This window comes from Apus apus, chromosome Z (genome assembly GCF_020740795.1).
Source record: "Apus apus isolate bApuApu2 chromosome Z, bApuApu2.pri.cur, whole genome shotgun sequence".
Taxonomy (NCBI): Eukaryota; Metazoa; Chordata; class Aves; order Apodiformes; family Apodidae; genus Apus; species Apus apus.
The window spans coordinates 12668907-12812677 of record NC_067312.1 but is presented as its reverse complement, the minus strand read 5'-3'; the positions used below and the strand labels follow the sequence as shown (position 1 = coordinate 12812677).

The 143771-nt window shown below is 41.1% G+C and overlaps 4 protein-coding genes across 9 annotated transcripts; 2 read left to right on the top strand and 2 right to left on the bottom strand.

Moving 5' to 3' along the window:
- The first annotated feature begins 23568 nt into the window (after positions 1-23568).
- On the top strand, positions 23569-110692 carry LOC127396100 (prolactin receptor). Of its 5 annotated transcripts, XM_051643714.1 has the most exons (26): positions 32363-32422; positions 64255-64323; positions 69486-69588; positions 70695-70827; positions 72924-73093; positions 73894-74060; positions 75640-75781; positions 77215-77347; positions 78539-78708; positions 79906-80075; positions 81097-81241; positions 82393-82492; positions 83339-83408; positions 84042-84812; positions 99175-99359; positions 99671-99794; positions 100389-100483; positions 101549-101642; positions 102712-102805; positions 103858-103958; positions 105031-105123; positions 105942-106074; positions 106695-106783; positions 108243-108392; positions 108736-108834; positions 110247-110692. In XM_051643714.1, exons 3-26 carry the CDS (start codon positions 69519-69521, stop codon positions 110352-110354), a joined length of 3606 nt encoding a protein of 1201 aa, XP_051499674.1. In that variant the 5' UTR covers positions 32363-32422; positions 64255-64323; positions 69486-69518; the 3' UTR covers positions 110355-110692. The 5 variants fall into 5 exon arrangements, 4 of the variants coding, with proteins under 4 accessions (XP_051499676.1, XP_051499674.1, XP_051499675.1 ...); XR_007891902.1 differs by lacking the exons at positions 101549-101642; positions 105942-106074; positions 106695-106783; ... (1 more) ...; positions 108736-108834; positions 110247-110692 and having other exon boundaries at positions 105031-105122; XM_051643715.1 differs by lacking the exons at positions 101549-101642; positions 102712-102805; positions 103858-103958; ... (4 more) ...; positions 108736-108834; positions 110247-110692 and adding an exon at positions 100645-101029.
- A 1200-nt stretch (positions 110693-111892) lies between these two features.
- Positions 111893-124994, bottom strand: DNAJC21 (DnaJ heat shock protein family (Hsp40) member C21). 2 transcript variants are annotated; one of them, XM_051643720.1, is made up of 12 exons: positions 124809-124994; positions 124286-124379; positions 123400-123523; positions 121419-121541; positions 118592-118896; positions 117187-117338; positions 116749-116836; positions 116350-116508; positions 115693-115732; positions 113581-113771; positions 113114-113183; positions 111893-112393 (listed from the first exon to the last, which is right to left on the bottom strand). In XM_051643720.1, exons 1-12 carry the CDS (start codon positions 124903-124905, stop codon positions 112229-112231), a joined length of 1608 nt encoding a protein of 535 aa, XP_051499680.1. In that variant the 5' UTR covers positions 124906-124994; the 3' UTR covers positions 111893-112228. The 2 variants fall into 2 exon arrangements, with proteins under 2 accessions (XP_051499680.1, XP_051499679.1); XM_051643719.1 differs by having other exon boundaries at positions 113114-113186; positions 124809-124993.
- Positions 124995-128300: 3306 nt separating this feature from the next.
- On the bottom strand, positions 128301-133166 carry BRIX1 (biogenesis of ribosomes BRX1). Its single transcript, XM_051643423.1, has 10 exons — positions 133004-133166; positions 131965-132076; positions 131514-131557; positions 130801-130871; positions 130379-130428; positions 130204-130277; positions 130057-130107; positions 129653-129754; positions 129004-129132; positions 128301-128687 (listed from the first exon to the last, which is right to left on the bottom strand). The coding sequence occupies exons 1-10, from the start codon at positions 133151-133153 to the stop codon at positions 128418-128420; spliced, it is 1053 nt and encodes a 350-aa protein (XP_051499383.1). The 5' UTR covers positions 133154-133166; the 3' UTR covers positions 128301-128417.
- A 72-nt stretch (positions 133167-133238) lies between these two features.
- On the top strand, positions 133239-138298 carry RAD1 (RAD1 checkpoint DNA exonuclease). The gene is made up of 5 exons (XM_051643373.1): positions 133239-133415; positions 134487-134595; positions 135609-135867; positions 136204-136302; positions 136596-138298. The coding sequence occupies exons 1-5, from the start codon at positions 133239-133241 to the stop codon at positions 136777-136779; spliced, it is 828 nt and encodes a 275-aa protein (XP_051499333.1). The 3' UTR covers positions 136780-138298.
- Positions 138299-143771: the final 5473 nt, after the last annotated feature.

Below are 143771 nucleotides of genomic sequence, written 5' to 3'. Positions count from 1 at the left end.
AGATAAACAATTGCAGCTGTAATTGTCTGCATCAGTGGCTGTAAAAGGCAGGCTTTTTCAAGAACAGAGGGAAAAAACTGTCTTCAACATTGCTTGGAAACACATATCCTCTATTAGTAAATGTCTTTGAGAACAGGGTAGAGAAATATGTTTTATAAATTACTTTGGTACACTTGATTATACCCTGGAACTGAAAAGTGGTTTAAAGGGACCTCAGAATATCAACTCTGTAGCCAATTTCATACCTCAATAGGTATGAAATCATCTTTCTGCTAATGAAGTTGTGTGCATATGTCAAATACTGCACATGTCGTAAAGGGTTCTGAGAACAGAATGTGTTGCAGTCTTTCAAAAATACCCCAAGACTGAATATAAAGCTGTGGTTTGTACCACTCAAAGAGAGTGGTTAAACCAACCCACTCAAGGAGAGTGCGTCGGTTTAACTAAAAGGGCTGTTGGAAGGTCCATCTTTGCAATTCTCAGGAGCACCTCTCCCATTGACTCATGAGAAATTAGGGAGTTATCCTCTCTCATTCCTCTCCTAAGGTCAGAAAGATGATTTCAGATTTTGTTAAAGAAGCAGCACCTGAAATGGGCGCTTAAATTGAGCAGAATATGTTTGGTCTTAGGGCAGTATAGTAATAACTGGACTTGAAGGAATTGCTTTTGCTGCCTTTAAACTTTATTTTATGTTCACTACGTTTTCTGTAATTTTGTGATGGTGGTGCCTTACTCTTTACTAGGAATGCTTCTGTAGAAAATATTTCTGTAAGAAATAGCATGAGCAAAAAAAATTAGCATTATGTTTTCCATTTGCTTCTAAGTGAGAGTGATTCATAAACAATACTACAAGGCTCTGTATTTTTAGGGATTTTGCCCAGAATTTTTTAAGTATTTATGGAGGCTTTTTTCAATATGAAGTTCCATTGAAAAAGCCATGTATTGTTATGCACAAAGAGCAAGGCATGTACATTAAATAAAAATTCTTATTTTGGATTAAAGAAAACAATAAAATATAAAAAGCAGCTGCTGTTCCAGCAGATAGGCAATCTTACTGGGGTATTAAAGCTCAATATAGTGAAAACACATGCAATTCGTATCAAAGTTGTACTTGTCAGAGTGCTTTGAGTGTTCATTATATTGTTCATTTGCTGTGTATTTTTTTTGTTTTGCTTTCAATGGAAATTTTTCTAATTAGGGTGTTGTGTTCCAGGAGTGGTTTGAGCGAATTAAGTTAAATTAGTTTTTCCAGTCTCCAGAATCTGCCTCTGCAGGTTGTATCATTGTAAAATTTCATGTGTTAATTCCCTCTTTTCAGTCTGTGGTTAATAAGAAATTGTCACAGCCACTTTCATTGCTAGTTTTCTACTCTGTGGCTGTCTTTGTTTATTTGAAGAACTTAGTTCTTCACATTAATACACAAAAAAACAGCTCAAAATTGAAGTAGGGATACCCCACTAATAAATCATTCTTCCAGTTTTAAATTACTACAATAGAACAACATCAGTTAAAAAGTAATTAGGCATTGTAACTATTTTCTCTTGTTAACAGACTGCCACACACAAAACTCAGTTGACTCTTAGAAGAAAAGTTTGTAATTACCAAGGAGACAATTGTCATCATTGTTTTTTCTTGCAATTATGCCCATCACTCATAGCGCACAAACAAGAGAGGAGGGGGAAAAAAAAAAAAAAGAAAACCAACAAAAATAAAACCCCACACAACAGAGAAAAAGAGATCTAATAAAGATTAATTATTAGTAACTATGTCAGTATTACACTGATCTGCTAGAATGCTTTTAGTGTGCTGATGGGCCTTATGTGATTTCTTCTAGCTAAAAAGTATCATTAAATAGGTGAATCAGTTCCCCCAGATAATCCTGACTAACAAATTATTTTAGTTGAAAATAGTTGAGTGGAAAATTGGATCACCTTGATAAAAGAGAACTATTATTCTTATAATTTAAAGAAAATTTCAGCAAGGATGAATTTCATCTTTATTTCATGAATGTTCCCATGAGAAGAAAACACATTTACAGACAATATATATGCTCTTTTCCCTTTCTCTGCATGATCAAGTTGGAGGAGAAAAGAGAGGTTTTGACAAAGAAAGGCAGGAAATAGTGAACTGAATAGAGATAGTGGATGGGATCTCCACTTCTTCCACTGTGTTCCAGTTCTGTTTTAATAATAAACTTAATTAAACTGAGTGCAGACAGAGAGAATGAGATCCTCACAGAGGCATCCATGAAAGCTATGGATTTGTTAAATGTCCAAAATAAAAAGAGATAGGAACATTTCACTGATTTCTTTAGGAAATAGTCAAGTGATCAAGCATGACTTAATAAAGTATGAAGCTGCTACACAGGGCAATGATCCCATCCAAGAAAAAGAAATTATTTTCTCTGCATCAACAGATAAACTCAGCTGAATGTGCCAGCCTTGTTCAGCTGAATATGAATTTACAGGGAGAAACGATAAAACGCTGAATTAGATAATATTGCACTTTGTTTCCAGTCTGTATTTAAATATATATCAAACTATTTCAGATGTATATTGGACATCACAACACATGTATGATTCCTGAAGAACAGCTCTCAGTGATGACAGGCATATTCTTTACATTTATGTAAGGAATGTACCAAAAATGTGCTTATCATTTCAGGACAAAAATAGACATACTAAAACAACTTCTGTAAAACTACAACTGGTTAATTAATTTGTTCATTACTTCGTTCAGGCCTTGCAAGATTTCCAGTATTCTTCAGTGTGGTTAGAGCTAGTTAAGTCTTCGCATTGCACCCCACTCACAAGGAGCCTGGTTTACTACAAAAACACAGATGAGGAGTTGCACTGGCTGCAGGCATGACCAGGTGTGGTAGATGGAGTACTTACTTTGTCACTCGTTAAAGGACAGCTTAACCTTCACACAACATAAGAAGTTACCTCCCTTCTGGCACAGTCATATGGCAGGCTAACCCCAGCCAACTGTCAGGTCTCTCAGGATCTCCATGCAGCCTCCCGCAGTGCCATCGTCAGTGACACCATGCTGTCTCCAGACTCCCTGTGTGCTGCTGTGCCTGCTTCTCAGCATGGTCTGTGCACACAGAGGTCATGCTGAGGGAGATCCCACTGTGTGGCCACCCACTAGCTGTTAATGCAAAGATCGTCAGCATGTCTGAGGATGAAAAAGGCCAGGGATTTCTGTAGCAAGTGGCAGTCTCACATATCCCAGGACAGGAGTGCAGGAATAAGGTGCTCTAAGCGCAAAGTGCCACAGAGGCTTGGGAATGGTTACAGCACCACAAGGGCATGGTTTTGTTTCAGACGTGCCAAAGATGTGTGGAAAAGTCTCACAGATATAAAGGCTGGAAATGTTCTGTGTGTTATCAACAGCCCTTGAACGTCTGTGCTTTTTTTCCATGATCAAAAATACAGAAAAAAGGAAAGACTCCAGGATCCTTTTCCCAGAGCTGCTTTCCAGCAGGTCAGCCCCCAGCCTGTACTGATGCATGAGGTTGTTCTGCCCCACGTGCAGGACCTTACATTTGCGCTTGTGAAATCTCATTAAGTTCCTCTCTGCCCAACTCTCCAGCCTGTCCAGGTCACACTGGATGGCAGCACAGCCCTCTGGAGTGTCAGCCACCCCTCCCAGTTTGGTATCATCAATGAACTTGCTGAGGATACACTCTGTCCCCTCATCCAGGTCACTGATGAATATGTTGGACAAGACTGGACGGAATGTTGACCCCTGAGGGACACCACTGGTTACAGGTCTCCAGCTCAACCCTGCTTGATTATCTTGAGTTCTGTCACACGGCCAGCTCTCAATGCACTTCACTGTTCACTTGCCTAGCCCACAATCCCTCAGTTTCCTAATGAGCATGTTATGGGAGGCAGTGTCAGAAGTCGAGGCAGATGACATCTGCTGCTCTCCCCTCAACCAGTTACAACATCACAGAAGGCTAGCAGATTGGTCAAGTATTATTTACCCTTGGTAAATCCATGTTGACCACTCCCAAAAACTTCCTATTCTTCAACGTGTTTAGAGGTGACATCCAGAATGAGTCACTCCATCACCTTCCCAGAGACAGAGGTAAGTCTAACTGGCCTGTAGTTCCCTGAGACCCTACAAGACCTTCTGTGTTAACAAGCAGCAGGTCCACCAGGGTACTCTCCCGTGTTGTCTCCCTCACCAGTTCTGTCAGGAATTTGTCTTCCACACATTTCAGGAACCTCCAGGACTGTTCCCTCTCTGCTCTGTTTTATTTCCAGCAGACATCTGGGAAGTTGAAGTCCCCCACAAGAACAAGGGCTGGTGATCACAAGACCTCTGCCAGCTGCTTACAGAACATTTCATCAGCCTCTACATCCTTGCTGGGGGCTCTATAACAAACTCCTACCATGATGTCTTCTTTATTTGCCTTCCCTTTGATTCTTACCCATAAACACTCAACACTGTCATTCACTACATTAAGTTCTAGGCATTCAAATCTATCCCTAACATAGAAGGCAATCCCACCACTTCTCCTTCCTTTCCTATCCCTTCTGAAAATTGCAGCACTCCGGTTGTGTGAGTCTTCCCACCATGTTTCTGTGATGGCAACTATTTCATAGTTTTCTTGCTGGCCTCCAGCTCCTCCTATACATGCTGTGTGCATTGGTGTAGATGCCCTTCAGCTGGGCTAATTGTCCTGCCACATTTTTAGGGGAACAAGCCCTAATTCCCACCTGACCATGCTCAGACACTTCCATAGTTACTGACCTGTCACTAACCCTCATGTCTTCACTACAACATGGATCACCACACTTTCACTGAGACAACAGACTGCAAGACCTTGCTAGCACTTCTACCCACAAGCACTGGCATGCTGCTCCCAGGCTCCTCTCTAGTAAGCCTGGTTTCATCCCCATTCTCCTTCAAACCTAGTTTAAAGCTCTTTCAGTGAGCCGTGATAACTCTTGTCCCAGGTTCCTTCTTCCCCTTTGGGTTAGGCTTTCCCCACCTGTTGCCAGCATGCCTGGTGCCCTGTAGATCAACCTGTGATCAAAGAAGCCACAGTCCTGCTGGTTAACATCAGTCTCAGAGCCATGAGTTAATCTGCTGGCTCTTCCTGTTTGTCCCCTCATCAATCCCTGCAACTGGTGGAACAGAGTAGAACACTACTTGAGTTCCTGATCCCTTAACCAGCTGTCCCAGGGCCCTGAAGGCTCTCTTCATTGCCCTTGGATTTCTTGTTCCTACTTAATCACTGCCTATCTGAAGTATCAGTGATGGGTAGTAATCAGAGGGCCAGACTGGGGTGGGGAGTTTTCTCTGTACATCTTTAATCCTGGCCCCAGGGAAGCAGCTGACTTCCCTAAGAAGTGGGTCTGGCCTGCATATAGGGCCTTCTGCTCCCTTCAGAAGTGAGCCACCTACGACAAGGACCCATCTCGTTTTCTTAACTGAGGTTGTTCTGGTGTGAGGTGTAGTCTGACTTTGCCTTGGTGGCACCTCCAATTTTGGTGAGCCACCATATTTATCATTATTCAGTTGCTACTGTAGGCATCCCCTTAATGCCTGTAAGGACTGCCATTTGGAAACTAATAGTTTATTTTACCAGCTTCCAAGCCTAAAAACTTTTCTAAAAAAATCAGTGTTTGGAAATGAGATTGTTGTGCTTCTAGACCAGCCACAGAAGAATCTTTCTTTGTAGGGGAAGCTTATCTTCCTGACCTAAACTAGATTTCTAAAGTGGGTACACCATTTACATGACACAGGATGACTGAATTTCATAATCCCTTTCAGAGACTGGCCAAGCTCTGTTCTAGAAGTACCTATGCTTTTTTTTTACCCTAATCAAACTCGGCTCCAATTTTTCATGCTCCAGTTGTTAGCATCCTTTTCGGTTACTGCCTGATTTCTGTTCTGTTTCTACATGTTGTTTTTGCTCCAGCATTGTTCTTTAGTCTAAACATCTACTGGACTTTTCCAGCGCTTACTCTCTTTTGTATTTGTTGACATACATTTTCTTTATAGGGACATGTAAGTGCCTGTCCCATTTTTTGCCTCAGCCTTTACTTTGCCACAATAACCCAGTCAAGTTCTGTCACTCACTTTTTAATAGATAGGCTTTAGAGGCTTTACCCATCTTGGTTACCTTTCTTTTCACCTCTCCTAATGTGAAAGAATCTTTCTTGAATGTGGTCTGTGCATAGAGTTCTTACTGATACCTTAAAATATTCTCCTTAATCCAGTGCTCCCGGGATCACAGGTGTCTTGTCTTGGCAGTATTCCACCAGAGGTAGTGCTTGTACAGACTTCCCTGACTGGCTTGAATATTGCTAGTAGTGTAGCCACAGGCACACAGTACTCATTAAAAGCTAAAAAAAACAAACTCAAAATCCTGGGGAAATATTCAAGAACTATCTCACACTGCATTGCCTGCTGCCACAGTTACCAAGGCTGCATTACATCAGCTGGCTATGAACTGGGTAGCACAGGTATAAAGTCTAAATTTACCCTGGTTACAGATCTCAGTGATAGTTTTTAACTCTCATCCTTCTTCTTACCTTTCACTAAATAATTAGTGAACAAGTTTTTGGTTTCTTTTTTACATCAACCAGTTTTCAGGGCTATTAAGCCTATATTGGTTAGGGGAAAAATATACATGCAGGCACTACACACTCCTCTTACAGCAACTACAATAGTGATTGAGTGAACAGTACTTCTTGATTCACCTTCATCTGGAAAATTTCTTCCCTATGCAGGATCTTAACCTTCCTCTTCCTCTTATCTGTGTTTTGTTCTCCCTCTGTTCAACTAAGGCAAGCAAATGCAGAAATAAAACAACCAGCCATAGGCTTCTACATCTTTCCTGGCTGGTGAAATACCTGTTAGGCTCTGCTTTCTGTTCTTTTCCTCATTTCTGGGGTGCTAGAATCTTTTCAAGCACTCATTTGTTGTTTACCAGGAGTAGCTTCATCCTTTTCCACACAGAGTCACAGAGGTGAAATTTGTTCAGAGCTGGCAGAATGCTGTAAGCATGTGATCAATTTTAGGGCATAGTTTTATGATACAGTCAACTGAGTCTTTACTGCCAACAGTGTCTTCCATTCCCCTGTCACCAGCATTTGATTGATCTCAGAGTGAGCCTGTTCATAAATTTACAGTAGGAGGGGAATAAAGGAGTTGTCTTCCACCAGTTTAGCTCCCTAAACCATCTTAACATGGTAACTGGTAACATGGCACACCTGATAGATGGAAGAAAGCAAGGCAGGTGGAGGTGCAGAGAGAAACTTCCTCTCAGCAGCAGCTGGAAGTTGATGTAGCATCATAGTGCAGAAACAAACCTGAAGTATTATAATCTGTGTGTGGAGAGATCAGAAGGTATGTATTCCTCACTTGAAAACGTTTGCCTGTCTTGCCAAGAAAATGTTCCTATGATTACTAATTGTTTGAAATAGACTGCAGAATGTCCATTTGGTTGCCAGATGTGAACAATTCTGACCTTGACTGGAGAGATATGACTCTAATATCAACATCCACACTTCACAGAAAACTCACTTTGTTACTAACTTTGTTCTAACACAATCTTTCTTGAAGGAATTGTCATTGAATGTGCAAACATTTTATTTTCTATTCAGTTCTCAGTTCGCAGGTATGAATACAGAGAAAATAAAAATGTGATTCAAAGAAATAATTAATAAAAATATTATAATTTGTTTTTACTTAAGTAGAAGTCAGTGACTAGTGAATAATTGAGTAGATCAGTAAAATTCAATGCCTTATTGCATTATCTGAAGCTCCTTTAAATCACAGGAAAAAGCTAACAAACTTACAAAACCAGCTTTTTTTCCCCCCTTCTATTTAGTCACCTTTTTGATGTAAAACAAACACCTTTCATTCTGTTGTAAAAATTATTTCTTTTTTTCTGCTATTTTAAAATATAAAACATGGACTACAGGTTCACAAAGACTTCTGTGGCTGCAGTTTGTGTTGAAGGAGTATCACTGTTCCATTAAAAAAAATCCCAGGCAATAAATATCTAAAAGGAGCCACATCAACCTGTAGAGTATGTAGCTGACGTTTGAAAATATTATTTTAATGCTGATGCATTCCTGTACTCCAGAGTACACCTCTCACCTTTAAAGCTGTCACACTCCAAACATGGCTTGCACTGAGTAGAATCACTGTTTTGCCTCGAGCAAAGAACATGAGTGTTGCAAAATTGACTCCTCCTCCAATGGGGAGAGCATGTACAAGTACACAGAGTTGTATTTCTCTTGGAGCTGCCAGGCTGAATATTTTGCAGTCAGAGCTGTAAACCCGGCAGGCTTTTTCTATTTTTCTACTGTTGGGTCTTTTTCCCCCCCCTTTCTTCCTGGGATTTCTTTTTTAAGTATATGTGAAACTCTCAAATGCTGGATTTTCACATCCTTGTTCAGGAAGCATTTATGAATTGACATGGGTCAACATACTTTTTCGTTTCCAGGCAAAAGTAAGTACTGCAGTTAAACCTGTTCTACTGTATGGCTACCTGACTATAAAGGGTTCTGTGGGGTATGAAGGACAGAGCAGACTGTAGTTCTACTAACAGAAATTAATAACTTACCAAAAAAGTAAAAACAGTTCAACTTAATATGATATGCTAAATGTTGTGTGGCACAAATTCTGAATTAAAAAACCTTTTTTACTTGTCAGTTAGTAATCTCTCTTTTTAAATACTGATATAAACCTAACACAGAGATACCACTCCTTCCACATGTTGGAGGTTGTTTTTTTTAAAATGACAGTCAGGATTGCATTTATTTTTTCAAGCATTTTTAATGCCCTAATGCCCTAATCTCATTACCGCTTTATATAGTTTGTATTCACCAAATATACTTTATTTATGTAATGCATTAATGAAAATACTCTGCTTGAGAAAGTAAATCTCCTGGAGCTCCCATAACTGCTGTCATAGCTTCCACTGTCTAATCCCTGGCTATTATTTAATTCTCCCTGTGTTACCCTTTCCTGCAGTTGTGAATACATTTGCTGGTTACCAGATCCTGTTGTGTGTTATCTTTAGAATGCCTCGGTAATGGCATAGACTGACAGTCAAAGGCTGAAGGGAAACAGCAGTCTCAGAGAGAAGGGAAAGAAAAGCTAGTAACAGCTGCCGAGGAGTCAAGAAACTGGTGTAATTTGATCCTGAGAGCGTCTTTTTAGCCAGTTTTCCGTGCATTCTACTGAAACGCTGTGGCATCATCATCTGTAATATTTTCATTATTCCAGCAGTCACCTGGGAATTAATTAATAGGCTGGGAATGAATACAGTTTCCTTTGCTGTGAGTTCCCTCTAGAGAGCGCAACAGCCTGCAAGACGGTGTGTGGATTCTGTCTCCGTATTACCAGCCAGAGCTTGCTGCTGCAGAAATGCTGTGCTGCAGCTATCGGTCTTTTCTTCTGAGAGTTGGCTTGCTGTCACTGAACTGAACCAGGCGCTCCCTTCCCCGCGGCAGACACATGGATGGACCAGGCAGAGAACAAGTTTAAGCAACAAGTGGTGCTCGAATGTCTGTATAATTAATGCAGCCATTTACCACATGCACTTTTGGTGGCACCAAGTCTGCAGCATGAGTGCACATTGGCCTTCTGTGGTGAAGTGCAGCCTAGTTAAAATCTTTCACAAGGATTAACACAGACCCTCATTTGGCATGGAGCTTGCAGATCTTGAAGGAAAACAAAATCTAGAGAAATGAAGTTAGTATAAAGGCAACAAGCAGCAAAAACTGATAGGTAACCTTAGTATTTTTTTGTGTAGTTAAAACTGAATTGGAAATCTGCCAGGCTAAATTTTCTGGTGAAAGATGTGATTATTGACAGGGCAGTGTTTTTCAGTTGACTGAGCTCAGAAGGATACTTCTGATTTCAGAATTTTCATCTTTATGTTTGAGAAGAGCTTTATTTTTTTTTAAGCTGTTTCTATTGGATTGTCATCATTTTTATTGCCCAGCTAAAGATCCTTTTTAAATGTGTTGAGTTTTTGTGGCTCCAGCTGAATTAATACCCTTAGCAAATGAAGCTCTGCTATCAGAAACAGGTACTTAGGAACAAAAGGTAGCTTTTGAAAGCTCTGGCCTTCATTTAGAGATTGCAGAATCTTCGTTTTTACACATTTCTTGCTGCAGTGAGGCAAAGGGAGTTCAGCCACTTCCTTTGGCTTCATCAGGATCTCCCAGGCTTGTATTTTTCACCAGAATTAGAGGTTAATTGCAGACTCATAAAACAATAGAAATCATTCATTCCCACTACCTCTTGGTTTTGTCTGGCTTTAAGCTAATGTTCTGGTACTCCCAGACACTCAAATTTAAAAACTTTAAGTTGTTTTCTCCATACTTGTTTGGCTCTGATTGCCATTGCATTTCCTCTCAGCCTGGCTCTGAGTTAGAAATCTCCTGTCACTTGGATCTGTACTTATTCCTGTTGCATGGACAGCTAGGCTGAACTTAAGTTTGCTTAATTGTTTTTTGGTAAGTTGAAAATATGAAACTTCAGGCTGAACAAAGCTTTCAGCTAATACTAAAGAAAACCATTTCATTTTAAAGCTTTTTTTTAAGAACTAAAATAAAGTTAATTATGAAACTGTCATGTTAAAATTGTAAAAGTTTGCATAAAAATCTATATGACTGTTTTCAGTGTTTCAGAATATTGTTTGGGATTTCTTTCTCTTCTGAAGCACTTTATTAAAATTGATACAACTCATTTAAATATTTCAGCTCACTTTAGCTTATATGTCTGGGTAGAAGTTTTAACCCTTAATTTCCCTCAGTGTAAATTAAACCTCTGCTTTTCCTTTTCTAAGGGTTGCTGTCAATTTTTGTATGATCTAGACTAGTACAAATTTGATTCTGAGAATCTTGTGACTACTTTTCAAATTGTTCCTTGCTTATTGTGAGCAAGAAGGAAAACCTTCTAATCATGCAAGTACAAGGACTTCATAGATTTGCAGCAGTTGCATCCACTATCATAATCTTTTTCCCAGTTTTTCAAGTGCAAATATGGATAAACACCAAAATTATCTAGTAATCTCATTTCACTTAGGACATCACACTCTACTTCATTTTGGTTCAGGAATTACAAGCTATGAATGTCTTTTGGAGTTCAGTGAAATGGCAGTTTTCTACAGCTGATCAACAGTCTTCTTAAGAAATCATTCAATTCATAGTATGTAGCAAGTAACATCATATTCCCAGAACAAGCCTCTGCTTGGTAGAATTCTGCACTGATACTGTTGTTTTCTATATGTGCTCTTACGTATATGTCTTTTTTTGGAATTTTCTCTTGCAGTGAAAAAGTTTTGTATCATAGAATCATAGATTGTCTTGGGTTGGAAGGAACCTCTAAAGGTCATCTAGTCCAACCCCCCTACAATAAGCAGAGACATCTCACACTAGAACAGATTGCTCAGAGCCCCATCAGCCTGACCTTGAATGTCTGCAGGGATGGGGCCTCCAACAGCTCTATAGGCAACCTGTGCCAGTGATCCACTACCCTTATATTAAAGAATCCTAATCTTAAACCTAAATCTACCCTTTTCTAGCTTAAAACCATTACCCCATGTCCTATCGTTACATGCCCTTGTGAACAGATCCCTCCAGCCTTCTTAGAGGCTCCTTTAAGGTACTGGAAGGTCACAGAATCACAGAATGCCAGTTTGGAAGTGACCTCAAGGATCATCTGGTCCAACCTTTCTAGGTACTACTGTAGTTTATTTGAGGTGGCTCAGCACCCTGTCAAGCTGGGACTTAAAACTGTCCAATGTGAGAGAATCTACCACTTCCCTTGGGAGACTATTCCAGTGTGATCGTCTTCATGGTGAAAAATGTATCTCCTGTGTCCAATCAGAATCTCCCCAGGATCAACCTGTGCCCATTACCCCTTGTCTTTTCCATCTGACTTCCTGCAAACAGGGAGTCTCCATCTTCTCAGCAGCCGCTCTTTAAGTACTGGAACATGGTGACAAGGTCTCCCCTAAGCCTTCTTTTCTCAAGGCTGAACAAACCCAGTTCTCTCAGACTCTCCTCGTGTGGCAGGTCCTCCAGTCCTCTGATCATCCTTGTGGCTCTTCCCTGGACCCTCTCCAGCCTGTCCACTTCCTTTTGGTAGAGCAGGGACCAAAACTGAATGCAGTACTCCAGGTGTGGTCTGACAAGCGCTGACTACAGCAGGATGATGACTTCTTTATCTCTGCTGGTGATGCCCTTGTTGATGCAGCCCAGCATCCTGTTGGCTTTCTGTGTCCCTGCAGAGCACTGTTCACTGATGTTAAGCTTGTTATCCACCAAGACCCCCAGGTCTCTTTCCACGGGGCTGCTCTTCAACCAGGTGGATCCCAGTCTGAAATGCACTCCTGAGTTATCTGTTCCCAGGTGCAAGGCCTTACACTTCTCTCCATTTAACTTCACCAGGTTCCTGCTAGCCCACTATGAGGTCCCCCCAGAGTATTCTCTTCTTCAGGCTGAACAACCCCAACTCAGCCTGTCTTCATAAGAGAGATGCTCCAGCCCTCTGATCATTTTCATTGCTCTCCTCTGAACATGCTCAGAGCTGGACACAGAACTCTAGGTGAGGTGTATTGAGTTACAGGATAGTAGGGGACCTTACGAAGGTTTTGTTTAATCTTTATTTCAAAATAAAATCTGTTTAATGTTTCAATTGAATATTTAGAAGTTTGGACCAGAATTCTTAAAATGAGAAATCAAGAAGCACTGAACCCTTAGGAACTTGTGCATCAGTTTCTGAATGCACAGCTAAGGAGTCCAGTTGTAACTAAAGTGATTCATCTGAAGGATGTATCTGGAGGATAAATCCTGGATAATTCCTTTTTCCATAAAATTCAAACTTTCAACTCCAGTTTTACTGTAAGAGCTTTTCATAGGATATACATTAAAGAGATTAGAAAAGGGAGAGAGAAGAAACACACTGAGACAAAAAAAATCAATTTTGTCTCAAATTATTATTAGTCACGAACACAGCTCAGTGCCATGAAACAGTTGAAGTTGAGATCTGCAGTAGTTAAAACTTTGAAAATCCTCTGCAGGACTGCAGGTTCATTTTTGCAAACTGCTTTATTATGCATAATTTTCCATATTTCATTGAAAATTGTGAAATTGCTGGATAACAAAAAAAGGTATATTGATAAATCATTGCAAAGATACAAACAAGTGTAAATCTCAAAGCACTTCCGTGTTTCCATGGACCAAGCTTCTTGTCTTGTATCATGGGCAAGAGAGTATTCCAGAAGTATATGCAACACATTAGCATTTCAGAATAGTGCTTGGAAGCTGCTTGAGTATCTACACTCACACGTCCACATATTGCACCTGTGGACAGTGCCTGTGAGGTGCTCTGGTGCTGCTGGGTGGGCTCTGCAACGCACTCTGTGGGGCAGCTGGAACCCGTACTGCCCCTTGCAGTTGGATCTTGGAGGTCTTTTCCAACCTTAATGATTCTGTGATTCTATGACTACCACAGGAACCATTATTCACGTGCTTGCAGCATGTACCTGCCAAGTGCAGCTGTAGCTCTGCCTGATGAACTTTCCTTTACCCCTGTACCTCCTTTTCAGGTGGGCTGACATAGTGGATTATTTTACATTTCTAAGATACTACTAGATCTTATTTTTTTACCTTTTGAAGAGCCAAGGGGACTCTGTTTTATTTTGGTTGTTTTCCTGCCCCAGTCTAGGTTGCTGAATTAAAAATGTGAAAGAATGAAAATTTAAAATAAATATTAAAAACACAGTTTTCTGAAATACCTCTGCTGTTCAGGGTTGCATTTAGGTGAGTCCTATTGCTTTTGTATATAGGCTAGATTATCCTGATGATCTCCCTAATTTTATAGTTAATGATCTCTGAAAATAAATCTCATTCAGCACATTTGTTACATTTGATATAACGTGTTTTCTTTGTCTTGAGGAACGTTATGATCTCCTTATTTTCAACCCCCTGACAATCTGAGGTAACCTTAGTGTTTTAGTAGGGCAAATCTCTTAGCGCATTCATTGTTCCCTCAGACTGAAGTCATTCCATATTAATAGTACTTTTAAATTGCCATGTTTCCACTTCCGCTGAACACGTTACATGACATTCCCTGTGAGCAAGAATGTACTGGTTCATAAAAAAAAGTCAATAAACTTGGCACTGATCATTTCTGAGAACTTTCAGACCTCTAACTGGAGCAAGATCAGTAGCAACCATGACATAAAAAATCAAAGGTTTATATTTTAGGACAGGATTATGTGTTTTATGAATAGCACATTTTGGATGCTTCTGGATGGTGTGACCCTTCTTCCTTGGAGGAAACAAGAGGTGGCCTTTGGAGAAGCAAAGATGACTTGTAACCAACACTACATCTGCTAACATGTTGATCAAAAAACTGGATTACTGCTCTTGTTATTTCACCTCTAAACATTAGCTGGGAAATAGTGAGAGTTCAGGGAAGCCAATACAAAGAGAGTAAGCTTTTTCTTTAAAAGATTAATTTTGCTTACTCATGATGCAAAGAGAAAATAAGAAATAATACACTTCAGTTATGATAGGGCAAAGTCAAGTGATATAGTGATGTGAAAGGTACGTGGAACATGATTATATGAACACAGAATAAAGATAACAAAAATATCAGAAAATACAAAAAATAAAAGTTACATACTCTAAGTTAAGATTAAAGATTAGTTTTAAAAATATTAATAGAGAAATTACAGATTAAGGTGAAAGTTTTATCTAAACTACCAGATTTAACTAAACTACCAAGATCCTCATGTGGCCCCTTTGTTTTAAGTAATAACATAAAGTATCTTTGTCTAAATAAGGTAATCAGTTATGATCAAACTACTTTTTTCTTAATATAAGGAAGAAAAAAAAATTGTTGGCTATTTGGCATTCAAGATATTTCTTCTAATCTTCTCTTTAGGAAGAGCCCAGCCTCATGTGTTTTGTATCATCACTATATCCTAATCATCATATATGTGCTTAGTGTAAGTAATGCCAAATTAACCCAATTGCCTGTAATAATTACTAATACATGTTAAAACACTACTTATGTGTAAATTCCCTATTTAATGATTGTTATATAGTTTCCTTACTTAAGGTCAAATACCTCACTTTATTCCTTGTTTGAGTGATAGCAACATAAATCTCTATTATGATTCAGAAGAACAAGGAGAGGGTGAAGAAAAGCCCAGCCCAGGAAGTCATAGAATCATAGATGGAATCGCTGAATCACAGCTTCATAAGGTTTCTGTTAGCCCACTCCTCCAGTCTGTCCAGGCCATCCTGGAGTGTGGCTCTCCCTTCTGGAGTGTCAACCTCTCCATTCATCTTGGTGTCATCAGCAAACTTCATCAGGATGCTCTGGATCCCAACATCCAGGTCACTTATGAAGATGTTAAACAGCATTGGGCCCAATATCAATCCTTAGAGGACCCCACTTGTGACCCATTTGTGGCCCATTTGAGGAGGAACTATTTACTGTCACCCTCTGGGTATGATCTGCCAGCCAGTTCCCCACCCACTGCACAGATCACTTGTCAAGGCCATTATGAGTTTCTCCAGGAGGAGGCTGTGGAGGACGATATCAAAAGCCTCAGAGAAGTCCAGGTAAAGATGTCCACCACTCACCCTGCATCAACTGAGTGGGTCACTTTTTCATAGAAGGTGATCAGGTCTGTCAAGCAGGATTTGCCCCTGGGAAATCCATGTTGGCTTTTCCCAGTTGTGTGCTTCAATTGTCTTGTGGCAGTCCTCAAGATGATTTGCTCCATGACTTTTCCAGAGACTGAAGTGAAGCTAATGCGTCTGTAATTACCTTGTAAATGGGGATGATATTAGCCTTCCTCCAGTCCTCAGAGATGTCTCCCAATCTCCATGACTTCTCCAAGATTATGGAGAGTGGCTTTGCAATGACATCAGCAGCTCTTTCACCACCCTAGGGTGGATGGCATCCAGGCCCATCAATTTGTACGGGTCAAGCTCCTGTAGTAGTTGACACACCAGCTCTTCCATCACTGATGGTGGGTCAGTGTCTGCATCATCCTTGGAGACGGGCCATGAAAAATTTGAGCGTGTGCTGGGCAAAGCCTATGAAGGTAACCAAAAGACCACCCCAGCTCACCCAAATAACAGACCAGACCTGTGAATCTGACCAAGAGGTGCCCCTTCACCTACCTTCAAACCAGTGAGATCACCATACAGTATTACTGGGGCAGTCCTTTCACCTCTGCTAGAAAATACAGGTGACATTGCTTACTAAAGTAGAAAGCCAGAACATAAAAACAACTTCCACAGAAACATATGTGTAGGGACAGCTACAACCCAAAGGGTTTTCCTAAAAGACCATGGGCATTGGAAAAGAGAAGGTTGGGCTGGGATTTTGGAAACAAAAATCTGTTGGAGTGGGTGAGATGCAACTTTTGCCTACATTTCAGTGTGCTCACAGCTCCTTGTAACACCATGACAGGGACTGTTCTGCATGAGTTCCCTTTTCCTTATGTTCATGTGGATTTTATAGCATGTTTTGAAAACAATCCTGGCGGATTACATAAAAGACACAATTATTCTGTGAAATGTTTTTTTTCCTGATTAGTACCACGGATCTCAAAAAAAGGGCAATGCTTAAAAAAAAAAAAAGAACAGCTTTGAAATAAAGAAACAATGGCAATTAGAGACAGGTCACCATCACCCCCATAGTTAAGTAATAAATAAAGTTCAATGGAACATGACTTAAATCCATTGTCTGGTGTTTGTTTTCCTATGTACATGTAGTAGCAGCATGTTACCAGACTGCAATATGTGTTAAAATATATTTACTGTGCTCCTGGGAAATGGGAAGAGCTTTGGGAGTCTAAATGCCCATTCTGAAGCAACCAAGAATACTGTTGATCTGAGCAGAAAGTGGGTTACCACATGGCCTCAAACCAAGACACTTACAACATAGAAAGGCAGTTATAAAGCACTTAAAAATAACATGTGTTTGTGGCATATCCAAAAAACAATAACAATGTTAAGCTCATTTTAGTGGTGATGCACATATTATCCAAATATGCTGGACAGTGTCTCTAAAAGGGAGAATGGGTTCTGAAATAGCTGAGGCTATTAAAACTGGTTTTGCTGCCTCAGGAACTACAGACCAAGCAGGGAATGGGTGTTTTTAAACCAGCCTGTAGACAAGCTGTTAAAGTAATTTCATAGAATCATAAAATGGTTTGGGTTGGAAGGGACCTTAAAGATTATCTAGTTCCAACCCCCCTGCAAGGGCAGGAACACCTCCCACTAGACCAGGCTGCTCAGAGCTCCATCCAGCCTGACTTTGACCACTTCCAGGGAGGGGGATTCCACAACTCCCCTGGGCAACCTGTTCCACTGTCTCACAACCCTCACAGTAAAGAATTTCTTCCTGATGTCTAACCTAAATCTCCTCTCAGTTTTAATCCTTTACCCTTTGTCCTATCACTACACACTCTTGCAAAAAGCCCCTCCTCAGCTTTCCTGTAGCCCCTTCAGGAGCAGGAAGGTGCTCTAAGGTCCCCCTGGAGCCTTATCTTCTCCAGTCTGAACAGCTCCAACTATCTCAGCCTGTCTCCTTAGCAGAGCTGCTCCAGCCCCTCAGATAATCTTTGTAGCCCTGCTCTGGACTCGCTCTAGGAACTCCCTGTCCTTATAGTGGGGACTCCAGAACTGGACATAGTGCTGCAGTCACCATCCCTGAGGTATTAAAAAATCTGTAGATTTGGCATTTTGGTACATGCTAGTGGGCATGGTGGGTGGTGTTTTATTGTTGGTTGGTTGGGTGTTTTTGAGGTGGGGTTTTTCCCTCCTTTTGGGTGGATGGTTGAACTTGGTGATCTTAGAGGTCTTTTCCAACTGTGACAATTCTGTGTGATTCTCTGTGAAAAGAAATATTTTACAATAGTTATGAGCAGATATTCAGAGATAGTAATTGGAACTAGGAGAAAGGGTCAGATACCCATGTACTGCTTAATAGATTACAGTTACCAAGCAATCAAGGGGTTGTTTTTATTCTGATGAACTTCTAAAAGTGAACACTGATGAGGACAGAGTCTGAAAAACTGAGAAGTTTCTAGCAGTAGAAAGGCAATGAGGGCAGAAGCAGCTGTTTGTAAAGTGGTGAGTGGTGTTGCTGGCCCTAGAAATTTAACAGCTGGATGAAATCCTGTCAAGTCCATGATGTTGAGAAGTTGGAGCCAGAGTGGGAGAAAAAGAAGGATAATAAACTGTGGTTTAGACATCATGCTCCCCAACAATACTTGCACTAGGATTTCCCCATGAAACACCAATTTGAACTTTACCAAACAGCAATGCAAAGCCCCTGGGAGCTGTCCAGCCAGCAGGAGGTGGGGGTTTGCAGAAGTACAACACTCAGACAGCTGGAATAATACTAATAGTGCTGCTGGGTAAGACATGACATTATTTGTGGCAAGTCCATTACCATACATACGCATGTTGCTGGTATAAATACTTACTAGTTCCAACAACAGAGCTTTAGCTGTTGGCCAGCCATAGCCCTGGTCTTCAATCCTGCAATTAGGAAAACAAAGCTTAAAAGAGATGAAAATTCTTGTACTTTTTGTACAGCTGGGAAGCTAGCTGTTTTTTTGGAAGCTTCTCCTGGAGTTGTCAGTGGCAGTTTCCCTTTTCAGTTGGTATGCCTGGAAAGTTTATCTCAATCTACCTCTACACAAAACCTTGCTGAGCACCAGCTGGCCGGGGATTTATTTATCCCATTATCATGTGGTTTTCTGGCAAATGGTAACAGCAGTGAGATCATTACAGCGACACAGTACAAGCTGCATTATGTGCCAGTGAACCAACCTCATATCAATATAGGCAGCACTGAAATAAATGCAAACAAGCACATTTTATTTCACATTTGAACAGAGGTTGTGAAGTTGTATCTGCCACCCCTGGAGGTTCTGGTATTTTAAGAAAGCACACCATCATGTAGTAAAGAATAAGTAGTAAAGGGAGTAGTAAAAGAATTAACAGCACCCCCTCCTTGACAATGAATTATTTAAGAGCCCAGATGGACTAGATGGTGTATTCTACAGCCTCTTTTTAAAAGCTGTATAATTTTTCTCAAGGAGTTTTGAAATTAATAAGCCACACATTGAAAGTGTGTCTGAAAACATTGGCCAAAGAAGTAATCAGATGTGTTGCCCAGGCTGTTGTGGCCAAGTTGCAAGCATTGGCAAAGCAGGAGATCTCATGGGTTGTGGAGAGACACATCACAGTGCTGAAGGGATGGCCTTCCTCAAACCCTGGAAAGAAAAAAGATGGGTAGTGCCAGGCTGCATTCCAGCCTCAAGAACAGGCTACATTCCAGACTCAAGAAGAAGTACAAGAATAGCAAGCACTACTAAACAGTGTAGAAGAAACAAGAAGCCACAGGAAAACAGTTTATTCTACTAGAGATTGCGTTCTATTGGACACTGCATTAGGAGACATCCTTATTCTGAGTATGTAAGGCATAGTCTCCTATGTAAGATGTACGTGACCTGGAAGTTGCCTGAGGAGTTTATGTTCTTTTCTAACGGGACACATCTTTCCTACTTCATCAGGTTCAGGAGAGAACTTCACATTAGAGAGGCCTTTTGGTAAATGTAATCCCCTGCTGTTGTCAAGTTGCATAATTTGATTTCGTTTGAGAAATCAGTCCAACTATCATGTATCCAATGGCTGTCGTCTTCTGGGGAATACAGAGTCACAGGGTCACAGAATTACAGAATCATGAAATGTTAGGGGTTGGAAGAGACCTTGAGACATTATCTAGTCCAACCCCCCTGCCAGAGCAGGTCCACCACAGAATCTAGCTCAGGTCACACAGAAACTCATCCAGACAAGTCTTGAAAGTCTCCAGAGAAGGGGACTCCACAACCTCTCTGGGCAGCCTGTTCCAGTGCTCCATCAGCCTTACAGTAATGAAGTTTTTCCTCAGGTTGAGGTGAAACTTCCTGTGTTCCAGTTTGCATCCATTGCCCCTCAAGTATGGAGGAGCGGACTAGACCAGTGACCAAAATTGGCCAGAGTATTTCATTCAAATGTATGTCACATTTGGCATAAATTCAGGGATCACAGAAGTCAAGTCTCTTCTTCTTCCATCCATGGCCGGTATCCATCTATCCATCTCCTTTGATCCCTAGGCCCAAGTGTTTCTGACCCCTGTATCTCTACCCTCAGCTCCTGTCTGCTCTGCCACTATTTCTGGAAGCAATCCAGGACTGCATGACTGAAAAGAGATTGGCCCTTCCTTCTTGACACCCACCCTTCAGTTATGTATAGACATTAATAAGATGTCTTCTCTCAGTCTTCTCCTCTCTAGACTAAACAGCCCCAGGTCTCTCAGCTTTTCCTCACAAGACAGATGTTCCAGTCCCTTAATCATCCTCAAGTAAATCCCTGTCCCTTTTGAACTGTGGAGCCCAGAACTGGACACAATACTCCGGATGTGGTCTCACTAGGGCAGAGTAGAGGGCACCCCTGAATACCATTGGCCTTCTTGGCCACAAGGGCACATTGCTGTCCCATGGATAACACTCTCCGTGGGGCCACAGGTCTTGCCGAGCACCTGCTCCAGTGTGGACTTCCCACAGGGTCACAGCTTCCTTCAGGCATGGTGGATTTTGGCTCCACCGTGGACCTCTGTGGGCTGCAGAGGGCAGCCTGCCTCACCACGGTCTTCATCATGAGCTGCAGGGGAATCTCTGTTCTGCTGCCTGAAGCACCTGCTCCCCCTCCTTCCTTGGTGGGCCTGGGTGACTGCAGAGTTGTTTCTTTCACACATTCTCACTCCTCTGCCCAGCTGCTATTGTGCACCTTTTTTCTAGCTTTTCTTAAATACGTTACCTCAGATGTTCTCCCACCATCACTGATGGGCTTGACCTTGGCCAGTGGTGGGTCTGTCTTGAAGGTGTCTACTATTTGCTCTATCAGACGTGGGGCAAACTTCCGGCATTTTCACACAGAAACCTCCCCCATAGCCCCCCTACTACCAGAACTTTGCCATGCAAACCCAGTACAACCATGTTTCAGAACTAATTAGCATAACGGAAATTATCTTGGCTAGTTTGAACTTTGTTGCAAACTGTGGCTGTGGCAGTGATTGGTACAGGTAAAAATCAAGTTTTTGTCTGATCTGTAGTAGAAATCAGCCATGTTAAACTCTAATTTATCATTTTAGTATGTTTTTGTCTATATAGTCACAAACCCAATTTAAGTAAAGTGTTATTGTTACTTGTATCATATATATTTGTGGAGCCTTTAGAATCTGTTTTCTCCCAGAGCACTGAGCCAGAGGTACCCAGATCAGATGGTTAAGAACACTACATGCCACTGAACTCAGGGGCTCCTGGATTTTGTACTGCTTTTTTATAATTCATCAGTTGGCATATGATCGTAGAAAAGTGTAGCAGACACTAACCCAGCCTCACTGTTCAGCCCACTGATAATGGGGACTACGCCCTAAAGAAATAATGTTTACATTGTTTACAAAAAAAACCAAACACAAGCAAACAAACAAAAACAACAAACAACCCAAACCAAACAAAAAAAAAAATCCAAAAAAATCCCGGCACTTCACGAACTCTAAAATGTATAGAAGAACTAAGTTATAGTTACAGGCAGCAGGTGGAAGTGGGAAGCTATTTACAGCACACAGTGATGTTACACCGTAGTTTTTGGAAGTTTTTGGAAGAAGAGTCTTTCACTAATTAAAACAGTGAGGGGGATTGTCTATGTTACACAGTGCGAAGAAGCAAAATGCATTAGCCCCTGTGGAGGGTTGCATTAATGCAGTGATACTAATTTAGATGCTCAAGCTAGTTTACTCAGAACTAGCTTGATTATCTGTGGATGGCACTGATACTGACAGGTAGACAGACCCTTTATTTTGTGTTTCAGGCACAAGAAACCAAATATGATTTCACAACAGTGTAAATTAGAGGTGAACTTGTTGACTTAAAGAGGTGTTTATGGTTTAAAGCAGGATGTGCTTTGTGACATTGAGGTCTTTAGAAAGACAGACCTTGAAGCAGTGCATCGCCTGACTCCATAAACAGTGTGAGAGGATGGTGCAGTTACTGAATAGTGTGTTTTAATATCCATTTTTGCAAACAGATTCTAAACTCGGATACAAATTATTTTCATGACAAAAATACATAGTAAGTTCTTTAAATTATGTTTTAAGTCTTTTAAGATTCATTTAAATGGTTTTATTTCTAAAACAAACTTGCCTGATTTATTGTCTCTTCCTGTTCTCTAGGTCCATTCAGGATAACTTCTTTCAGTCTCCCTTTCCAGCCTCCTGATGCATAATGCAACATCTTGGTTTACACCAAAATATTAGTGTAAAATGATGGGAAGTTTAATTTCCTGAGATACAAATGTTCTAGGGGAATATTCATCATAGAATCATAGAATATGCTGAGTTGGAAGGGACCCATCAGGATCATTGAGTCCAACTCCTGTCCCTGTGTAGGGCACCCCCAGAATCACACCGTGTGCCTGAGAGCATCATCCAAATGCTTCCTGAACTCAGGCAGGCTTGGTGTTGTGACCACTTCCCTGGGGAGCTTGTTCCAGTGTTCAAACACGCTCTGGGTGAAAAACCTTTTCTGATATCCAACCTAAACCTCCCCTGGTTCAGCTTCCTGCCATTTCCCCAAGTCCTGTCACTGGTCACAGAGTGAAGAGATCAGTACCTGCCCCATCTCTTCCCCTTGTGAGGAAGCCACAGACTGCAATGAGGTCACCCCTCACTCCTCTTATCCAAGCTGAATAATACAAGTGACCTCAGCTGCTCCCCATATGGCATCCCTTCCAGACTCTTCACCATCCTTGTGACTCTTGATGTCCTTTTTACATTGTGGTGCCCAAAACTGCATGCAGTACTCAAGGTGAGGCAGCACCAGTGCAGACCAGACCGGGACAATCACCTTCCTTGACCAGCTGGCAATGCCCTACTTGATGCACCCCAGGACACAATGGGCCCCCCTGGCTGCCAGGGCAGACTGCTGGCTCATCTTCAGTTTGCCATCAACCAGGTCCCCCAGGTCCCTCTCTGCCAGGCTGCTCTCCAGCCACTCACTCCCCAGGCTGTACTTACCACCAGGGCTGCCCCATCCCAGGTGCACAATCCAGCACTTGCCTTTGTTAAACTTCATGTGTTTGGTGATTGTCCATCTCTCTAATTTGCAGAGGTCTCTGCAGGGCCTGCCTGCCCTCAGGGAAGTCAACAGCTCCTCCCAGTTTTGTACCATCAGCAAACTTGCTTAGAATTCCTTTGTGTTGTTTTGTTTGTTTGTTTGTTTTTATTTGAAAAGATGTTTCTCATAGTTTTTAACTAGAATTTCTCATTAGAGTAGTTAAGAGGCTGGGTCATTCATTCTGGTGGGTTTTTAGAGAATCACCTCGAGGTCCTTGCTTTCTTTCAGCTTGAGTAGAGACTTTAACTGTAATATTCTGTGCCCCAGTTTATTTATCTTGCACAGCTGGATAAAAGTACTATGATACCATTTTTTTTTTCCAGTTTGAAAGATGTCTGAATGGCCACTACAGAATTGTTTCACCTCACATCACCAAGTAGTTAACTAGTGTAAGTATTTAATAATTATTAAAAATTAATTGGTTTCATTTATTTTGTCATTATTTCCACTCCTCATAAATAATACACTATTAACTGCAGCTGTCCAGCATTGAAGATTAATATTTTTGCTGCTGGATTATGTTTTGCCTCTCGCTCTTTGGTTCAATTAATATCTAATAACTGTACAAAAGGGAATAGTTCAGGCAGGCTGAGTTGAGTAGTGGAGACTTATCCATAGCTCAGCAGTAATGGTTGGTGTTGGAGAGATGATCTGAGGGTTCTTGGACTTTTTAAGGACCAATCCCAATCTAATCATGCGTATTGTCAATGGAGGCCACCTCTCTGTAAAGAGAGGGTTAAGAACAGACACACTGAATTAATGTGCCCAACTTAATTTCTGCAGGTACATCCTGTAGCTGGCAGGGAGTGGTATAAGGAGGAAAATGTATCTCATTTAGGGAGGGAAAATTGGTTTGCTGCTATATCGTAGAAAATTATCTGTGATGGGCCCTGTAAATCTCAGGAAGGGCTGAAGTCCCATGTGAGGTTGCTAGAAATGACATAAGCTGGTGATAGGGTTGCTAATTCATAGTGAGGTGTGTTTTCATTTTTCTTAATGCTGTAAAAGGAAGGGATAGTACAAGAGGATTGTCGCAGGGCAACATAGCATTGTTGAAGGCAATTCTTTGAGGAAGAAAATTACCTCGATTGTGCCCAAAGAAACAGGGATAAGACATTCCAGACTGTCTCATATTCAAGACTTCATATAGGTAAAGGCATCATCAGAACAAGATGGAGTTACTAATAAGAAGATGGATACAACTGTTTGACCGAAGCCAAAAGTAGTTGAAGTTGTAGTTGAAGAACTCACTGCAGCAACAAATACTTGCATTCAAGTTCTTGATCTAAATCAAGGAACAGGCCTTGAGCTTGTAATTTCAATAATCTATTGTTGTGCTGTTTGAACATTTAGGAAAATGTACTTTATTTAATGGCACAGAATTGCAATGATCTTTGTTTTCCTTATCCTTCTGAGCTGAATCTATCACAGACCAATGAAAGTGCTGCTTCCAGCTGTGTCCCTGCCAAAGACTCTCACTTTACTACATCAGTTAACATCTGTTCATCCTGTGTCAGAACTCAGATTTGAGTTCCATTCCCCAGTATACCAAAATCCAGCCACAAATGCTGTCAAATGCACACAAATGCAGTGCCAAAGTCTATAAATACAGTCCTTTGAAGTATAAAAACTGGCAAGTCAGTGTACAACAAAATAACCATTTGCTGTCACTGCTGAGCAGATCTTGGAAACAAAGGAGTGGTGAACACCTGATTGCTATTTCCTGGCTCCAGTAAAAATTGATTATCAAGATCAGACCAGAACTTAAGAATGTTCCAGAAGGAGGAAAGCAGCTTTTCTCCTCCCTTTTCCTGTGCCTGCAGTACAGAGCAAGCTGAGCAGCAGTACCCTGAAGTGAGCCACCAGCTAATGCCACAAACTGGGAATAGTGGAGGAAAGAATTGTTCTGGAGTTTGGGCACTGATCTCAAGTGAAAGGGTTGTCTGTCCCCTTTCAACTGAAAACTATAGTTTCTTGTGCATGCAAGAGATCTTAGAATCACAGACTCATAGGATGGTTTGAGTTGGAAAGGACCTTAAAGATCATCTAGGTCCAATGCCCTTGCCATGGGCAGGGACACCTTCCACTAGACCCATTTGCTCTGAGCCACATCCAGTCTGGCCTTGAACACTTCCAGGAATGAGACAGCCAAAATTTCCTTGGGGAAACCTGTGCCAGTGTCTCACCACCCTCACACTAAATAATTTTTTCCTAATGTCTAACCTAAATCTCCCCTTGTCCTATCACTACATGTCCTTGTAAAAAGTCCCTCCCCAGCTTTCTTGTAGGACCCCTCTGGTACTGGAAGGCCACTATAAGGTCACCCCAGAGCCTTCTCTTCTGCAGGCCAGACAACCCCAACTGTCAGCCTGTCCTCATAGCAGAGGTGCTCCAGCCCTCTGATCATCTTTGTGGCCTCCTCTGCAATCTCTCCAACAGCTCGATGTCCTTCTTATGTTGGGGGCTCCAGAGCTGGACACAGTACTCCATGCAGGGTCTCTCAAGTGCAGAGTAGAGGGGGAGAATCACCTCCCTTGACCTGCTGGCCACCCTTCTTTTGATGCAGCCCAGGACACGGTGGCTTTCTGGGCTGCAGGTGCACATTGCCAGCTCATGTTGAGCTTCTCATCAACCAAGATGCTCAAGTCCTTCTCCTCAGGGCTGCTCTTATTCCATTCTCTGCCCAGCCCGTATTTGTGCTTGGGTTTGCCCCAAGCCTTGTGCAGAACCTTGCACTTGGCCTTACTGATCTTCATGAGGTTGCAATAGGCTCACCTCTCCAGCCTGTGAAGGTCCCTCTGGATGGCATCCCTTCCCTCCAGTGCATTGACCTCACCACACACTTTGGTGTCACCAGCAAACTTGCTGAGGATACACTCAATCCCACTGTCCATGTCTCCAACAAAGATGTTAAACAGCCCTGGTCCCAATACTGACCCCTGAGGAACACCACTCATTACCTGCCTCCATTTGGACATTGAGTCATTGACCACAACTCTCTGGGTGTGGCCATCCAGCCAATCTCTTATCCACCAAGTGGTCCATCTGTCCAATCCATGTCTTGTCAGTTTGGAGACCAGGATGTCATGTGGGACAGTGACAAATACCTTGCACAAATGCAGGCAGATGACATCAGTTTGCTCTGCCACCATCCACCATCCCTGTAGCCTTGTTGTAGAAGGCCACCAGACTGGTCAGGAATGACTTGCCCTTGGTGAAGCCATATTGGCTGTCACCAATCACCTCTTTATATTCTATGTGCCTTAGCAGGTTTTACAGGAGGATCTGCTCCATGACCTTGCCAGGCACAGAGGTGAGACTGACTGGCCTGTAGTTCCCCAGGTCTTTCTTTTTCCCCTTTTTAAAAATAGGGGCTATGTTCCCTTTTTTCCAATCAGCAGGAACCTCACCAGACTGCCATGACCTCTCAAATATGATGGACAGAGGGTTAGCAACTGTATCTGCCAGCTCCCACAGGACCCGTGGATGGACCCCATCAGGTCCCTTGACTTGTGCACCTTCAGGTTCTTTAGATGGTCACAGATATGTTCTTCTTCTACAGTGGGGGGTGCTTCCTTCTCCCAGTCCCTGCTTTCACCTGCTGTGGCCTTTGTGTTGAGGCTGGAGCACTTGCCAGAGAAGACTGAAGCAAAGAAGTCATTGAGGACCTCAGCCTTCTCAATATCCTGCATAGCTAGTTCTCCCATTTCCTTCAGGAGAGGGCCTCAGCCATCTCCTTGGTTGTCCTTTCTCCCCAACATACCTATAGTAGCTTTTCTTATTGTTCTTAACATTGCTGGTGAGATTTAATTCTACCTGGGCTTTAGTTTTCCTAACCTGAGCCCTGACTGCTCAGACAACTTCTTCATACTCCTCCCAGGCTGCCTGTCCTTGCTTCCACCCTCTGTAGACTTTTTACGTCTAAGTATATTGAGAAGCCCTTTCTTCATCCATGCAGGTCTCCTGGCTTTCTTGTCTGTCTTCCTCTCTGATGGGATACATTGCTCTTGGGCTTGGAGAACGTGATCCTTGAATATTGACCAGCTTTCTGGTCAATGATGGAGATGATCAGAGAGAGCTGAGTTATTCAATGTCAGTGCCTAGTATTGGAGATTTAAGATACAGTGTGATCACATGCATAGTGACTTGAGGCTAAGTGACATTAGGGCACCCACCACTTCCTTTGTTGGGGTTTCGTCTGGCATTTGATGTGAGGTAAGAAAGAACTTTAGCCTTGAATAGGTGTCAACTAAAAAGTATTTCCATTATACATTCCTTGTAATAGCTAAATAAATGCCAGAGTTAAGTTTTTATTTCCTACCCCTGTTCTCCACTACCCCTCTGGCATGCCTCTACATCTGTTGCCTTAGCTAGAGTTTAAACTGAATGACTGAGATGACTTGGGCTCTAAGAAAAACATGGGTTATTTTTTTAGTACAAACCCATTCCATTATTGCCTCACAGACACAAAAGCAGCTGTATCAACCCAACTGAGTAAGTAGGAAACTGCAGTACTGGAAGCATGTAAATTTAGTTAGGACAGCCTCCTGAGGTGGCTGTATTGGTGTACACCGTGTGTTGTAGGATTGCACCTCTAGCATTTGGAAGAATAGGTCAGCATAACCTACATTCCTTGTATAAAGGGTGTTTGAGCTGAGGACTGTGACCTGTTAGCTGGGGAACTGCACCTTCATTCTGACCACTGATAATGGATGATGCTTAAGACAAACCTGAAATTTCAAGTTTCTTTATACAATAAATCCAAACTTTATATGTCCTACATATCCAAAGCAAGGTAGATTCATTCTGGAGTGTATGCATTATAGGAGATAATTTTCAATGGATCAGTAGGACTTTGTCCACCACACACACACCCTCATTACCATTTTTTTCCCTCAGACTTAGAGATTTCTTTTTGTGACTGTGGGAAGACTGGCAGCCACAGCTTAAGGACCAACTTCATGTTCCCAGTTTTTTTACTTTTCAGACTTCTCTCATGCTATAATGGGGATTGTAATACTACTTAACTGTAACAAACATTCTTTAGAAAAGTTTCTCTTTGTGTATTTACCTGATTTGAATCCTTTCAGGAAAATCTCTCCTTGGTTTCCACAAATAACAAGTAGCTTTTCCTAGCTCACAGAGGTGTGTGTGAATGTTTTCTGTGATTCTCTAGACAAGAGCTGAGCCATAAAACCACCAGGGCTTGGAAGCTCTTCTTTGGTTGTGTGATGGACTCTTTTTACGACTCTTGCCTAATAACTCTGTATGAGTCTGGGTGTGCCATCACAGCTATACCATGATTTGTAGTGTGCGCTAACTTCATTCAAATAGGCATAAGGGAAACTTTTTGCAGGTAATAAGCAATATTCATGAGTATCTGAAAAACGCCTTTACTGTGTTTCCACTCTTGTGCTTTGCTTTTCAGCTAACTGCTGTTAGCAGAGTGCTTCCTACATTCAACAGGTCAGTGATTATGTAGGGCCAGCCTTCATGGCTACAAAGAACAGCTAAATGTATTCTAATAATCTTTTGATAGCAGTCACTAAAGAACTAGTTTTTAATTGGCTTTTACATGTTCACCATGATGTTAACTTTTAGCTACATCCTCATGCTTGAATCAAAACTCCATGGGAATTATTCTGTATTTGGCCTGAAATAAAAAAGGTACTTTGAACAGATTGGGTTTAAGTGTGATTGTTTAACAGTCTAAAGTATCTTCAGCTCCTCCCTTGTTTTTTGATATTCATCTGATTTGTTCAAGGAGCTAAGATAACAAAAAATAACTCTGCAAAAAGAAAAGTGATTTATTTTAGTTCCTTGAACTGATTCATTGCAAGTTCAGGTGAGTACTGGAAATGATGCTACAAAGAAAGCAGGAATATCTGAAGTTTATTGGAAATGACTGCTGAAATTAGTTCAAGTTATAGAGCTATACCATATAAACTGACTTAACTACTCAGCATCACCAAAAAAGACTAGAAGAAAATTATCCCCTACTACAAAATGTTAACTTTTTTTCATAGGTTGATATCTGTAGTTTATAAGTAGGTTGTTCTAATAATCTCATTCTATATTATGTAAAAAATTCTTTTTGAGATAATAGATATCCCTTAGCCATGCTGACTCCTTTTCTGTTTTACAGTTGGAGTAACTGTAAAACGTTAAAATACTATGCCCTATTTGATTTATATAGCATACCATGCGTCAAGTATTTTCCTGTGTTCTAATTCATATTAAGGAAAGAGCTAATAGGATAGTGAGTATTATGAGAATAATTTCAGACAAGTATACTTAGAGTGATTGCCTCTTCCTTGCTCAAAATATCTGGTTTCTTTCCTAACTAATAAACTCAATCCTGTCATGTTGCCAGAATGAACTAAGCACCTATATTTTTTAATCACCCTCTTAAATGTTGAGCAGTCAGTGTCCAACGAGTGATGACTGGCACCTCATTAACTCCCATATAAAGAGCCTCATGGGAAAAATTAAAGAGATTAAATAAATGAATTAATGAGCTTGTTACCATTTATTCATTTTTTATTTCAGCTACATAACTGTAATAGTGTTAGTTACATTTACTTGCTTTTCTTTACTAATCCAGATCATAGCCTGTGACTGTAGGCACGAGTGAGGGTTAAGATGAAGTAAGAAACCTCTTGGTAAATCAGTGCCATGCTAAGAAGGGTTTAATCAGGTTTGATACAGCACTGGTAGATTAAAAACTGCCTCCAGGCTCCTTGGTTCTGCCACTTTTCCCAGACAGAACCTCCCACACTTTGCTTGATGAGAGGCTGGTGTTCTCTCCACCCAGAAACTCAGGTCCAGGCACCCTTGTCTGTAGAGTGAGTTGTTAATCAGGCAGCACGGTCCAGCTAAGCGACCAAGTAGCTTTAGAGTTAGCTCTTGGCTGCTGTCGTAGCCCAAAGGCTGCATGAGTATTTCCCAGTACTCTGGACAGAAACACAATGTGGAGCAGCGGTGTGTGTGTCATCATCTGCACATGTCAACATCTGCCCACCACCCCTCCCGGTTCCACGTGGGGCAGATGATGTGCACACCCGTCTCCACCTTTTGTTTCCCATTGCCTCAACCCCCAGCTGCACTGAAGGTCTTTGCCTCAAGAAGCCAGTCATGTTTTTCTTTAGAGAATGCATTAATTCAAACATTCTGGAGCATTTTACAAAACAGATATCTTACCAGTACATGACTTGTACTGAAGCTATTTTCTGTGTTGCCTAAAATATACAGCTGAAGTTAAAAATACATAGGCAAGACTCTGACAAGCAAAGACTCTTGTTTCTTTGTTTAGCTAGTTGGAGAATTCCACAGGCAAGGCACATGAAACAGTAAACTATGGCATAGCACCAAACAATGAAGATCACAGGTGCACAGAAGGTGCAGTTTGTTCAAAAGATCAGCTAGAGCTGAACATAGAGATCTCCAGGAGACATACCAAAATAATACTGTTTTACATGTATGCTTTCTGCTGGAAAACTATTCACTAATGTAATCTTCAGTTGATCTCTAAAACTTAAAAAAAACCTGACCCTGTTACAACTCACCAAGCCAAGAAGGATAAATTTGGTCAGAAGAATATATAAACAACTGCATTATTCTTTAGAAAATTTTATCATGTTGACTCTTAAAGGCCAACTCTGAGGGTTAATCTTGTTCTAGTTCCTCAGAAAAACAAAAATAGAAATGATTCTATCCTGAAGATTTTTGTTTGGCTTTACAATTTTCCACCAAATATTTTCACAATAAAAGTCTGCATGTCTTCTGAATGTAGATATATTTCAGATTATTTAATACTCACAGGGCTTTTCACAAGCTTTTTGAAAGGTCCCAGTACTAGTACAGTTTCATCCTGTCCATTGTCCTTCACTGTTTTTCTTTCAAATATACATTGATGTTTTTGTATTAGAATTGTGTCCTCTGATCCTCTCAGCTGCCATTGAAAATGAACATGATCTAGCAGGCAGAAGGCATTAGGTGTAGATCTGTTGAGAACAGTGTAAGAACACAAGCCAAATTTATTATTTATTTTTTTTCAGAATCAGGCTTTGCTGGATCCAAGTAGCTGACAGGATCTAACAACAAAATAGTTGAAATTTAGATTACATCAACTGGTTGTCAATTTGGTCTTGTTAACCGCAGGAAATCCAAATTAGAGACAAATCCTAAAGCTCTTCTTGAGCAATAGGGACCACTTTAAATCTCAAAGCAAGATTTCTTTTCAAGAGACTCTTGAAGGTCTGGGTTACATGTAATGTTCAGGAAAATACAGTTTCTTTGAAAAACATCTTAATTTTCTCTTCAGAGTTCTGTTTAAAAAGTTGATGCTTCAAAAATGGAATAAAATACACACTAGATCTTCAGAGGCAATAGTGTTTCTTTAGAGGTGTTTTCAGAAGACCTCTGGAGAGAGCAGTACTGTGTTTGCTTCTGCTTGATTAATTATTGATGATGAAAGAAATAACTAAATCACTCCTGACTAAAGTGGCCAACAATTCTTATGCAGGTAAATAAGGACAAGAAAAAAGGAATCATATATGTCAGTCTGAGTCACACACTAGCTTAGAAGCTTTTGTGCAGTGTGTTAGGCATAGTTGGGTACAAAACTGTAGCTCACAAGTCCTAAGTGGAGACTGTATCACTGATTCTGAGGACTGCTGAAGCTTCAGAGAGGGTGAGGAACTCAGGTACTGTCAGCTTGATGCTGTAGGTTAACGTGAGATGTCAACAAGCTTAGCTCCATAAAAGGGTAATTTTGTTTACAGTCTTTCTATGCAGCATTATAAATGCACTTGTGTATTTAGTATGTTCCTGTATTTTATGAATGCTGGTGAAATCAAAGGGTACTCGTCTGGATGTTGAAGTAATAGGAACAGATCACCAGAAGCTAAAACCAGAAAATTTAAAATTAGAAGTTAACAATGCACTTTCAGTTCTGAGCATGATTCTCCTCCCAAGATAAATTATCAAGGATAACATCTAAATGAGAACTTCAAGATAGACATCCATAGGGAGAAGCTAGTCATGAGCTGAAAATTGACACAAAATACTTTTGTGTCAATTGACAGGAAAAAAGCCACGACACTGCACTTCAGCCAGGAGATTTGGAATCAAAGAAGGTTTCTGAAATCAGTGGAGGCGGCTTGAGAACAGAGCCTGGTAAGATCACACTGTTACTTCTGACCTTTTTCTGGATGATACATATTATCTTGAATTATTTTGTTAAATGGATTAAATGTATTAGCCTCAGATGTGCAAATGGTACTAGATGTTCTGGTTTTTCCTTTTGGCCTTGAACACTCTGTCTGCAAATAACTTGGGAATTACTTAAGTAATGAGAAGTAGTGTATGTGGAGTGGTGGAACAGAGCTCTGCTGTGAGAACCCCATTAGAAACATAAGCTGTGGGCAAACTACTGCTGACATAAAATTCCTATTAGCCTAGGGTTATGGAACATTTCTGTATTATATTACAAAAAATGTATATAATCTTTGAATTTAAGTTTTAAATGCAACATTACTCTAATTCCCAGACTTATAAAGTAATTCCCAGACTTTTAAATTAAATAATGTCCCTGCCCCACAGTTCAAGTATTGGAATAAACAACTTACATGTTAGTAAATATCCACTGGGGTTTGTGTTTGATGGAAGGAGACAGTTGAAAGGAAATACTTCAGAGGAAACTCTTGCAAAAACACTTCAGACTTTGTTAAGAAGCAGACTTAGGATCAAGTCCACTTAAAAAGAATACTTGCCAGTTAGTTTTATTTAATATAATGAAACCCTCTGTGACTTTGAACTAAATCTGTTGTTTTGCTATTTGGGTTTTTTTCATTCAGCTAGACATAGTGCTGCATCTGTGTATGTAGGTAATTTCTTTTCAAGTATTTTCCTCAGGTTTATGGAATAAAGCTGGACACGCAGATCCTGAAAGGTCATTTGAAAACTTTTTCTTTCTTTAGAAACTAGTATCACCAGGCAAGAAAAAAAGTGTGTTTTGTTGGTTTTTTTACGGTAACATTCTGTGAGTGTTTGCTTGGCATTTTCATTTTTATGTGAATGTGTGCAACTTTATAGTTCTTTTTGAGAATTTTATTCCTGGAATAGAAGACACAACACAAACCTGAGTTTGTAACTTGAAACTGTAATATAAGAAATTAGGTATTTCAGTTTAAAAAAATTAAAATAAAATTTAAAAAAGCATTTGCTTTTAAGACTGCAGAACATTTTTGAAGCAGCTGAAATGATGAATCGACAAACATCTTTGTAAGACAACGCCAGAATATCATTTTAAAGATCTGATAACCACAAAAACAGGGGTGTTTTAGACACAGTGACAGAAAACCAGACTGCTAATTCAAAACATAATGCCTACGGTCTGAGAACAGTTGCCCCAAACTGCTAACACACAGCAACGCACAGTCAGGTTTCAACAATTGTTCTTCATTTCATAAACTCGTACAGATTGCTGTAGATGTTTAACTTTTCTCTAGCATTGATTTGTACAGTTATAAATCACTTGGGGTTTTTTGTTATTTCAAGGATTCACACAAGATTTCTTTTTACAAATTATTTGTTGAGTTCGCAGGTAATCTACTGATGTTGAGGAATGGGCAGTCTCCATCACATAGCTGTGTGGAAGTGGTGTAAGAAAGCAGAGCGTGTAATTATAAAGTCTGTTCATTCCTGGATATTACAAGATGACCCAAGAATGTTGTGTATATACAATCCGCATCAAAGAAGAGATTAGGAAAATCAGATGTGGGCAGGTATGCTCTGGTCAGAGTAATTTAGAAAAGACACAGAACTTTAGAACAGTTCTTTTAAAGTAGAGACAAAGACAGAAATAAAGGGAGAGTAGGATGAAATGCTGAAGTAGTTAGAGCTAGACTAACCTGACACCTGTCTACGTAGAAGTGCAGTAAATCTCAATCTAACTTCAGTAGAGCATGCTTTTGACAGCTAGGAAGCATGGGATTGAAAAGTGGAATTTAGAAAAGGATGTGTAGATCTGTACCTGAAAAGCTAGTAAGACTAGCAATTAAAGGAAAGCTCTTGTGTAGAAGAGGATTAGCTTTTAAATTCCCCAGTGTGAGTGTTGGATCTTTAATGCTTGTTGTAATCACTTGGAGACAAAAGATAGGAATACAGTGATGAAGTTTCCCAGTTCTGCAAAGCAATATCAAAGTGCTATATGGGAAGAACTTGGTGACCGTGAGAACTACAGGAATGTAAACAATGAAATCCTGTAGTACAAAAAGCAAATCCAATGGAATGGAATGCAAGGACTGAGGGTGGGCTAGTAACAAAAAAGACAGTTTCAGCCAATAGCTCATTAGCTGGAAACAAGAGCAAATTGCTTTAGCAAGTATTGTCATAGGAGCTTTGGCCTGCCTTAGCTGAATTCTTTCTAGAAGAAATAGATGAGCGTTAATGATGTTAGGCAGAATTCTGGTGAACACATTACAATAATTTGTGATGTTCTACTGATTCATATTCAAGAAACATAAATTAAAATTGGATCAGATGCAAAGAAAGTCTCTATTCTTACTATTCTAGTAGCCTTTCTTACAAGAAGTTACCTCAAAAATAATCTGTTTACTGTAGCAAGGAATAAAATCATAGAATCACAGAATTATTTGCATGGGAAGGGACCTTTAAAGATCACCCCAGTTGCAAGCCTCCTTTCTATGGTCAGGGACTTCAATATCCCAACCAACTGTTTGCTGTGAGAGAGGATACTCTCCACAACATGTTGTGTAGTGGAGGAGGGATGCCAAGGGGAGGTTGTAACACTAAGGACAGACAGGATAACAAAATGCAAAACTCTGAACTATCTGAGCCACACGGACAAGTAGATGTAAAATAGAAAATAAACTTCAGTGGGAAGTTGGAAGATAGTTATTTTCTGTTAAAGCAATTAAGGGCTGGATCACCTCCCACTAAGAACAGTGAGAGCCTCAGAAGTAGCTGCTTTTAAAATGTATCTTGATTAGTTCATTAACAAGCTTATGCAATATGATTATTCATAATAGCAAGTGGCTTGGCTGAATCAGGTGGTTTCTTCCAGCCTCTGCTCCCAGTTCTTGCCTCCCTGAGGGTGGATCTGTAGAGACATCTGTAGATGAAATATTACACATCTCCCTTAACTCAAAAAATATCTTTTTAAGACTGAACCATGATACTAGTGTCACTTCTTTGGAATTGTCAGGTTCAGCTATTATTTCAGTTGCAGCACTCATTTTCATTGCAAGTCTAGGCAGTGGCCAGAGCTGGTTCATGTATGTAGGGGCACTGGATTTTCTCACTCTTGAGCTTTTGACATACCAGTGCAGAATATGAAAGGCTTCAGTGTGCCTTTGTGAAGCTGAGTTGCTGCCTGTGGAGGGATGGAAGTGCCTTCTGGGAGCTGGGGAGGTCATGATCCCCTCAAGCACTGTGGACGTGATGATCAGACAGCACTGGCAGGACAGGTCTGGCTAGTGTTCCCACAGTTCCTTTCCTGACTGTCTTTCCCAACATGTGCAAGTGAAAGGAGTTGCTTGGAAAAAATGGGAGGAAAGGGAAAAGACGATGGAGTACAATCTCAGATTTCAGAGTCTCTGTTGCCCATGCTAGTGGTAACTGAGTTTATAAAGCCCTGTTTTGTTGATCTCCTGCTTAAATGAGTACAGGTTACCACATTGGTAAGTGGGGCAATTGCCTGGAACTTGCACTTTTCTTTTAATGCACTATTGTTTTTCTTTCACATGTATAACCCCTGCTAATGGTTTTGGGAGCTCTGCTTAGGGAACATGCATGTGCAGCTGCCAAACTAAACAGAGAACTATGCTATATGTGTTTCTGGAGTCCAGCTCTCTACAATGGAGATAAGTTTTGCACATCATTGTTTTTTGTTTCTTACCCTTTTTTTAATCAGGCATCCAATAATATATTTCTGTGTCCAGCATTGTGGAAATCTGCAATGTGCACTTGAGTGGGAGTAGTTCTTACATAAACACTTCTTGTGTTTATGCACTTCCCACAGACCTCGTGGAACCCTTGTGTAATAATTTTCTTCAATAAAGAGAACTTAACAAGCATTCATCATCAAAACAGTGAGATTCTGTAGTTTGGTGGGTCAGGCATCTTGCCTGGTTTCGGCAGAGTGCAACTTGAAATTTTTTGGCATTGGCAAATTCAGGAAGGGTTGGGCTGGGTAAGGGTATCTGGTCTGGCTGGGATGAAGGCCTCATAGTGCTGTGCTTTGTATTTGTAGCTAGAAAGGTGGTGATAAGACACCAGAGGTTTTTTTTTTTTCTAAGTCAGACTTGTAAAGCCTTTAAAAAGTCAAATCTATAAACCAAAACCATACATATCTTTGATAAATTCCATCACTCAGTTAGCATACACATGAAAATACATGGTTGATGAAAGATGATTAATTCAATGCAACATTTAAAGAAAAATCTTGTCTAAAACCATCTTACATTTAAAATGTTCTGTCCTACAAGATGAATGTATTTGTCATCATGATACAATGAAATTATTCTCTTAAGTAAATTGAAATAATATACTTGATCTTCTGAAATGTCTTTGGGTGATCAGAGCTCTCTGCTGACTCATTTTTACAGATTTTCTTATATTTATTGTGCTTTAACATGTTAAAACTGGATTTGGTCCACATTAAATCAGAACAGTTTTTAAATCCCACTGTTGTCACTTACTAAAAAATTATGTGGCTGTCCATCACCAGTCTTGACCTTAGAGAATATCACTGATGTTATTCTTTCTTCATGTTGCTTGCAGTCTTGTGTTCAGTAAGATTGTGTCCAGAACAACATTTTGTTCTAGTATCCTGGAAGTCAGTTAAGGCTAGATTATGATGGGAGAACAAAAAGGTTACACTTGAGTCATTTGTAGCAGTCTACATGTGTAGCTGATTATCTTTCTTCTCTACAGTTAGAAAAGACCTTATGTTTCTGTTGGATGATCATAAAAATCAATGTCTATAAGGAAAAAGCATTCTGAAGGTTTTTGTTTTGTTGGGTTTTTTTGTTTGTTTGTTTGTTTTTTCCAAAGTTTATAAAATGTTTTTCTCTTTGAAAATGGTATTTAACTAGAAATAATATGTAAATGTGTGTAGCTCAAGGAAATACCCTTCTCTATATACTTTGCTGTACAAACTGGGATCTTGCTGCTTTAGTTAGTCAGTTCTGTTGAAAGATTATATCACCTGCTAGAGGTAGAGCAGTGAAACTAGATTAGTAGTTGCTGTTTTACCTTGATCAGACATTTTAAAGGTAATTTAAAACATAGATCCACTTTGCTATTATGCTTCTAAAAATGAAAACGTATTTATCTTTAAATTCACTGTCCCTTTAAGTAAGATTCAAGTGTATGGGCAAATGTATGTTTTGATATTCTGAGTTTTCTACGATTCCTGTTTGTGCAAAACTTTTATTTGCAAGACCTGAGGATGGTGAAGATTTCTGCCCTGATTTCCACAGTAATGTTTCCAATGAAAGATACAGTCTACAGTCTTCTCTCTGTTCCTATTTCCCCCTCATGTAACACTCAAAGGTTTCCGATCATAGTCTTTGGTTGTCTTACTCAACTCACTCCAGTCTACAGTGATGAAATAACTTCTCAGTTCAAAGAACAAAGCCCTTAACTTTGCTTTTTTCAGTTAGGATAGAAAATTTCAAAATATGAAACATCTTTCAAAATCTTTATAAACTAAAGCAAATCTCTGTGATCATCAAGCATGATCAAGACCAGATTTATTCTGTATTACAGTAGTAACAAGAAAAGGGCACTTTCTGAAGGGAAAGAAAAAAAAAAAAAAAAAAAAAAAAAAAGAGTCCCTTTCTAAAGCAATTGCAAATACCTGCTCTTTGCTGCAGTCTTCTAAATTCACAATCAGATTGGCATGATCTTAACAGCAGTGACCCTTGCCCTGTGTGCAACTGTTGTCCTTTCTGTGTGTAAGCATGAAGTGTTCCAATTTCCAGTTTTACTGTGTCAGGAGAAGAGGGTGATACATAGAGAACTGCTAAACAATGATCTACAACTTTATGAATATTTCATATGCTTAGCCCTTGAAGTGCAATTATTACATATCAGGTTTTAAGAATTCATTGTGAGTGTGCATTCATCAAGTTTTACAGGAGCTGTGAGAATAAACCTTCAGAATTGAGTGTCTTCTAAAATTAACACCTTCCAAACAAGCACATGAGAATCAGGTTTAATTTATAGTAAGGCACGTCCTGGATTCTGGCAGAGTGACACAGTTTTGTAGCCAAGTCTGGGAATAAAATAAGAAAAAAGAGTACTAAACAAACAAATTTTAAAAATAACCCACCGATTATTTTTTTTTAAATTAATAAATGGAGGAAGTGTACTTGTCAGGCATCATTCTCACTGGAGCAGGCCTTCCCTGGCTCTCAAGGAGTTATGGGACTTAGAGGAAACAAGAGGATTTTTTTAGGATTGGGCAATCCAAGATATGATGCATTGCTGTAAAGAAGCTGCCTAGTCACAGCTCACCAAAACCATTGCTTTTAGACGATGCAGATGCCTAAAAGGAAAAGCTGAAGCCGTGGAAAGACTTACTAACATTTTCCTTGAAATCAAAGTATCCTCCTCTACTTGAGCAGTTTTTGTTAACCTGATAACACTGGTTTGGGTTTTATTTTGTCAACACTGTTTTCTTTTGGTTAACCCAGGCTGCTGTGTAACAATTTCCATATACTTGCTTATTTTTGATACTTATTCATTTCGGAGAACTGCCTTGATAATAACATTTGCTATCCCAATAGCTCAGGAGTTGAATTTGTTGATTAAATCCTTCTCTATAAACTCTCCTTAGTAATCACTACTGCACATCTTTGCAAAATGTTGTGTCTAGGTTTCCTTAAGGAAGGCCTCATTCCACAGAGCCTAGAACCTGCTCCTTGTGTTTGGTAACAAATACGTCCTGCCTTTCCAAACACCCCAGGCAGGGCTTCTGTATTTCTCTCTCTGTTGCCTGACCTCCCAGTGCTAATGCTGGTGATTAATGGTTATAGAGGCAACTGCTTCATCCCTTGGTATTCATCAGCTCTGTCCAAACAGGATGTCGTGGTTTAACCCCAGCCAGCAACTAATTCCCACACAGCCACTTGCCCACCACCCCCTGGTGGGATGGGGGGAGAATTGGAAGAGTAAAAGTGAGAGAAGTCATGAACTGAGATAAAGACAGTTAAATAGGTGAAGCAAAAGCTGTCCTAGAAATCTTGCATTACTGCATGCAAGATCCCCATAGCACTTGCCTCCCTTCGACTAGATGTGCTTCATAGTGTCAGCACGTAAACCTGTTGGATCGGGTGGCCTGTTTACTGCCTTAGATGCCTACACTTGATACTGTGAAACTGGAGAAGGACAAGATGCAGGCTGCTAAATGCAAGGTCAGGCAGCTTCGATATTTCTGTAGTTTTGAAGACAGTATTGCTCAGCCATGCAAAAACTACTCCCTGTCCAGTTCACAGAAGACACAGAATCTTGAGATTTTAAATCTGTTCCTTTCACCCCTTGCAAAATCTTCTTCTTTCATCTTACTCCTTATCCCTGTATTTTCATAGCTAAGACAGCAAAGAGCTTGAGCCAGCCACCCCGTCAGAACAGGCTTTGCTGCCCTAACAACAGAAGTATTAGTGGACACATTGAGTGTAGATGTCAAGGTACTGGGGGGCTGCAGGGGTGGCCTGAGGTCAGGGGCTGCCCTGTGCCAGAAGAAGCTGGTTCCAGCTGGCTTCATGTTGGAGCCACCACAGGACACAGCTGAGATCATCAGCAAAGCTGGTGGCATCTCTGTGAAAGCATATTTAAGAAGGGGTAAAATGTTGCATACAGTGTGAGGAGTGAGGAAAAAAGAATGAGAAACAACAGGATGAGCATGAGGGTCAGAGAAGAAGGGAGGAGGTGCTCTGGGCATCAGAGCAAGTACCCTTGCAGCCTGTGGAAGAGACCATGGTGGGGCAGATACCCACACTGCAGCTGGTGCAGAACCCCACATAGGAGCAGGTTCTCCTGACCGGAACTGTGGGCCTTGGAGGGGACACACAAGAGCACATTTTTTTCTTTTCCTTTGTGTATGAGCTCAGAAAATGCTCTGCCCAAGGCACAGTCTAGTGGAGTACACAGGACATTTGGCTTCCATTAGCTTGTGCCAGCAGAGTTCTTTCTTTTTCTTTTTTTTTTTTCTCTATAAGATTTTTATTGCTGCCCAAGCTTTTCCTCCTTGTGTCTTGCTTTTTTGTTGAGGGCAAATGAGCAGCTTCCTTCAGAGCTGACACTCAGTGGAGACTCGAGAATTACATCCATATTTCCCCTTTTTCAATCCTTACATTGTGTAATCCAGTTCTGCTGTCTTGTACTTTCTTTCTCTACTATGCAATTTGTACTGCCCTCCCTTCTACAGGACACTGCAGACCTGCCTTAAATTCAGCTCACGATGCACTCATCCAAAGCCAGAACTCACTTTGCTGAGCAATATGACAAAAATGATTGAGTGAAGAGATGATGCCTGCAGCCTGAAATGCCTCTTGAGAAAAGACAGCATGATAAGACAGGGTCCTGAGCCTCCATTTGAAATAATTCTTTGGAAAAATTATGGTGCACAGCTGCCAGTCCTTGTAATCCTCCATTTGGCCAGAGCATCTCTGACAGACTTGCATGTGTCTACTTGCTAGCACACGTGGTTTTCCTCAGTGGCTCAAAGCACATTCAGCAAGGATTGCAGTGTAGACTTTTCTGTAAGAGCATGACTAGGCAGGGGATTGAGCTTCTGTCCTGTGCCCCATCTTTTCTGGCATCCTCAGGGACTCCTTCCAAAGCCATGATCTAATGCCCTGTCTTGGGATCTTTGTCCTCTCTATTAGATGATAAAAAACTGACTCACTGGAGCTCTGCTCCTTGTCATGCTTGGTTAAAATTTGTCAGATCCTTCCAGAGAGAAGGACATTTCTTTTTATGTGAGCCAACTAGTAGACTGGGTGGAGGCCAATAAGATCAACATCTTAAGTATTCCTTGCTGGAAGGAGGAAGGGGTGTCCCAGCTGGATGGATTTAGCTGGTAATTGTATCTCATTGTTTCTGAATTGTAAACCTACATGAGTTGATGGCTAGGAAAGATTTTGTTGGAAGAGTGGTGTACCATGGGTGAAAGGATACCAACAGCAGTGTGAATATAAGTTTTACCACTGTCCTCTGAGGAGATGTCTGCAGAGTATCTTGAAGGCCCTTTTTTTTCTTGTCCATCACATTATGGTGATGAATTCATGCAGTTACAGGCTCTGTAGTTCTCCCCAAAGTGAGGAGCTCTAACAAGAGTTCTTCCTCTCCACTCCTCTTCCATGTTCTCAGATTTGTGATAATTTCTGTACTTTTGCCTTACGCTTTTGTCAGCCCATTTGTGGTGTATAGGCAGTGATGTCCGTGACAGGAAGAGGCTTCACTGTTTGTTGCTCTCAGGGAGTGTCTTAAATGTGCAGAAACTTGTCTCTCTTCTGAATGACTACCAGAAATCCTCTGGTAGTTAGATGTAGAAAAAGACTGGGTATCCTCCATTGCTTACAGAATTTCTCCTCTTGCTGGCAGGACAAAATGTTCTCTTTTTACATAATTATGAAACTCCTGTGTTTATACATAAGCAAAGAAATATCCTTTTTGACAATGAGCAGCAGGCCTATCCACTCTATAGCTTGTTTTACTGCTCTTATTTTTTTCTGAAATCAAAACCTTATCCAGTCCCTCTGCAAGCTTCCATTTTAGCTTCACAGACTTAGGTCATTAATCTTTCTGCTGTGGTCTGGAAAACATCCGCAGACTCATTCCCAGATGTTTTTTGCACTTTCTTATCCAAAATGTGCACCCTGTTGGTGAATCTAAAAAGTTTAACCCAGTCATGGGTACTTTTTTCCACAGTGACATTATAAACTGCATGTTTTCCAGTTCACTTACAAACTCAATGCATAAATAGCTTCAATAAATTATGAAATACACCAATTTGAAATTTTCCAATTTGCTCAATCTGTCACCAACAGTACTACCACACAAGCCCATACTGGTTTTATTTTCATATTAGTTTGTGCATCTGCAGGCAGTAGGAGAGATAATTAGTTTGCATTGATGGATCAAGACTACTTTTAATGAAGCCACATGTGTTTGCTGAGGAGGTCCACTGGAGTAAGGTCATAGCCCCCATTTTGAAAACCTCTCAAGCTTTCATTCAGAGAGTAGCTGTTTTGCTGTGCACAACATGAGGTCTACAAGATCTCTGCATGCCATGGTGTGGGCCACAAACATTCACTTCTTCAAAGTCTTAAGTAAAAGGTCTTAAGTTGTTTGTCCATGATCTAGGAACATGTTCTTCTGGCAACTGGACCCTGAGAATTGCTGATACTATGAGTTAAAAAAGAAAGGCTCTTGTATTTTTAAATACTTAACTCTTATTTGTGCTGCTTATTATTTTGATTCACTTCCCTGGACCTTCAGAACAATGGAAACTATTTTAGAGTGCTTTAAGACATCCTCATCTCCTCCATCACAGCACCTCTGCTTGCTTAATGGCTTTTAGAAAGCTGTATGTTCCAGCTAATGTGTAAATGATATATTATATGTTATTCCATCTTTTTGGTTGCTGTAGCAACATCACACCAAACTACACATTAGTCAGTCCAGGCCAGAAAATGCCTTGTTTCTGAAGCATGGTTTGCACATTATGAAGACTATTAGAAACAAATTCTGAAACAGATAATTGACTATAGAAGCAGCTACAGCAGAAGACTGTGCACGAGAAAGCATTATACTGATTTGATTTGGTTTAGAACTTAATCTGTATATTAAGCTCCATACATAATTCTGTCAAATTTCTGTCACCTCCTTTTGGTCGATGCCAGTACAGTACATATAGCAATTTTTATATCCAAGCAATGAGGAAATAATGGAAAAGTCTCATCAAAGAACTCTTACTAGTCTACATCTAATTGCTACAGAAAAATAAAATAAAGAATACAACTTCAGAGAGAGTCTCAAAAATAGTCATACAATGAAAATTGTTGTGCACTTGATTCCTAGTCTCTACCTTTGTTTCTGTGCTCATCGTTTTGCTGCCTCTGCCTGCTGAGTTCAACACTACTCTGCCTCAAGGAGCAAACCACCAGAGCTCCAAGTCTTTCATGGAGGGGACTGAAATGTTGATGGTAGGGTTACTTGTTCTTCTTTGCTAGGGGGGAATATAATATTGGTGTTCATGGTTTCTTCATCCTTCTCTTTAGAATATACTTTGAGTCATTTTTATGTGGCTCAGAGGGTCCCACTCCAGCAATCCCCAAATTGCCCAAAAACTAGATGCCTCTGTGTCTGCTGGCAGTTCCCCAGCCCAGCAGAGGGTAAGACCAGAAATTGGTCCCAGTACAACCAAGTCTAACCCAACAAAGGTGACACAATATCTGGCCTATCAGGGGTTAAGGTGTAGCTGCTTCTGCCTGCTCCAGACAGCTTAACAGATAAATAACAGCTCCCAGCACTGGGGGAGGGGGAACAAGTGCTCTGCCTCAGGTACCAGTATAATCAAGCAGAAAATAAGAGGATTACTATTTAAATTATTGTTTGGAATGTCGGAGAGTTGCCAGGTACCAATTAATTTGCTTCAGGCAAGATAGTAAAGAATTTTTTGCTAGATTTAATAATGAATATGCTACTGATATTAAAAATAAGAACCAGCAAGTTGGAGATGATTGCAAGCTTGTGGAAGAAGAAGATAGAAGTTACAGCATAAAACACCATATGTGTCTAGTTGGGTGTGTCACCTTCAGCTAGGAAAAATCTTCTGTACTATCTCCTGTTAGATTTCCAGATGTCTGTAGGTGCCTTGTGTGGCACTTCAGCAAATTAAAAACATATAAATCCATTATTTGCAAAATCTATCAGCTTCTTGTATTTTGATTTTGAAAGTTCTCTAGGTGTTCAAGTTTAGGCTGTGACACTGCGGTAGCTAGAAAGACTGGCACTGTTCAGCATGCTGAAAACATGCCTAATTCATACCAATAGTATAGCTCCTGTTTTCCCACTTACGAAGTACATTCCTAATTTAGGAGTGTTCCTGCCCCAAAGTAGTTTCTTAACATATTCTTAAGGTTTGCAGATCAGACCTTGGGTCCTATTTGCAAAAGTGTAACTATAACAGAGAACGATTCTCCTCCCTCACATTCCAGACTCCTTGGGCTCTTCCAGTGGCAGACCCAAATGTCTCGCCAGCCTGTCGCTAGAGGACATGGAATCATAGAATTCCAGGTTGGAAGGGACATCAAGGATCATCTGGTCCAACTGTCGTAGGTAGGAATATTGTTAAGATGAGATGGCCCAGCACCTAGTCCAGCTGAATCTTTAAAGTGTCCAGTGTAGGGGAGACTATTCCCACAACTGACCATTCTCATGGTGAAACTTTTCTTCTGATGTCTAATCAGAATCTCCCCACAAGCAATTTGTGCCCATTACCCCTCGTTTTTTCTATGTGACTTGTAAACAGGGAGTCTCCATCTTCCTGGCAGCCTCCCTTTAAGTACTGGAACATGGTAATAAGGTCTCCCCTAAGCCTTCTTTTCTCAAGGCTGAACAAACCCAGTCCTCTCAGCCTCTCCTCGTGTGGCAGGTCCTCCAGTCCTCTGATCATCCTTGTGGCCCTTCTCTGGACCCTCTCCAGCCTGTCCACTTCCTTTTTGTAGAGCAGGGACCAAAACTGAATGCAGTACTCCGGGTGTGGTCTGACAAGCATAGGGTAGAGCAGGATGATGACTTCTTTATCTCTGCTGGTGATGCCCTTGTTGATGCAGCCCAGCATCCTGTTGGCTATTTTTGCCCCTGCAGAGCACTGGTCACTCATGTTGAGCCTGTTATCCACCAAGGATTTTAGGAAGATAAGGTATCCCATGACTCAAGTATTTTTTCTCTAATCATGCTTCCTTTATTTTTAATAAATCTTTTTTTTTCTCTTCACAGCTTGCCCACATTTTTTGCTCTTCTTTATGCCAGCTGTCTCTATAGCAAACACAAATAGTTGAAAGTTGGTCTGTCATGATAATAAAACACAAATACGTTATTGCAAGCTTATTTGTTCATGGATGTTTTATGTGATACTGAGTTTGGCAAATGTCTAGATTCAGAGCTGAAATACTTTCTGCATTAAGACAGTGTTCCTCTGCATTAAAATAGTCTTCAGGGATTTTCTGAGAAAAAAATAGATTTAGCTGAATGGATCAATGTATTTGTGACTGAGTCACAACTTACACAAAATGTTTTGGAAATCAAAAACCCCAACAATTATTACCTGCAATAATACATTCCACTTTTTGACAGAAGATTTTTCAGCCCTGTGCTTTAGGCAGCAATCTTCTTTTCTGTTGTGGGATGGGCTGATGGTTTGCACTTACAGCACAGAATTCTCTGCTGTGGAGACTCCCATTTTCATGGCATTTTTATGTTACAGTCAGTCTCAGTTCAAGTATGCTTTTATCTACATATACTTTCTAAAAGTCTTTCCTAACTTATTTTTCTTGACATTTTTCCTCAGAGCTTCCTTAATTTGATCTGCTGATTTGCTTTCAGCTTTGTGTGTGTCTACGTGGTCTTTCTTAGCCAATAGGGCATTAGAATAACCAAGACAACCTGGTAGTTTCTTCTCGTTCTTACCTTGTTGATTTGCATTGTCCTGTGACGGAGCAGAGGTGTTTGCTGTACTCTAAAGGAGCTCAGATTGGTGAGAGCAGATGGCTGAACATTTTGTGACTGAGTGGGGTTTTGATGCTTTTGTAGAGTTACGGCAGTAAAAGAAAATACTTTCTTTGTTACTTCACGGCTGCAGAATTTATTGTAAATGTGCTTTATCATGGTGGTGTACATAAATCTGAGGGTTTCTTTTCCTGGATGTGTAAATCATTAACAGAACAGTATGCATGGTCAGTAGTCAGCTTACTTTTTAAACAAGACGTGCTCATTTTTATCGAGGGCATGTGGTTACAGCAAAGTGTAAAACTGGTAGAGGTTCAAATTCAGTAATACCTCATCTCTAGCTGCAAAAATTACATCTGGAATGATGTATTTTATAGGTACAGTAATTGTTAAAAATACAAATACTCCTTTTCCTTATAGACAAATCCAGCTACTACAAATCAGCTCATGTATAGAATCTGCTTAAACTAATCTTCTTTTTGTGCTTCACCCTCTTCTCTTGGAGTCAATCCAGTCAGGACCTTTATTTCCTTAAAGAGCATTTAAGCATCCTGTCCTCATCCTTGAGGACTATATTGTCTCACTGTGATTACTCATGCAACCCCTCCCTAAACTGTGGCTCCATGCTCCCCTCTCTTGTGCTGTCATGTGTCAAACGAAGTAATTGTTGAGTGCCTGTTTCTATCAAACATGTTTAGGTCAACATAAACTTTGTTTTTCCTCTTTTGTTCCTCAGTATAAAAAACACTTGAGTGACAAGTTAATACTTGATCTGGCTGAGACAGGCAGTGAAGACTTGAATTTATAATCTTGAGTTTTGTGATATTCAGGTTTATTTCTTTCACAGAGAATTTTATAAAGGAATCAGCCCCCCTTTACTTGGCTTCCAATAATACTTTTATCAACATATTTATTATACAAGTTCTTCCAAATTCCTTCCTAGTTTGTGATTTTCTGTTTGATCCTTCTTAGTTTGCAAGGCATTACGCATAGAAGTGCGTGTTAATCTGAAGTATGAAAAGTAGTATGTAAAAATGCAATGTTATATAAACTGGTTTTATCAGTATCTTGTTTAAGAATATTATGTCATGCAAATAATAGTTTACATTAGTTAATTTTAATCCTCAAAAAAACCTACCTATAGGTAATCATAAAAACAGAGTGGAAAAAAGTTAGCGAAGCAAAAATTATTTTTAAGTGAAGGTTATGTTTTTACTTCATCCTTCCTTTTCTGCAGGAAGCAACACAGAATATTTGCCCTATAAGCTTTGATGGTGAAGTAATCACTCAAGTTTAATTTTTAACTGTATTCAGTATATTTCACTCTCTGTGACTTCACAGAAAATAGAAATAGCAGTAATTTCTGTACAGTTTATGAAGTGTGAGAGAAATTATGGAGCTATTATGAAATTTAACAGGTGAAATTATAGGGGTTTTTATTATTGTTTGTATTGATATTACCTCTGTGGCACTGAAATCAGCTGTTTACTCTAAGGGATGTGCAATGTTTCAGCTTATTTATATAAGTAGTTCCTTATTTACCTGAATAAAGGGAAGCACTTGACAAATTAAGCCAGTTGATGCTACTAGTTCTTCTGAGTCTTTCCAGAAAATGTAGAGTGGACAGATGCAGCCAGAGAATTGAAAGATTATGTAGATAACAGCATTCAAAAGTGAAGCAGGTAGATATGTCAAGAGGAATTCCCAAGGAACTACAAGGAGTCAAAGGAATGTTCTACACTAAGTTTGAGCTTGTTAAGCTGTGGGATGAACCCCATAGCTAGAACATGAAACAGTCAGTCATGGGGGAAAAGTTGTTAATTGTATTAATGGGTCTGATATTTTATTCTAGTTTTGCTCTTTTCATGCCATCTGAGTACAGAAGATGTGTTTAGAATCCTTGTGCCAAGCTGAAACAGTTTTCCAAGTTGATCTGTCCAAAGAGAGGATCTGTTCTACCTGTTGGGAAGCCTTGGAGGTCAACAGTGTTCCCAGGAGCATACAGCTGGAGGGCTCCATTTTGCCAGAGCCCCACCAGCAGCCCATACACAGGGACTCTCTCACAGGGCAAGCAAAGCAGTTGAGGACTGACAGACATGAAGAACACAAATGTCCAGTGCACTGAGACCCAGCTCAGCAGTCAAGTGGGAGGAGGCCTCAACCAGCACTAAAATACCCACTTTGTATAGAATACTATTAATTGTTAAATAAGGAATGTTATATGACTGTGCAATGTGCCATTACATTGAACAGAGCATCATGTAAATCAGAAAAAGTGACTAAGTCAGATGTAGGTTGTTTTTTGTGTTCAAGTGAGATTGTAACCTCACTGATTTTAGCTTCAGGAGAGTTTTGTGTTTCATTTGAATTAGTTCTCTGGGATGGTAAGGTTTTATTTATTAAGACAATGGGGAAACATTTCACCTGTTATACACAAAAAGGGGGAGATTATTATTTTTATCTTCAAATAAGTTTAATAACTGAAAGCACTACTGGAGCCCTACAGCATTATCGTATTAGGATCTTTCTGAGCCCATTTCGACTCTTCCAACATAAACAAGATGGGTTTATTTAAAATAAAGCTGCTCTGTTTGCTGTACTCTGGAATATCTTATAATTCACAGTGACATTTTTTTAGTTTTGGAAAGACATGAATTTTATCAATGGACCACTCGGTGGATATGGAAATAGCTGGATGGTCACACTCAAAGAGCTTTGGTCAACAACTTGATGTCCAAATAGAGACTAGTGACAAGTGGTGATCCTCTGGGGTCAGTTCTGGGACTGGTGCTGTTTAACATCTTTGTTGGTGACGTGGGCAGTGGGATCGAGTGCACCCTCAGCAAGTCTGCTGACACCACCAAGCTGTGTGGTGTGGCTGACGTGATGGGGGGAAGGGATGCCATCCAGAGGGACCTTGACAGGCTGGAGAGGTGGGCCAGTGCCAACCTCATGAAGTTCAATAAAGCCAAATCCAAGGTCCTTTACATGGGTCAGGGCAAACCCAAGCATAATTACAGGCTGGGTGGAGAATGGATTGAGAGCCACCCTGAGAAGAAGGACTGGGGAGTGCTTGTTGATGAGAAGCTCAACATGAGCTGGCAATATGTGCTTGCAGCCCAGAAAGCCACCGTGTCCTGGGCTGCATCAAAAGAAGGGTGGCCAGCAGATCAAGGGAGGTGATTCTGCCCTCTACTCAGCTCTCATGAGACCCCACCAGGAGTCCTGTGTCCAGCTCTGGAGCCCCCAGCATAAGAAAGAAATGGAGCTCCTGGGTAGAGTCCAGAGGAGGCCCATGAAGATGACCAGTGGGCTGGAGCACCTCTCCTGTGAAAATAGGCTGAGACAGTTGGGGTTGTTCAGCCTGGATAAGAGAAGGCTCCAGAGAGACCTTATAGCACCTTCCAGTGCCTGAACGGGCTACAGGAAAGCTGGGGAGGGGCTTTTTACAAACATGTGTAGCAATGGTAGAAAGGGTAATGACACTGGGAAGAAATTTTTTCGTGTGAGGGTGGTGAGACACTGGAATAGCTTGCTCAGAGAAGTTGTGGAAGCCCCCTCCCTGGAAGTGTTCAAGACTAGGTTGGATGGAGCTTGGAGCAACCTAGTCTAGTGGAAGGTGTCCCTGCTCATGCAGGGGAGTTGGAACTAGATGATCTTCAAGGTCCCTTCCAACCCAAACCATTCTGTGAGTCTGTGATTCATAAGCTGATTCTATTATATACAGATGGCATGAAAAAAAGGGCTTTGCTCTTCCCCTTACAAGTACAATAATCCATCAACATCACCAAGACGTGTAAGGCTTATACCACATAACCCCAAGAAAACAAAACAAAATACACAAAGTGGTAAAGCATATGGGAATCTCAGAACTTTATTAATATTTTCTGTTGCTGAGTAAAGGCAAGATGTTGCCTTTTCTCTACATGTAAAACTGTGTTGTATCCCTTCAATCTCCAGTGTTAAATATTTGTTGTCCAGTGATGTAATCTAGCAGGCAACAATCTTTCTCTGATAGACTCCACGCTCCTAATGCAGTCAGTTTAGTGAAATACTAATGTTACCCAGTAAATTGTCTCTTCATCTGCAGCTGTAGGTTTAAATGAACACCTGCAGAGTATGCCTGTCTGCAGGGAAGGGGACAGTGGCATTAAAAGGAATGGGCTAGATGCAGAGATGTGAAGACTATGAAAAATTAATTCCCACCTATAGTAATTACTTTCATCTGAAACACTAGCCAGCTGTTTCTAGCTAATTTATTTCTAATTTTGCCAGGTTTAAGAAGTACTTTTCCCATAAGTATGAAATGTTCTTGAACCATTTATTTCTCACATAGATTTGAATAGGTTTTGTTTTAGCTGTAAATTGGCATTTTTTGTGCCAGTTTATTCTACTGTAATTTTTAGAGTGTTCATCCCAAACTGGCTAGAGAGCACTAATAATATTATACCAGTCAAAATACAAAGTCCTTTTCTGAGCCTATACTGAAATCCCTAATTTCAGCACTTTCATTTTCAGCTATTTTTTCTGAGAGTATGAGAGCCCACAGGCTGGTTTGGATTATTTATTGAACTCCTGGTAGTACGCACCTTACCTCCCTACTGAGATGATGCAGTTTATTTGTGGCAAAGTAGGTTTCTAACTGCATCCATCCATCCAAGATATGAAGACAGGGATTTTTGGTTTACATTGTTTTCGTTTGCTACTTAGTAGGAGAAAGGGTCACAGGTATCACAGAATTATTATGCAGCTAGTGCATCAGAAAGTCAGCCTAAAATTCAGCTACATGCTCCAAGAGAGTGTAAGTTGTGGATTGCAACCAGAGAGTGACAACAGGACAGCAGCACTATAAATAGAAAGTAAAACACGGGCCTGCATTTTGCTGGTGGCAGCCTTCCAGTACTCGTGGGGAACTTAATGAGGAGCAGGCTCTTGCTGCAGGGGGACATTTACTGAAACAAGAGAGGTTCTAACTGAATATAGGGTAGTATTTGTTGACCATGAGGACAGCCAAGCAAAGGAACATTATGCCCCAGAGAGGTTGTGCAATATTTATTCTAGGAGATTTTCAGGCTACAAATGGGTAGGCCAGAGCAACCCAGTCTGGTCTCATAGGTGAATGCTTTCAGTAGAGGGTGAATTAGTGATCCCCCAATCTGCCTTCCAACCTGAATTATAATTCTGGAGTTCTCTGCTGTTCTGCCTAACCTTAGTAAGTCCCATGAAATTTAGGTGACCTTGCTGGGTCTTTCTACTGGTTTTGCTTTCCGTTTTTAGTGCATTTCTTACAAAGTGCTTCCATACAGACACATTGTCACTTTTCATGTGCAGCATTTCCTGAATTTTGTTATTCCTGTGTGCATGTCACACACAGCTACCTCTGCTTTTTTAATTCTCCACTAGCAGTGTCCCCAGTAAGAAGTAAAACTTCAGTAGCTTGTACTTAGCTGTTCTTTTTAGTCTTGGCAATATTATTTATCTGCCACATCTAGCTCAGTGTAGTTAACACATGCAGGAGAATATGTCATGCTTCCTACCCACAAACCTTGCAGGGTTGTTTACTACATACTAGGGAGCTCCAAATGTTCACAGAATTTCATGGAGTTTAAAATAAACATGTTGTATTTGGTTTTCCACTTTCCTAATTTAAACAGCTGTTGTATGTCAGAGGTAAGGTCAATTTAGCCTTTTTTTTTTTTTCCTTCCCTACCTGTGTTCAGGCAAATAGTATGGATTTGTTCTTCAAGACAATTTTTAGAACATTTCTTTTGAATGCAAAGTTAAGCACTCCACAAGCTCTCCTATGCAAACTTTCACTATTTAACATGCAGCATGTAACATATCAGTTAAATTGCTGAGTAGTCAATTTCTTTCTAAAAAAACACAATCAACTTCGTTGATTTGTCCCTTTTCCTCCACAAGTGTCTCTCTTCTTCCTCAGCCTCCCTTCCCTTCTCTCTGCACACATGTACAGACACACACACAGCAGGACATGTTAGTTGTCCTTTTATCTCTTCTGTGATTCCCCTGACTACTACAGCATGTCGTCTGTCTTCTTTCTCTGCAGGGGTCTACTCTTGATCCTCTTTCTTTCTCCCTCCATGTCTTACTCGGCATCTCATATGAATAGACAACTCCTTCTGTCTCCTCTGTGGTGATTACCCATGAATCTACATATCCAAACCTTTCCTTTTGCCTTCAATCCAAACAAAAAAATTTGGCTTGTCTCTCTGACATTTCTTTGTGAAGTTGTCACCAGCAGAGCAAGCTGGACAGGGCTGGAAGACAATGCCCAATCAGTCACCCAAATCCTTTGTTTCTCATGTTTTTCTTGACTAATGTAGAAGCCTGAACCACCCGGCCAGTTGAGCAGCAAATCACTTTCCATATCTGAATTCAGATCCAGGCTGTCTTGCACATTCTTTTGCTTTGCTATTCTAAAATACTGTGTTTCCTGCCCACCAAATCTCTTAATGTTTACATTAAGCAGCCATTCTACAATAAACAGAAAAACTGGGCAAGAAGCAAGCGAACCTCATTCTTTGCCAACCAAGTACCCTAAAAACTAAGCTATAGTCACATTTTGTCCTGGTTATCTTTTTTCTGTCCCTGTAACTCTTGCATTCATAGCCAGAATGGAAACAAGAGGGGTGGAGAACATTTCTAGCTTAGATTACTCCATGCCATAAGATATAAGAGTATTTAGGATTGAATTTCCCTAAAATGAGACTATAATTTAAGTTATGTCTCCTGCTTTTTAGGCAAATGACCAAACAGGTCTATTTTTATCCAAGTGAGACAACAATCTGCAGTTTGCACTTGGTTTTAAAAGCCTATGCCCTATTTGTTCAGGTGGCAACCCTTAAAAGAGAACTCCATGCTCAGAGTGAACAGAAACACTGTTAGACACGTACCAGAAAAATAAAAATAGAATTAAAATTTCTCTAAAATTACAATTAAATGGAGATTTTTATATGTGAAAGTGCTCTTGGACTACCAAGGAAGTGAGGCTAAGTGGTCTCAGCATCTGTAGGCCCCATTCCTTCCAGTATTGTATTACCCTGTTGTCCAGTGTAAATCATATTTAAAAGAGGGTAGAATTCCCAAAGATAATAAAAACATACAATTTGTCTGAAAACTCTCAAATGAATGGAAAAGAGAGACTCTAATTAACGTTTATTCCCATGTCAAAGTCAAACTGTGCAGAATTTAGTTAACATTGTGTTCCATGTGGCAAAAGCCTGGTTAACCATCAGCACATTCATGCTGGCCATTCCAGCCAGCTCATGTGGAAGCCACCCCATCAGTTTATCTGCATCCCAGCCTCAGCATTTTGGTCTCTTGGCAAATGGAGTATCATAGAGAATGTTAGGAAGGAGGAAGCTGATATTACCATGGCAAGGTAAAACAAATTATTAGAAAAATCAGACGTCATTAGTTCCACTGCTCGTAGAAAAACATGAGTCTCAGCTTTAATAAATTGTTTTTGCCATGTTTTAGAGCTTGACCCCCATTGACTCAGTACTGCAAAAGTGTTCCCAAAAGAGCTTTTGTTTTCACAAAATTACAATCTTGCTATATTCAAGGGCACAAAGTATAAGCAGTGGCCAAGAAATGTTTGTTGCAACTGAGGATATAAGGGACAGGCAATGTCTCTTAAGCCTCTCATTACACCCTGGCACTATCAGCATAGGTCAGTAGCACAGAACCATTTGAAAATAATTTTGTTTCATCCCAACTGTCTGTGGTTCAAACCTCATCTCCTGGCTTGAGAAGAAGGATGATACATAAATCATTACAAAACCCAGGATGAATATTCTCCTCCTTTGTACTGCTGTAGTCATAGCTGGCATAGAGCCCATCTTCTCAGTTCACAATGGCCTTATTCAGGTACTCCACCCAGACTTCATACCTAGTAAGTAGAAGGCTTTGCTGGGTTTTAATGTCAAACATAGTTGTATGAGTAAAGCTGCAGGAGAAACACTGTTTTATAGGTGTTAAAAAGAACAAAGGCTCCTGTTCCTCAGTAGTAAGAAGAGTGCTGTCACTCTGAACTCTTTGTAAATTGAGAACTCTGTATTGAGAAGCACTAAAATGTTCTGGGATGTAATTTCAGTGCAATCACTGAAAATGTCACTCAAATAGAAATTCCAGGCCTAAAATTATTTTTAGGGGTTACCAACCTGCATGCTAATGGAGGGAGAGAAACGAATTTCAACAAATGACAAAGGTTTTATTTTCTATGCAGTAAGCCAAACACAAGGAGGTAAACTTTCTGAAGAATGACAGTTTGTTCCCAGGTTGAGAATTTATATGAGTTATTTAATGGTTTGGCTGTAAAGTCAAAACTAAAGTGGTTTGTAAAGGAATTCAGTCATTGGCTGCTGCTTTTGTTACAAGCACAGTTCTTCTAAAAAAGGAATCAGATTTTGACTAATGGAAAAATATCATATAAAAGAAAATAAAAAAGATTCAGGATTAGGACCAGAGTTTCCTGAACTTTGGTGCCAGTTCTTATACATATTTACCAGTGGAAAATGAGCATAGTGGAGCTCTAACGTGAAGATCTTCTCAGAGCTGGCCTCATCATTTCTCCCTTTCTCAATGAATGGAATTAATTACATATTTTAGCTTTATTTCTTGAGTGTTGTCCTCTAGGGTAAGGCAGCCTTAAGTTTAAAGCACCTGGAATGCTGTGACCATTTTGAGGCTTCCTCGTAAAAAATAAAACAGGATAACAAATGATTCCTGAAACACTGGTGATATTAATAGACTTTTCCTCAGTAGCAGAGTCTTGTCTTTGCCAAATAAGGGATCTTAAGACTGCTTTCTTCTTGTATCTGCTATTTGCAGTTGTCCCACTAATACATACATTGTTGAAATATAACAGAGCTTTAACACTATGGTAAAAGAAAATATTCTTATATATCTAGTCTCACAAATGTATCTGCCTAGAATATGATCCTGTAAAAGGAATCAGTCACAGCATTCATTTACAATTTTAAAATGTTTTAAGTTATTTGATGGACAAGGTGATGCAAGATTGAGTATAAAAGTAAAAAGGAATAAGCTTAAACTGATAAACTAATAAGTCATAAATGGTCATACTTTATACAGCAGTCTGGTTATTATTGTGGACTTGTTGGAGATTTTCTGTTTGTGTATACTGCTGTATACACGTAATTGTGAAACTATTAGGTATATACAGGCATAAAAAATAAGCACTCTTGCTCAAACCGGGGTTTTTGAGACCTAAGAAAAAAAATCCCGTGACCTTCTCCTTTCATATGCTTCTATGCATACATAAGTATTTTCAAGTACCAGATTCACCTTTCAAATAATTAATTTTGTTTAAGCAGTTAAAGAGTTGAGCACTTAAATTAGAGTTGGAAGCTGAAATGGTGGAGTAGATTTTGAGGCACAATGCACATGGACAACTTGCCAAACCAGTGTTCTTTTGCACCACAAAAGAAGGAGTGTTCCAGAGATCTCTACTGGAAAACCCATCCTCTTGATTTGGTTTCCATATCAAAGAGGGCTGGGAGAAGTGGCTACATGTTCCTGTGCTTATTTAACCTTCCAACAACTGGGGCATCGTCAGTCTCTTGCCTGTGCAGGATAGCACAGCATCCTGGCTGCACTCTCAGCTTCTGTCAAAGGGCAGTAGCAGATCCATACACCAGCTTAGTGCTTGTGTGTTCAGATCTGTACTCCTGTGACTCTCCAGCTGGGTGATACTGGATGCCTGTCTGGAGTAGCTCACACTCCATCCAGAGCAGAGAAATCAGGTTTGTACCAAGATGCTGCTTCATTGGCAGCAGGCACCTGAAGCAGTTCAGGAACATGGCAGGGGTGGCTGTTGAACTGAGCGTGTCCCTAGTGTGTGCCACTCAGCAGCCTTTAACTAAGAGGAAGAACTAATCTTCATTATTGAATAACTAGTATTTTTTTGTACTCCATAGAAGGTAGTTATGGAAATGAAAAAGTAAGATAGCAAATGTTTAAGTGTATTTAGGTCAAAATCAGTCTGAAGAAATCTGAGGGGGAAAAAAAAAAAAAAACCCACACAGAAAAAAAGTATTTATAATCCAATGGACTTCTACAACTCACCTGGTCTACTTATTTCTGAAACATCTGTTTACATCTGAAGACTTCAAAATGCCTCAATTGCCCAACCATATTGTCTGCCATTAATTCACCCTCTTAAGGTCCTATTGATATTCATGCTGTCTTGGAAGATCATGTCCAGGCAGCCCTCAAGATCTGTTCTTCACCCAGATAGCAACTTTGCAATCCAAGTCCCCTGCACTGTCTGAGATGAACCTGGACAAAACTTCAAGGAGGAGGAAGGAAAGGTGCCTCTTGTACCCACTTTCGTGGCTGGTTGTTAGAGCTCTGTTTCTGTGTGCTTGAGCTGTTCCCCAGCTGCTTTGACCTATGTGCTGATGACAGCCACCTCAGAGTGTTATATTGGCAGCCTTGTCAAAGCTGTAGCCATCCTTTTCCCATGCACTCTGAAGGATGCACAAATTTCAAGTGGAAGACCTTAAGGGAGAAAGGGATGTGACTGTTCTGGATCAAGGTTCCTACCATGCCCAGTTAAACAAGCAATCTGAATTGGATTTTAAAGTCTTGTGCTAGTATCTGCTAAACAGTGTCAGATCAAATATTCAACATACAGCCAGTGGAGCAACTCAAGGATTGAATTAAAGGAGTAATTTAAAATATGGTTGTGTTACTCTTCAATGATTTTTCCATGTAAATTGTATAAAATAAACTGCTAGGTATGGTGTGCAGCCAAGAAGATGCAGGCATACTTAGAGGTACTTTCCAACCATGATGATTCTGTGACCATAAAAGGCATCACTGAGAAGACAATGTGAAAAGATGCAGGTAACAATGATGACTGAAGATGTGGATCCAAGTTTCAATTAAAATTACTTTTTTAAAGGTCAGGCTTTATGTAAGCAAGGATTTAAAAGCCTGTGTTGTTCATTACCTAAAGTAAAATCCACAGTAACACCTTTTTTTCCTCCTGCCATTTCATAAATGCCAGCATAAGGTTTTAATTTCAGGGGTTGTGGAAGAAATACTGTGGATTAAATGAAAATGCAAAATTGTTTTACCATTTGAAATATGATCGGATAACTGGCTGCCTACAAAAATTACTAATTAAAGTTGATTGTGATGGGACATAAAACAAAATGAGTTGCTGTTAGTTACAGATGATGATAGCTGATTTCTAATGATCCAAATTACCATGGTTAAAATTACTTCACTTGTTAGTAAAATTTCCTAGCTTGCTGCAATTTACCATTAAGTTCACCATACAGAGGGTAAGAATGAAAGTTCCTGATGCTCATGCCTTTTCTTTGATTCCTTGAAAATATAAAATAACTCTAAAAGAAACGCCATAGATATTTCAGATTTATTACCTTCATGTTTTCTTTTTTTTCTTTTCTTTTCTTTTTTTTTTTTTATATTTTTGTGAGATAGCTGTTGTCCAAATAAAACATGCAGATCTGACATTTCAGGTGCTTGGGCATAAACAGTCGTCTTTGTCTACCTGCATTTATTGAAACTTGAATTTTGTGCACAGTTTTCTTTTAGGTGAAAATCAGATGGTTTTGCTTGTGAGCAGTTCTGAATTGATCACTCCAACAACCCACCCTTCCCCTTTGGCCCCTGAACTGGATGGCAATTTTATAAGCTTTAAGAAGCATGACATCTCAAATTTAGAGGACTCCAGTGTTGACTCTAGTGTCCCAAGATGACATCATTACCCAGTATAAGGCTTATAAAACTTGCTAATTATTGTACACATCATAGGACCAATCTGAGGCAGAGTGCACAGAAGGAAAAATTTCACAGCATAATAAAGAGTGAATCAAGTACATTTACTGAAAGAACAGATGTAGCCAGAGGCATCAATACATGCTGTAACCAGGAGTCCTTCATTTCATTCTGAGTCCTTTTTCACCACTGAAGCAAAGTGTTAAAATATACTTTGTTCTAGTACAGAATATATTTTTTGTTCCTTGAAGTCTTTTCATCTCCAAATTCTGTTTAGTAACTATTTCTTTATTATGCAACCAACAAGTGGGCGAACTCCACAGAGGAGTAGAGTGAACTGGAACATTCATGTTAAATCTATTTGGATGTATTTGGTTCTACAGCAGAAGTAAGGGAGAGGCATTCTTATGTCCTTAGTTTATAAAACTAAGCACTATCCATAGGCTGAAATGTACTACCCCATATTTAGTTAATCTTTACTTATGAAGCCATTTGTTTGCCTTGGCTGCACAATAAAATTAGCTCTTTGCAAATTATTTTCTTCAGGTAGTTTCTTGACACGTTTTATTTACTCAGTCAGAGATGCAAATATTACCTGTTAGAAACATATTATCAGTAGGAAACACAATCCTGTCCTTGCAGTTTCTAAGGAGCAGCAGAGGTGAGTTAATGAATGAATGGGTCACTGAATGAATACATTAATAAATTTACCTTTAACCTCCAGAGATTTCAGTCCAAGTCTTTATTCAGTAAACAAGTATATAAAAGCCTCACAGTCTGCAGCTGCAGGGTCATTTCCTTACACTGCAAAACAAATGAAAAATCCAAAACACAGGTGACCATGACTGAGAATCTCCAAGGAGTATCAGCCTTGGATGAAGATAGGGTGTAGATCAGGTTGGTGTTATACTTCAGTTTATATATTCATCATTAAGAAATGAGAAGGGAAATTTGTATTCCTGATCAAAGGGTCAATTCAGTTCCTTCAGAACACATATTGCAGCTTTTAGGAGCGTCAGTATTCTTCCACTGCACAGTTGTAATTAAATAGATACATTTTTACTGGAAAATGAGCATCTTTGTGGAACTTAACAGGGTTGTCCTACAGCATTACTGATTGGGCTTGTAGAAATTTCAGAGTAGTTTGGACAGCATACTTTCTGTAATGAGACACTGCTGTGTGTTTTTCACTGACATTAGCAGTTAATGCCATCTATGTGAACACCTATAGAAAATAGTGCTTATAACTACTCAGGAGTTAGGTACCAGAGGAGATCTACAAAATGCCACCAACATTAAAGCTAGGTGTGATGAAGATACATCTCTGCATATCCACATGCTTCTATATTAAAGGGAGTATAATGCTTTAGGTTAGAATGGCCAAAAGATTAATTTTAAGCTCTGGAAAGTGAAGGCTGAAGGTTAAATATTGTTTTATTCCTATCATTGACAGCAACTTCTCTCAAATATTTGTAAGAAAATGTTTTTTTCCCCTCAGTTTTAGACTGCCAGGATAACATTGTTTCATTCCTTCAGCTAACCAGTGTGTCACTTGATCTGTGTATGGCACTAGTGGTAGTCTTTAGCATGCAGCCACAAAGCTCTTTTATTAACAAGTTTGAAGCTCAAGGAATATGTTTAAGAAATGTTCATGTTCACAAATAATTAGACATTGAGTGTTTGTATCAGTTTCATTGGAGTAGTAACGTTTAGTAATTGTGTTCTTTTGCACACTGACTCTACAGTCACTTAAACAATTCAAGTGTAGATGTACAACATGTACTCAGAAAAAGACAAAGGAACAGCTACTTTTACCACCTCCAGTGAGGCCAAATGAGAAAGAGAGAACACTGAAACATAAAAAAATTCTTTGATCAATCTTTTCTCTGCTTCCACTGATATTGTTAATTACTGAGCATATTTATGATTGAAAGAGAACTTTCATTCCCCTGAAGCCAGGTGCTTTCAGTGACAGCTTTACCACAGTCATAGTAAAGCTTGGAAGAGACACTCCAGACACAGACTCAGCCAAAACAGACTGTCTCAGTGAGAGGGAATGCAAAAACTGTGCTAGAGCTCAGGTCACTGCTTTCTTCAGCATTACCTTCTTGATGCTAGCAGGACTAGGATCCAGAGAGGCTTCTCCTTGACCCCACCCCATTGCTGGTTTCACCAAGAAAAGGGTACTTGGGGATGGCATCCAGTGAATGGAACTTTGAAACTCAAAGAGGATATTGGAATACCTTTGATACTACAACTATATCCAACCCAGTGTCAACAGATGATTTGTTCCTTCCCCCTTCCATGTCTTTTCTCATTCTTACTTTCCCTCAGATTCACTCTATAAACCTTTCACACTTTTTTCCATTACTGTGTTCCCTTTACTGCTTTCAAAGCCCTGTTCCTTTGCATGCTGTAATGTTTAAGTGATTTTAGTGTCTCCGCAATAAACTTCCTCCCCTCTACACCAGCATCTTCCCCTAGAAACAGCAAAATAGGAGAATGTTTCATGCCATTGCATTGCTCATTGAAATTCTGTATATAATTAAAGATTATCAGAAGTTTTTCATCACAGCATGTTTTGATTGGAAAATAATGTTATCATAAAGCTGAAATTATTTGCTTGGATTTCAGAATATGTTCTACTGGAAAATTCAAACCCAAATGCTTTATGTTGATATTCTGTGATATTTATTCCTTCTGGAATTTTGAAAATTTGCATGTATTGGCTTTGGTTGAAAAAGAATTTGTGTTATTCTGAAATTACATTATTAATTGAATTTTCTAAAGCTGATTCTTCGCAGGCAGTTTCCAGTTAATGGGATATTTTGAAAAGATTTTGCAATTAAAATAGTCCTTAGTTTCATACCAAAAATGTTCAAGTTTTGACCTGTTTGTTATATCCCTTTCTTTCACTCCATATCATTACTTAGTTATTTTAATTTGCAGTTCTTAAGAGCAGTTAACTCTTCTGTGTACAGTACCTAAGGGAGTAGGATTCTATCTTTGTTCTCAGGACTCTCACAATAAGTATGACATGAATAATAACTATTTGATGTAGAAATACTTGGGTGAGAGTCATAGTACTAGGTAATGCAGGAGGTAAGATCAATTCTATCATGAGTCATTTCAGTCACTGATATGAACAAGCCAGTGCTTATGGCCCTGTTGCAGCTTTGGTAAAAAACACTTTTTGTGTCAGTCATATTACAGCAAGCTCTGGGCAATGCAGGAGACTCCTGAAGTGCCTCAATGACAGCTTCTTACAACAAGAAATTGACAGCCCTGCCCAAGGGGTTGCATTATTGGACCAGATGGTCACAAGTGCCAGTGAACTTACCAAGGACTTACCAGTTGAAGGCAGACTGGGTTGCAGTGATCATGCACTCATGCACAGTCAGGACTCTAGATTTTAGGAAAGCAAACTTCCGGATCTTCAAGGACTTAGTAAGACCCCATGGGAAATGGCCCTCAGGGAGAAGGGAGCAGAACAGAGCTGGCAGATCTTTAAGGATGCTTTCCATAGCACGCAAGAGATCTCAGTCCCCTAGTGTAGGAAATGGGGCAAGGAAGGCAAGAGACCAGCATGGCTGAGTCAAGACCTGCTGGTCAAAGTAAAAGGCAAGATGGAACTACACAGGCAGTGGAAGTAGACAGGTATCCTGGTGATTAGTAGGACAAGGGAGGTTCTCCTCCCCCTCTATTCTGCCCTGGTGAGGCCACATCTGGAATAATGTATCCAGTTCTGGGACTCTCAGTTCAAGGACAGGGAACTGCTTGAAAGAGAGCACAGAGCCACAAAGATGATTAAGGGAGTGGAACCTCTCCCTTATGAGGAAAAGCTGAGGGAGCTGGGTCTATTTAACTTGGAGAAGAGGAGACTGAGGGGTGACCTCATCAATGTTTACAAATATGTTAAGGGCAGGTGTCAGGAGAACAGAGCCAGGCTTTTTTCAGTGATGTCTAGTGATAGGACAAGGGGCAATGGGTGCAAACTGGAGCATAGGAGGTTCCACAGAAAAAAACTTGTTTACTCTGAGAGTGACAGAGCACTGGAACAGGCTGCCCAGAGAGGTTGTGGAGTCTCATTCTCTGGAGACATTCAAAACCCACTTGGACATGTTCCTGTGTGATGTGCTCTAGGTGTTCCTGCTCTGGCAGGGGGGTTGGACTGGGTGATCTTTTGAGGTCCCTTCCAACCCCTAAGATTCTGTGAGTCTGTGATTCTGTGAGGTTACTCGGTTGTATAGGGATGGGGTCAGGAAGGCCAAGGTCACCTGGAGCTGAACTTGGCAAGAGATGTAAACAAAAAACAAGAAGGAGCTTCTACAAGTATGGAAGCCAGAAAAGGAAGATTAAAGAAAGCATATCCCCTGATGGACAACACCTCTGTGCCTGGGAAGATCATGGAACAGATCCTCCTAGAATCATAGAATCACAGAATGTCTTGGGTTGGAAGGCTCATCCAGTCCAACCCCCCTACAATAAGCAGGAACATCTCACACTAGAACAGATTGCTCAGAGCCCCAAGCCTGACCTTGCATGTCTCCAGGGTTGGGGCCTCCACCACCTCTCTAGGCAACATGTTCCAGTGTTCCATCACCCTCATATTAAATAACTTTTCCTAATGTCCAACCTAAATCTACCCTTCTCTAGCTTGAAACCATTACCCCTTGTCCCATTGTCACATGTGAAAAGATCTTCCACAGCCTTCTTATAGGCTCCTTTCAGGTATTGGAAAGTCACAATCAGGTCCCCCTAGAGCCTTCTCTTCTCCAGGCTGAACAACCCCAACTTCCTCAGCCTGTCTTCATAAGAGAGGTGCTCCAGCCCTCAGATCATTTTGGTGGCCCTCCTCTGGACATGCTCCAACAGGTCCACATCCTTCTTGTGTTGGAGGCTCCAGAGGTGTACACAGTACTCCAGGGGAGGTCTCACCAGGATAAAATTGCCTTTCTTGACCTGCTGGCCACTCTTCTTCTGATGCAGCCTAGGATGGAGTTGGCCTTCTGGGCTGCAGTTGCACATTGTTGGCTGATGTCCAACTTTTCATCCACTAGTTCCCCCAGGTCCTTTTCCACAGGGTGCTCTCTAGCATGTCTTCCCCCAGCCTGTATTGATATCTCTGGTTGCCCTGGCCCAGGTGCAGACCTCACAGACCATTCTTAATGTTAGTTGTAAAAATATTCTACTTCGTTTCAAATGTTTTGTAAGAAATAGTATGACCTTAATAGTTTCAAAGTTAGTAATGTAATGTGTAAATAGTTTTTCTTGTGGTGGTAGGTAAGTTGCCCATGGAGCTCATCTAAATTATTTCTTCACAGCATAATATATTCAGATGGGATGAGAAAGAACAGTTAGTTAAACATAGTGGCTTTTTTTGATAAAACCTTTAATTTCAGCTGAATCAAGTAGCCTCACAGATGTGAGGCTGATGTAGGTCCATATCCTCAGGTTCTGCCAGTAGCAAAGCACAGCAGCTGCTCCTGATGGGTGGGAACATGGAGACAGTAAACACACACAGAGGCCACACACATCAACCAAGATGTGACATATACATTTATACATATATATGTTTATTTGAACAAAAAAAATTGCTTACTTTAGCAGCTCGTCTTAGACGCTTAGACAGTCCACTAGCTGGCCTCAGATCCTCTGGTCTCCCCAGCAGCAGGGAGTTGTGTATGAGCCCTGAGATTCGCGATCCCACTCCTCACTGACTAATCCAGACGTAGCCACTCAGAACAGAGCACACCCAGACTGAAGATAGTCAGAAATAGGACTTAAAGAGAATATAAAGTAGACTACAGTAATCAGGCACACATCTCAGTCAGAAAAACCACCAGTTTACACCTAACACCCTTTGTTCCCCTTTTCACCTTATTTTTCCATGCTTGTTTCTCTCCAGTCTACTTTGATCGCTCCCTTTCCTCCCCACATTCTTTCCCCCCTGCATCCCTGATCTCCTTCAGTCTGTGAAGAGGAAGGGGATTTGTCTGGTTGGCCCTTCCTCCTGGTGGGTTTCACACAAGACTATGGCCTGACTGCTTTGGCAGCCCTAGGTATGGCTGATTCCCTGCACCCCATTCTCACTGATTAGGCTGCTAGGGTTCCTCCCCCAAACCTGCCAGTTTTTATCTGGTCCTGTCCATGGCCTTTTGTGTAGATGGTGATTAGCCTTTAATTCACACAGCCTAGCACAGTCTGCTGGTAAAGCTAAACTGCATCCTAAGTTGCTACAAAATTTTGTGCCTTTGTTGAAACAGATAAGAGTGTACAGCACCACAGCATTTTACCACAGTCACTATTGCTCTCAATGCTTGAATGTATTGACTTAATGTCAGTATCTGAACCAGCTAATACAAAGAATTTTGTTTTGTTTTCTCTTGATGTTTCAGGAATAAAGTACTTCCAGCAATATACTAATCCTGGATTTTTTTCTCTTGCAGATTATCAAGTGATCTCACATTCATGAAAGAGAGGAACAAAAATCTTCCTTACACACATGAATCCTTTAGGTAGGAATCTGGACTTTATATTTCATGACTATGCTATATATAAATAATGTTTTAAATTATTATAGCAAGATAATGACTATGTAGTTGGGTTTGGTAGTTGGTAGAGATGAACATCCATCATATTTCAAAAGCAATTTTCAAGTTCTAATGTCAACTCTAACTTTCAAACTCTAAAATATTAATCTTTACAGTTTATGCTTTTCTTGTCTGTAAAAGGCTGCTTTAAAAATAATAATCCTGAAATTACAGCTAAATGTACAGACCACCAGAAAACAGAATATTCAGGAACCATGAGACTGGTAGAAGAAGATTGCTATTGTTAGCTAAATCATGTTTTATTGGGAAAACAAAGGCAGTAGAGGAGGTATTCAGAAAAGAGAAATAAACAAAACACCAGGTGGAAAGGGTCAGGTTTTAGCTTTTGTTATTTTTCTAGTATGAATCTGAGCAAAGTATTTGATTGTTCTCTGTCTTGGTTCCCCATCTGTAAAGTAGGGATAATGGTGTTTTCTTCTTGTTGTCTTGGATTTTCTTGTCAGTTTAGATGTTGAGAGTTTTAAAAAGAGATTCAGGCTCAAGTCAGGAGTTAAGTGTATAAATATTTTGATGGAGAAGGAAGGGTCTAAACTGTTTTCAAGAATCTGGGGTTTCATTATTTTTCATTTTCAAAGACTGAGGAGCACATATCCACAGGTGAAAGAAGTTGTTCCATTCATTATCGAATTTTGACTGCTAATCAAAGGAAGCACTACAAAGGGTTGTTAGGATGAAGTTTATTTAAGAGTGAAATTTAGGAAGAATATACTAGAAACCCTTTTACAGGTTTTTCAGGTGAAATCTAAGAGAGCTTGTAGGTACTTCCAGTTTATGCAACACAGAAATATGAAATGCTTGGTCCCAACAAATTAACTGGGTGTCTGTGTTCCCTTGCATAGCCCACGGCAGGAACGATGCATCCTCACAAAGCACTCCACAAAATCTACATGGTAAAAGTAGACAGCTGAAATCAGTCACAAGAAATTAAGATCAGAGGCACACCTAAACTCCCTACTTCTCTGGAGCCTATATATATCATTGAAGGCTGTACTGGGTGTCCAAATGATTCAGAATTTGGGGACTTCCAATTAGGGCTCATTCAGAGAGGCAGAGCTCTGGTGACAGTGCACATCCACAGCTTCTACTTCACAGAATAATCCCAACCACCACTGCCATTCAGAAACACATCTAGTGATAACAATGCCCAGGTCTTGGATAGGGACATATACCAGTGTTGGCATTTGAGAAATTGGCATAGGAAGGTAGATTCATGCAGTGTCCACAGTATAGTTGAATGTATAGCCAGTAGGATTCTGGATGGTCTAACAGACTGTGTCACTCTTGCTTTATTCTGGTCTTTATTTTGTATTTGGCTCCATACAGCTGTAACTCAGCCTTCCAAACTGTAATGAACTGTGGTGTTTAGAGACTGAGACTCCTTATACTGCCTTCCTCCAGGCCTGAAAGACAATAATTGTTTCTCATCATAACTAGTGGGAATGTGAATCTTGTTCAGTACAGATTAGTAAAGTACTTGCAGCTTTAGATTTCTTCAGCAGCACAAGCAAAGCTTGTGATGGACGTAATGTAATTGCCAGTTGATGCTATACAGTTGTTTCCCTTCCTGCAAGCCTGAAAACACTGCAGATTGAATTTTTTTCATTCCATGCAGAAGTACTTCTGAATAAAGATTTCTTTGTCAATCTCAAGAAATTTATCCATCAGCATAGCCAAAAAAGAGAGAGAAAAGAATGTAGGAATTAGAACTCAGTTAGGATAGGGACATTTTTCTCTCAACCCTGCTCCACAGCACCTGATTTCAGTATTGATGTTTAACTTTTAGCTTCATATAGTAGCATTGTAAGCACATTTTTTTAATTTAAATGTTCATCATATCATTAATTGCAGAGTAGGGCTATTTTACAGGAAGATCAAGCACTTCTGTGCATACTAAAACCCCAGTTATCACTTCTATTTCCATCAAGTTGCATTGTTTCCTGGCGTGCAATGTGCAGCTGTTGAATACTATGTAACAGCTGTGTTAAAATGGAGAAATCCAAGTATAATGTCAGAATGTAGTAACTTCATTGGAATTAAATGAAAACCTTCAAAAAGGAGGCATATGATCTTTCAACTATCAGTTACTCAGCACATGGTTTTGCATGGCATTTTGGCAAATCACTGTCCACTGTGTCCCTTACAAAAGAGTGCATTCATTCCTGAAAGTGAAGCATTCCATGCCAGTATCTTGAACAATACTAGTTACCCTTTTATGAAAATGTTTTCAAGTCAAAGATGGGGGAGAGACACTTTTGATATAGTTACTACAAAGTGAGTATTTTTTCTATTGAAAAACATTTTTTTTAAAGAACAGGGCATCTCTCCAGAAGTCTTATCAATTATATTTGAGCCACAAATACCAAATAGCAGGAAACCATGGAAACACAGGCACTGGAACTGGAATGTGGTTAATATGCCTAGAGCCTCCTGCCCACTGCACTTCTGCTGCATAGATTCCTTCAGAAAGCAATGCAAATATCAGAATGAAGGTTTTCTAAAATGCTTTTTAAGCATGTTCTTCAAATAAACAGAGGTTCTTGTAATTCTTTAATAGAAAATATTTTGAAAGCAATAAATCCTAAAAGTAAGATAGGACAGTCATCTCATACTTCTGCACAGTCTTCTACCTGTTAATAATTCAAGTTATTTAACTTGAACTGAAACACTGGCCTGGAAAGCATATACAGGATCAGGAAGTGCAGTCCCCAGATATCTCAACCAACCATGTCATATATATTTCGTAATAGGTGAGAGTATCTGGGAAAACTAAACGGCATTTTTGTGTTTGGGTGACTATTCCAGAAACACAATGGTAACATTTTTCTCTAATTTTTTGAGCTAATTATGGCCACCTGTTCTTGTTATGACATTTTCTAGAGTTTACACATTGTTATTTTTCTTCTTTTGCTAATCTCCTGCTATGTTTGTAGAAGACAAGCATCCTTGCATAGAGTAAAAAGTTAATTCTTTAAATCTCCATTGTGAGACAGCCTCTGTGTCCCCTGCTCATCTTTGTTACTGTGTTCTAAATCTGTTCTAAATAGGTTAACATGGTTTTGTTTGGTTTTTTTCCCAAGTATAGATGACCAGAATTGTACATAGAGTTTAGTTTGTGGCATTAATAGGTCCATAGTCTCCCCTGTATCTCTCCTGTTCTTTCTCACAGCCATATTGAAGAAGTGGTTCATGATCATCTCATTTTTAAGAAACAAATGCTCCCAATGAAAAATACTCGGGTCTAAATGCATTATTTTCATCCTGTTTGTATTAATTTGGTTCTTTAGGTCTCTAGTTTCCAGAATCACCCCATTTTCCTTGAAAGGGTGCTCTAATATAGCTCTCTCTTGATGATGCCTCTCTCTTTTGTTGTACTGACAATTTTATTCTTTTACTCACTGTAATCAGTTTCTGTTATCTGTCAATTCTTCACACAGAAAATATATGCCTGTAAAAGTCAGAAAAGGAGTCATGTTCCCTATAGGGAAGCACAGTATGAACGTTTCTCAGTTTGAAAGTGCTGTGATTTGCAAATAGCCCAACTATTTTTTTTTAAATAATCAAATATTGTAAGTGGTATCATGTGTACATGAAATTGTTACCATTTATAGTTCATTATTTTACCTTCACCTGAGAAAAATGTGCCTTATTCTTGCATGAGCTCAATGGTCTGTTCTCTGCATTATATAACACCAAGTGTTCAGCTGATTTCTGAAGTTAAACACTAACCTTTGTGCCTGCTGTTTGTTTACAGCCATAAAATATGCATGTGCTTACACAAAACTGGAATTTATATTTAAATGGCTTGCTCTCCACTCGCTGTATATGCACAGATTGCTGTAAATGAGTTTAAAACTAACCCAGATATTCTGCAGCCTGTAGCTCAGTTACATGTGTGGAACGTGCCTGGATGTTCAGAGCTAGTATATGAAATGTGTCCAACTGTTGTTCCACTCCACACTGTCCACAGTAAGAGTCTTTTTTTAGGCTCAGTTAAATTAACTGATGCTTTATTTGCCTTTGCACTTAAAAGACATTTGTATGCTGATGGATTATAGTTTCTTGATACAGCAAGTGAATTGCATAATAAAAATGTAGTCATCTGATAAACCACAAAGAATTTTTCCTCAGCAAAGAGGCAGCTTGTTCCCATGCTGTGCTACACTGAATGAGTCTCAAGCATACACATAAATACCTGTCAGCTATGCTTGGTAGGAGTGGAAAGCTGAGGTAAGGAGTTTCCAATTTAGATAGTAGATTATTCTTCAGTTTTGAAGAGTGAGGTTGGCTACCGAGCATCTGACAGACGACTCACATCACCATCTCCAAGCAGGAACCATCTTGGTGGCAGAAGGAAGAGGTTTGCTTTAAGTTTCTCTGTCTTTTCTTCAGGCTAAGCAACAGGTTTAGCAGCAGCTGGGACCCTTATCATCCTGAGCTGTAACCTGAATTCTGAGGACATCTAGTGGTGCCAGCCCACTGCAGGGACTGGGTCTTCATAGCTGGTAGCTTCCCACTTGCACCTCTGTATTTCACCCAGGTTCTGCAACACTGGCTCTGGCCTTTACAGGTTAAAGAAGGAGGGCTAATTGCATCCCATCTTGCGTTTTCATCTGATAAAGTAACTGTGAAGTTACACTACTTTTTCCCTGGTTTCTTTTCTTTGACCTTGGCATTCCCACTTCACTGCAAAATCAAATGCAGTAAAACCACTTGTTGAATGCACAGAATGAGTAGCATTCTTCAGCTCGGGTGATCTTCAATTCAACAATGCCAGTCCCAAAGATTCAGAAGTCATGAGACTGGCTGAAAAATAATAAACTTCTAAATAATTTTTTTATATTTTCTATTTGCCTTCTGTTTATTTGCCTTCTGCTAACCATTCAAAGACATAACTACTCTGTGATTCATGTTTTCTACTGCTGAAGTGGAACTGTAGGTGTTCCTGCACTTTTTTGAAAAATAAGAATAAATTAGCTGCAATTCAAAAAGGATTTTGATCAAGCCAAGTGATACATGTTACATGTTAAGCATTGTTACTGACTGTTGCATGATGGCCTGTTTTTCAGTGAGCCCTTGATCTGATATTTCCTCCTGACATCATGAAGCAGAAATGTATATCATCAGTTCAAATTATCTTGCTACTTGCTCTGAGCAGAGTGGGTCTGTCTGGTAAGTACAACACTTGCTGAAACACTTGTTTTTCCTCAAAACACTTTATTTAGAAAAGTCTGAAACTTTACTCTATCTATCCTGACCACCACTGGAGCCTGTATATTCTTAGATTACTTTCTTCTGAAGTTTTGTATGGAGATTTTGAGTCCTGTTTTTATAGTATTATTGTATTATTTATTGTATTATTTTAATGTTTACATGGTGGCAACGGTGAAAAGCACTCCCTCCATGCTTTTCACCTTCTTAGGAATTAGCATCATGTGAATTATAATACTATTAGAGATAATGGTGTGGAACTTTAATGAAATAAAGGCAAGCTTAGGTTGAAAAGTCACATGATTTTCATGTCAAACTTTATGTAAATTTATGGTCTATGTTCTTGGTAGAAGTTAATGAAAACTATCATAGAATATTAGAGCATCAGGTTAGAAGGGACTTCAAGGATCATTTAGTCCAACCTTTCTTTGCAAAAGCTCCATCTAGATAAGGTGGCCCAGCACCCTGTCCAGCCAAATTTTAAAAGGGTCCAATGTTAGGGAAGTGGTTTTAACAGTAAATATTCTTACATGTATTTAAATTATTAGGGAATATTCAAATAGTTAATTTATAATGTCAGGCTTCCAATATACAAAATACTCCATCCAGCTTACTGATTCCTTCCTTTTATTACTTGTTTGGCATATAAGTTATCCCAAATAGTGGAATTCTGATTCTGTTGCAAAGTTGAAGGTGAAATTTAATTTTAAGATGACCCGCAGATTTAAAAAAAAATGTATTTTAGTAAAAAGCGAAAGGTCATACATCTACTTCCAAGCTTTTTAATTTCAAGATAACTGAACACATGTACGTTTAGGTAAAAATGGAATTTTCACTTGAAAATGGAAAGTAAAATAATTTTTCTAGCTATTTTAGACATTTGAGGTAAAATACATTTACTTTTCTGAAAGTTTTGATCCTTTTCCCAGGCAGACTATTCAGTCCATAGTTTCTAATAATGTTATTGTCCTCAAAAAAGCATTCCCTGCTGAATTTATCATTCAACACTAACAACAGAGTCATTGTCCAACTCTAAAATAACTAGGTGGATTTCTGCACTTCCCTAGGTCAAACATATCCTGGAAAACCTAAGATAGTAAGATGTCGTTCTCTAGATAAGGAGTCCTTTTCTTGTTGGTGGAAGCCTGGCTCAGATGGAGGACTTCCTACCCACTACACCCTATTCTACATCAAGGACAGGTAACAAGTGGTGCATATGTGGTTTGTGACTGATCAAGTGATGATTATGACAGAATGAGGGAGCAATAACATTAATTTATAAATGTGTTCTTATGAATCCATGTAGGTAGCCAGCAAGGCTACCTGAATCCTCAGGTAGACACCAAGGGCTACATGAGATGAATGGCTTTTCTTTGTTGGAAGAAAACATAAATCCTACCAGTCCTAGCACTTCAGCCTGCCCCTACTGAAACTCATCTGACTTAAAAACCCCTATTCCGAGGTGAAAGGTGTAGTTTGTCCATCTTACCCAGGAGGTTCACAGCTTTTAGCTGAATGGTGTGCTTCTCTGAGGAGGGGAGCATTGAGGCTCCACGGGGCTCCCCTGGGGCAGCAAGCAGAGCCCATCCCACCACCCAGCCAGGGAGCAGGGCAGGCTGGGGGCAACCTGGCCCTGGGTCTGGGCAGCTCCCTGGGGATGGGGACAAGGACATGCTGAGGCCAGACTGGGCCAGAGCATCCACCTGCAGGTTGGGGCTGGCCTGGTAGCACCCACGGCTTGGCAGGGCAGGGGTGTGGGTGGGCTGGAGTGGGGGTCTGTCCCCCGGGCAGTGCCTGAGGGGGCCCCCAGGAGGCTGGGCAGAGGCAGCAGGGGCTGGTGCTGCCCATGTGGCCCTTCTGAGGAGCTTTTCCATTACCATGCACAGCCAAGCCCCATGTGGAGAAGCAGTATAGAGAGTCTTTGCTTCCCCTCCTGCCTTTGTAGTGAAGCTTAAGGTTCCCAAAATGTAACAAAATCTGATGTGGGTGTTGCATCTCAAAAGTTACTGATTTTTGTAAGTCTTGACTCCCTCATCCTGTTTAAGAATAAAACGTGTATTCTTTTCAATTTTGCTTAACCTCAACTGCCCTTTCTTCTGGAAAACGAGGTCACAGAACAGTGCCAAGGAAGCAGGGAGGCTCAGAGATTAAATTTCTTTGAATAAATCCAGTGACATTCAGAATAGATAAGGTAAAGCCTCAGACGTCCCTGCTTCAATTAAATAAACTCCAAACCATTTGGTATTAACTGAACAGGAAAGATGCAGCATTTAATGAAGTTACCATACCCTAAAAAAATCTGAGAACTTTTATGTTATGAAAGTCCAAACGTTTCGATCTCAATCAAACCAGAAATTTTAATGAACATTTTGAGTCATACCTATCACAGCCCAGAAAAGTCCTGCTTAGGGATGGGTAGGAGGGATTCTGCATTTTATTAAATCTGCTGAACACAGGCACTGCCAAGCACTCCAGATCTGGGCCACAGTTGGCTTTCTTAGCTCCTTGTGTCAGGTACAGTCCCCTTACTTCCATCTTTTCTTTGTGAACTGGAACAAAACTGCCTGGAAAATAAAAGGCCTTATTATTAGTGTACAGAGCATAACAGCAGCACTAAAGTGCATCTTTGAACCATCTCAGCTAGTGCTTTGGGTTTGTGCAGTTCTTCACACCTGGGATATTCTCTGAGTACATCACCCAATTCAGCTTTAATTGAGTACAAAACAATCCCTCTGCTGAAAAAGCCGAAGACTCATATAAAGGTGATATCAAGAGATCATAATTAATAAAATGTTTTGTTGAGACAGTTGTGATGATGACATATTAAAAAGCAGATAAATTAACATATTGCTGAAAACAAAATAATCGATAAAACTCCTCAGCCACATGGCCCGTCAGGTTACTTTCCAAGGGAAATATTTAGAGAAGATATTTAATAACTTTTCTTATTCAGTCAAAATGCATGTTTTAAATTTCTCTTTTTACTTGCTTTTGGTTTTTTAAGTGTTTTTTTTTTAAATTACCTTCTGCTGTCTCTGGGAATTCATCTTACTGTTCTTTTGTTGACCTGTTCCTATGTATTAAAAAGGGGATAGAATAGTTTATCCTGAACAACTGCAGTAAAAAGAGCAGTGAAGCATCTGACACTCACCAAAATGTTTCCCAGAGGTGGAATTATCTATAGGTTTAAAGTTAAAACATTTCAGATTTCTTCACTGGACCTAGGCCACTGCTAGAATATTGTCTGCTTTGTTTCATTGCCTAAACTTTTAACTTTTTAAATAATTTTATTTCAGTGAAGAAAAAACCTATGAATGTCCAGACTACCGAACATCAGGTCCCAATTCCTGCTACTTTGATAAAAACCACACTAATCCCCAGGCAACATACAATATCACTGTAATGGCAACGAATGAGATTGGAAGTAACAGCTCAGATCCTCAGTACATGGATGTGGCCTCCATAGGTAAAAAGAGAAGAATGAAATGGAAAACAAACCCATTGGAGACATATGTAGTTTTTAATTCCAGAACAAGTAGTGGTGAAAAATCTCTTTCTTAATGACGTGCAACTTGCTAGGAAGGAGTGTTTATCTACATATTATCTAAAATATGCATATTCAATTTATGTGAGAAATGCATTTTACTTATAAATTAATTAACTACATATTTTCTTGTAATTTTAACTTTGCCTGAAAAATTGGCTCCAGTTTCTAGTTATGCCCAGTATTTCAATTTGACTCAATGACAGTTTTGTAGATTCCTAGCACTGCAGAATATAACACTTTCAAATTAGATTAAGCTACCTAAGTTTTACAACTGTAAACATCTTTCTGGCTGCTGCCATTGCAGTCTTGGGAGCATAAAAATAACTGCCTAAGAACTCCATGGGCTTCTTGTAGTATTTCATATTCCTAACCCCATTCTGCTTCCTGTATAAACATAATCTACATATTGTAATTATAAATGTACTTAGTCTTTTTAGCTATGAAATACCTGATATTTTAATTTTGCAAGAGTGGCCTAATGAAATTATGATTTGTGTTTCCTTAGCCTGACAGAGTAAAGTCTAAGATTTGCTGATACTGTGGTAAATCAGTAGCTAGTTAAACATTATTAGGGAGAAAGAAAAAAAGGCTAGTGTATTAACACTTCCTTTACAGAAACGCTGAATGATCTGAAATTAATATGATTAAATAGAAAACTGTAAAGGAGGTGCTTTTTCTGAGAGAAAATTGAATTAATATAAAACTTCTCATTTATACAGTTCAGCCAGCTGCTCCTGTGAGCCTCTCTCTAGAAACCAAAACATCTGCTAACATAATGTACCTATGGGCAAAATGGTCTCCTCCTCCATTAGCTGGTGTCAGCTCTAATTCACATTCATACCACTATGAGCTACGACTAAAACCCGAGGAAAAGGAAGAGTGGGAGGTAATGAAAAAATACATTTATTTTATAAAATCTTTCTGTGAGTTCCCTTCCCTGAATTCAACTGCTGTTACACAATTTTTAGTTTCTGTAAGGATAAAAAAATTAATGTAAGCAAATCTGGTTAAAGAAAGAAAGTATTGCAGTGTTTTGTAGAGGTAGTGAAATTCAAGGTATTCGTATAACTGCCCTAATGTCATATAGTAAAAAAAAAAACCATAACTATTTAGTCCACTGATATAATTGTGATTTTCATCAATGTGCCTATTCCTAAGTGTTACAGTAAGATACTGCTTAGCTCATATAGTTTAAACCAAATTAAGATCAAAGCAGTTTACTAATTCATTAACATGTAATTAAAAAAGCAGTCAGTTAAGAATGCAGGCAAGGCCAGTATCAGCAATAACACAGAAAAATCACAGTACTGGCTGTTTCAAACAGTTAGTAGACACCTACAAGTTTATAAACACACTTCTATAACTAGTCTCAGAAATACATTATATGCAGAAATTCCCCCCTCCCAGGAAGGGTGGGTTACAAGCACACCCCAACCTCCAGGGAGTACATAGTCCCCAGTTTACACCCACTTCTGCAGGAGAGACAGATGCTTTAACATAATGTGAAACCCTGTCCCTTCTTACAGTCTACTAAGACACACCTCAGTGAGAAAGCCCCCACAGGGACTCAAGCACCCACCCAGCTGTGGGTTTCTGCCTGCTGCTGCCCAGGCTGGCTGGAGAGCAGCTGCTCACAGCATCAGAGGGGCAACCTGCTCTCCTTGGCCCAGGCAGAGGTCATGATGCCAGCAGAGCAGCTCCTGGTAGCAGCCAACCAAACTTCAGCTACCACTGAAGTTCCCTCTCTCCCCCCCACTAATTTTCATGCTTCTTTAATGCTGCTCTTGAAGCTGACCCTTTTTGTTAAACAAGTCTCTCTCTTCCTAATTGCTATTTAATTGGGCTGAGAGTCATCATCATCCTCTTAAACATGATCAACTGGAGGCAACACCCCTCAGAAAGTTTAGAGTGTCCTACTCACACACATTTCCACTGACATTCCCATCTGTTGTCGTTCTTCTAGGGCTGAGCCACAGTACTCCCACAGCTGAGATACCAGAATAAAATATCATTATTAAAGTTTTAGTCAGGTGGCCTCAATCCTATATAAATTGTTGATGCCTTAATGATGGAGAAAGTCCTGAAGGACTTCCAAAGAGAGATTCAAAGGGCCTGAGTAAGGCACTTAATAAAAAGCACTAAAACGAGCCATTAAGAAGCACAAGGCAGAGGGTTTATCTGTGAGTTGAACTCCTTATAGTGTTCCTTGCATTGTGGAACTGATGGAGTACTGTTAGGAAATCTACAATTAAATATATTTCTGACTCTCAGAATTTCAGTGCCACCGAACTGGGTTTCTCTGTTAAGTCACTACCTTTGCTTCTTTGCAATTCACATCTTATAAAATTCCCAACTGAAACACTTGCCTTTCAGAAGTCAGTGACACAAGTCGCTTTATGTTTGGGGTTTTTTCGTTAAGATGACCAAATTCTTTCTCGTTTTTTCCCATCCGTTTTCTCTTCCAGACAGTATCTGCTGGAGTGCAGACACAGTACAAAGTGATTAGGCTACAAGCTGGGGTGAAGTACGTTGTTCAGGTCCGTTGCACATTAGACGTTGGAGAATGGAGTGAGTGGAGCTCTGAAGGACGCATTCAGATCCCCAGTGGTCAGTGGACGATTGCTGTTCTGTTAATTTTTTTTCAATTCTAGCCAGTTCAGTGTCGTAAAAGGTGCTTAAGTGGCAGCCCTGCAAACCCAGTTCCTTGCATGGGTACTTCACAGTGCTCAAGGAACAGCTCAGTGCATCTGACTGTACTTTGTGTGTAATTGTCTATTTAGTCCCGTTGATCCACTCAGGACCCTCTGCTGAAACTGGCTATGACAGACAGGCTGGGATTTACTAGGAACTCACTTCTCATACAGGTGTGCCTAAAATAATGTATTGTTCCCGTCCTTCTGTTTAAAAATCATTACAGATTTCATCTGTAGCTATAGGTATAAGGTAATGGTACTTGTGTAAGAATCATTCCTTTGTAACTGGGCTGCCTCACTGCCATGTCTCACAAAGTGTAACACTTGCAGCTACTATTATTACATGGAAATGATTATCTGTGTATGGTTGGGTCTGAGTGGATACATTAAATATGCATGACATCATATCTTGTTGTCAGACATTTTAGCCAGGTTGTCTCCAAACTTCTTCTCACATTAATTGTATTATTGATTATTTGACATGGAGACTGCTAAAGTCCTGTTAACAGAAAAATATTTTTAAATGTCCCATTTTCAGATCTGTCTTAGGCAATTATGAATTTGGAAAATCAATGTCCCTACTCTAAATACCAGAAAATATACATTATTGATGTATGCCTAACTCCAAAAGTTTTAGTCTCATTAGGGTTTTGACTAGCATAATCCTATTCAAAATTTAAGCATCTTCCTCTACCCTACTCTAAGTGCTTTGCTTGAGTCTATCAAGACATCATTAGGAATCCAAATAATTATAAATTGCTTGGCAGCAATCAGGCAAGTAGCTTGAGTACTGAACATCATGTCACTTTGAAAGGAAATAAGATTTGTATCTCTGGAGTCGGCTCAGCATAGGTACTTCAGAGGACAATTACTGGCAAGGACATACACAAATGGGCAAACACTTAATTTTTTCATTTTTTTCCCATAAAAGCCAAAACAAATGATGGCATACTTTTTAACAATCAAAAGCATCTTGAAACTTTTTTATTTTTTAAAGAAAAAAAAAAATATTTCCATAGAAAATAGATTGGATAGCTGAGTGGTTTTTAAATCATCACCTCCTGTGACAGTATTTGGGTACCCCTTACCAGATTTGAGGGCAGAGAAGAGCCACAGCCTGGGAATTAAAATATAGCTCCTCAACTGAGGGAGCTGCTGTGGGATTTTCAATGCATGTCAAAGTAGCTGCTGCCCTAACCACTGAACTGTCCTTCCTTTCCTATGCTAATAGGAAGCAAAGCTTTTTCTTTCCTTGGCAGGGCGGGGGGGGAGGAAGTACTTTCCGGTGCTTTGCTTGACATTGTTTTATGAATCTTACTTATTAATTCATTTTTTTATGTCTTATAGGAGAGTCATCTCCTGAAAAGCCTACAATAATAAAGTGCCGTTCTCCAGAAAAGGAAACATTTACTTGTTGGTGGAAACCTGGTTCAAATGGAGGACATCCTACTAACTACACTCTGCTTTACAGCAAAGAAGGGTAATGTGCTGTGTATAATTATTCAGTGTTTTAGTAGAAAGTGCTGGTAAATCAATCCTAATTGGTTTTGCATTTAGGAGAGGTCATTTTCCATAGCATATGGTTTTGTCCAACTGACATATTCTGGAATAGCACTAGCAGCAACATATTTATGGTTGAAATAGGATCTCTTTGCTATGTCAGTTTTTTCAAATTTCTGAGAATTCTTCTGTCTTGAAAGATAGACTGCCTTGAAAGTTACCATGGTGAAATAACTGCATAATAGTACACAATACAAATGCACTGTCCTGTAGTTCTTTAGTCACACAGTCCCAAAACAGCCAGATTTTTAAATTTTCATATTCTGATAATGCTTATTTATTTTGCACAAGTATTCAAATGCTATGACTGCCTTCTGGCTTCTGCAGTAATCTTGGTCCTGGAACTTAGATCAAGTGCCAAACATCATTTTAAAGGAGTAGTCAATATTTTGTTTGGGTTCTGTGACCTGTTTGGCTCAGCCAGCAATGCTCAGCCTTGCACTGATGCTAAATTCTGTACTTGTCAGTTGAGAGGCAGGTCTTAGTGGAAAAATGCAGATACTGGTCCAGCCAGAGCAGAGTGTGAGGTCCACATTCACAACTTTGTCTTTTGTTATTGTGCATCTCAAAAGAGCCTGGAAACAACTTTCTCTCCAGTGCCTTGCTGCCTTTGGGAAGCTTGAGAATGGGTTTGGAGGACAGGTACAAAGTAGATTTCTTTTGAATGACAGGTGATGAAAGACCAAAGTAGATCCTGAAAGCATATTAATGCTGAACTCAGGTAAGTGTGAAATGAACACTGAAAATACTGAGTTTTTAATAGATGGGTGAGAAAACTTCAGCAATCACTTCTGCTGGCTCTCTAGAACCTGTAAGGGCTATTCAGTAGACAATGGCATTCAGGAAAGTAAGAGCTGCACTCTACTAGCCCACTGCTGCATCTACAGCAGCCTAAATTCTTCAGGCTTTGTAGGCTTTATTTGGGGGCCAGGGGGAAAGTGCTTACTCTAGGATTGTCCATGCCTCTTTAATCTGAAAGCAGTTTTCTGATTTCCTTCACATTGCCAGGAGTGAAAAATCTGGTCCAGTCCTGCATAATGCTGAACTACAAGTCATCAAAGTCAGGTGTCTTGGTCTGTGTAACCTAATCACTGTGTTTCTTTCATTTCAGAGAAGAACAAGTTTATGAATGTCCAGACTACAGAACTGCAGGCCCCAATTCATGCTACTTTGATAAAAAGCACACTTCTTTCTGGACCATATACAATATTACTGTGAGGGCAACTAATGAAATGGGAAGTAACATATCTGATCCTCATTATGTGGATGTGACTTACATAGGTAAAAGATTAAAAGTATTTTCTGTGGAACCAAATAATTCAAAATTACGAGTTTTGACACAACAATTTTAATTCCAGCTCTTCTCATATGTAGTATTACTTACAAGTTAAAAACTTGTAAGAACAAATAAGATCTTATCTGGTGTGATAATAAATCAACATTCATCCCTTTACCATTTTCTTTTTAAAGGAAGCCTAAAATTGCTAAGAACTTTAAAACTGCATTCAGATAACTATTTACTGGTTTTCCATTTTTGTTTCAGTCAAGCCCTAAGAAAAACTACCCAGCTAAAATCTTTTTTACACTCTACCAGCAGCAGAAATCAATTTGATCTTTTAACTAATACACTTGAGCTTGGTTACCTAAAATTGTTTGAATTAGTGCTTTGTATAGCATCTTTTCTCAAAGTATTTCCATGGAGGTTAGGTGGTTTTTTTCTAAGGGAATGGAACACTTTCACTGATAACCATTTTGTTGCCAATGATCTGGCTGCCAGGCTGTCTGGTAAACAGCTTTTGAAGAAAAGGCTTTACATTTTACTTCCATGCTCTGACTACTTACTTGATGAAGATTTGCAGCAGACAGTGGTAAAATACATGCATGATGTGCAGAAGCTCTGCCTCTGAACTGAGGAAGATGCAAGCCTGACTGTAACAGAAACCTAAATTCCGTTTGATTTATTTTTGAAATACAGATGGGGTTTTAATATTACTGGTTTCTTTTCAAATATCCTTACTTACGAATGTAGGGGTTATGCTGTTGTGTTTTCTGAATGTAAAAGATGGCGGGGGGGCAAGTTTAATCAGCTACATCTGTGTTTTCAGCATTCCTAAATGAATATGCCAACTTTGATAAGATTATGGTAAAACACAACTTTCAAATCACAACTTGAAAGATGTTAAATTTGAAAGCAGTAACACATGGTAATGTAAGGAAAAACTATTTCTGGTGATAAATTATTAAGGCAAATCTCAATATAAACTCAAGATTTTTACTGTTCTTTATGTTTTTTGCTTCAAATTCATAAGTCCATGCCTACTTTGTCAGGAAACTCTTCACCCCTGTGTACCAGCAACAGTTCTAAGTTACAGCACACAATGGAGGTGAAAACTCACCACTCACATGATTTCATATTTCTTCCTAAAATGTAAGGAAAAAATAATTTAGACTCATATGGTCATTCGTTTATTTTAACAGTACAGCCCGATCCTCCTGTGAATGTAACTCTAGAACTAAAAAAGCCAATAAATAAAAAACCATATCTGGTCTTGACGTGGTCTCCACCCCCGCTGGCTGATGTCAGATCTGGATGGCTTACTCTGGAATATGAGTTGCGACTAAAGCCTGAAGAAGGAGAGGAATGGGAGGTAAGGATGTTGCAACTTTTTGCTAGATGATATTTTCTGATCAGGAAGAATTTGTCAGCTAGGTCTCATGCCTGATTTTAATGAAGGAGGCACACTGAATAGTTTTTAAAAAATGCTTGTGTGTTCTATACTTTCCTGCTAAGAATAGTGGTATCTCAGATGCTGTTGTGTGTTAGCAGGTGCCATTATATAGTAATCATATTGGCATTGCAAATTAAATTTTTCAGTCTCATTTAGGTTTCTTTTGTGATAATTTGCTCTTAACCATAAGCACTTCTTAGGTAACAGAAAGCTCAGTAACATTGTAAAACCAGTTAAATTTGTACAGCTAGTCATTAGGTGATAGTTGTCACAGGCACACAGTAACAGTAACTGTCTATAGCCAGCATCTGCAACTCAAACTGCTGAGCAGCAAATGAAAGTCTCCAGCTATTGGTATTTGGCTGCATCCCCTTCTTGTCTTCTGCAATACCTCCCAGTCATCTCTGTATCTCTTCCTTCCTTCCCTCCCCCTGTCACTGCACTTTCCAGCTCCCTAGACATTGCAAGATCCACTTTTTACTATCTCATGCAGTTCCACCAACTCCATATTCCTTCCTTTCTCTTCAGTTTAAAGCCATTACCCCTTGTCCTACCACTGCCCTCTCTGGTGAAAAGCCCCTTCCCAGCTTTTCTGTAGGCCCTTCAGGTACTGGAAGGCTCACCTAGGATCTCCCTGGAGCCTTCCCATGGCTGAAGAGCCCCAACTCTCTCAGCCTGTCTTTCTAGCAGAGGTGCTGTGGTTTTGTAGTGGTTTAATTTGCACAGTATAGCAGAGTCAGATCTCATTCCCAGTAAATAATGTTAGAAAGCTGAACTATAGAAATAAAATACATGTACCATTGTTCCATGTCTGCATATCAATTATTAGGAAGCTATCCAGATTCTTTCTACATTCCTAACTTGATTATCAAAACTTAAACCTAGCTGTGATTTTCATAGGAAAACACGATACATTTTATGATTTTTATTTCATTTCCAGACGATTTTTGTTGGACAGCAAACACAATATAAAATGTTTAGTTTAAATCCTGGAAAGAAGTACATTGTACAGATTCACTGCAAACCAGACCACCATGGATCATGGAGTGAATGGAGCTCAGAAAAGTATATTCAGATCCCTACTGGTGAGTGGCCAGTCATCCTTTCAGTAACTATTATTATATGGAAGTAAATCTAATACTTCTGTTAGCTGTTTACGACACCCGTGCAGATTGACATCCCATAGTTTGCCTAGGACAGGTAAGAACATCATTGGTAAGGTAACTGAATTCCCAGTGTCCCTGCACCATACCCAGTTAGCTTTCTCCTTCATTGCTTTTTGGAGTTCATAAAGTGAACCAATTTATTTAGTTATTTAAACATGTCCTTTCTGTTGATTGCCTAATTTGTTCTCATGATTGTGGTGGTTAAGACACGGACTCCAGGGTGAGAAGCAATGGAATTGTTTATTATGAGAAAAATGCTCCCTTATATACTTTTGCAGTGGAAACTGAGAATAAGCAGCCAGGGTACAGAGAGTGTAAGCGGGACTCACACCTGCTCCTTGGCACATACACAGTCTCTGGGTTCCTAGGATGTAGCCAATCACACCCCAAACATACAATAAACAGTGTTCTGATTTTTGTCAACATTCACAGCAGGCCCTTACCTGGTCTCATATTGTTTTATCTACTTCTTTACAGATAGAGAAGGCCCTTTTTCTTTTCCCATGGCTGTTCTCCACACATGATGGTAGTTTATCAATTAAAAAGAAAACTAGTAACTGCATTAAAACTGCTACATAGACAACAAAGAGTGACTGCCTTCAGACAATAAGAGGTCTTTGTTACTTTTTAACTAGAATGAATTTGAAAGAAATACCTCAGTGTTAAAAGTGTCACATCACAATAGAAATTCCTAAAAGTATCTACTCCTAGATCTTTTAACCCACCACTTAATTGTATTATATGTATTTGATAATGAAATTACTGCATTACTGGCATGATTGGATTTGAACCCAATTGCTATAACTGGCTGTGACAAAATTCCTTTCTTCACACGTCTGTATCATTTTTCAAAGACAGTTTATTTCCTGCACACTACCATTAGTAAAAAATTATATTATCAGATACTACAATTATTGCTGAGATCCATCTGTGCTAGTAAAGGCCTTTAGATTCAATACCAAGTTTGGCAGTTTATACCAATTTTTTAAATAAAAGTAATTTGAGGCTCTTTTTGCATGCTGACTATGCTTGTGCTAGACATGTGTCCTTAAATAATGTCTCTTCCCTAGACTTTAAAGTAAAAGATTTGGTTGTGTGGATCGTTGTTGGTGTCTTGTCGTCTCTTATATGCGTAATCATGAGCTGGACAATGGTTTTGAAAGGGTACAGGTAAGTCACCACTCTCACAATTGCATGGAGTTGAAAATTCTGAGCCAACTTTTTAAACATAAATGTCTAGTATTTTATTCAATTTCCTGTAGGTTTTGTGTTCTCTTATGGGCTGTACGTTACAGGTATTTTACTTTAATTTCCCAATGGATAAAGAGGCATTTCTGTTCTTTAGATAAACCAAGCTAAATTCTCAGTTGGTTAAGACATGTCTCTCTTAGATCTGACCATCTTGGTTAGCCATGTAAATATTCAGCGAATGTCATTTGGAATATCCCTGCTTCTGTAGAAGGCATGTCTAGTTTTGCCCTAATTTCCTAAAAGAAACTAGATTATATTATGACTTTGTCTTTTGGCCCACCTGTCAGTTCCGCAGATAATTTGCAAGACAGAAGCTTTTGATGGAAAAGCCATCAGAAATAATTCATCATAAATCCCATTTAGTAACAGTCAGCTGACTGTCAAGTATGCACATATAGGCCCACCTCTGAACTATGCCCCAGAAAGCTGTTTCTAGCTTGTTTCAGTGATAAAGTTACAGTGATATTAGAGAACCGGAGGTTAAGAGACAAGGGACAATAAAAGGACATTAGTAGTTTTACTTCTCCAGATGACTAACTTCTGCACTGTTCTCTTTCCTATAAATACATCTAAGGATAACTTATGAACTGTAACTGGATTTATAAATTACCAGCATGAGTAATAGACAGAAAAAAGATGTCTGACAGGGAGGTATCAGACATGAGAGAAGTGCTTAAAATGTCAGTCTGCTTCAGAGGAAATGGGAGAACAGAGACAGGGCTCGTGCTTACGCCCTGTGTGTTTGTTCCTTTTTTTTTTTTCCAGAATGATAGCCTTTATCCTACCACCAGTTCCAGGACCAAAGATAAAAGGCATAGATACACATCTGTTAGAGGTGAGTACCACTGATAACAACAACATAATTTGCCATTACTTACTTTTCCAAATTATGTACTAGGGAACACAATTAACTGTAGTAAAGAATAAAACAGATTCAACTAATTTAATCAGTGTGAAAAATAAGTGACACTTTCAGGTTGGTCATGTGGAGGGCATGTGTGAGACAGAGTCTTGCCTTGCACTCGAAGTAGGAGGGTGTTTGAGAACAGGGTTTGCAACCTCAACTGTTCCCTGGGACACCACAAGAGCCAATGCCTGTGTGATCTTCCTAATAGTTCTTATGGAAGTTGTTCTCCACAGCCTCTTGCCATGGTGAGAAGACACTGTGCTCTATCATTGTCCCCCGTTACCCTCTTGTTAAACCCATGAGATTTGTAACTGGTGAAAGCTCCCTAGTCCTCCCATTTTAGAAACATGAATTCTGGGGTTGTGTCTTCCCACTGATGTGAACTCAAAGACATTTTCTTCTGTTCTTACACTATTCTCTGCAGCAGTAGAAATCCAGTTCAGTCTAGTGATATAACTACTAAAAATACTTGTATTTTAAATACATAGATTGTTCACAATTGTTCTTGTTAGATAAGCCCTAAGGTTAACAGTGAAAAAATGTATGTTATTATGCCCTTAGACTGGAAAATCTGAGGAATTATTGAGCGCTCTTGGTTGCCATGGTTTCCCTCCAACATCAGACTGTGAGGAACTACTGATAGAATATCTAGAGGTAGAGGACAGTGAGGATCAGCAACTTATGCCCAGCCATGACAGCGGTCATCCCAGTAAAAATGCAAAAATGATACCGAAGGAAACAGACAGTGACTCTGGTCGAGGGAGCTGTGACAGCCCTTCCCTGCTTTCTGAGAAGTGCAGGGAGTCCCACACTCTTCCATCAACATGTCAAACACAAGAAGTAAGAGATGTTCAAGAAAATAAAGGAGGAATAAGGATCTGGGAAACTCACTGTATAGCCTCGGAACAGAAAATACTCCTTTTTAACCATGAGAGTACAAAGTCATCCACATGGCCTGCAGCTCAGTTACCTAATAATCAGCCTCCTATGTTTGCCTATCACAGTACTGTAGATATACCTAAGATAACACCGAGTACCGCAAATATGGACATTGCACCAGTTTTTATGGGAAATGAAGAAAAGCATCATTCACAATATCCTACCCCTGAAACTGTCCATGATGACATGGGAAAGCAAAGAGAGATGGAGAATTTGCATTTCAAAATTGACCAAACCACAGTGCAGGTCAAACAAAACAGACCTAATGACAAGTCACCTTTTTTGAACCCTAAACTGATGGATTATGTAGAAGTTCACAAAGTCAGACAAGATGAAGAGCCAGCAGTATTACTGAAACATAAAGAAAATAGTGGAAAGACTGAAAAATACACTGTTTCAGGAACCAGCAAAGAATATACAAAGGTCTCAACGGTTGTGGACCATAATATCCTAGTACTAATGCCAGATTCACGCATTCAGCACATACCTGTGTCTCAAGAACCTGCAAGGGAAACATCTCAGATCCCTCAGGAAGGTCAAGCTGAGAAAAATATGAGCTACTGTCTGACAGTTCCAAGCGAGTGCAAAAGAGACACCAGTGGATCAGAGTACATGGACCCATCTTCCTTTATGCCCTCCTTTAAATAACTAGTAGTTAGTACAGTTCATGCCTAGTAGTTAGGTACAGTAAAACAAAGCCAAATAGCAAATAGTTCCTTTAAAAAGCCTAGTCACCTATGTGTATTATACAGAAGATAAAATAAGCTGTGGGTTGAGTTAATAATCATGGAAGTAAACCTTGGATCATTAACATGTTTTTCTGCCACAGGGAAATGAGAAAATGGATATTATCTGTCACAGAAAATAAATTGTAAACTAATTATTAATTGATTGAGCCTGAGAGAATACTGCAGATTTAACAAAGACCATAGTGATCTGAACAGTTCCTAAATCAGATAAATTGTTGCACAGCAGCATTATGATCTACAGTGTATCTTCATCTGAATGCATTCTGACACTAGATTAAGTTTTCTTCATATTTTTCTCTATCTTTAAGAAAAAAAGGAGTTCTTATATATGACAAATCACACATAAAAGATAATTGCAGTTATTTAACAAATTCTTCTAAATATATTTTAGCTTTCTTTCAATGTGACAGAAGACTTTGCATCCCATTCATATCCTAGTCCAATCATACCAAACTTGAAAAAAATAGCAGGACAATATTTTATATACTGCCTTACTGTATATAATATACAATTCTACTTTAGTACAAGCCCGTATGTTTAACCATGTATTTTTAAAGGCTATTTTTCTATTACCAAAAAAAAAAAGCTAAATAAAATATTTTTTGATTTCCCAATGTTATTTAGCTACTTATGAACTTTTCTGTTTCCTTCTGCTGACACAGCAGTAACAAGTCTATACAAGTTCTATACAAAGCATAAAATTAAACTTTATACTAATTAAGAATACAAAGTAAATTTTAACTATATTTCTAATATATTGCAAATGTATTACTATTTTAATTGTAAGTTATTTATTTAAAATGTTTTTATCACCTGTAATTATAAAATTATAATAGAATCTAGGGTTTGAGAGCGAAGCTATTTTCCCACTGTATTTGTACTCTGATGCCAATCACAAATGGAATAGTGTTGTCCTGCATCCTTAGGCACAGCACTTTTCCCTAAGCCTGGAAGGAAAGTTTGAAGTCAGATTTTTCATAATGAAGTTATTTATGTTAATTTTGGGATCCAGCCTCCAAAGTCAAAGGTAAGAGGCATAAAATCTGAGTCAGAGCTTTGCTGAAATATTAGTGTGAATGAGGAAAGGAGTCCATGTATTTGGGCTGGACAGATGTCATAGAATCATAGAATCATTTAGGTTGGAAAATACTTCAAAGACCACCAAGTCCAACCATCAACCTAGCACACTGCCAAGTCCACCACTAAACCATTTTCTCTAAGCACCACATCTGCACATCTTTTAAATATCCCCAGGGCTGGTCACCCAACCACTGTCCTGGACAGCCTGTTCCAGTATTTGACAACCCTTTCAGTGAAGAAATGTTTCCTAATACCTAATGTAAACCTCCACTGGTGCAACCTGGAGCCCAGTCCTCTTGTCCCAGGAACAGCAGTGGGAACACTGAGGATTCCTCATATGCCTAGTAACCAAAGGCAGAATTAAAATGATACTGGAATGGCTCTGAACTTAGTGTGGTCCTTCCTTCTGAACACAAAAGTTTAATCTACTCCAGGAAGGTATGATCAAGCAATGACTGAGTAAAACCAGGCCAAGTATTGAGCCAGTATCACTAATTTCAGGGGAATTTGGAAACACAGAGGAAATTGTACTGTACGTGTGGTGGAAAGTGTATTTACTATAGATGAGATCCCTTCTGTTCTTTCCTGGTCAGCTTTACATTTCTTTAGCTTATAATTATTTTATGCACAGAGCCAGCCTTCCTGCAGTATCAGGAACCTGCTGCAGAGCCAGCCAAAAGAGACTTTCAGATTTTGAAGGTCCCAGAAGGCCACATCTAGTTTGGTAAATCAGATTCTCACCTTTTACCTTCATGCCATGGAACTTGCTCAAGTACAGGTCAGTCAAGTCATGTAGCCCTTCAACTGGAAGGACTTTAGAGTTTAACTATCTGTGTGTCTGTAAACATACGTATTAGTGTATATGTAACATTTGCATTAGGCATAAAATTCAGAGCCTGTGTCCTCTGTACAGGTAATGTACTGCTCACTTTGACAGGCTGATCAGAGCAGTCTGGATGCTCTGCTGAATGTGCAGAGAGGTATCTTAAATAAGTAGCCGCTTATTTAACGCTTGAAGACACAAAATGACTTTTCCAGAGAGGATCCAAGCATAAAATCTGGTTAATTATAGTTAACAATTGTTTCTGTTGCAACAATACACTGTAGCATGCAGTACACCTTACAAATTTTCCAGAGATGCTAAAAGTACTGCAGCGAACCTATCAACTTTTCAGTACAAACTGGAATGTTTTGCAGGGCAGCAGCTGCTGTGTGTGCATGTGTCTGAGCTGATAACATACTCTTTCTCACAGTGCTTTATTTATACTTCAGTTTTCTGACTGAACGTGACAGAGCTGATCTGGATCAGACACATTCTTTTTCTCTACACAGACACAAGCTGCTGCTTTCTACTCCTAATGATGTGCATAAAGCAATGCTGCTACAGGACTTCTGTGATGCATCTCACGATGCATAGAAGCTACACAACCTTTAAAGCCACAGCCTAAAGATTTTCCTCATGCAGTAGGTTTCTTAGGGTACAAGGCAGGTGACTCCACAGATGTTAAAAAACAAAGAAAGCACAGGATAAGCTGCTTTGGACCTAAGGCTTTGCCATAAATTTGTACTGAAGCTGCAAAATAGCTGTAGCCTAAATTACATTGTGAGGTGTAGATTCTCTCCTGCCTTTTCTGATGAATGTATCAATATGCCAAGTCATCATGGCTTTCTGTGCAAAGGGAAATTCAGTCAGAGGGGAAGAGGTGCATTTTCTGGTTGCTCTGAGGTAGCTAAGCTTTTTGGAGAATGTGCTAGCTAATACAATCTGAACACAATTTTCATAAACATATTTAATAATTTAAGCTGAACAAATTTGTAGATTAATTATCTTTCCCTTGGATTTGCTTTTATTTTCCAAAACACACTGTTACTCCCAAGGTAGGAACAACACCTTCTGAAAGTGGCCTTTAACATCTGAAAGTACATTAAGAAGAGAATAAAGCAGTTTTCTGTAAAAATCAGAATAACCTTCTTCTAAGTGTATAGGTCTTTGGATTTTCAAATACTTCTTTCTGTTTGCAACGATGTTGTTTGCTTGCAGCTCTTTCAGGAATAGCTTTTATTAGGAGACAGGTGAGATTTGGCAGCAGTTGTACACAAATTGTAAAATTATGACATACCAGTGGGAAATAACAGGCTCTCAAGACATCCTTTGATATACAGAGGGATGAAGTCTGTCACAGAACTTACCCCAGGAACAGGGATTAACCCTCTATCCCTTACCCCATTAGTCAAAATTTATTACTTGGAATAATGATTTGTAAAATTTGAACATTGTTCTCAATGTCAAATTTATGCATGAATCACTTAAAGTGCAAATTACTTTTTAGTAGCATAAAAGCCCTGAAAGGAAGGATTAAAGCCCTCAGAAGTAATTAGTTTTATAAAACTCGTAAAATCATATATATATATTTTAATTAATTACCTTCCCTTTAGACTCTGACTAGTGTTATTAACAGGTTTTCTTCAGTATTGACAAATATGACTCATTATCTTAAATTTTCTAATTATTTTCTTTAGCAAAGACATATTTGATGTACAGTTTTAGTATTTTAGTGTAATATTCCTGGCTTTTAAAAAAATACGATTTCTTGAAGTGGGACAGATGTTCCCAAAACTCATGTAAAATCCAGACTTGAAAAACTGTGTAGATTATACTATGTAACTACAAACATTACTTAAGAAAAATGCTGTAAACTGACCTTATATCATGCTAGTATGGGGATAGATGTGTTTATGGAACAAACTGTAAAAAAAAAAAAAAGAAAGAAAAAAAAAGTCATGATAACTGATTTATGTTAAAGCAGTGAATTCTGTGGTATATCTGTTTATGTGTCTGTTTAGATGGCTGACAATATGCAGTTGCTTTAAATGTCATTTAAGTATTTAAACTGTAGTAACAGCAGGTGTTAATAATGAATCATCAGGATTTTGTTGTGATCTCTGAAGCATTGTGTATGTAGGGTGCACTTCATGAAGCCTGCAAATGTATTTCATAATTTTTCATTAATTGTAAACAATTTAAAGGTGTTGTGCAAGGAAACCAAAGTCATCTAAGTCAGCTGATAGATACTACACATCCTCTACAAAGCCATAAAGACAAATGAAATTAAACAGATCGTAAGATCAGGCATCATGTTCTCAACAAACTACTACCTCAGATCATGTTTCTTGTTCCCATTAAAAAGGCAGACAGAAGTATTTTACTTTGTGTGTCAAATTGTGAATCACTCTATCAAGATTTTTAAAAATCCTGGGTTTAATTTTCAAATTATTTTTGTTAACTGACAGCTTGTTATGGAATCATTACTTATGTTGCACTGGTAGCACTAGGATGGGATATTTGAGATGTGTAGCAAAATTAAATATTTTTTATGTGGAAAAATAACAGAGAAATGTCCATGTTTTAGGGAAAGCCATACTGGCCAGCTTCCCAGCCAAGAATCAGTGTGTTGCCTGGGCTGAAGATTTTTTTGCCACAGCCTGTGTGTACAGCTTGCTAGGGCTGAATGAGCTGAGTTGTCAGAGATGCTCTGATTCTGGGTCACAGCAATGGAACTAAGCATTTATCAAAACTTGCTATTTAGAAAGATCCAGTTTTAGCTGCCTTTCTGAGAAATAAATTTTCAAACTGTCCCTAAATGAGCAAAAAATGGACATTAACCCAGCTCTAAACAATCTCAAACCCTCATTCAGACTCAAGTTCCTGTGGGTGTGGAAAGATGGACTGAATTATGTTAACTGGAGCAATCTTCAGGAGCTGCCTTGAAAACAATTTGGAAACAAACAAGGGAATTTTGTAATCCTTCCTGTGTATGTCAAGCAGGAGATTAAAGATAAATGGAATACAGAAACACATGCTATATGGGGATAGAGAGCTTAATGATGGAAAGAGGGACACGATTGCTGCACGTGGCAAAGTGGAAGAGGTGTACAGTCACTATAGGAGGGTGAATAGGTGGATAATTAGAGAAATCAGAGGGGGTAAACAGGCATTCTGACTACAGCTAAAAGGGAGGGACAACAGAAAATGGAACCAAAGGAATCAAATGTAAGAGCAGGAAAACTGGGAACTAGCAGAACTGCAGAGAGTGATAAATGAGGGGGGAAAAACAAAACAAAACAAAACAAAAACACTTTGATATCAAAAGTGGGAATATGCACAGGTACCTCATATAGTCCACAAAAGTAATAAATACTTATTACATGCTAAATAGTTGACAAAATGCTGAAATCAGCTATTGATCAGCTGTTTCATATGAGCAGCAGAAGTCATATGTGAGAAGTGGTCACTCTCTTTCTGTCAGTTACAGGATTTTTTTCCATATATCTTAAAGTGGTCCTGGGCAATCGGAATACTTGGAAGAGCTAGATCCTTCATCTGATCTGTGTTGCATTTCCTACATTCCTAAGGGAAAAAAAAAAAAAAAATCAAGATAAATAAAGTGTACCACACTTTTTATAAAGCAACCTGCAGGTTTTCAGATAGATCTACCAATGAGGTGTATCTATCCATTTACATCATCTCACACACGCCTATCATTCTTAAGCATTCTTCTGTTTTTTATTTATTAAACATAATGTAATGTCCTAGAACTTCCAAGAGAAAAACAACTTTGGGGATATTAGCAAACCATCTCTTGGCATTTCTGGGTATTGTTTAGTTTGCACCTATGATAATGTATCTGTTAACATTTTCCTTCTTCAGAACATCCCTGTCTTGGTAATAAATTTGGAAAATTGCCAAGTCAGGCTTAAAAGACATCTCTCTCTTTTAAGCTAAGTTTTTAAGATAAACTATTGTATCTGTCAACATTTAAAAACAAACAAACAAAAAAACCCCTGAATTAGTTGTGTGACCTCTTGCAGTACTGATACACTAAGTGCTGGGCTTACACTCAACATTTTGATGTGTAGAGAAGTTAGATATAAGGAAGCCTTTTTTTTTACATCTTCCTCTTTTATTTTTGGAAGGTTTAACATCCTGTCCTATTTTGTGATGCTGCTTGTCTTGGACTTTGTCTTGATTTGACTTTTGTTTTGGTCAATGCTGCTTCTGGTTCTTTTTTGTTGTTGTGAGCTGCTGAGTACCTTCACCTCATTTTGACATTAGTAAAAATGGAAATGTTTCACTTCAATTCCTACAAAGTCTGCCATGGTTAGTTTCACAGACATGTAGCACTGAGTAGAATTTTTACAGGATGCTGGAAATCTTTGTAGAAGTCACTTGTAGAAAATATCCCTTCAGTAGAACCGAAAATTACACGTCTAGAAAGAGGCAGATTTTTCTACATGCAGAATACATGCAGAAATATAATGATGTCAAATAGTATTTTTTAATATTCACAATGCAGTACACTACTCTCAACTTTCATCTCTGCATCCATCATTCCAAAAGGAAGAAGAAACTACTGCTCAGATATACTCAGAAAGAGCTCCTGGGCTGCTTTACTGTCATTTTTCATTTTGGAAAGTACTTTTTTAAAAATCTGACTACAGATACCATTCATTGTCAGAAATAACACAATCATCACTTCCATATATGCATCATATTGCTCAGAGATACTCGGCACTATCTGAGCTTCTGAAATCCTGATATTGTACTTCATCTATTTTTTTAGTCATTGTGAAAAATACAGCAATAGTGAGGGTGCTGGTCTGAAAAAGTGTTGCCCGGAAAAAAAGAAAAAAAAAAAAAAAAGTGTCAGCAATTGTTAACTAATTGTATTTGTTAAAATTTCTGCCATGCTGTTAAGTGCAGGTAGAAGTTTCTGGAGCTTCCTTGCCTGTAATTGTGCCAGCAGGTCTCACAAAGAAGCATATTTATAAATTAAATTGCATGTTCTGAATAATATGCAGAATATACAATATACTTGCCCGAAGAGATAATCCAATATTTAAAGCAAACTTACTTCATTTCCATAAACCATTTCACTGCTAGCCCTGCAATACAGACTAGGCATTTTTTCCATTACAATTTCAGAATTTGTATGCAATTTGGAATATCCGAGTTATTGTTGTGTCATTGCTGTACCAACAGAATGACTTGAAGCACAATTATTCTATGAACTAGATCAAAATATTTTGTAAATTTCTAAAATTCAAGAAATTACATAAAGTAGATTTCATATGCAGGTTGTACATTGGTTGGAGAATACTGGTATAAAAATAGTTGCTCAGGAATTCTTCATTGTTTCTAAGTGTATCTGAAGGAAAATGCTTTATTTTTTAAGTTCTTAATATTGAAGATGCTGGCTTTGATAAAATGTTAGCTATTTCATTCAGAAGATCAATATTGTTATGAAGTCTGTAGCTTTCTGATGGAATTTTCAGTCTTTTGTCTTTGTAAAATCTCTTTGCAGTTGTGTTTGCATTTCAATTTAATAAAAGTTCTTGTGTGAAATTCACAAATTCTACCTTTTTTCATTAAATCTAACGATGTCATATAAAATGTTGAGGGTGAAAAAAAAGGAAAAGCCAGACATCCAGCACAGCCTGTAGGACAGATTCCCACTGTTCATGTGGAAAGCCCCATGACAGATGTGTTAAACCCACTTTGCATGCACTGAACAACTGAATCAGTTACTACAGACGGCTCGTGCATCAGCTCATTTCTTTTATATGAGTGCTTCTTTGTGGCTCTGTCTCTGGAGGAAAATTATCACTGAAAATCAGGGCTTTCAAGTTAGCACAGGAAAAGTTTGAGAAAGGTTCAGCATTTGGGAATCCTGTGAGAAACGTTTGTGGTGCCAATGAACAGGCCCACACAGATCCTTCAGTGAAGCACAGTTTATTTACAATCTTGCAAGAATGGGTGGCCTAAACAGGCACACCCATAGGAAGGTGAATAACAGTTTATATTCCCTATTCCCCATGCAAAGTTCCCTCCCCTCTTTCCCCACTGGCTGGGTACTCCAGGGTTTACAGCCCATCCGACGCTTCAAATTATCCTCTAAGTTTCCCGCCCCTGTTTACACATCCCATTCTAGCAGTTTACTTTTTACCTTTTAAGGTAGAATTTTGACCTTTCTTGCCCCCTTGGCTGTCTTCCCAATTAACAAAATGATCTATACCTACTGGTGTCATCCTGCCCTGAGGAGCAAGATAGAAGTGGCTTTGTTTGGTCTTATCTTGGGCCATAAATCCTTCTCCATGTTCAGATCTCCAGTCTTGGACCATAAACCACTCCCGGTGTCCTTGGAATGTGCAGGTATCTCACTTCTCTCAAACAAACTATTATATTCCTAACACTAGGGTATATATATATAAAAAAACAAACCCAACACTACGTTTCTAACACTAGAATGCAAAAACAACACTACATTTCATTTCTAACAATTCCCACTTCTTTTATTTACACTACTGTTGCTTTTTGCATTATCTCAAGTTGTTCTGTAAGATGCCTCTAGTTTGAACAACATGATTTCACATCTCTCTTCAGGGGAGAGGCAGTCTGGATTTTGCTCATCTAATAATAGCATTGTGTCAGTGTATGAAGGTGGCTTTAGAGGCATTTGCTTTGATAAAGCAGTTTCAATGAGACGTTGAACAAGACCTCGTAGGCATGGAATTATGCAGCATCCTATTGCAATCAGTACTCCTGTCATTATAATTAAGGATGTTAAAATGGAAATTATCATCCCCTTCCATTTCCGAAACCAGGACTCTAACCATTCAGTGCGTGAGCTACCCCTGAATTTTCTGCGAATTCATCTGCTAGAGTAGTGAGTCCTTGCAGTGCCTTAGTTACTGTACCATCAGGGGCAGTATTATTTGGGATAAAAGTACAGCATTCATTCCCTAGCATTACACATACACCCCTCTTTTCAGCCAGTATCATGTCTAACACTATTCTATTTTCCCATGCCATCCTGCTGGTGGCATCCAGTTGTTCTGCAATTCCTTTGACTGCGTCCCTCGTATAGTTGATGAACCTTTGTTGATTATAATAAATATAATTTATCCAATCCACATTTTTGTTGACTGTTACCCACCAGAACAGGAAGGATTCAAATCCTGCAGCTATCTGATTTCTAGCTTTGTGCTCATCAGGAACTCCCCTGGGGACCCCAATAGCATAAGCGTAAATCCTATAATCAAATGATCAATTCTAGTGCTTCTTCAGTTTAAGGCACAAGGGGTTTTCAGCTGGGTAGGCCTGCCACTGTACTTTCTCAGGTGGAGCCTCTACTGGTCCTTTGAGTCGGGTATAATGAGTCCACCCTTTCTCAGCTGTCCAGATGGCAGTCTCTGTAGTCAACAGAACTTGAAATGGTCCTTCCCAGGTTGGTTGGAGTTTGGCTTCTTTCCAGGATTTAACCAGGACCCAGTCTCCAGGCTGAAATCGATGCACTGCAAATTCCAAGGGTGGAGTCTGCACCAGGAGCCCTTGGTGCCTAAGGGAGGACAAAGAAGACGACAACCCGAGTATATAGTTCTTCAGAAAAACATCTTTAGTTTCAAACTGTGGAAGTCCATCACCTTTGCCTAAATATGGTAGTCCAAACAGCATTTCATAAGGTGACACCCCTATGTCTTTGCGAGGAGCAGTCCTGATTCTTAGCAGAGCAATAGGTAGGCACTTAGTCCAAGGCAATTTAGTTTCCAGCATTAACTTTAACAACTGCTTTTTTAAGGTCTGATTCATTCTTTCCACCTTTGCAGAAGAGGGTGGGTGCCAAGAGGTATGGAAATCCCAAGAAATACCCAGGCTGTTCATTAAGTTCTGCAACACTTTGGAGGTAAAGTGACTTTCCTGATCTGAATCAATGTTTTCCACTATCCCGTATCTGGGAATGATCTGTTCCAGGATTACCCTTGCCACTGTTGCTGCAGTGCCATATTGAGGGGAAATGCTTCTACCCACCCTGTTAGATGATCTGCTAGAACCAGTAAATATTTAGCTCGGCCCATCTTTGGTAATTCAGTAAAATCAACTTGAATACTCTGAAAAGGTCTTGAAGCTGGAGCTCGCCCCCCTGTTGGTTGCCTTTTTAGCACCTTTTTGTTGATCTTTCTACAAACCATACATCCTTCACAAATTTGCTTAGCTATTGTATAAATTCCATGCACCCATATTTTTGTAGCACCAGGTCACACATGGCTTGTGCTCCCCAATTGCTACCTTGATGCAGAACAGCTAATATTTCCCTCATGGTTTGTTTGTTTAACATTTCTCTACCATCTGGGAGTAACAATAGAGATGGGATATTGTTTTTGCCTCACCACCTCATTTGCCTTTTGCAATGCAATTTTCAATGGGGTTATGTTCAAACCTCCTCTATTACCATCTCTGAGCCACACCATGGGATCTGTTCCAGCCTCATCTTGTTCTGTTAACACATTCATAGAAATAACTATACATTCTGAGTGAGTTCTGATTTGCAAGCCCAATTGTGTAAGCATGTCCCTGCCCAATAGGTTACCACCTGCCTTGGAAACATACAGCAACTGTCCCTGGGCTTTTCTGTTCCCAATTTTAAGCATTGTAGGTTCAAATGTAGAAACTCCAAACCTTTCTCCCTCTATTCCTGCAACAAACACTAGTTGACAGGTTAATTTTAGCCCAGGAGGAACATAGTTTAAAGAAGTTCTGCTTGCTCCTCTATCCACCAAGAAGATTACCTCTTCTTCCTGGGGTCCCACCTTTACATTTATCAAGGGCTCTGGGTGGGACTGAGAGAACCCCTGACCTCATCACTCCTGAATTTCAAGATCCATCATTGACATCACCCTCCCTTCTCTCTTCAAGTCTGGGCACTGCTTTTTAAAATGCCCCAGCTTGCCACAGTTATAACATCCAGCTGAAGGGAGGTTACCAGACAATCCTTGCCCTGATAATTTCCTACTTCATTCTGCACTTCTCGCTCTCGTTCTCTGTTCTCCCTTCCCTCGGCTCTGTTTCCACACTCTCTCTCTCTCTTGCACTATGGTTTCAAGTCTCTGCTTCACAACCTGGTCCATTGTAAAACCATCATTTTAACCTTCTGTTTCTGTTTCTCTTCCTCCCGATTCACATACACTCTCTGTGCTTCTCTCAATAACTCCTTGAGCGGTTTCTCACTCCAACCTTCTACTTTCTGTACCTTCTTTTGAATGTCTGGCCATGCCTTAGTAACAAAATGCACTTTTAACAAACCCTGGGCCACCAGATCCTCAGGGTTCATCCCTGAGTATTTCCTCATCTGATGCCATAACCTTTGTAACAAATCTGATGGGGACTCATCCTTCCCTTGCTGAAGTTGAAATGCCTTAATAAAAGGCATGAATTATCCCTGTCACATCATCTTTCACAATTTCCTCATCCACCTGGCTGTACTTAAAGATCACAGAATAATAGAAATACAGAATGGTTTGGTTTGGAAGGGGCCTTAAAGATCATCTAGTCCCAACCTCCCTGTGTGGACAGGGAGACCTCCCGCTAGACCAGGTTGCTCAGAGCCCGATCCAAGCTGCCCTTGAATACATACAGGGAGGGGGCACCCACACCTTCCCTGGGCAACCCATTCCAGTGCCTTACTGGCCTCACGGTGAAGAATTCCTTCCAGATCTCTAACTTAAATCCACCCTCTCTCAGTTTAAAACCATTACCCCTTGTCCTGTCACTGCCCTCTCTGGTGAAAAGCCCCTCCCCAGCTTTCCTGCGGCCCCTTCAGGCACTGGAAGGCGCTATAAGAGGGTCTCCCTGGAGCCTTCTCTTCTCCGGGCTGAGCAGCCCCGACGGCCGACGGCACGTGCGGAGGGGCGGGGCGAGGGGCGGGGCCCTGACACCCCCCCGAGTACCCACCCCCCCGGTGCCCACCCCCCCGGGTACCCACCCCCCCGGTACCCACCCCCCCGGGTACCCACCCCCCCGGTACCCACCCCCCCTGAGTACCCACCCCCCCCGGGTACCCACCCCCCGAGTACCCACCCCCCCCCGGTACCCACCCCCCGGGTACCCACCCCCCGGGTACCCACCCCCCGAGTACCCACCCCCCGGGTACCCACCCCCCTCGGTACCCACCCCCCGGTACTCACCCCCCGGTACCCACAGCCCCGGTACCGAGCCATGGCGACGGGGAGCGGAGCGCTGCGCTGGGGCTGCGGGCTCGGCAGCGGTGAGGGGCCGGCGGGCTACCGGGGGGCGGCCGGGCTGTGCCGGAGCTGCTGTCCCGGTGCCCGCGGGATGGGGGTCCCGGGGCTGGGCTGGGCTGGGCTGTGCCGGAGCTGCTGTCCGGGTGTCCCGGGCGGGGGCTGCGCGGGGCTTTTCCCGCGGCGGGAGCTGGATCCGCCGGGTCTGCCGGGAGGACTTTGGGTGTAGCTGCAGATTCCCCTTGGCAGAGACCCAAAGGCAAAATTTCCCTTAACTTAAGGGTTTTTTTATTATTATTATTAATAAGCTTGAGGCTGGAGTCTTGCAGATGGTTTAATTCACCAGTGCTGTGAGTGGTTGTAAAGGAAGGGGCAGTGTATGTCACTTATTCCAGGAAACCGTACTCTTCATTCATTTGTATTTTGATGTGGCTTGGAAATTGTTTAAAACCTTTGAAAACAGTTCTCAGCAGATAATATGAGGGGTGTAGAAAGAGAAAAATAATTAAATGGCAACTTTTTTTTGATACCTGCTTCATTACCCTTGCAGCTAAGTGAAAGGTGGGACAGTGTGATGTTTTTAGGGCTTGGAAAAGAGGACAGAGGGTGGTAGAGGCAATTAGCTGTCAGGGCCCTGAGCAGCCCCACCTGGGGCCTCCACCTGTGCCTGCTGCCCAGGAGCCCTGTTACAGCTCAGCCTCCAGTCCCTGCTTCAGCTGTGCCACATTCACAGCCTTGCCACCAGTCCAGCCTCTGGCCCAGGCTCCTGGATCAACCTTGGACCTGTGCCTTTGTCTCTAGCCCTGTCTCTGGCCTCATCTCCTGCTGTTTCGACTGGACTACCTGGGTGGACCCTGGACCTCTTTTTTTTCCTCCGCTCATGTGGGGCACTCTCAGTGGACTCTGGTTTGGACAGTTTGTTCAGGTCTGTTGGGACTGTACCCTGGTCCCCCAGAGCACCACCTGTGCTGCGGTCACCCTGCTCTCCTGGCTCATGCCCTTGTAGAGGATTCCTGCTTTTGCTGTTCCAGATCAGATGCTGTATTAGAAACTGTTCTGGGGTTGCTTTTTAAAGTTGTTTTTTTTTGGCAAAATGAAAGTCCAGGCGAAACTGGATGTTGAGTTACAAGAGAAGAGTCTTTATGGGTTTTTAGTAACATGTAGTTGGCATTTACAAAGATATGTTACTTAATTATTTTGTACCCCCAAGAAAATCTGAGACCAAAAAAAAAAAACCAGCCTTTACTTTGACCATGTATTGTGTGTTCTGTGAACAAGCTTACTGAGAAACTCTTTCAGATGTTGACTTCGATAAGTGTTTGATAATACTCTTGCTACTTTGTAGTTGCCTTTAGGCCGCAGAAATGGAAAAGCACTGTCTCCACACAACATAAAATGCCTCCTTGTGATTTTGTACCTGAAAAATACACTGTAAGTCGTACATACTGCCCTGAACTTAAGTAAGACTACATTACTAGACTTGAGTGATAGGCTCATCTGCTGTAATTAGTCAGTGCATTAAATATTATTATACATTTTGCTTGCTTAGGAAAAGAAGTTCTGCTTCAACTAGGATGTAAACTGTAGATGTACCTATATGACAGTTCTATATCTTATGACCAAACTGTTGATGTGAAAAACTTTAAGGAAGACATAACTGTAGAACAGCAGTCTTATTTGAAAACCTGAGCATCAGTGTTGTGTAGAACCCTCTATGTGCCAGAATTCATTAAAATCTTAGTACTGTGAATGACTGCTATAGGCAAGTGTGTAATCTGTGTGATCTGTTAGAGCTTCTTTAGTCTGGATCTTCAGAAAACATGAACAGGTACTGACTTTTTTATTTTGCTCAGTCCTATCCATACGAACACATGCAGAAGATTCGCGAACGAAATATTTCTCCTTCTCTGCGAACCTATTACAAGAAGCCATTGTTGCTGCATCAGGGACACATGCAGTGGTTGTTTGACTATGAAGGGCGAAGATACCTGGATCTCTTTGCTGGAATTGTCACTGTTGGTGTTGGTCACTGTCACCCGTAAGTTTGTGACTATTTGGTTTATTCTATAAAATGCAGGAAGAGATACGTGTGTTGGTTTTGTTCTTCATTAATATGAGGCACTGTGAGCTTAAAACCAGAATATAATTCACTGAATTGTCATGTGTCATGAATTAAGATCCATTTCCTCTACATTTGGGAGAATTTGTTGCTTTATCTACTATGTTCAGCCATCTGGCAAAGGGAGCAGGGTCTGCATTTTCAGAATTAGTAACAGGTAGGTATACGCATCTATGTGTGCACAAGTGTGTTGAACTGAATCCCTCTGTCTCTTCTTGTGCCACACGCAGGAAGGTAACTATGGCTACCCAGAAACAGCTTGCTCGCCTGTGGCATACCACCAATATCTACATGCACCCCTCCATCCATGAGTATGCTGAAAAACTAACTGCTCTTCTTCCAGACCCTCTTAAGGTACTTTGCTTCTGACAGGAGCAGGGGCTGTTGAAGGGAGTGTGTGTTTGTAAGAAATATTTAATATAAAAATACTTATTAAATAGATGAGAGCCAAGATAACTGTGGAGAGACAACCTGTATGGGAAGTACAGACTGTCAGGTACAGAGAGAGAGCATAGTGGCCCTCAGCTACCAAGATATTAGCTATTGTTATATGTAGCCAGCCTTAATTTGCCAGACCTCATTAAAATTTACAGTGAAAAGTGTTTGACAATAGAGTAGTGAGCATTACTGAAAGTTAAATAAATAAACCACATAAATGTAATGTTCCATATGCCTAGAAACAGTAAGAAAAATAGCGGTTTTGTTTTCAGGTAAAATAAACTGGTAATAAAATGAAAATCATCTAGCAGAAGAGTGTGAGGCTGTTGCAATCTTAAAAATGAAGAGTGAAAAAATGTACAGTGTATGGGCAACACTGAGTTTGTCACAGTGAATTGACCTTGTGGTAGTGATAGGTTATAGCTCATAGTCTTCCTAAGTGACGTGGCCTGATGTCAAACGAGAAGGTGGTGGTTGTGTGCTGTGCTGATCCCAAGCAATCTCCTCCAGGTGGTTTATCTGACCAACAGTGGGACAGAAGCCAACGATTTAGCTATGTTGATGGCAAGGCTGTACACTCGTAACTTCGACATGATCTCTTTAAGGTAATGCTGATAGTTCATTTCCATATGTGATCAGTCCCTACATGCCTAAACCAAGAAAGAATAGAAAGGAGTAAAATGAAGTTAAGTTTTGATTCGGTGTGTTAGGCCTAGTTTGTATACAAAGCACAACCTGCAATTTTTGCTTTTGTTATTTATCAAAGGGTCTGGTCTCTGTGTTCACGGTGTGCTTTGCTGGATTCTTCAGCAGCAGTTGCTGCTTTGTTCCATCATTCCACCCCTGAGTGCCCCCTCTTTGGGAGGGTACAAAGGTACCTCTGGAGCAGCAGTGCAGTGGACCACAGCACGGAACTGCTTTGGCTGAAAGCTAACCTGGAAGAAGGACTCACTGTTTTGTTTGTTTTGCTGCCTTATTTTTCTGCCAGATCCCCTAATCACAGTTCACTGTTCAGGTACACACAGCTTTCCTGGCTCAACAACAAAGGCAGTGCAGGAGTGAGTCCTGTGTAAGAGCCAGTGTAAGCAGTTCTTCTCTTCACTGTGCATCTCAGGCTGCCTCAAATATTTGAATAAAAGGCCTTCTAATGATGAGCTGTGTTTCTCTGTTATTCTGTTCAGCAGAACACTGGGTACCCACTTTGTATATTGTTGTTAATGAACTTCTTATTTGTGTATAAAACTGGCAGTGAACCACCATGTAGTTTAACGGTTGGCAGCATCTGTTGGAGAGAGCAGCAGTTCCTAAGATTCTAAGAAAATAGATGTTGCTCTGGAGGGCTCAGGTGCTATGGCAGAACTTTGTGAGGAGCTGGCTGAATTGCTGTTGGTTCCAGTCATTGTTCTCCTCTCCTCATAAATGCTACCTCACAGTCTTAACATTTGAAATTTCAGGAAACCGATGCAGATGGTTAGTCATGGATCTTCCAAATCCTGAGGAAAAGAAAAAAAAAAAAAAATAAGAGGCAGTAGAAATCTTAATGTTTCAGTGTAACAGTGCACACTTTCCCTGCTAAGTTGTAGCTGAGAAACATACCTTGTCAGAACTACTATTGCTACAAGCTCTTCACGGAGATGAGTGATGTTCATATGCTTTGTTTATTTGCACAGAGGAGCTTACCATGGAGGCAGCGCATCCACGCTGGGATTAACAGCTCTTGGTGTTTATAAGCATGGTGTTGCCACTGGCTTTGGCTGTTCAACAGTGAGATTTTTTTAAATTTATTTTTTTTTAATAATCTGGTAACTAACAATGCGTTTAGGTATTTCAACAATTAGTATGTTTTCTATCCTTAAAGAGCTTTATGGTCACTCACTAAGAAGCTGTGTGAGCACAATAACAGCCAGACTGCCCTTTCCTTCTCTGTGTAGTCACTCTTATTTGGATTTGGGACAGTCACAACATGAGTGGCCATGATTTACAGTGCTTTAGTCACGCTTGGTGCTTGCAAGGAAGTCTATGTAAACTGCAAAATAATAGTGCTCAGAAATCATTTTCTTAGGTTTGTCTTGGCAAATCTGTGCAAAGCTGCTTTCAGCCAGTCTGGAGTAGATCTTCCCTTGGAATGAGAAAACAATCTATGGTGTCTCTCATTTCAGCAGGACTGGGGATAGATGGCAATACATCATCTCCCTGCCATTGATCAGATGGGAATTATTTTCTGTCAGCTGGAAGCTGACATTGGCTACTCTGATCTGTACTGGTGATAGCTCAGCAACAGCACTGGCTATAGGAAGGTTCTGTTATACTTCCTTCACAACCCAGCTCAATAAATGAATTGCCTGAAGCCATGCAGTTTTTCATCAGCAGTCAGGATGAGAAGGCTGGAGTTCCCGATTTCCAGCCTGTCATTGCTCTACTAGATCTGCCTGCCTTCCTGTATTTTTCAGATTTTTATCATACTTCAGATTATTGAAGTAGTACCGGCAGCTTTTAAGATGTTGCTATTACTTTTAGATAACCAAACCTTCTGATTAACTGAAAGAATAAAACAAAGGAAATAATCAATATTGTGACTTCTGCTGGAGGCATCTGACCTTGTTTTTTCCCAAAGCTTCCGTCTGTGTTCTGCCATTCCTTGAGAGGGAAGTTTGGTCTTACTGGTATCATTCCACAAGTGTTCTCCAGACAAGTTGCTTGAACTGGATGTTCCCTTCAACTCTTAACCAACTTTTTTTAGCCTTCTTTTCACTAGTCATCCCTAAGTATGATCAAAATCCTTCTCTTAGAAAGGTGTCACAAAATTTGTAGCTGTTTCTCTTATGCTTGACAGACAATGTTACCAGATGTTTTCCGTGGTCCATGGGGAGGCAGCCATTGTAGAGATTCTCCAGTGCAGACTGTTCGAAAATGCAGCTGTGCGGAAGGTTAGTCAATGACAAAAAGCATTTGACTTATAGATTAGAGAATATTAGAGGGCTGTGGAAATAGGTTATATTTATCTCCTGAAGAAAAGTTGACCTCTGGTTAGGATTTGCAAGGGTAACCAAAGAAAATATTGCAGAGAACTTGAGGCACCTGCTTGCTTCTGGGAAAAGTCTTGGGCAGGTGACACCTCATATTCTCAGTTTCTTCTTAAAATCCCAGCCTTTGTTTCCAGCACTTGTCATGATCAACTCTGGAAGCTGTGGAACTCTCTTTAGCACATCTGGAAGAACAGAAATGTTGATTAGTGTTTTCTGCTGTTTCTGAATTTTGAGTGGCTCTCCAGCTTTTGTTTCAGAATATTGTGAATAGTACAGACAACCTGATGCCAGTGATAGGCAAAAAGTCTCACATGAGGCAAAATGTTCCATACATGGCATGTGAAAGCTCCTCTACTGCTCTCCTATTAACAACAATTACAGCCATTTTTTTAACTGTTTCAACAGGCAATCTTTAGTATTTTAATTCACCTACACATTTGACAGAATGTTTTCCTTTCAGCTTTGCCCTCTTTGATGGTTGGGAGCGTTACCTGTACTAATTGTCCTGTTCTTTATTTCAGTACAGACTGACATGTAGCTCTCTGTTCTCCAGAATCTTCATACCTGTACTAACCTAATGACTCCTTATGTCTTATGCTGATGTTTATTAACCCTCAAGAAAGTGTCTGCTCATTCCTTTTGCTGGTGTAGGTGATCCACAAACACTTTCTGTAACCAACAGCTTACTGACCTGTATAATGTGTAACATCTTACTATCTGGCAGCTTTGCCTTGCTGTTTTGAAGCTGGCATTCCTTGGGGTAGGGATGGTTTAACAGAAAACAAGGGACTCTCTCCTTTAATATTTAACCTTTTATTGTGTAATTGAGAGTTGATATTTATTTACAATGCAGTCAGATAGTACCTGCTGCTTACATGTGTGATTTCATGTTTTGAAGTATTTTGTGTATAATTTTAAGTAAATTCCCTTTAAACTATTTTCCCTGTGAACAGGTGTATGTCATGCAAATGACCAGTACATTGAACAGCTCAAAGAAACTCTGAATACCACTGTGCCAAAGACAATAGCTGGATTTATTGCTGAACCAATTCAAGTAGGTAGTTTGCTATTTCTCAATTGTGAGAGCACAAATACTGTGAAACAATCAAATCTGATATTCTTTAGCTACATCCTAAATATAGACTTCTGCTGATTTTTAATATTAATGCCTTAAACACCTTAAATATTTGAAAAAATAGATTCACTGTGTTAAAATTTCAGCTTTTCTTTTGTATTTCAATGGAGCTAGAATTTTGCTCATGAAGTTAAGTGAAACAGAATTATGATTAAACATATACACTTATCCTGCAGTTAAATATTGAGTAGGAAGCATTTTATCATTTAGTTTCTAATACCTTCTTCCAAAATTCATACTGCTTTTCTCTTTACTTTATCTGTAAAGTTTAGCTCAGTCTCCCTTCTACCTGTTCCCAGCCACATTGTCTACTGTATTTTTTAGTAACTGTGCAGCAGGTGATGGCCACAGGATTTTCTTCCCTCAAGTTCCAGAATTGATGTATATGTAGCAAGAATGGAGAATGTGTTCTGGGAACAGTAAAAAGAAGGAAACAAATGTGATAATTATGACCAGAAAGAAAATTGGAGCTGTTCTCTGTTTCTGCTGTCTTCTAAGCCTTTACATACTTTAGAAGTCATTGCAGTCCAGCTGTAGAGTAGAATTTCTGATTCAAATGAAAAATGGCAAGGCAAAGAGAAATTGGGGAATGAGTGTTCTAACAAGTTTAACCAAAGGGGGGATAAGAGTTCTCTGGGTAACTCTGTCATCAAACAAGTTTCTGGGTTTCTCAGTGTGTAGGTTTCCAAGGCACTTGTTTGGCAGTTTGTCTGTAATCAGTTCTGTCTTACAGTGATCCACTCTACAGTGTGTCCACAAACATTTATACCAGCACAATGAATTGAACAGCAAACTTCCCTGTGGAAGGGGAATGAGTAACCTGAGCAGGAGCTTTTTGAAGCAGTTTCACTGCTGAAGCCAGGAACTTGAGACAATAGTCTTGTTATTACCTCAGGGCTGCTGGTATTTTTTCTTATAGTAGGATAGGCACACAGTGGAATGCCTGTTTCCTTGTCTGTTCTTGAAGATGTTGTCTTTTTTGTCTCGGCAGGGTGTTAATGGAGCTGTTCAGTACCCAAGAAATTTCTTAAAGGAAGCTTATCAGCTAGTACGGGAAAGAGGAGGTGTTTGTATTTCAGATGAAGTGAGTATTTTTTACACAAAATCTCTAGAATTCAGGGTACCTCTGACAGTTTTCTTAAAATAATCCAACTGAAAAGAAAAAGGAAGCCTGAAAATAATCTAATCAATTAAATGCTATACATTTAGTAGCTTAGCAGTGCATCTCTCCAAGCATAGGGACCTCTCAGTTTTTGCTGTCTTTATTCTGCTACCTGGTACTCTGATTTCAGACACAAGTCATGCTTGTAGCAGACTTCAGTCTTGTCCTTTTGGCAGTAGTAAATTTACACAAATATGGAGCTAACAAATATAAGCTGTGATGTGAGGTGTGTCACAATAACAGCTGCTTTTATGAGCGTTGTTGGCATACATAAACTCTAGAAGGGAGTTGACTGCTGTACCTCTGCAAATACTTCTTAAAAACAGGATTTGCTTAGTTAAGGATATTTTACAATAATAGCAAATGCTTTGAAGTGCTGCTGTTAAGTACCTCAAGCATTGCAGTAGTAGAAATCGGCAGTCATGGGATTGCGATTTTGAAATGTAATAAGTAACTGCATTTTCTCTCAATTTAAAAAAGGTAGCTACAGCTTATTAGAGCATCCCACCGTGACTAAGAAGTGGTGACATGTTACCTGTCTCATATGAGAAAGAAAAACCAAATTACAATAAATAGTATTTTGTGCAAAGCCATCTCAATAAGGACCCTAGTACAAACTGACTCCCGATGTAGGTGCAGTCTAGTGCAAATCACTAACAAACCAGAAAGACAAGAAAAAGAAACCATACTGTAAAATGTGAGAAAGTGATGGGGATTTCTCTCGATTTTTCTTTTGAAAGGTACAGACAGGATTTGGACGGACAGGAAGCCATTTCTGGGGATTTCAAACACATGATGTAGTCCCTGACATTGTTACTTTGGCAAAAGCAATTGGTAATGGCTTTCCAATGGCAGCTGTTATTACAACAAAAGGTATCAAGTGTTCTGTTCTGCTAAGGATAAAAATAGAACAACAAAATATGCTATACAATAATTACTTTCTGGAGAGATGTGTGTTCTAACAGCTGTGCTTTACTGGTAATCTTTGACTTGATCTGTGTTTTGACAAATGAGTTGGATTCACATTAATTACTTGTTTTACCAGGTGCAGTGCTATACCAGAGCAAAGCTTCATTTAGATGGGGTTAGTTGTATAACTGGTGATAGATCCTGGAAATTCTTAGTGTTTTACTAACCAATCTACTGCTAGTATATAAGGCAGTGTGTTAGCCAACTGCTTGATTTCATACAAATGACTGGATAAACCTAGTGAAGAAAATTTGTAGATATTAGCTTCAGGGGACAGCTGGCAGTGTATGCTAGAATGTGACTATTTTTCTAATGTCTGTTTATAGCATCTACTAGACACTATACTTTTGGGAAATAATTGTATTTTGTAGACTACTTGCAGGAAAATAGTCTTCCTAATTCATTGTCTCCAGTAGAATCAGGGTTGAAGCACAGTAAATTTAAATTAACAATTAATGCATATAAATACTGTTACTAAACATAAGGCAACTGTAAGAGTAATCAATGTTGTTTTTTTCTTTCAGAGATTGCAAATTCCTTGGCTCAAAACCTTCACTTTAACACATTTGGAGGAAGCCCTTTGGCCTGCGTAATTGGATCTGCAGTTCTTGATGTAGGGAGAACATTTTATGCATTTATATATTCCACACTCTTCCTTGTAGCAAAAGATGAAAAATGTTTAAATTTATTCTTACTATAACGTTATAGGTGGGCAATTTTTTAAATAATTTAAATAAATAAATAAAATAACGCAGCACAAAATTAATAATGCATTTAATAATTAAATGCATTAACATCTGCATGTATTATGCATGCATGGCCAACATGCCTTATGTGTAGGAAAAAATTATTTCCTGGTGAGTTCTAATGCAAAATTTAAATCTCTCTAGCAAGTATAGGAGTCCTCTAACTATGTTTTTAGAATCATCTTACTTTGTTAACAAAAATGTAGGATAGCACTTTCTCTAAAGCCTTAGATAACTGTTTCATAGGGCTGCTCAACTCTTCAGCTAAACCAGATTTGTTCTCTGGCACACATGCTTGACAAAATGGTCTTAACTCCATAGCTTTTACCTTATGCATAAACAGCCTTAGTGATCAGATAGTTAAAATATTTAAGATCACGATTCAGGAAAAAAAATAGAAAGAACCCTCATGAAGAAGAAAGTAGAAAAATTTGCAATGTAATTTGCTGATTGTCCAGCAGAAAATCAGTCAGTGATTTCTCTTGATCTTGTATAGCCCATTTTTCCTTCTACTCATCCTGAATGTTTTGGGGGTTTTTTTCAGCTATTTTCTAAGTTGACTGATCGTATAAATAAAAACCTTCTGAAAAAACAGTTTACAAATAAGATCTTCTGAACCCACGTTTTGGGGTTTTTTGGCTCAGAAGTAACTTGGAGCCTGGATATGAAATAAGTCCAAGGAGGCTATCACAGTCAGGAAAACTAAAACAAAGTAGAAATAAAAACAAAACAAAACAAAAACAAAAACAGCACCCACTTTTAGTTCTGTCATTGGGGTTTTGGTTTTTTGGGGGTTTTTTGTTGTGGTTTTTTTCATGTGAATGCTCTTATTGCAAACACTAAGCTCACAAACCAGTTTGTGTATGTCAGTGCTGACAGCTGGCTGCATGTCAGAACTTTGATTAAGAGGTAAGTAAAGAACAACAACAACAAAAAAGCTTGTGATTAAAAAGTATGGTGTTCATGAATCTAGTCTTCTCATGATGCTGGAGAAAGAACTAAAATATTTCTGGTAAGGTTTTGAAAATTATCCCGCTGTTGAGGTATTTTTCAGTTGTGAACTCATGTGTGCATGCAGTAGCAGACTGTTTATGGAACAAGAAGTAAAACGTGAAAAAAGCCACAGCAACATCAAAATCTGTTTAATTGTATTCTGATGCCATTAGAGGATTGTAGGAGAAGAAAGACCTAAGGACTGTAGTAGTGATGGAACATAGCCTGCAAGGAAGTGAGATAAACATAGTATGTCATCTAGCTAATTAGGGATTAACCAACAGCATTGGTAGTTTATCTTCTAAAACATTTATTGTTCATCATTTTAACCAGGCTATTGAAGAAGATGGTCTACAGAAAAACAGTAAGGACGTGGGAACATACATGCTACTGGAGTTGGCTAAACTAAGAGATAAATTTGAGATTGTTGGAGATGTTCGTGGAAAGGGACTTATGATTGGAGTAGAAATGGTGAAGGATAAGGTTGGTGTTCTACTTTATTCCTTTCAGCTTACAGTGCTGTTGAAAGTTTTGTCGCATTTATTTCAGCTTAAATAATAGGAAGAATTGCACAGCTCGTGAAGTGATAAAACATTGCTCTGGCAAAAAATGAGCCAGGACATTCCAGCAATTCAAACATTTCACAAGCATTGAGTAAACAGTGACTTGTGTACCTTAACTGCAGAAACTCATCTTAGATAAATTATGCAGCTAATGTGTTCAGCCAGAGAGGAGGGCGGGATTTGTTGGAGAGAATGGAACATCCACCTTTTTTGTAGAACTAATTTAGAATATCTAAGTGAAGTTTAGTATTCACTTCCCTTAGGACAGTCGTCACCCTCTTCCAGCTGAAGAAATGAGCCAGATCTGGGAGGACTGTAAAGACATGGGGGTTCTTATTGGCAGAGGAGGACTCTATAGTCAGGTACTGAAACTCTGGTTATTCATAAAGCTTATTTTCTGCCCTCATAAACTGTATCCCATTTCCCTCAAGATAAATGAACTTTGTTTTAGTAAATAAACTAGAAAACATGTATTCTTAGGAACTAGCTCTGTGTAATTCAGCATAATTTGCAAATCAGGTAGGAGATGTTTGTTTCTGCTCAAGTATGTTGAACTAGCCCTGAGCTTGCAGTTTTTCTCTAGAGGGACAACCTCCCCTAGAAAAGCAAAGTTGAAGAAATAAGCAATACTCAGGTCTGCTGAGTCTTTGCAACTATTTAGATTATCACTAGACCTGTGGGTACAGAACAAGTTGTTAATAGGAAGTTCAGCAACGCAGCACAAAAGCGTGAATTGCCTGTGAATGGGCATCAGCATAGAGCAACTGAAGATGCACTGTGCTGTACCCAGGGTACTGCATCACCAGCTTCTTACAGCATAGAAGTCAGTAGCAGAGAATAGCCTCAGGGCTGGCCAGCTCAGTGAAGGCCTCTGGCACAGAGGAAGCAGCTTCTGTAGGAGGCAGATGCAGTGTGGCTAAAATAAATAGGAAGCTGCATCTGACATCGGTTCTTCCACAAGTCACAGACCAGAACACAGGTCATGGGCTGCAGCTCAGAGTGTAGAAAAGTCTGGTTCTGTCTCGCAAGCATGCTGTTATCTATGAGTGTGAGATTCAGCTGGGGCTGTGGGTAGGAAAGAATGTTACTCTGCTCTTGCTGCATGAAGTCCTGTGATCTGATGACATAAAAATCTAAACTGAAAGTTGAAGATTCTTACAAAAGTTAAATACTCTTGGAATTGTTATAATATAGAACAAACACTGATATTTAGGAACCTATGTTCTTAACATGTTAAACTGCATAGCCCATCCTGATAAACATGCATGCAGGCTATAGTACCCTAAATGAATGCTGGAGTTTAGTGATTTTTTCATCATCTATTGTCTTAGAAGCCTTCAACAAAGCTTGTAATGTAATAGCAGATCAGCTGACACAACAGGAGAAGCTGATACTCTCAATAGGTACTTCTCCCTGTGGTGCAGAGCTGCCAGAAAGTGAAAGACACCTGCAGCTGTTCTTTCTTGGTACAAACTGTCTAAGGTTTTACACCAGCTCTGTCTGGAGCAACAGCCCTGCAAGCTCAGCCTCCTCTAGTCAGGTCTCTTCTGGAGGCAGTTGGTCACAAGAGCAGAGTGGGGAGTTGGATGCAGGCAAGTCGAAAATTGCTCCATTTCAGAATGCCTTTATCAGACACCTCAGTCCTTGTTCTGTTATATATTATTTCTCATACTTTTGGTTAGATTTTTGAAGGCAGGCGAGTGCTTATCTAGATGGGCGGATAGAAACTATTCTTGCCATACAATTAAAAGGATTTTTTTTTCTCTCTCCTCAGACATTTAGAATTAAACCTCCTATGTGCATTACTAAGAAGGATGTTGACTTTGCTGTGGAAGTATTTCATACTGCTTTACAGAGACACATGGAAAGAGCTGCCAAATAACTTGAGTTGCATGAGGTCCACACAGAATCCCTGGTGCTACCCAGATTGCACTAAAGAGGATAAAAAAAATCATAGTCTGGTATGTTCAGCATCCTAAGAGCAGGCTGACAGACTCAGTGTTTAATCAAAAATAATCTTTAATCTGTTTTGTAAACATACAGGTCTGTTCTACAGTGGCACTATGTATTAGCTGCACACCTACTCTAGCATTAGCATAAAAAAAACCACTGATTGTATCAGCTGAAGAGGCAGACACATACTCACCTGTCATCTGTGTTAGTCGTAACAAAATCGGTAAGAGTATCAACAAATGAATAAAGTTGTTTTGAGAGTGTAAATGCTGTTTGGACTTTGTAGCATCCACCATCCCCTGGGGGTGGCATCAGTGCTGCTGTGAGTGCTGCCTCCTGCTCCAGCTGTCTCTTCCTCCCTGCCCTGGCAGCTACTGCTGGTTCACAGCTACACTTCCACTGCTGCTGTCCCCACCCCTGCTACCAAAACTTGCCATTTACCCCCAATATATACAAGCAGTTGTAAACCACACAAATTATGAAATATTTGGTTTTATTTAAATAATATTAATAAAAAATAAGTTAAAAAGTAATACTGCAGGATTCAGTCTGAGATTTCACTTACGTATGCACAGTCGGTCTCTGATTGGGAACCATCCTGAGCAGAACATAACAGGAGGTTTCAAACAGTCAAAACTGTTTACCCTTACTACAAAAATACACTGTAATTAGAGCATGATTAAAAAAAAAAAAATCTGTGTACACAGAAATTGAGAGGTTTCTAATTACAAAAATTCATTACCTCCTTCAGTTTCCAACAAAAAAATGACGTTGTGAACCGTCAGCAAGAATGGTACCTTAATTATAATTGTATTTTTCATTCAAGCTCTTACATTGGAGTAATTTCCAGTAAAGGAACCATATCAGCTTGTGGGAGGTAAGGAGAGTGTTCTGCCAGTTGGTGTGATTGAGTCGAAACTTGAGAAGTACTTGGTTAATGCAAGAACAGTGGTCCTGGAAAATTACACGCTAGGGGTGTCCTCAACGCTTTACTACAGCCCTTGCTGAGCACTGCCTTCTCCAGCTGCAATGACAATTCCTGTGAAAAAGCTACTTCCACTCCAAAATCAGGTGTTTGTTATCCTACCTGTTTTGGGGTTGTTTTAGGTGCTATTTAAGAGCAGGTAGATTAAGCATTTAAACAGAGGTGTAACACCCATTTTGTTTTTCAGTAGAAACCAGAAAAAAAAAAAAAATTCCAGCAAGGCTCTTCCACCACTTATTTTTCCAACACTTGGCATGGAGGAAGATGTACAAAACCAACAGGAAGGGTGAAAACTGATTAACCACCTTTGTCATCTCGCTCCTTCCCTTCTGTCTGATGTTCTGCCCTTAGGGATGGCAGAAAAGGTTGTTTTTCCATGTCTTGGTGACATTTCATCTATGATGGAACATAACCGCAGCACAGGCCCCTCCTACTGGCCACATGCAATCTGACCTAATGCCTCTCAAAAGAAAAGCAGCAAGACAAGTATTAAAATAATTTATTATTTCTTCGGTGTGGGTAGGTTATCTGTGCAAGTTTCAACAGAACTGCAAGGGGAGCAGCTTTGTAATGCTACTTCCCCATCCCCAATGTGGAAACCACCCCTAGCATGAAAGCTGCTAAGATGGTACAGCAAATCCAGTCATTAAAGAAAGGCTAATGAAACCAAAACAAAGCACAGGTTCCTTTTGTTGCATCTTCTTTTTTTTTTTCTCCCCCAAAATTAGGACTTGCTTTTTCTAATTAACTCCAAACACAGGCACTGTGCAACTTTCCTCTTTGGAAGAGTTTTCATTTATGATTTGGAAGACAAAGTTCTATCTGTTTTTGCGTTTCTCTTTTTTGTTTCTGGCACTTACAGCTCCATTTACAGGTGGTGCTTGTGTTGCTTTTGCATGTCCTGTGGCTTTTAGGTGTTCAAACAGCTTATTTCGGGATTGAAATGCACAGTTGCAGGTGACACAGAGGATGGGAACTTCATTCTACAACATGGGAAAAACCAAAACGCGTCACATTGATATGAAACATAATAAACACAATTCAGATTCGCTGTATGGATTTTCTCTCAGACAATTAGAATAACCTCCTTCTATCATAGATACTCCTTTACTGATTAATAATTAAATACATATTTATTTCTCTTTTTTTAAATCGTCACAAATATGGCTGCCTGAAATAGTACTAAGTAGAACCAAGAACAAGAATAGAAGCCTTGTAAGTCTAAGTCAATATAAAGAATACTGTCGATCTCACCTGACCCAAAAAAAAAAAGACCATACACTTACTACTTTGGGCTCTGAGATTTAAGAGAATTTAATGTGTCTTAGCTGGAGTTACTACACAAGATCTCTTTCTGGGAAGCACCAGTATTGGGAAACATACAAACGGTATTGTCTGTCACCTGCCTGATGACAATAGCTGTCTTCAGTTGTTTAATTTATATGGTTTGGACTGCCCTGGATGCAGAGCTTTAGCAGCACTCTTAGAACTTAATTTGGTCCTGCTCTTCCCTCTGAGGATATAAGCTGATGTTCCAAGTCTCCTAGTTTCTAACAAAATCACAGGAATAAAACCACCTGCATTATTAAAAAAATAACAAAAAAATCTGAAATAGAAGCTGTGGACTGGAGCGATCAAGCTACCAATCTTGACTGCAGTAACATTACCAGTAGTTTTTCAATAGCGTAAGTAATTTGACGTACCGCTGGCTGCTCAGAAGATGCCTTGGCAGACTTTTTTGCATCTTTGGCTTTTTTCCCTTTTGGTTTAGTACTGCTGATAAACAAAGAGACACCAAGATCAGTGCACAAGAACATTCAACATTTGAGAGCTTCTGATAGTTCTCCATCACCGGCGTTTCTGCTGCTTCCCTGTTCTTCCTTCACATGAAACAATGCAAGTGCTTCCAGCAAAAATATAAACCCATTTTATTTATGTGATCAATTGTTGATCTCAAGATCCAGCTAGATGATAAATCTGCTACCTTACGTGATGGGGAAGGCACCTGCAGTCTTAACACCATTTCCGAAGTAGATCCTAACGTTCCCTCTTAGTATCATATTTATTCCACTCTTGCTGAATAGTGGAGTAGCTCCCAGTTCACACTGGTGAATAATCTAGACTCGTTTGACAGTATCAAACACGACCCAGAGTGACACAGCGACTGCACCTTTTAGCTTCGGTTGCTGCTTCTTTCACTTGGCTGACATCTTCTGTCGTGCTTGTGTCCTCTGGCTCGGCACATCTTTGCCCATCATTCACCAGCTCTTCTGCTGAGCCACTGTCCTTGTCCATGCAGCACACCTCCTTTTGTTCAACTGTTTCTTCATCAGCACTTTTGTCAAGAGAGTCCTCATAAGTCTGGCAAACAGAAGAAATGCAAGTTAATTACTGCAAGTTCATTAGTGATTATAGTATTACACCTCCTTTACCCCAAACATGGGTGGGTGGGGAGAATACAAAGCCATGGACCCTCTTAATCTTACTATGTTTTCAGTGAGATTTTAACAGGTAAAACCTTAGTTTTCCTGTTTTCAGAGATGAGGCCATCTGTGATGAAGGGAAAAAACATCAACAAAACAGCTTCTAAAACTACAGAAGAGGCCTCTAAAACTACAGAAGAGGAAAACACAGGTACTCTGGGCTGATTCTGTTCTGGCTACCATTTCACATTATAAATAACAGCTGTGCTTACAACTTTGGAAAATGTTAATTATTCAGATGGAAGTTTTCTGTGCCTGACACCTACATTATAGCATTTAAGCCAAAGTAACTAAGCTGACAGAAGCTAGACAGACACACTGCATTTTTCCCTCTGTAACATCAGAAACACTGGCAGCCTTGTCCATGTACCAAAGGACAGAGTAGACTCAAGACATGCAGTCTGGCAAAAGATCAACCCCTCAGCATGTCTGAAGCAAATCAGCTTAGCTCCCAAAAGCAGGATAACTAATTTGACCTGACACTACATTAATGCAACTATTACCACTTCTTGTATCTTTTGCAGTCTCAGCTACCTGAAAAAAAAAATTGCCTAATATATCTACCTTCAGGAAAAGAAAACAAAACCCATACTGATTCCCTGAATTCTGGGAAGCTTGGTAGAGGATGGATGCTATGTTTCCAGAAGAATCTCTCTGCACAAGATTGCAGCTCATGCTATGCAAGAGTGGCACCTACTGTCTGGGCTGCAGAATATCTCATAACCACACTGATTAAAGAGAACACAGTGCTTATGTGCGACCTGTATACAGCAAGAAGAACACCTTCTGACTTCAATCTGAGGAGACAAGAGATGAACAGAAGCCTAATGGTCTGCATGAAAACAAGGCAGTCAAGCCAATACTGACTTGGAATACGTAATACCAACCAAAGAGAAGCAAGAAAAAATTCAGTTCTTGAATGTCTCTGAGAAGTTTCTTGAGGCCAAGGGATCATAATGGCGTGGGAGAGGGCAGAGAAGGTGAACACATAATAGGAAACTAGAGAGGGGTTAGGCTGGGGGAAGACAGACAACCATCTTGGGAAACGATGAGAGAGGCAGGACCTGGTACGGACACCTCACTGGAACAAGGCTAGGATGGAGGCAGGAAACAAAGAGATAAGACTTGATATGGATGAAGCTTGAGGAAGGCAGACAGAAGTTTTGCTCAGTATGACACTCCTGCCAGTCAAGCCTGGAACAGCTTGCAGTTCTCCAGTTTCAACCAGCACAGATCTGTCTTATCATGCACAGACTGAGATCCTGGAGTACAACAGGTTGGTGTTACTCGTGTTTACAATTCAAATGAAAGGTGAAAGGATGTGTTCATTTCAACAACTACAGTGTCTGTAGGATACCAATGTGTTACCTTTTTTTTTTTTTGCCCCTAAGTTACAGCTTAACAAACAATACATTAAACCAATTCTAGCAACCAAAGCAGAATATGATCACCAAACAATTAAGCAGCTAATGCAGTAAGGCCGTTGCTGGTCTTTCTGATCAATTTCTTGCATTCTCCCTATCTGCCTGTTTTCCTTACACTTTAGACTGTAGCCTTTTTAGAGCCAGCACCACATGTATTAGATAACAGAAATAGAAAAAAGTTATTTCTGTGAGGCTGCTACCATAAAATATGATAATCATAAGTGTAATAAAAATTGTTTTGAATTATCTGAAAATAATCTTCAAGTTTTGTGGAATTTCAAGTTCTCTCATTTTTCAGGACCAAAAAAAATAAATGTATTTAAGAGGTCACAGAAGGCTGTAAAGTTCCCTGAATATCATTGTATGACTACCTACCATCATTGTTCTCTGTTTCTTCCTCTGCTTCTTTGAGAGCCTGTAAAGGCAAGAATTTAAAATTACCTCAAGAAAAAATAAGTAAAATTTCTACAAAGGTACCAAGTTACATTTGTGCTTATCCTCTTAACATAATACTAGGGAGACAGTAGCCACAAATAGAAAATTACTCATGCCTGAAATGACAACAACACTTCTCCTAAACTACTCATTGCACTTCATAACAGATTTATTCTGCTCAAACTGAACTTGAAGATACTAGTGAAAGAACTGGTATTATGCTTTGGCCATTCAAAAAAATGAAGGTATGCAACTTATGTCATCGATTCTCATTTTAAGCACCCTCATTTTCTGTGTGCCAGCATCCAACTGACAAAAAGTACCAGAAAAGTACAAATTCAATAGAGACTGGCCCTGTGCAAGCTCTCCTGTTTGAAAAATAACAAACACTATATTTCCTTAGTATCTAATTTAAGAAGCAGAGGCAAAAAAATATGCTATGATTCTATTATCCTACCACATTTGAAAGAAGTCATACAAATACATGCATTTTACTGGAACTCTAGTGCCAGTAAGTATTTACTCTTGAGTGCTGCCTCTGAGGGCCTCCAAGACTTATTATCATTAGTCACAGCAAAATTAAAACATTTAAAATACTTCTGCTTGGGCGTATCTTCTGTTTCTTCCTCCTCTTTGGTGTGTATTCCATTTGCATCATCCAAAGACACAGAAAATTTCCCTTCTTCTTCTTCCAGTTGCTGTCGCAACAGTGCGACCATCTCTCGATGCTTCTTTGACTTTTCATGGTTCTTCATGCTGTGAAGGCCAACAGGTCATTACTGCAGGTAGCTCTGAGCAAACCTCGTTATATTTACATATAAATTAGTAACAGGCCCATTATCCATCACTACCAAGTATGGAAAATTCTGCCCTGACAATGTCTCTACTGGAAAGACAACACTGACCATTATGTGAAATGAAAGTCTTAAAAACATATTTTAACAAAAGCTAAAATCCAACACCCCCAACCCCAAATCCCCACCCAAAAGCACTTACGCTTTCTCAGTCTTTAACAGTTTGTCACAAGCAGGGCAGTACAGACCATCAACAAACTCAGCTTCTTCAGTCTCGTCATTCAGGTTGTCTGAAGAGATCAGTGGGGATCAGAGAGACCAAGTCAGAGGAGTAATTTTTGCACCAGCTGCTCTTAAAGCCCCAGTGAACAGTTAAAACACTGACAGTTAACTTCTTTAGTATTATTGACACACAAACAGATCAAGACTACCTCAATAAACCACACATCAGCAAATTTAACAACTGAAGCTTGATGTCCTATGCTCAAAGGAAAAGGGCAGAGATGGCCAGACTGGCACAGCTCACCTGGAAGCAGAGCCTGGCACTGCAGTCAGACCTGTGAGTCTGGGGCTGTAAGTGCTGTGAGTCAATACTCAGGCTGCAACGAGTCAATATAGATCACTCCCCTGTCCCCCATACCTTCGATGACTTTTGTCTCCTGTTCGTCTAATTCCTCCTCCTCATCTGATCCATCTCCAAATTCCTTTTCATATTGTGCCTCCATCTCTTGCAACTCTCTCTCCAGATCTGACATAGTTATCCAGCTCTGTTCTTTATACTGCTCTGCAAGCCTTTAAGAAGAACAATACAGTAACTTGCGCATTGCATACATGATAGGGGGATTACAGAAACAGCATTATTTAAAAGACAGTTTGTTCGCTGGTACTTCAGGAGGAAAGCCTTGAACATTATTATGATGGAACACACAATTCTCTGTAGGGCCTGGAAATCTGAGCAGTTAAGTTTGTGCTGGGCACATCTACACTACAAATGTGGAAGTATTCAGGCAGGTGGGTCCTGCAAGAACCTCTAGCAGGAAATGCTGTGCAGCAGGGTCAGTATCATACTGACTGCAGGGAAGTCAACTCAACCCTCAAAGCAGCACACCTGCCTTTACCTGCTGCAAAGTCCAAACCCACAAACAGTACAGAACCACAAAACCCACACTGCTCCTTGACTCTGCACTATGGGAACACACCAGGTCAGTTTTCCAAATCTAAGCATGGCCCAAGTTACCCACAGGAGAGCTGAATTTTGCTCCAGCTGGCTCCTGGGCTCAGAATTATCAAGTCATTTGTCAGTAAAAGCGTAACTCTGCTTCATTCTCCCTTTAGGGAAAAAAATTATGTACATACAAATAAATTGTACATATTATATTCTGTATACAGTTTCATAATTCTTAATAAGAATTTATGCTCCTCCCTCCCATTTGCAGACCAAAAGCTCTTCTAGTTAGAAGAAAAAAATCATGCTAACACTTGGGGAAAGTCACTTCTTCCTTCTAGTTAATTTGGGGAAAAATAAAAGCATTGAAAAAATGCATTTAGTCAAATGAGAGGGTCCTTTATGAAGAATTAAAAGAAAAAGCAAAACTAAGTTCATTTTTCCCCACTTTCTTTTTACCAGGTACAGTTCCAAGGCAGAGGAAGGTGATCTAAGCCTGGGCTGTCATAGCCCTCTTCTCCCTCATCCCAAACCATACATTATTTTTTCTTTAAAGGAACAATTATAACTATATAACTGTAACTATTAAATCTTACTTCACCAGGCAAATGAAAACACACTGGATCCTGTGCTACTACAGTCAGTTACCTGCACCACACAGGTAACTATTCCCTGGTTATCCTGGGTCTCTACATGTCAGCACAATGCAGAGACACTCAAATTTTAAAAAGCTTGGACTTGAGACCAAAACCCATACATAAAATTTTCAAGGGTGCTTAAAAGAGCAAGTGAGGCTACTACTAAAACCTAACTCAATATGGTATCCTGAAGGATAGTTTCTCCTAGTTTAAAAGAAAAGTCTTCTTCCACATTTACATACTTGGCTTGTTTGAGCTTCTGCTGCCTCCGAAATTCCTCTGCTTTCCTAGTTTTTTCTGCATTTTGTTCTTCTACAAGCTTTCTGTGAGCCTGTACTCTTTTATCCCTCTTACGAATAAATGCTACTAGCTGACGGACCAGTTCATTCCTCTCTTTCCTTGCTTTATCTCTTGTTTTCTTGTTCTCTTTTTCCATAGCACGTTTCTCCCAGCGGTTTGAGGCTTGTCGTGTGTCATATTCTTCTTTCCAAGCAAAGTTTTTCTGAGTACAGAAACTCTGCCAATATGCATAGAAAGGGTGAACTACCTGTGAGAAAAAAAAATATAAAAATATATATATAAAAGCAAGTCACTTTTTTTGGGGGGGTACAAAAACCATATGTCCTGGTTTTAGCCAGGATTAAGCCAATTTTTCTTTTCACTGATTTTTTTTTCCTTCAGTAAGCTTTCTTGTAACTAGCAACCATACCAAGTAATTAAGGACTTTCAAAGCAGTTTTCTGTCTTCTATACAAGGCCACAGTTTTACCTCAGAGTATAAGTCAGTCACATGAGGGTTTAGAGAAACCTGTTACATTGCATTTAAAATTTCAAACTGTGCCAATCAACAACTTTGTCTGAACTACTCCCAACCTCAGCTTCTAAAAAATAACCCCTTCTGGACTGGGTCATGCCGACAGGAGGGCCCACTTTGTTGTGCTGAAAAGCACAACCAGAACCAGAACACTGTCTGCAAGCAGGGATATGAATGCATTGCCCAAGAATCACCTCACTAAATGACACCACAGGTCAGCCCTACATTTCCAACACCAGCCAATGACCAGCACAAAGCAACAACACAAGCACTATGAACACAAAGTTACTTCTTCCCCATGTGTTATCTCTGCTTCCAGAGCAAGACAGAAATTAATTTCCCTTGATGGATTTTTCTTTCATGAATTTGTTTAATATTTATTTTCTTAACACATGTAAACTGGTGGCATACACAACAGCACTGAGCTGTGACTTGCACAAGGGACAAGGAAGGCTCTGAAGATGCACTTACTCGTCTTTTCTTAGCAAATCATATGACTGCAGGTTAAAATGATGCCCCCCTACCTCTCACATTAAGACAAAAAGTAAATTATCTTTCCTTATTCTCCTTCCTTCTGCTGTTCATGAGTAAAGGCTGAATTAGTGAAATGGAATAATTATTGTTTTGATTGTTCTCTATTCCTCTCCAAATAGTTATTAATCTTCTGCATTTTGTATCTTCAGGACATAAGATACATGTAAACTCCATTCTTACGCTACTTGCCCCATTAAGCTGCCTTGTTATCACTTACTCCTACAAGCACTATTGCTTACATTCTGGAGTACCTCATAGAAGTATTTTATCTAACAGTTTAATACCTCTTCTTCTAGTGTCTCCTCCTCCTTCTGCCATTGGTATTCACATGGACTACAACCATCAACACCTCCGCAGTAATTTCTAATGTTTTCTAACCTTTCCAAACGGTCATGGCTGTGGCAGGCAAGTTACTACAGTTTTTCTCTGCTATTACAAAAACCCAGCCCTATAATAATCAATAAATATTCACGTTTAATCCAATAGCTGAAGCAAGATTAGACTCCCTGTCTCAGATTCCTGCTTCAGATGAGACACCTTTCTGTGCAAAAGGATGCACAGACTATAATCTTCGTGGTCTCAAAACAAGCAGTTTCCAAAAAGTGTTTCAAGATAAATCCATAAAAAGACAGATTTTAGCAGCTCCAGAGACATCAAAAATTCTCACACAGGCAAAGATTTCCAATTGTTAAGCAACCCTGTAATTTTACCTGACATATAAATACCCATTCTGACACTTCTTGGTTCGCTTCCAAATCCAGCGAAGTTTTGTATCATCAAAGTTACTGATTTTTAAGGTATGTCTCAATCTAAATTTCATAAATAATTAGTCATACAGTATAATCCTACTAAAAGTAAAACAGAGAAGTAGCAGACTAGGAGCAACATTTGAGTACACTGATTCTGTGCAATTATTCACAGAATCACAGAATGCTAGGGGTTGGAAGGGACCTCAAAAGATCATCTGGGGATCATTCACTGGGGAAAGTACTATTACTTTACTATTTAATTTCAACACAGGAATACTGGTAACCTTAGAAATCAAAACTTTCAGGTCTGAGAGAATACAGCAAATTCCTGGCAAAGCAGATTTTAAGTGTCCCACACACATTCTTTTCTTGCTTCCCAAAGGTACCCATGCTGTACTTTGGAAATTAAATCTTATATGGTCTAGCGGGAGGTGTCCCTGCCTATGCAGGAGGATTGGAACTTGATCTTTAAGGTCCTTTCCAACCCAAATCATTCTGTGACTGACTACTTCTCCTGTTTTCTAAAGGCTATGTCATGAAGCAAGTGCTATGCAGTTTTCCTAAATGAGGCAAGACATGTTATTAAGAAAAAACCTCAATATCCCTTTCTATAATGTATTCCCATCAGCAAAGAAAACATCTGCTCTTTTGTTTTACAGACCTTGCACTACACTTAGGTTTCAGTGGCATAACTGATGATTAGCCCTGTGAAGTGTGTGTCTGACAACTTGCCCTAGAAACTTGGGTAATAATACAGTTCAACAGGAAACACACCTTTTGATTCACCTAAGTATTATGAATCAGAACACAAGCACTTCCTTTATAGTCATGGTGTACAATGGCAGAGAAGACAGCACATACATAGTTTTGTATCACCTCAAAGATCAACAGGAGACTTCCCTTTGATGTCAGTGTAAGAAAAAGTAATGACTTATCTGTGTGACTTTCAGTTCAGATTTACACTTGCTCTTACCGTATCATAGTCACTTTGGGAATTTCCAAACATAGGGAATTCTTCAGTATCTTCCTGGGTCATGTATTCCATCTCTTCTTTTGCAATCTTTTCAAAAACTTGCCGATAGACTGTAAAGAATCCCTGAAATTAAAAAAAAAACAAAACTTCTGACTCATTTTGCATGGCTCAGTAATAGACGTACAAATGCTCAGCTACAGGAGTGTACAGCAACCCAGCATCCAGGGTAAAGGCCTTGTAAGTCCTGCCTCCTCTAGACAGCAAGACCCTTCTGCTTAACCAAGTTCCCATTCTCTCACATTCCTTTTATTTCCATGTCCTTTGTGCAGACTCTCTCACATATCAAGCACCAGTACTCAAATCTAAACCAAAAACAGAAGTTCCAGCATGCTGGACATGTTGGTAAGTTTCTGGTTACACAGAATCAAGCATTGAGGAAGGTCCAAATAGAATATTTGCTATGAAGTATCCTATGTCTTTTTAAATTAAGATGCTATTAACTCACTGGTAGGATGTAACACAAAGACAGATAAAGATTTTCTCTGCAAAGATTTTTCTAATCACCTGGCAATTTTTAAGTTATGATGAGTATCTTAAAATCCAACAGGAAATGCAATTATAGGAAACACATCTTCCCCAAGGACTGTTGTTCTGTTTGGTTTTTTTTATCATAGAATCATAGGGGTTGGAAGGGACCTCTGAAGATCATCCTGTCCAACCCCCCTGCTGCAGCAGGAACACCTAGGTCAGTCACACAGGAACACATCCTGACGGGTCTTGAAAGTTTCCAGAGAAGGAGACTCCACAGCCTCTCTAGGGAGCCTGTTCCAGTGCTCCGTCACCCTCACCATAAAGTTTGTCCTCATGTTGAGGTGGAACTTCCTGTGTTGTAACTTGTTGCCCTTTCCCCTCTTCCTATCACAGGGCACCACTGGAAAGAGACTGGCCCATTCTTGATATCCACCCTTCAGATATCTGTAGAGGTTAATAAGATCCCCTCTCAGTCTTCTACCCTCTAGACTAAAAAGCCCCAGGTCTCTCAGCCTTTCCTCACAAGACAGATGTTCAGTCCCTTAATAACCCTTGTAGCCTCCACTGGACTCTCTCAAGTAAATAAATCCCTGTCCCTCTTGAACTGAGGAACCCAGAACTGGACACAATGCTCCAGATGTGGTCTCACTAGGGCAGAGTAGAGAGGGAGGAGAACCTCCCTTGACCTGCTGGACATACTCTTCTTAATGCAACCCAGGATACTATTGGCTCTCTTGGCCACAAGGGCTCATTGCTGTCCCACAGATAACTTTTTGTCTAACAGGATCCCAAGGTCCTTCTCCATGGGGCTGCTTTCTAGCAGGTCAACCCCTAATCTATACTGGTCCATGGTGCATTTTCTTCCTAGGTGCAGGACTCTACACTTACTCTTGTTGAAGTCCATTAAGTTCTTCTTTGCCCAGCTCTCCAGTCTGTCTAGATCTCACTGGATGGCAGCACAGCCTTCAGGTGTATCAGCCAGTCCTCCCATTTTCATGTCATCAGCAAACTTGCTGAGGATACACTCCATCCCCTCATCCAGGTCGTTGATGAGGATGGTGAAGAAGACTGGACCCAGCACTGACCCCTGGGGAACACCACTAGTCACACATCTCCAACTGGACTCTGCACCACTGATCACAACCCTCTAGGCCCTATGGTGTAGCCAGTTTTCAATCCATTTCACTGTCCACTCTTCCACCCTACACTTCCTGAGCTTATCCACAAGGATGTTATGGGAGATAGTGTCAAAAGCCTTGCTTAAGTCGAGGAAGACAACATTCACCGCTCTCCCTGCATCTACCCATTCTGTCACACCATCATAGAAGGCTACCAGAGTAGTCAAACATGAATTTCCCCGTGATGAATCCATGCTGGCTACTCCTGATAACCTCCTTCTCTTCCGCATGCAATTTTAAATTGATTCATTCAAGATGAATTAACTCATTACCTTTTCATCATCTCCATATCCAGAGTAACAGCTGACAGTGAAGTAGCGCAGCAGATCCAAACTATCATCCTGATAGTCTCCATCAACTCCTCCTTTCAGCAGAGCCTCCCTGTGATTATCATACCTAGGGAAAATCCACAGTATAAAGATTGTAGAGACACAGAACATTCCCCAGAGCTGGTAAGCTAAAACAGTACACATAGCTCCTGGATGTACAGCTTAGCTCAGTGTCTGGAATTTGTGTCTCATAACCAAAACTTTCAGACAGAAAAAAAGTAACTTAGCAAATATTCTGTCTTGACCTTTAGCTTACTTATCATTACATTATCTGCAACACCTGCAACAGCACCTTCTTAACATTTGATCAAAGCGCTTCAACAAGCTTTCAGAAGTGGGTAGAATCTTATTTAAATCATCCAATATTTACAAACACACAAAAAAGCCCCAAATCGCACATCAGCACATACAGATTTGAAAACACTCCTTTCCTTTCAAGGACAACACGCCTAGTACAGGTGATTTTTCTAATCACCTGGAGATTTTTAAGTTACGATGACTATCTTAAAATCCAACAGGGAATGCCATTATAGGGAACACATCTTCCCCAAGGACTGTTGTTCTATTCGTTGTTTTTTTTATGATAGAATCACGGGGGTTGGAAGGGACCTCTGAAGATCATCCTGTCCAAGCCCCTGCTGCAGCAGGAACACCTGGGTGGGTCACACAGGAACACATCCAGCCCGGGGCTGCTCTGCCCAACGAGGCCCGTGCCGACCTGCAGCCAGGCCCAGCCAGCAGCAAGTTCAAAGTCCCGGCTGAGACAGAAGTGAAAAAAAAACAACACACAAAACCCTTTCCGGGCCGGTACCAGACAAGCACTGCTCACCAGGCTCTTTCCTGGGGGTCACTGAGAACGTCATAGGCCGCCTGGATCAACTTGAACTGCTCTGCCGCTTCCTCCGCGTTCTCTAGGTTCTTATCTGCAACATAACGTAGCGAAACCGTGAACGACGGCGGGCAGGCCGGCAGCACGAGGCGGGCACACGGCGGCCCGGGCCCGCAGGCCCCGCCACAGCCCGGCCCGGCCCCGCCACAGCCCGGGCAGCCCCGCCACGGCCCGGCCCGGCCCCGCCACAGCCCGGGCAGCCCCGCCACGGCCCGGCCCGGCCCCGCCACAGCCCGGGCAGCCCCGCCACAGCCCGGGCAGCCCCACCACGGCCCGCCCGGCCCCGCCACGGCCCGGCCCGGCCCCGCACAGCCCGCCCGGCCGCACCGCAGCGGCCGCCAGGAAGGGCCGCTCCCCCGGCCGCACAGGGCCCGGCGAGCCGAGCCGCGGCGGGGCAGGCCGGGCCCGGTGCCGAGGCGGGGCAGGCCGGGCCCGGTGCCGAGGCGGGCAGGCCGGGCCGTACCCGGGTGCCAGCGCAGCGCCAGCCGGCGGTAGGCGCGCTTCAGCTCCTCCTCGGCGGCGTCGCGCCGCACCCCCAGCACCTCGTAGTGACACTTCATGGCGGCCCGGCCCGGCCCGGCGCGGCGGGAGGCGGCGGAGGCGGCGGGCAGGGCGGGCCCGGGGGCGGGGACGGGGCAGGGCCGTGCGGCCCGCTCAGGCTCTGCCGCCGCGTCGCCCGGCCGGCCGGCTGGCGGCTGCGGGAGAAGCGGGCGGGTTTTCTGGTGTCCCCGCCCTGTGCCCAGCTCTGGAGCCCTGCAGCAGGACGCTCCGTCCCGGTGTGCCCGCCTCGGTCGCGCTTTGTGATCCCGTTGCTGTCTGTCAGTTTTACAGCCCCAGAGCTTGGGGTGGAAGGGTTCCCGCGGGAAAGGAAAAGGCCGAGCGAGCCCGGAGCTGGTGACAACCCCCACAGTGCAAACGGAGGTGGGGCTGATGCCTCTAACTCCAGCTGCTCCCCGATGCTGAGGAACGCGGAGCCCAGCCTAGCCACCAGTAGGCCCAAAAGGGAGGTAAAACAAACAGACAGACAAAGAGTTTGCTTGGTGATAAAAGGGCCTTCTTGGGTTTTCCCGTTGTTTTCCTTTTGTTCTCCAAGGAGAGATTTTGGAGGGACAGCTGGATGACAGCAGCCAGTCCCCTGCATTGTACAGGAGTCTGGTTCCATCTCTGACAGGGGAGACTCCTGTACACTTTCCCAGGTGTGCTGGACCTTCTTCTCTCCAGCAGGGCTGCCTGCTGGAGGGATTATTCATTCAAAGCTGAGGAATGAGACAAGGGACACCTAGCTGTGGCTGTAAGAGGGGGAGAGACACCAGCTCTCTACACCTCTTTATTAGCCAGCTTTAATATTAAGAAATCTTCCAGCGTTAAGTTCTAGAACTTTAAGACCTTAGGATCTCTTTTTAGATAATTGCAAACATTGTATTATCACTTTGCCTAGGTATTATCTTTAATATTTTTTTTTTTTTAGATAAGGCCTATTAATAAGTTGCTAGCTTTTAAATGGTTAACCTCTATCACCTGACTATTAGTTGTGCATTTGAGAGATACTTTTTTCTGTTCTGCTGCTCTAGTATCCCAACACCCTTGCTGTTTGCAATAAATCTTGTTTTGTGCATATACATCTCATCTGCTATCTTACCACCTGAAGAACAAGTGCCCAACACAAGAAGGACATGGAGCTGCTGGAGCGAGTCCACAGGAGGCCACAAAGATGATCAGAGGGCTGGAGCACCTCTGCTATGGATACAGGCAGAGAGAGTTGGGGTGTTCAGCCTGGAGAAGAGAAGGCTCCGGGGAGACCTTACAGCACCTTCCAGTATCTGAAGGGGCCACAGGAAAGCTGGGAAGGGGCTTTTCATCAGAGAAGATAATGATAGGACAAGGGGTAATGGTTTTAAACTGAAAGAGGGTGGATTTAAATTATGTATTGGGGTAAAGTTCTTCAGTGTGAGGGCAGTGTGACATTGGAACAGGCTGCCCAGGGAATTTTAAGTGCCAGGCTGGATGGGCCTCGGCCCTATCTGGTCTAGCAGGAGGTGTCCCTACCCATAGCAGGGTGGATGGAACTAGATGAAGATTGGTCCCTTCCAACCCAAACTATTCTGTGATTCTATGACCCAGACTGCCAAGTGTTGGCCTCACTGTCACCCCACGTCAAATAACCAAATGTCCTGTGCCAGAATTCCTGTGAGTTCTTAGGAGCTCAGAGGTATGGCCAACATGGCTCCCACATCTCAGGTTAGCTGTGGTTTTATTTTTTTGTTTTTGGGTGCCTGTGGTCTTCAGTGATCTCAGGTTTGGTCCGAGCCACCTTTTTCTCTAGATTAGATGGTATTGGTTGGCACTGCACGAAGTGATGAGATCTGGAGGGTTGGTTTGATGGCAAGCTGAATGAGTTAACAGGGTGGCCTGGCAGCCCAAAGGGCCAACTGTGCCCTGGGGTGCACCCAGCACAGCAGGCTGGTCAAGGGAGGTGATGGTCTCACTGAGCACTGTCCTGGTGCAGCCCCACCTGTGCAACCCCAGCACTGTGTGCAGCTGTGGGCACCCCAACAGGAGAGAGACATCAAACCATGGGAGCATGTTCAAAGGAGGGTGAAGAGGTCTCAAGAGCAGCTGAGGTCATTGGGCTTGTTCAGCCTGAAGAAGGCTGAGAGGGGACCTCATGGCAGGCTACACCTTCCTCATGGGGGGCAGTGGAGCAGGAGGTGCTGATCTCCTCTATGGTGACTAGGAACTGAATGCAAGGAAATGGAATGGAGCTGCATCAGGGAAAGTCTGGGTTGGACATTAGGAAAAGATTCTTCATTGAGAGGGTGATTGGTCTGTGGAAGAGGCTCTCCACAGCAGTTATCCTGGCACTATTGTTGCAATTTTTTAGTCTGGTTGGAGGCTGATGCTATGAGAGAAGAGTTGTATGCTGCTTTCCCCAGCCAATTACTTATTCACATAGCAACTCCTTTACATGCATCTGGCAAAAGGGCCGACTCCCAGACAGCAACTTCCTAAAATCCTTGTGAAAATACAGACCCAAATTAAAGCTGACCTCATGCTGCAGCTCCAAGGCAGTGTCAACAGTCAGACAGTGGGCAAGAACTTCAGAGAACCAAGCTCTGGCCTTCCTGCCACTCAGCAGTGTGCAAGGAGCAGTGCTGCACTTGAATACAGACACTAACCATGAGCAAAATGAAGGCTTTTGGTTGAAATGACTTTTGAACAGTAGCGGAAACTTATTTGCCAACATAAAAGTGTGTCTAAAAGTGTGGAAGGCTTTTTTTAAAGTGATGGTGGTGAGGCACTGGTACATGATTCTATGAATTCTGTGCTGTTAAGCACTGCTACTGAAGCAGAGAATCACAGGCAATCCTGCTTCAGGCTGCTGTAGGTGTATGGTTTGGAGATGGTCACAGGTATCACGTGCCTCTTACCTTCAGGGAATTTGAAAGGAATTTGGAATTGGGGGCTAGAATCTTAAATTAGACTGTTTCTGCCCCATAAGTAAGTTTCAGATCTTAAGAATTTCATTAGGTACAGGAGCTATCACAGGCAAAAGTAGCAGATTTTTACCATTAATTAAAAAACACCAAAACAATTAAGAGACCATAGCCCTTTGCATTCCGTGGGGGTTATGAGGAGAAATAAAAACCAGTAACATCACTCCCCAGGAGAAATCTCCTATAAAGTTACAACTTTTAAAGGGACTTTCCACTGTCAAAAGTAGGAAAGCTGACGTTTGAATTCCACTTAATAATGAACACCAATGACTACCCTGTTATTTTTATTCTTTGTACATGTTACAGTGAGATGTTTCCCACAGGAATTCAAGTCTAAGAGGCCAATTCTCAAAAGCATAATAATCTGCAATGTCTTGCTCCCCCTTCCCTGTTGCTGTGTTGTTTTTCAAAACTCAGGATCCTCCCAAAGAGAGGAAGGCAATAAAAGAATGCAAACTCAATCCAAATAAAGAAATTGCTATTTTGTTTACTTAAAACTGAAGTCCAGTAAATTCTGCCTGTAAAAACAAGTATTTACAATATTATGCCAATATATCTAGTTTCATCACTTGTAACATTTATGCTGATGCTTCAGTTCTGAAAAGCTTTTTTTGCTTCTTCCTCTGAATTTTGCGTAGTTTCTTTTTATCTTTAACAATTGGCTTTGACTCTGGTTTCACCAGCTGTATTTCCACTGGCTTTTCTTCAGCTGGAGTTTCAAAGACCACTTCAGTGGGATCTTCACCAACGAGCACCTTACTCTCCTTTTTCTTTATCTTTTGTACTTCTTTCACTTGCTGTTTCTCCCTAAACTTGGCAGCCACTGACAATCTTACCATCCGCCGATGCTATAAAACAAGAATCAAAACTGCATCAGGTGTCAAATAAATGAAATGGAAGAAACCACGAATTAAAAGAAACAGGTGGTAATTTCTCTGCTTAACTGTCCAAATCCTGAAAAAAACGCCATTTCTGTAACATGATTTTTGCCTTCATCCTATTTTTACAAAATGACTCTCTTCTCCAATTGTGATCAGTTAGGGCATGCTTTTCTAAAGAGGGTACCAAGGAAGACAAACACCATTCTCCTGCACAGACAAGCTGTAAGATCCACTTTCAGGTTAGTTGCTAAATGAAAGAGAAGACAAATACACTGCTGCTTACCATATTTGGGGACTGGTAATGAGGGTTTTCATAGAGAGTTGGTCCTCCAAAGCTACCTTGGAAGATTTTTATGAGGTTCAGGACAAAACGAGGCCCAATTTCTACGAGTGATGCATCTTCTTCAATTATCTGCAATAAAAAGAACACTCTCTTATGGACTGAATCAAAGTGTGTGACCTCGTAGGCACTCTGCATAGAGTGATGGATTGAAATCCAAGACACAATGCCACCAAGGCTGGTAAAAGCTGGACTTGTAGAACACAGTTCTGTATATAAAGCAGTTCCTTTGGGCTCAAGCAGGCAGTCAAGAGATTACAGGGTATTTGTGAAATCCTCCTTAACAAAGTAAGCTCCAGAGCACCTTGGGCCAAAGCACCAAGTAAAGGTTAAAAGACAGGAGAAGCTTAGGCCTTGGTGACCCCTTCCTGCTCCCAAGGCAGCCGCCACAGAATCACACCTGACAGAACGTCAGCTGAAGTACACAGAACTTACCCAGCTCTGTCCAGAGACAATGAAAGTACTTTGTGCAAATATAAAAGTCTTGGCTCATCCTGATAATAATGGTTCTTCTCATTTTATTGTGGTTAATGGATTTGATACAAAATTACCCCCCCCGGCACCAGGTGAAGAGCTAAAAGGGACCACTAACCTGGTAATTCCGAAACCAGATCCTCTCATCTGTGATGGTGAAGGTGAAAACATGATCTACAAATGGCTGGCTTTTGGGGTGATACTGTGGTGTGCCAAATATCTGTAACAAAAGGCAGCGTTTCTAAACATCTGTAATTTTACGAGGCCAAACATAAATGACTCATTTTAAATTAATTTTCATTGACTAAGATCCCAATCCCCAGTTACATTTCAAAACTCAAAAACTCAAGAGCAAGTGTGCCGGTGATTTTAAGCACATGGCCTTAACCCTTTGAATATTTTTTTTGCCATTTTAGAAGTGTAAAACCACTACTTTAAAAAACTTTGATATTTTTAAATATGTTGCCAAAAAACCCCCAACATTTCCAAAAAGAAATGCTGGCAGCAAAAGTACAGACTGACCTGAATAAACAATTCTTTTAGCAGGGCATAGTGTGGCTCCTTGTCGAATATCTACAAAGGAATGACGTAATTTTAAATAGCAAGCTAAATGCAATACTCATATAAAGAAAACAAAAGCATACTCCATGAAATAAAACCTGTACTTACTGGATCAAAAGACAAAAGGGGCCGTGAGCCCCTTAGGCAGTTTCCTGTCATCTTCAATTCAGCCAGCGTGTGAACTACAGTGATTTTTTTAAAACAAAAGATCATTTTAGTACTTACAGATAATTGTATAGACCAGAAGACACGAGTCCAAACACAGTAAAGTCAACCACCTTACCATTCTGCACTAAGAATTTAGCTGATGGTCCCTGTGGAGTATTTGAAAGCCTGTAGAGGACAGGTGAGGGGGAAGAGAGAAAAGAAAAATGTTAACAGCAGCCAGAAGCTGTGCTGGATTTCTGCAGCACACTCTGAGCAGCTGCGTCTCTAATGAAGTAACTTCAGCTGCTTCTATAGCATTACTGAGTTTCTTTCACACAAATACTTGCTCCCTCAACAATTTTATTTAAATGCTTCTGTAAACAGTCTAGAAAACCTCTTCATGCACTGTACATTTGCAGTAGCCACAGAAGTGCAGGTTTAGTACAGATTTAAATAAACAACACCATTTCATGCATTTTGGCTGTTTTGGTAAGAAACTTTAGATAGAAGGGCTGCACCCCCACCCAGACACAGAAATGCAAGAAAACATTTACTTACCACATATAGAGATCCTGTTTCTTTTTGGCTTCAAAAAAGATGCACTTATTGCAGTTTTTCATTTCACACACCTACACAAGACAAGTCAAATTAGCGTTTACAAAATTCTGACAACACTTGCAAAAACTTTTCCCTCTCGTCTCCAACATCTTTCCCCCTCCAACATTAAGTCCAAAAGCAAAGGTCTTGTCTTAATAAATTATTCTTGCTGATGCCCAAACTTAAGTTGAAGTGCCTGTTTTGTTGAAAGATCTCACATTACTTATCACCAGGATTAGTAATTTCACTAAAGCTACAAGCAATCCATTAAGCTCTGCATGATATACACATCAGAGCAGGAGCTGTGACGTTAGGCTCTAGTTTCAGAACTAACAATGTCCTAACTCTGTCTGACCTGGGTGCATGTTTGTTCCCTGTTTTCTTCAGGTACAAACTGCAATACACATTTCACCAGCACAGAAAGGCATCTTCAGTTTTATCTCTTCATTTAAAAGTCTGTGTCTAATTAAAGGTTTTATTTGGGTTTAATTCATCAAAAGTAAATTTCCTTTTTTTAACATGAGCAATTTTTTTTATATCAGTAATTTTTATTTATGAAACTACACAACTCCTGTAAGTAGTGTGAGATCCATTGAGCTTGGCTGCCCTTTTCTTTTGCACACTGGATTTCCAGAGAAAATAAAAAAGAAGTGCTAAGTTAAATCCTGGATTACCTCATTAATCACAAACAACTGGTCTTTACGGTCCATTTTAGTATCTGGAAGACAAGAGCAACAGTTAGTAGGTTGAAAAACCAGTTTACCACAGAATTTCTTTTAACAGTCTGTCCTTTTGAAAAAAGAAAAAAAATAAACTGCTGGGTATGTATGAAAGATAAAGAATAAACATCAAGTTTTTCCAGCCAGGTTACGTGACAAATAAATACAGCAATGAAATTATCTGGGCACTTAGAGGGCTGAGGCCACAACAGTAACTTCCCAGAGAATATTAAGACACAATGACAGTCACTGTGCTTGTTGGGTCAGAAGAGGTTTGGCAGTTGGTTGTTTAAGGTAAAAAGTTTCACCAAAACCTTTATGCACCACATTTTCAAAGACAGCAGGTTATCAGAAGTTCTTGGTTTGAAACCACTCTGGAAGTGTTAGGGGTGATGCCCAACCCCACCTGCTTTAGAGTGAGGCATCAGCGTTCTTAAGTCTTGCATTAGGTGTCTTGTTCTGAAGTTAATTCCACGAGACGAGAAAATGAGCAGTCGCTCCTTGTTTCTCCATTTACCCTAGGAAAACAGACACAAAAGTTCAGCCGGGAAAGGAAGTTTCTAGGCCTTAAAACTACCACAACACAGCAACAACGCAGCTTTGAAATGCAGCCACAGAAAAGCACAACAAGAACTTTTGTTACTAACACTATCTCCCCCAGGGAATCACAGCCCTGCTGGAAGGGATTACCTCCCTACGGCCCTTGGAGGTGTGAGTTCTCTGCACGAAGAGCTGCCATCCATGCTGCTCCAGCACCTTCCTAAGCAAAGGAGCCGGCCCCAGCCCCGCGGGTGTTACGGAAGCCACAGTGTTTGCAAAAGGCAGGATGGCAGGGAAAGAGCACAGGCCAGAGCAGCCGACAGGCTCGGAGCACAACTCGGCTTTTCCTACAGCTGAGCACATGACGAAACCCCCAGACTCCAGCGCGCTACTTTATGGTGTTTTGGTTTTTTTTTTTTCCAAGCAAACCACATAGGCAATTCCTGAAGCCTTCTCAGGACGGTTCTTAAATGAAACAGGCACCGTTTCCACGCACTCTTCCTGTAACAGAACCACCCAGCTCTCCGAAACGCTTCCGAGATTAAGGTAACGGGAGTTAATTCACCTCAAGCCAGAACAAAGGTCTCTGTGTGTCTTCACGGAGATCACAGACCCGTTCTGGCGCGAAAAGCCCCCTAAGACCCCGGAGCCCGGTGCTGAGCCGTGCCGCCCCGCACCCCAGCCACGCCGCTCCCGCCTCACGCTCCTTCCCGCGAGCGGGTTTCTCCCGACCCCCCACCCAACCGGCGCCCCACCGCACGCTGCCTTCCTGCCTTCCTGCCTTCCTGCCTTCCTTCCTCCCAGGAGCCATCCCAGAAGAGAACGCGAATGAACCCGGCTGCTCCCCCGGCCACCCCCCCGCAGCCCCGAGGAGCACGGGCCGCAGGGCCGGGCCGGGGCGCTACCTGCGAGACCGGCGGCGGGACGCGGTACTCCTGCGGGGCCGCTCCCTCCGGGGCCGGCCCGGCGCCTTCCCCGGGCTCGCTGGGGCCTCGCTTCGCCCGCTTCCCCGGCCGCGCCGCCGGGCCCTCACGCCGCCTCTTGCCGGCCGCCATCTCCCCGCGCCGCACGCCGCGCCCGCCCCGCCCCGCAGCGCCCGCCCCTTCTTCCCGCCCCTTCCCGCCTCCCTTCCGGCCCGCCATGGCGCTGCCCGCCCCGCCGCCGCTGCTGAGCGCCAGCCTGGACAACGCCCGGCACCTCTCCGGCCTCCTCAGGGCCGTGCACTTCCAGGACCACGCCACCTGCCTCGCCACGGCCAACGGCCTCCGGGTGACGGTGGAGGACGCCAAGTGCATCCAGGCCAACGCCTTCATCCAGGTGCCGCTCCCCGGGGCCGCGGGAGGGGGCTGAGCGTTCCGCCGCGGGGCGGGCGGGCAGTGCGGGGGCAGGGCCGCGGGAGCTGCTCCGGGGCTGCCCCTGCCCGCCGGGCCGGGCCCGGCTGCGCCCTCAGCGCGCTGCCCTGTCGTGACACTCTCGCTACATTTCATCGCAGCCCAGGACAGCGGGATACCCGCCTCCTGGGGCCCGCGGAGCTTGGTGTGATTTGCCCCCGGCCTGCAGTTACCGCCCGGCGGCAAACCGGGTGGCCTGGAACGAGTCCAAGGCAGCTCCTAGGCCTTTTAGCGCCTGCCAGTGCTTGAAAGGGGCTACGGGAAAGCTGGGGAGGGGCTTTTCATCAGAGAGGGCAGTGACAGGACAAGGGGTGATGGTTTTAAACTGAGAGAGGGGAGATTTAGGTTAGAGATCAGGAAGAAATTCTTCGCTAGAAGGATGGTGAGGAACTGGAACGGGTTGCCCGGGGACGTTGTTGATGCCCCATCCCTGGAGGTTTTTAAGGCCAGGCTGGATGAGGTTTTGTGCAGCCAGGTCTAGGGGCCGGGTTCCCTGCTCATGGCAGGGGGGTTGGAAGTTGGTGATCTTTATAAGGTCCCTTCCAACCTTAATGATTCTGTGGTTCAGAGCAAGTGTCAGTGTGGTGAACTCACTATTCCGTTCTGTTCTTGCGTGGTTTGTATTGTTTGGGAGGTTTTTCATGCTCCACAAATACTGCTTCTGGAGAAGGATGGCACTTACATTGCATAGCTCCCTGGATGTTTCCAGCTCTAGAAGTAGGCAGCTTTGGGTTTTAATATTGGTAACTTGGTTTTTAAACCACATAAGACGAGTGTTTAGGTTTTCATGCTTATGCTGCTTTTGCAACTGTGACCTGATTTCATTTTACTGGTTTTGAGACAAAACCCATTTTTCTTTAACTGACACTGTCCTACGTGTAGAAATCACTTTGTACTTCAGTGATCTCTGAAAGTGAAAGGACTGAATTTAAGGAAGTCTAAGCTGTAAAATGATGGCAGAAACTCCCTCTCCTCATCTCTTTCCTTTTGCTTACAGGCAGAAATTTTTCAGGAATTTGCTGTTCAGGAGGAATCAGTGACGTTCCGGATCAATTTGTCTGTTCTCCTCGACTGCTTGACCATTTTTGGTGCCAGCTCTTTGCCAGGTAAGGTGCATGTTTACCCCGACAGTGTGTGTGTATATGTGTCATGGCCCAGTGAACCCTCTGCACTGCCACAGGGAGATCTCCAGTCTTGGCAGAACTTCTGGCCTCCTCCCATGGAGTCCTTCCGAGCATGGTGGCTGTTGCTGTTGAGCAGGGTCCCTCCTGTGTAGTTAAGCTCATGTAGGTGTGTGCTGTGGGGATGGTGGATGTGAGCCTGGCCAGTGTGTCAGGAACCACTGCAGCAGGAAAGGCTGGAAGAGACTAAGGCTGCTTGGAAGACAGAAAAAAGGTATATGTGTCTGTGATGGTGTTGGAACTGAGAAGTTTGGGTTTTCCTGTGAGGATAATCACTGAACCATAGAATCACAGAATCACAGGGGTTGGAAAGGACCTGTGAAGATCCTCAAGTTCAGCCCCCCTACCAGAGCAGGATCACTTAGGGCAGGTCATACAGAAACACCTCCAGATGGGTGGTGAAAGTCTCCGGAGAAGGAGACTCCACAACCTCTCTGGGCAGCTTGTTCCAGTGCTCTGTCACTCTCACAGTAAAGAAGTTTATCCTCATGTTGAGGTGGAACTTCCTGTGTTGTAAGTTGGTGCTGTTTCCCCTCTTCCTATCACAGGAAGCTTCAGTTCAGGTTGCACAAGTAACAAGAGCTGTAAAGAAAGATTATGTGTGCCAGAGAGAGCCTCAGGACCGTGGAGGATTTTTCAACTCCACTAAACTATTTGCAACACATCCAGAATCATTGTCACAGCCAGTGTTAGCTGCTTAGTACGTGATGAGTTGGATTTTAACTGATATCTACATGCAAATAATTTCCTTCTGCTGCATAACCATTAGCACTTCCTAGGAAGCTGCACTAAGCATGCTACACTTGTGTTTTGGAGGCTGGAACCAAACATGCTAAATCAAATTGATCTGTGCCTCTTATGCCAGTAAAATTTGAATTTTCTCAAGTGATCAGATGTGCTAGTTAGCTCTTTGAAGAATGTGTATTTCTCTTTTCCAGGAACATCAACAGCCCTGAGGATGTGTTACCGTGGTTATGGCCATCCCTTGGTGCTGTTCTTGGAAGAAGGAGGAGTAGTGACAGTGTGCAAAATTAACACTCAAGAACCTGAGGAGCTGTTAGACTTTGATTTCTGCAGTACAAAGGTCGTTAATAAAATCATTCTGCAGTCAGAGGGGCTACGAGAAGCATTTGCTGAACTGGATATGACCAGTGAAGTTCTGCAGATTACCATGTCTCCAGACAAACCCTACTTCAGGTACTAGAGGCTGTGCTTTCAGCTCATGGTTGGCTTCCTTTGGCAGGACTGGAAGTTTTCAGGTTGAAGATGGAGAGCTATTTTAGAATATTGCCTTATTTCAAGAAGAACTGTAAAGAGTATTGCAGATCACAGTATGTAACCTGATTAACACAGTAATATATTGACAACCTGATAAACGTGCCACTGATGTGGTCAGTTTAGCATTTTTAGTTAAATAAAGCAAAACAACAGTGTTTTGTGAAACAGCCAATATGATACGCAAGATGACTTGATTTTGATGCTTTTTATAGGACTGTGATCAAGTGTTTTGAGATGGGGCCTTTTGTCTTCCAGGTTGTCCACTTTTGGAAATGCAGGAAGTGCACATCTGGACTACCCTAGGGACTCGGATTTGATGGAAGCATTCCACTGTAACCAGACCCAGACAAACAGGTCAGGAAGTCTGTGATCAGTGAGTGCCCTCTATGGCAGGTCATGCATTCTTGCTGAAAAGTTAACCTGGTTTTGGAGTACTGTGCCATTGACTAGTATAGTGGGAAAAAATACTCCCCATCTGATGGAAAGTCTGTGTCTGTGATCAAAAGCTGAGTGATAACAGTGTCTGTCCAGTGTTGTTACCAGGATTGTATTTAAGTGTTCTGTGTCTGTGATTGGAAGTGAAGTTTCAGCTCCTCTCTGCACGATCTTACTTTTTTTTCAGATTACTTTTTTTGTTCCCATTGCAGGTACAAGATTTCTTTGCTTAAACCATCTACAAAGGCACTGGCTTTGTCTTGTAAAGTGTCAATTCGAACAGATGCTCAAGGATTTCTTTCACTGCAGTATATGATTAGGAATGAAGACGGACAGATCTGTTTTGTGGAATACTATTGTTGCCCTGATGAGGATATTACTGACGCAGAGCCGTAGGTGCACAGTCTGTTGTCTGTATTATATTTATGGATATTTAAAATACTTTATTTTTTATAAAACTGAATGAAAGCTGTAAAGATTGATAGATGATACATATTTTGTTTTTTTAACTCTGGAATTAGAAATGCAAAGACTTCTTTTTTATTACCTTGCAAACATTTCTTAGCCTTGAATCAAAAAAACTGAAGCTAGAAAGGCAAAAAGGGGAGTTGGTCTCCTCTAGGCACTGACTCCAGCACAGATGTTCAAGTGCTGTTTGTGTCAGACGTTGCAGCTTTTTACAGCAGCAACCCTCCTGTAATTCTTGTTCTCCAAAAATTTTTGTTTGTGTTGTGGGGTTTGTTGTGTTTTTTTTGTCTTTGGCTTGTTGTAAGCAGTTACAGAAGGGAAAATCTGAACACTAGCAGTATGTTAGCCAGTTAACTCTCAGTGACTTAAAGCCAGATCTGTCTTGAAAAAGGTTGACATTTTCAAACTGATTTCCTAAAAGCTGGAGGTGGTTTCATTCTGGCAAACGCCAGCATGTTTTGCTGGTGAAGCCACTAGGCTTCTCCTCATCTTGATTAATTCTCAATATAACTCAATTCCTTGGAGTTTCCTCTGATACCAGTTTACCCTTTTGTCTGTAATACTGGTGTTGAATTGGTAAATAAAGATAGATGCCAGGATTTACTTACTCAATACTCATAACTTCTCTGTCAATGTTACAGTTTTGTATCTGGTTATTTATTACACATATGCAAGAATGCTGCTGCTGAAATGTCTCTTTCTGGATGTGTCCCTGCTCCTAGCCTGCTCCTAACACTGCTAAGAATCATAAAAGGAGAGAAAAGTTTCATATTTGAAATTATTTGTGAAGTTTGTTTACCTTCTCAGTAGCTTTTTTCAGCAACAGGAGGGACTCTCAAACTGAAGTAAAATCTGTGTCCCTCGGAGGGGTGTCTTCCTGTCACTGCTAAAAATGGGTCTAACCTCCAGCTCCCTGGAAAGAGAGGGCAATTTCTGGAGAGCTTCCTGCAGTGGCCAGCTTTGCAGAGCAGTGGCGTGGGCTGCACTGAGGACAAAAGTTTCACACCTCTCCATTGCAAACAACCTGCTCAGAACAGGAGGCCCACCAGATTCAGCTGGGTCTTGACCCAGATGCAGAAGCTGCAGCTCACACTGCAGGAGGCTGAAGTCTCCCTGCCTTGCTGCCTTGGGGTGGGATCCAGGAGTCAGCCATCAGTCAGCTGTAGCCTGTTGTCAAGTTTTGTGGTTTGTCCAGAGCTGAACTCCTGCTTTGCACACGTGGAAACCAGTATGTTCGTATGTTTTCCAAGCCGATTGCTCCACGGTTCAACAGAATCCAAGTCCTTTGGTTTATTTTAAGTTTAAAATGCTTTTGTTGACCGTTTTTCACGTCTGTCTCATGTCAGGAAGAGGATACTTTCAGAGTGCACAGTGTCAGCAGTCCAATTCTGTTGTTGTTCATTCAGGTTGTCCATTTATTGCAATAAATTTTACTTTTTAAAAACAATTGCGAATCTTTGAACTACAGGATGATAAACCTAACAATACTCTAAATAACTCTTAGTTACTGTTTTATTCATTTTCCACACTGAAATACTCAGTGTGGGTGAATTTCCTTTCGGCTTGCTGCCTTAATTTCTTCTGTGACAAAAAAAATGTTCCTGGGGAATTATTAATATTATCTCTGACTACTGAGTGTTAAGAATGATTTACATAATATCTGGGTGACAGGATAAAAATGAAACAGTACATGTGACTTTCTTAATGTGATTCATTTCAGAATATCAAAGTTCCTGGTATTACGTTTAAGGACATTACTGTGGCTTTTTTTTTTTTTTTGTACTTTTCTATAATTGCCTACAGATATACTATATTACTTCTTAAAATAGTACTTTTAACAGTTTTTACTATAATCTACCAGCAGTGATCATGGAAAAAATATCCACAGAGAGAAAAAATAACGCCACAGAGTTCCAGAAACCAACTGCTGCATTTCATAAATAGTAGCTATTGCAGACGTGTGTGCAAGGCTCACGTCTGTGCCCAGCTAGACCAAGTCAGGGCCTGTGCTGACAAAGGTGAGGAGCTGCTCATGCACCTTGTGCCTTGATGGGTGTGGTTCTCGGTGAACAAAAGTCACAGACTCACAGAATGTGACGGGTTGGAAGGGACTTCTAGAGATCACAGAATATCAGGGGTTGGAAGGACCTCCGAAGATCACTGAGTCCAACCCCCCTGCCAGAGCAGGACCAAAAAAAACCCCATCAAAAAACCAAAACCAAAATAAACACAACCAACTAGAGCAGATCACTCAGAAAGGCATCCAGAGAGGTCTTGAAAGTCTCCAGAGAAGGAGACTCCACAACCTCTCTGGGGAGCCTGTTCCAGAGCTCTGTAGAAGTTCTTCCTTATGTTGAGGTGGAATTTCCTGTGCTCTTGCTTGAATCGATTGCCCCTCATCCTGTCACAGGGCACAAGTGAAAAGAGCTTGTCCCTGCCTTCTTGAAACCCAGCCCTCGTATTTATAGACATTAATAAGATCCCCTCTCAGTCTTCTCCTCTCTAGACTAAACAGCCTCAGGTCTTTCAGCCTTTCCTCACAAGACAGATGAGTTCCAGTCCCTTAATCATCCTCGTAGCCTCCGTTGGACTCTCTCAAGTAAATCCCTGTCCCTCTTGAACTGGGGAGCCCAGAACTGGACACAGTGCTCCAAGAGAGGTCTCACCAGGGCCAAGTAGAGGGGGAGGAGTTTTACTTCAGGTGTTCAGTTTGGGTAAGACCCTCATGGAGAGGCAGGAGTTCAGGTGCTGCATTGCCATTGGATGAAATGACAGCATCAGCTTCTCATTCGTGGTGAAGTTTAGCAAGTTCCAGCTTGTTTTATTGCAGACACAACATGGAAAAGGAGTGGAAAACTGGACACTGCTTGGAAGTCAGCAGGTATTTCAGTGGCAGCACAGACACCCTGGCTGTTCACATCTGCAAGTTCCCACTGGTTATGGCTTTTACTCTGAGCTATTCTCACAAACCTCCCAAAGCCACACCCTCAAAACCTCCTCAAAACCCCACCAGAAGTAGCTCATCAGCAGCCCAAGCAAAGGTGTGAGTAAAAAATCTAATGAGAAAAGAGGTTTCCAGGCAGGCTGCTGCTTGCAGGGCAGCCTTATACCTCAGTCTGACACCAGATTTCCTGACCACTTGATGGTCACTTTAGTTGTGCCTAATGATCAGACCAGACTTTTTAGTCAGAGACCCCTTCTTGCACTCCTCACTGCTGTTTCTGGTTGCATGAAGTAGATGTTAACTTCTAGTTCAGTGCCTTAAGGCACTGGAAAAAAACAAACAAACAAAAAAACAACTAAACCTAAATGCTTTCTTACTGAAAATTTTCCCAAAAGATATGGGTGTGTGCATGCTGGACTGGGCAGCCCATGCAGTCCCCAGGTGGCTGAAGGAGGGGTACTTTGGAGGGCTGTGCCAGGGCGTACGGCTGGGATCCTGCTTCCATGGGAGGCTTTTGGCCAGAAGAGGGCATGAGATGACCACCTCTGCCCTCCTCCAGCCCACAGGCTGCATGTCCTTACTCTTGTAACTTCAGCACTGGGGTTTGGGTGAGAAATGCCCTGGAAGTGCATTCTTGGCTAGAGCTGAGGCAACACTGGGGCACCCTTTAGCTCTCATTGGGCCTTGCTCTACAGCTCTGGTCTCCAGCTCTTAGAGCTCCCCTGCAGGGCTGATCTTGGAGGATGCTGCCCACCTGCCCAGATTGGGAAGTTTCTACAGTCACAACACAGTAAACAGACTGCAGAGAAGATAAAGGCTCCTTACAAGCCATCATTGTGTCTGTGGTGCTTGTGTGTGACTATGCACATGCAAACATGCACACAGACAAAAATTATGCAGATGCAGATTATAAGCTAACACACAGCTGGTTGGGACAAGCATTTTGTAGCTGGCACAACAACCCCGGGGTAAAAAAAAAGCATGTAGGGCAACAGTCAGGGGGGTTGGTGCAGCCCTTGCCACGCAGCTGCCCCACAGCCTGCTTTCAGGGCGCCTTGCTGGGTTTTTGGTGGTTTATATTTTTCCTCATGTACTTGTGTAACACCCTTCCCCTGGAGGGTTTCTCCCTTCGGGTACAGACCTGTCTCAGACATCGGTGGCCTGGGGAGCAGGTTACTACTCACTTCTATGCCAGGAGAAGATGTGGTTCCAGCTGACCCATTGAGCTGAAGTGAGTTGATGGGACTGTCAAAGCACCTGAACTCGTTTCACTGTAACTGATGTTGCTGCACTGGCTCTGGCACAGCCCATGGGCACTGCCAACCCATTGCTCCACACACCTTGAGCTTGTGTGGGAACTTTTACCCTGATTAAGAACCTTTGCTCATAAATCAAATCTATGTCGGGATCAGTGGTTCTAGCGAAGAACAAATGTCACTGAGAAGACAAATCCCATGCAAAATGTTTTTATGTTTGCAAGTAAGTGCACTCTCTAGAAGTTGCCCTGCTCAACTCAAGCCACTCTTTGCATGGGGAACAGAGATGGAGGTGCAGCTTGGAGCAGGACAGCCACATCTCCCTGCCTTGTGCTCCCATCTCTTCGTCACTGTGGCTCTGCTGTTCAAGGCGTGTGTTGTAGGACACCAAGGCCTCAGGTCTCACCTGGGCCCCTCTATGCCCAACTGCTGTAAGTGATCCCATCAGTAATTATTCATGCCCCTGCAGAAAAACTGCCACAACTGTGGCACCCATCATCAGAGACAGCTGACGTTTGTTTTGGGTAAGAGCTATAGCTGGGACCCTGTAGCTTCGGAGGGAGGCGGTGTTCATCTCCTTGCAGGAAGGAGCTTGCACCTGCCCAAAGCAGAGTAGAGAGAATGTGAGAATGTCACTGCCTCCAGAGTGACAGCGTGGAGCAGTGTTGGGTGAGCTCAGGTCAGCATTTCGGAAATTCTCTGAGCCAGATAATTTATTTTGCATGTCAAAACCCCAGTGAGCCACTGGTCAAATAGACATGAAACTTGCTTTGTTGGTGGCTGGCTTGTGCAGACAAGGCTGGAGAGGGTGCTGGGTTTTCTAGTCTGCTGGCATGAGGCTGTGGGAAGAGATGATGAAAGCTCTTTGTGGAGAATTTATCAGCCTCCTACCCTTCCAAATTCAGATGAGACCATAGGGTTGACCAAAAATAAGCAAGCCAGCAGAATGGTGGAGGCCTCAATGTATTTCCTGTATTTATCTAATTAGATAACAAATCTGTCTGTACATATGTGTAGATTCTACCCCACAAATGCCAATGGAGTGCAGCAAAGGAGCTGCAACCCTATGGGAGGCTGGAAGCCACCGCCCCCCCCACACACACCCCGATCCGGGCAGGAGCTGAAGGAGATTGGAAGCAACACTAAACTGCAGTGCCTCCTCTGCTTGAGAACCCAGCGGCTGCTCCAGGGAGGCAGAGTCCCTCCTAAGATTTCGTACATGACCCAGGGCAGCCCAGAAGCCAGAGGAGGGAATGCTGAGGTCCAAAGCTGCTCCCAGGAGCCCTGGTGCCAGCTCCCAGGATGCGCCTGCATCGCATGAGATGCTCCTGGGCATGGAGGGGTTGGGGTGCTGCACAGCCGGGGTTTTCACTGCAGAGACTTCACCCTGCAAGGTGCAGGGCCACCTGCAGGGTGGAGGAAGCTAATTCTGTGCTTCTGTATCTCAGAGCCGTGCTGGGCAGTTGTTTGCAAAAAAAAAAGTGGTTGGCCAGTCCCAACAACATGGCAGGGCCCATCCCAAGCAGTGTGATGACAGGAGTGGTCTTGTTCTAACATCCAAGAGTATTCTCGGCTGCTTTTATAGGCATAGCCTGATGAATCACCAAGAATGTGTTTCTTCTTCCCATAGTTTTATAAGCAGCTGTTTAGCTCTTCACAGAGAGCTCTGTTGCTTTTAAATGCTACATCAGCTGGTCACAGACATTCACTCTCCTAATAAACTATTAAATAGAGGCATGAAACAGGTTCCAGAGGAAGGGGGTTAAACCAAGGCTGTTACCTGGCGGGACAGAGCAGAATGTTCCCTGCAAGCAGTCACCCTGTGGAGCTGACCAAGGCTCCCGGCGAGGCTCGGGCTGCACGGAGCAGCCCCAGGGCAGCCAGCGTAACCGCGTCCCCTCCCCTTCCGTGCTAAAGCACAAGCCTGGCGATCACGCACGGCTGTAATTATGGACATATTTGCAAGGGAAGCTCCTGCCAGAGACCCATCAGGCAAGGCATCCTTACAAGCGGAGGGGACTCTGCCAGCCTCGCCTCTCGCCAGCCGCCCGACCGTGACGGGATTTCTCCACGCGGCAGCAAGGGCGGGAGTTTCGGAGACGTTTCAGGTGACAAGGCAGACACCGGCAGTGCAGGGCTCTGAAAGGGGAGGTCCTGCTCCCAGCACCTGCTCCCAAACCCGCTGCAGGGGATGAGGCAGCAGAAGGGTCACACTGCCTTCCTCCCGGGCACTACCCTGCTCTGTGACCTTCCAGCAGGCACCTGGCTCTGCAGCATCTGCTCAGGCATGTCTGCACCTGGTGCTGCAGCATCTGGCCCCATACGCACTGCTTTTTTTTTCTATGGGGGAGCCACATTTAGAATAGCAAGATCCTAGGGGAGCTATTTCTAGGAAAAGGGCAGTGCAGACCTTTGTGCTTTGTGTCTTGACATTGTTTTCTAGCTGCAAGGGAGGCTCAGAGGGGAAGGAATGCCAGGTTCAGCTCTCTGTCCCTCCACACTTGTTATATTTTTGGCCTGTAAAATGCAGCTTAATCCAGGTTCCGCCTTGCTCCCTAGCCTCTTCACTGGGGGAAGCCTCCTGGTGGGAAGCAAAGTGCTAACAGAGAACCAAATGCACCCAGACACTTTTGGACAGGGCTTTCTAGCCTGCAGCCGGCTGTGGGGCTGTTGCTGCTGTAGGAGAGGAGGTGCAGGAAGAAGAGCTGCCGTGCCTCCCA

Coding starts and splice junctions, on each gene's coding strand:
- LOC127396100 (XM_051643714.1), top strand. CDS start 69,519: ATGAAGCAGAAATGTATATCATCAGTTCAAATTATCTTGCTACTTGCT. Junction 69,589..70,694: donor GAGCAGAGTGGGTCTGTCTG/GTAAGTACAACA, acceptor GCACTTCCCTAG/GTCAAACATATCCTGGAAAA. Junction 78,709..79,905: donor TGTGGATGTGACTTACATAG/GTAAAAGATTAA, acceptor TTATTTTAACAG/TACAGCCCGATCCTCCTGTG.
- DNAJC21 (XM_051643719.1), bottom strand. CDS start 124,905: ATGAAGTGTCACTACGAGGTGCTGGGGGTGCGGCGCGACGCCGCCGAG. Junction 123,524..124,285: donor GACCCCCAGGAAAGAGCCTG/GTGAGCAGTGCT, acceptor GATTTTCCCTAG/GTATGATAATCACAGGGAGG. Junction 113,772..115,692: donor AGAAACAGAGAACAATGATG/GTAGGTAGTCAT, acceptor TCTGTTTGCCAG/ACTTATGAGGACTCTCTTGA.
- BRIX1 (XM_051643423.1), bottom strand. CDS start 133,153: ATGGCGGCCGGCAAGAGGCGGCGTGAGGGCCCGGCGGCGCGGCCGGGG. Junction 131,558..131,964: donor GATGCCTCACTCTAAAGCAG/GTGGGGTTGGGC, acceptor CTTGTCTTCCAG/ATACTAAAATGGACCGTAAA. Junction 129,133..129,652: donor TCTGGTTTCGGAATTACCAG/GTTAGTGGTCCC, acceptor TTTTTATTGCAG/ATAATTGAAGAAGATGCATC.
- RAD1 (XM_051643373.1), top strand. CDS start 133,239: ATGGCGCTGCCCGCCCCGCCGCCGCTGCTGAGCGCCAGCCTGGACAAC. Junction 133,416..134,486: donor AGGCCAACGCCTTCATCCAG/GTGCCGCTCCCC, acceptor TTTTGCTTACAG/GCAGAAATTTTTCAGGAATT. Junction 135,868..136,203: donor CCAGACAAACCCTACTTCAG/GTACTAGAGGCT, acceptor TTTGTCTTCCAG/GTTGTCCACTTTTGGAAATG.